This window comes from Agelaius tricolor, unplaced genomic scaffold (genome assembly GCF_023055355.1).
Source record: "Agelaius tricolor isolate 1412-34295 unplaced genomic scaffold, bAgeTri1.0.p SCAF_27, whole genome shotgun sequence".
Lineage (NCBI taxonomy): Eukaryota > Metazoa > Chordata > Aves > Passeriformes > Icteridae > Agelaius > Agelaius tricolor.
This window is the reverse complement of record NW_027269287.1, coordinates 3,298,924-3,443,102: the sequence shown is the minus strand read 5'-3', so window position 1 is coordinate 3,443,102 and position 144,179 is coordinate 3,298,924. Positions and strand designations below refer to the sequence as shown.

The 144,179-nt window shown below is 38.5% G+C and overlaps 2 long non-coding RNA genes and 1 pseudogene across 5 annotated transcripts; 1 reads left to right on the top strand and 2 right to left on the bottom strand.

The window, feature by feature from the left end:
• Positions 1 to 40,599: 40,599 nt before the first annotated feature.
• Positions 40,600 to 70,231, bottom strand: LOC139600447 (uncharacterized). Of its 2 annotated transcripts, XR_011682549.1 has the most exons (4): positions 70,117 to 70,231; positions 43,651 to 44,180; positions 41,963 to 42,034; positions 40,600 to 41,607 (listed from the first exon to the last, which is right to left on the bottom strand). It is a non-coding gene; the product is annotated as an uncharacterized lncRNA (long non-coding RNA). The 2 variants fall into 2 exon arrangements; XR_011682548.1 differs by lacking the exon at positions 70,117 to 70,231 and having other exon boundaries at positions 43,651 to 44,575.
• A 130-nt stretch (positions 70,232 to 70,361) lies between these two features.
• On the top strand, positions 70,362 to 136,302 carry LOC139600446 (uncharacterized). 3 transcript variants are annotated; one of them, XR_011682546.1, is made up of 4 exons: positions 70,362 to 70,491; positions 70,751 to 70,806; positions 128,593 to 128,714; positions 135,851 to 136,302. It is a non-coding gene; the product is annotated as an uncharacterized lncRNA (long non-coding RNA). The 3 variants fall into 3 exon arrangements; XR_011682547.1 differs by lacking the exon at positions 70,751 to 70,806 and having other exon boundaries at positions 70,389 to 70,491; XR_011682545.1 differs by lacking the exons at positions 70,362 to 70,491; positions 70,751 to 70,806 and adding an exon at positions 126,847 to 127,440.
• LOC139600450 (cyclin-A1 pseudogene) lies at positions 131,646 to 132,834 on the bottom strand (annotated as a pseudogene).
• Positions 136,303 to 144,179: the final 7,877 nt, after the last annotated feature.

Here is a 144,179-nt window from a genome sequence, read left to right as displayed (position 1 = left end):
AAACAATTGCTTAACTAAACTATATTTTAATTATACTATACTATATTAGAGAGATACTATAGAATATAGAATACTACACTAATAGATATAGAATACTAAACTACATATTAAAGAATAGTAAAAGATATTAAAGAAAAACCCACGGCTGTCCAAGACAGCCAGGACACAGCTTTGACCCAATAGGCCAATAAATATAAACAACCATCACCAGAATCCAATTAAGAACTCCCTTCAGGTAAACAATCTTCCTAACACATTCCACATGTGCAAAACAACAGGCGAAGCAAGTAGCGATAAGAATTGTTTTCTCTTTCTTCTCTCTGTGCTCCTCCAGGAAAAAAACCCTTAGACAGAGAATTATGTCTCTCTCTGTTCAGAGAATGTGAATGCCACAATTCACAGACTGTTGTGCAAAAATTTGTACATGCTTATTCTAATAGGAGATATGAAATATTAAAGCTTGGAAGCACCTTTGTAAAGGACAGATACATTACAAGACGCCATTTTATTCACACAAAATAATAATTTGGAATTCAAGCATAACACATACTAAATCTTATTTATTTAATTTAAGCACAGATTTCCAGAGTCAGATGCTTAGGATCATACATTCAAAATAATAATGCAATTTTCAGAAGTCAGAAAGAGACAGAGATATTTAAAGTCTCCTAAAATCATGCTCTTTTGCAACCACATCCAGTTTTATAAATTTACATTTAGAGAAAAAGGAACTAAATGAATAAAGGATATTTGCTTATTTAAAAAAAAAAAGGGCACAATATATAATTTTATCAGTGCTTTGCACTACTTGAAAGCTGTGAATTTTTTACCAGCTGCACCAAGATTATTACCATCCTGTGAATGATGAAAAACATCTAATGGGAGAAAAAGAAGATTCCTTTTAGTGACATAAAACATATAATCTCTGGCATGTGTTTGCAGATATGTAATTCAGTACAATATTTTCTTGCAACCTATACTATCATGCATAAAATTACTGTCTTTCCCAATGATGGGCTATTGTTTGCTCTGTTCTGGTTATGTAAATGATGTCACCATTTTCAACAGTATTGAGCAAGGAGATCACATTATTTATCTTGGATGTATATGTCCACTAAACATGAATTTTCTTTTCTGAAAGCATTTATAATATATAACTTCTGTAATTATGTGTATATATTTGGTTTGATTATGTGTACTTTTTTTCATATTCTATGTCCACATAATGGAAACCAATAGGTTGAAATGATTTCTAGAAGGCCTTTTAGACATACATGGGTCTGATTAGTAGGTGGAAATATTAACAAAGAGACACAATATATCAATTTTAAAAAACCCAAAAAGCAAAAAAACCCCTCCACATGTTTTTGTATCTTCCTCAGGTTTTGATATTTTTTCTTTTTTTTTTCTGATGTCTTGTATCTTGTACTACCTTTTGCTCACTATTTTTCTGTGCATTCACTTCTACACTCTAAACCAGCCACGTTTTGCTTTCTCCACTAAAGACTGTGATAAATGCATCGTTGTTTTTATGTTGCCTTTTCTCTGTAAAATTACACTATGTCAGCACCTCATGTTTGACAAAGGGTAATTAGTATTAATAATCCCTTAGAAGCCTTCAATAACTCAGTATTTGGTAATATTCTTAATATAATGAGACATCACTTTAATTGCTTAAAATTATTTAAACAGTTTTGAACCAAACTTTGCCAAGACATTAATATCATATAAAATTCATCAAAAACCTCATATAGACATCAACAGAACAAAGCTAATCTCATCTCAGAATTTTATAGCAAAGATTTCTGCATATGTATTATTTATTTAATCATAAATTCACAAGATAATAATAGATAACTGAAACCTAGATGCAGGTGCTATTCTACATTGGGACCTCAAGGAGAATGTTTCCTTAAACTTCCTAGTTCCATACTTTGTTTGGTATTTATATCTTCATGCCATCACATAATGTTGACTATCATGTTGAAAATATCACAAAAGAAAATTTGCATTAAAATTTTGGTTTGGTTTTTTTAAATTAAATAATTTAAAATAAAATACATAAAATATACCCAGCAGCATTTAATTTACATTTTTATTAACATTTTCAGATTTTTACTTAACTTCTACTCAGGGTTAAATTTGACTTTCCAGGGTTAAATTTGATCTTTCCATCATAATCTGTAGAGTAATTTTCTTTAGAGCTTTTACCCGTTAGTCTCAGCAGCAGTGCTCAGATGTTGCCTATCTTGGTTGACTTCAGCTCCAAAACTTTATTAACTTTATTTCACTAAAAGAATCAGAATAAGAAAACTATTTCTTAGTTGCTAAAATCTTGTTTCAGTGCAGCACTTAGCTTTACAGTGCTATTTTAACACATATATTTGACTTTTTGTTAAAAAAAAAAAAGTATGATCAATTTCAAGAGGAAAAAAAATGAAGAAAAAGGATACCTCACCAATCATTCAATTTTTTTAACTTAGTGGTAATTAATCAACAAAGTACATAATCTAAATTACTTTGAGCTTCTTAGCTACTGATAAATAGTTTTATCTCTTTAGTCTTTGCAAGCATTTTTCTTTATGTCACTGGTAGCCAGGAAAATACAAAAAATAATACTTTCCAAATTTATCAGTCCAATATCATCAAATAATACTGAGCTTAAAATTGTGAATTTTTATTCTCTGCACCAAACTTTTATCAAAAAACCTATCCCAAAAACCAGTTATTTCTGTTGATGTTTGCTGGTCAGTTACAGTGGTCATGAGTCAGCATATTATTTTAATTAATCACTATTATAATTATCATTGTTATTATCATTATTTTTTTGAAGGCAAAGTAATTCAGTTTGTTGTGTAAATTTTGTTCAGGGTGATTAATTTCTGAAAGTATTTTCCCTAAAAATATCAAAACTATCCATTTAAAATTCAAACCTAAGCAAAATAGTAGTCTGTATTTCATAAGGGAGAAAAGACACTTAATGATATTTGTGCAATATGAATAACTATCTTCTTCCCTTTTTATTTTTATAGTGCTTATATTATTTTACATCAAAATTGATCAGATTCAAATAATATAATAAATAAATAAAGTTCAGTTCAGCTGAACTTTATAAGGATTAAAAAGAAAATCCTGGCAATATCTCATTGTTTTGAGCACAGAAAAAAATCCATATGATAGTGAAGTTGGCAAGTCTGGAACAGTTGTTAGAGGACTTATTTTTCTACATTCTGAAGTTTTCCCAACAACAGTAGGAGGAACAGTGCAGCCACATTAATTACTGTATTCTATTTTCTGCAGCAATTTGGCTTCCATTTCATGTCTATGCCATTCATATGAGTCTCTGACACTAACTTGCAACAATCACAATTAATGAATTATTTCTTTTTATTACAAATTTAATTACCTCAACTTTAAAAAAAAAAAAAAAGTATTTATACCACTTATGTGGAGATTAAAAATTGCATAATAAAGTTTAATTGTTCCTTCAGAGTGTAAGAGTAATACATATATCTGAAGTAGCAGAGAGTTCACTGAGCTCATAGAATAGAAGAGAAAAAAAATCCTCTATTTCTCAATAGATGAGAGAAAAAAATCTCAAGTAGTTCTACTACCACAGTGAATTGAGGCTGTGACATTTTCCTACTCTTAATGATTCAGGATCAATTACCATACCATACCACACTCAGTATCACGCATATTGCACCTTTTCAAGAAGCTTTTCATTTCTCCTTGACTTCCCTAATATTCTGTCCATAAATTGGTAATGAAATTGACCCTTTGATCTGGCAACATATTTCATCTTGTGCACAGTTTTAAGCACCTGAATAATTCTATTGATTGCTGGATCCAGGCCATTATGACTCACCAGACGACTTAATAATGATTAAGACACTGAATAAAGACCAGATGATAGGATCATAGCACCCATTTGACATATTTCTCCTACATATTTTTTGAGAATTACTTAAACTATGCCTTAAATTTGTCCTCAAAACATTAAAACACTTGTCAAATAAATAGTGTGAGAATACGGTCTTTCAAGTTTGTGAGGCAGTGAAATACTAATTTAATAGAGTCCACAGAGAAACTCAAACATGAAAACTTTATTCAGGATTAACTGAAACAGATTTACATTGCAAAGAATGGATTTTCAAAACCTGTAGAACTCCTAAAAGTAATGATTTAGGTTAGCCTCATCTTCAGTGAAAAGGGTTTTATGCTTAAAAATTATCAAGAGAACTAAATGTTCCTCCTTAGACCTGTCCTAAGGTGTGAAAGGCTTTTGGAATGTGAGCCATGATTAAGTCCAACACCACAGCAGCAACCAACTGAAATAAAATCTTTCCATTTGCATGGCAGTAGTGTCACTAAGACACCACTAAAGCACTGAAACTACTGGAATGTAGTGGCAAAGAATTAAAAACTTTTAAAAAATTAGTCACTGTTCTCTTTCTTGATACATAAACCTATGCAAGTATAAAGCTACCTACACACAAAAACATGTGGATACATGTCTGCTTGTATATTAAGGTGTAAAACAAATACATACACACATCAGTTTCTTTTTCAAAAGTCAGAATTATAAAAGAAAATTTTATGGTTTTAATTATTCCACGTTCTTAAATGTTGCTAATTATGGAATCATTATTGAATTTTGATGTTCTATGGAAAATGTGTATGGCATATTGTCACAAAGAAGAAAAACAGAAAGAGTCTGCTGAGCACTTATGGATGAGTAATTAAAATCTTTCCATCCAAATATATCACACAAGCCCTTTGTAAGAATGCATTTTGTCTGATACAGATAAAGTGGGACAGAACCAGTTTTCTGTATCCACTTTTCATCAGGAAACAACATCACAGTACATAATGGAAAATTTAATCTCACCTGAGAGATTGAGGATATTAGGACGAAGACTAAAGTCCTGAATTTGAAAGCACTGTCATAACATTTACTTTTTTTACTTAACTTGGTTTTCTTTCCACATGTTCATGCTTATGACTTGTTAGTTTGAGGTTTTCAGAAAGTCAGCTCACTACAAGAATGTATGGCTTTACTCTTAAGTAATTCTATAAAATAAATATTTGTCTTACTTTTGAAATTGTGGGTGCCAAAGCTTTTGAAAATCACCAGTGCTAATGAAAAATACAATTTGAATCACTAGTATTAACAATTTTTATGTTTTTTTTATTGCTCAGTTTTACTTTTGTGTAAAAAGTTCTAAAATATAACAGCTTAGCTTTGCTGTAAAGATTCATTAAAGTTTTGGTCCCTGACTCCGTGAAATTTTAACCTCTTCTTGGCTTGAACACTGTTGCTTGGCCCACTTACCTACCACCTCATAGATCAAGATCAGAGAGTTTTCCCCTGTTAAAGCAACTCTTGCTCTTTGAGTGCTGGAGGAGCATTGATGTGTGGTGGAGCAGGGACTGGTGGAGCACAGAGTTGCATCTCAGGGTGCAAACAAAAATTCTTGAGAAGGGCTGGAGGTGAACTGACAAGACTTGCAGACCCACCACCTCACATATCAAGCTGTGCCTGCAATTTTGACATCACAGGTGAGAAGGAAGGTGCTGTCTGCCTGCCATCAGTTTTGAAGGTTTGAAGACTAATTCATCAACATTTTTTTTCAATTTGGAGTGCATGAGGAGCTGTCACAGTAATCCTGTCTTCATTACACAGCACAAAGTTTGGACACAAACCCACTTGCTGCTCCAGGGATGGGATAGGAGTGGGAAAGACTGAAAACGGGATGCATGGCTCAGACTTACAGACATCTCCCAGTGAGATTTCAGTATTGTCAGTAAGTGTAAAATGTAAAAGGAAGGAAGAGTTGTATCTATTTTTTTTTTCCCCTCAAATGATGTCAGGCTTTCAATTTCTACTGCACCCATTAAGCTGTCATGTGTAATGTGGACTGGACTATATTTTCTGCCAATTCATTAACTGACGGAAGAATAAATTTTCTTTTCAGAGAAATGATGGCTATCCGAGTAAGGAAGTTTTTGATAAGAAGTGTGAAAGAAAGTCCTAAATAACTATTTGCAAGTATTATTATTCAAAAAAGTGACTGTTTTTTTGCAACAACTCCAAAATTCTCCAAAAATCCACAAACTGCAAATTGCAAATATAACAGTGAGTTTTATTCACTGAGAAAGTTCAAATAAAATGAGAGTTTCTAAGTTGCTTTCATGCTGGATTTACATGCCATTTCTTAACAGAAACAGTGTAAATCAATACCCTAGAAATGTCTTTAATTTTCTTCTTTGAGCTTTAAGAAATTTCTCATTATGATATAAATGGGATTTACATGAGTGATTACATGAGTCAACAATGTGTCCTTGCACTAAACAAGGCTAATTGTGTCTTGGGCTGCAAAAGGAGTTGTCTTGCCAGCAGGGTGAGGGAGGTGGTCCATCCTGTACTCATCGCTGGTGAGGCTGCATCTAGAGTACTGTGCCCAGTGCTGGGTTCCCCATGCATACTGGACATACTGGAGGGAGGCAAATGAAAGGATACAAACATAATTAAGGGACTGGAGCATTTCTCTGAAGAGGAAAGGCTGAGAATTAGGACTGTTCAGCTCAGAGAAGGGGGTGCTCAGGAGGAACTTTAGGGAAAAGGGGGGAGCCAGGCTTTTTTCAGTGGTCCCCAGTGACAGGACCAGAGGGGATGGACGCTCACTGAAACACAGGGATGTCCCTCTGAACTGGTAACATTTTCACTGTGAGGGCAAGTGCAGCACTGGCACAGATTGCCCAGATGGTGGAATCTCCGTCCTTGAAGATACTAAAAAGTTCTCTGTGGTATTGGAACATGTCTTTGGGTGGTGCTGCTTGGGTAGAAGGCTTGAACCAGAGTTTCTTCAGAGGTCACTTCCAGATTCAATTATTTGATGATCGCATCCTAAATAACCAAACATATTGGTGGCATATAATTTTAAAATATAGCCTAACATTGGAACATAACTGTTTAAGATTTTTTTCCTGAATAACAAAGTCACCTAAAAGTTGAAGCCTACTTATGGAAAGCACACAAAGAAAATAAAAGCAAAATTCATTTCTTGTATTTCTTGCTTTAAGCAGTGTAGCTCTCTGCATGTTTGGCAGAAGTACAGAGCAAGACCAAAGATCTTCCCACAAATTATGGAAGGCTATCAAATCTCTAAGGACTACAGATGAGGGCACTGCACTGCTTGTAGAATCAGTTTGAAATCAGTGTAAGTGATTGTGAAAATGACCCAAAATCCTTCAGTCAAGTATATTGTCAGTAATTATGTGTCTCAAATAAGCAGCAAAGTATATATCTGAATGTAAAACTTACCTACAATATACTCTCCAGAACTGTGCATATTTGGCTGAGCTAGCCATGATTTGCAATGTCCTTTAGGAAACAAACATTGTAGAAAGAATGGGTTTCTAAATATATTAGTACCCAGTTTTTACTCATTTTATGCTGTGTATACAAATTCCACAAATTTAAATGGGGTTTCCTGCATGTTCTTTCCTAGAACAGTTAAAATACTCAAATGAAAACACTACTTCTTGAAAGGCAAAAGTAACAAAATACTGCTGGGTGACACAGTTTGGTGTTCAAATTTCCTACAAGAAAAAAAAATTGTTTCAGTAAATCAAAACTTGAAGATATTTAAAGTAATATTTTAAATGAACGTGTCTTTATGCTGGCAGTAACACTAAATATTAGATTTTGAAAAAAGATACTAGAAAAATAGGTCTGCACTTTTTGGCAGGGTAGCTCTATGTTGCCTTTATCTCTTCAGTAAACTGATGCCCTTGCAGAGCAGAGAAAAAATCCAAATATAAATACGTGCCCTTTCAGGCATACCATTTTAATAGAGCTTTCCTTTAATCATTATAAATGGTCCAAAAGGAGAACTTGATCAATCAAATAGTCAGCAGCAAGTTACGGGTCTGTCAATATTTCAACCAATAGCAAAACAACTCATAATTCAAAGCTGCAGCACCTGCAATGCTCACAAGCAACAAAAGTAATAGTAGTCCTGATACTCTCATTCTGAAATCTTACAAGTTTTGTATCTGTGCCATCTATCTGAAAGAATTTGTCTCCCAGTTACATTATAAAATTTGGAGAATCTGATCTAAGTTGAATTTTGCATCAGTGATACAGAAATAACAAAATTATCTTTTAACAATAAATACTGGCTGACAGAAAAGCAGGAAAAGCAGGTTTCTGTTCTCTGGTTCATACCAATAACGTGCTACTTGTTATAATTTTGCCAAAATATAAATAGACCATCCAATCAACAAAAAATGTCCCTTGTATATTTCCTTTGTTTCAGCGTCTTTACTGGTCACAGAAGATAAAACCATGACTCAAAAAGCACTGATCACTGGTGACAGTTTAGATCAACTTGTTCAGAAACTGGCTATACCAAACCATACAAATAAAAATCTGGATCAGTGAAGCAATAAGGTTTTACTTGTAACTTCATTTATTTTATTACAGTGCTGAATAAAAAATAGCTCTCTCCAGAGTGTGAAAAGCTAGCACTGTTTCCAGAGCAGACTAAAAAAGTTATCTTGAATCTAATTAACTTCACTCTTTAAAGAAAGATTTTTCATTATGAACCAAATACAAGGGAGGAAAAAAAAAAGTATCTCTTGATGTAAGTTCCTACATAGCCTTCAGATAATCCTGAGTGACACTTAGTTTACTATATTTATAGGTCAATCTTATATCACTACCTGGTTAGAGTATGGGCTTGTTTTCGGAGGGGAAAAAATTGCTTGACAGAAGATGGAGGCCTGTGATGGTGTTTGCAGGGGTCTTAGGTGAGGGAAGAGACGAGAATGTTGACTCCATGTTTCAGAAGGCTTGATTTATTACTTTATGATATATATTATATTAAAACTATACTAAAAGAATAGAATAAAGGATTTCATTAGAAGACTACCTAAGAATAGAAAAAAATGAATAACAAAGGCTTGTGACTGACCGAGACAGTCTGGACAGCTGAACTGTGATTGGCCATTAATGAGAAACAATCACAGATCTACCTGTTGCATTCCACAGCAGCAGATAATCAATGTTTACTTTTTTTTCCTGAGGCCTCTCAGCTTCTCAGGAGAAAAAATCCTAAGGAAAGGATTTTTCATAAAACATGTCTGTGACAGAGGTCAAAGGAATTTTATACTTCTTACTGCCAGTAGTGGTTTGAGAGGATGTGAGTTTTTTGGGATGTTGTGGTCACACCAATGGGTACTCAGATTTGAATATTGGCACCTGGTGTGGCCGCTGGGGACATGGATACGCCTCTGAGAGCACAGGGGTTAAAACCAGAGCATTCCCAGGAAACCTTCTCTTGGGTGCCGGTGGGGAAAGAGTTTGGATCCCTCCCCTGGCCCAGCTGCTGGCTGCGCAGGGGAGGGGAAGCCATGCGGCCAGGTGAGGTAGGCCGGCGCCCCCCCCCTCCCCTCCCCTCTCCCCCCCCCCACCATCCCCCCCCCGCGAGAGAGAGAATACAGCCTGTGCCTGTGACTGTGATAATTTGAAACTTGATAACACATGCCAGCAGCACAGCCGAGAAGGAGAAGAAGGAGGGGGTAGCGAGAAGGTGTCTGGCCGCTGTGGGAGTTCCTGAGCAGGCAGAGCCTGCGTTTTTAACCCTTTTTTGGACAATGAAAACTTAACAGAACATTAACCTTTCCTAGAAGAGAGATAGAGATGAAATGGAAGAAGGAAATGTGCAAGTGTGAAGGTCTGGGCAAGTGAAAGATGTCAGGAGAGTAGAGAAGAATCTTAGGTGGGAAGAAATGATGGAGTGGCTTTAGCTGGACTTTTCTTGTTATAGCCATGGACAGAACCATGTTCCTTGTGACACAGAGACTGCATCCAGGCAGAGGCAATGGCTCAGAGCCAAGAGAGTTCAGTGTTGGTACCCCTCGGCCCCAGGGGGTGAAATTTGGGGGGGGACAGGTGTCTCAGAGGTGAGACTGTGCTCTTTTTGGAACGTCCTTAAAAGGACGACCCTAGAAGCAGCTCTGGTCCACGTGCATTGGTGAGAGCACTGGATATGGAAGGAAGAGGTCACAATGGCAAATGATCTCCGGGCGGCGCCACGAATGACATGGAAACACGCGAGGTTTCAATGGTGTTTCCTGGGGAAGCCTGTGGCACAAGAAGGACTCCTCTCCTGTTGATGAACTGAGAATTGATTAGATAATCAAGGGTGGTGATGGACTGAGAGTTGGTGATTTGGGGGATGGATATATTGGAAATCTTGTGGGGAGAGGAGGCAATGTTTTTCGAAGGTTTTCATTTTCCCTGTGTGTCTCTTTTTATATATAGTTGTAGTTTAGCTAATGAAGTTTTCTTTATTTCACAGTGGAGGCCTGCTTTGCTTATTCCTGGTCACATCTCACAACAGACACCAGGGAGAATGTATTGTCATGGGGGCACTGGCATTGCACCTGTGTCAAACCGTGACACTGCCACTCTTAGGGTATGGATATTCTTCACAATGAAGAAGGAACAATCTTTCTCAATTCAGCCCCTGGTTTAAATGTCTAGTGGTCCTAATTTTTTGTTCTTGGAATTAATAAGAATTCATCACATCTGCACAAGAATTTCTAATGTAAAACTGACCTGGTTTCAGAAGCTAAAAACATCCAAACAAGCTGCACAGGTGATGTGGTAGTTCCTGAAATCAAATTTGGCTGCAGTAAAAATCTCTGCAGAACTTTTAGAGCTGGGTAATATTTCTGAGGTTACCAAACTTGTGGTTTGCACAATTGTAGGGCAGAATTGTAGAGGCAGAGGTAAAGCAAAAATCATTTTTAGTATGCCTAGGTCTTCAGTGATCCCTGACAGTCAAATCTTGTGGTCATCTCCAAGAATTCTCCCATTGCCATTGGTGGGCACTTGTTTTTCAAATATAAATATAAAAATAATTTATTATTACAAAATGGGAAAAGCATATGAGAAATACTCCTTCACAATTATCTTTTTATTCTGTGGAAAATAACTTTCAATGTACATTGTAGAGTAGCGTTTTGTCCTCCAAAGAAACTAAAAATAACGCTGTAAGAGATGGTCATGGCAGACAATAGTTGGCAACAGTTGCAGAAAGAGTAATAGCATCCATGTGTAAACACACACCAATACAATATTTAATTTCATAATTACATACCATTTTTCCTTGTCTCATTCAGTGTTCAGTGTTCACTTAATGAACCTCTATTGCAATGATTTGTTTAATCATATCAATTCAATATTGCCCGGGGCAGATTTCCTGCACTACTGTGTTATACATTGAATTTTTGATTTCTTAACATGTTTTTCCTTCAAATTAATTGCTAAAGTATGCGAATGCAGATATTATAAACTAGAAAAAATAAAATTAGTAATATTAATTAATTTATTTTCACAACTCTGGGCACCATTCCTCTTTTACATGCAGACTGTGTTTACATTATTTAGTCTAGAAGCAATCATAGGCTCATATATGACATTGCTACACTGCTTAGTTTAGGAAGCCTGCAGGTGGGATATATACATATCCTATAGTGCTTTGCCTTGTTATGTCTTTCTGAAAAAGCCTGCATTGATTTACCTGTTTTCCATTAAATACTGCTACAAGACATCTACATGTATATCTGGAATATACAGGACCAACTTTCATGGTGATTCAACATACCTATGATTATTGTGATAAATTTACACAGCTGCTGGTGGCATAATTAGATCTAGCATAACTGATAACCTTTGGACACTTCATATTATCTTCATAGTATTTTATATTGTCAGAGCATTGTACTACTGGCAGCAGCTCCTGCAATGGCTCAGACTCTGAGGCAAATTGCAGAACCTGAGATTAAATGAGGACCCTGCAAAATGAAAGACATACAAGTTGTGGCCACCTGTGAAAAAGGTGAACTTAAATGAAATGTCAGTTATCACAAAGAAAACTTCAGACTAAAGGAAAAAGAAACCACAACAATTTTAATGTCTAAGTGTAGTCTTTGTGTTTTCTATATTGAATGCATCAAATTTTGGCAAGTGGGTGGATTAAAATGTTTTAAGGTAAAGCCAGGTTTTTTTTTTTTGGAAGATAGTTTACTGGTCGAAAATATCTTCTCAAAAACACTTTATTAAGCAGCCAACATATCAGCCTAAATTAGAGGGTCTTAGATAAGTAACTTCTATTGTTTACTTAACATATCTAAGTCATGGCTGAATGTGCACTGTAGCAGTGAATGAAACTGTACATAATGTTTCATAGCACCTTTATAAACTCAGAAAACTGCAGAAACAATGCAGAGAATAGTGTAAGATATTTTAGGAATGAAAATGGAATTCTTTGCCATGTAAAACCAAGATATTTTTACTATTGACTATGTGGGTGAAAGAGAAAAAGAGCAAAAGAGAGATCATACCAGGGGGCCAATCTACCCCAATGTAATGAACTTGGAAAACATATTTTTTATTTCTCACACTTCTCATTTAACATGTCTGCACATGCTTGTTTTGTAGAGTTGTTTTCATCTGCTATTTTAAATTTTTTTTTTGGCCAAGTGGAAATACTTGCACTTGCAGTAAGTAGTACAAGTGAAGTGAGCTTGGGAAGCTGAGGATCTATTGGCAGGACTTATATATTTGATATATATCTGATAAAGAGATATTCTCTATCAAAAATTCCTCAGGCTCCAAGTTTCTTGGAAGTGCTACCATAGACCTACACAGACCTTACAGAGTTATTTCTGACATGCAGAAATATCAATTATCACATTCCAAGTTGAAAAATTCTGTTGCACATGTGTGAACCACCTTTGGAGCGCATGGACAACAGATGTGACGTGTCTCTTAAGACAATGGGTCTGGTAGCCACACTGTCATTATGAAAGACTTTGTTTTTAGAGTATGCAATCTCCTATCTCCTCCCTCTAGGCGTAATACTTCTGATAATGAATTACTTAAGTTGTGGCGTTTTTTACTATGTTAATAACGCTAAGCTGATAGATAATTGTTTTCTATTACAATAGAAATACACTCTCAAGAATTCAGCTACTAGGGCTGAAATTTTTCTGAACATATGACATCGCTCCAAAATGCAAAACTTTTGGCATAAATTTTGTTCTTATTCTAATGCCTTATTTTGTTTATGATTAGTGTCATTTGAACACCTCATATAAGCTTACATAATTGAAATCCTTTCTTTTCTGATGTATTTTCCTTTCATTTCTACTATCCCCATGCATGGCATTATAAAGACCTTATAATTTTAAATAATAAATAGCAACTTTGTTTTTTGCCATCCTTTTTGATCTTCAACATTTTCTTCTGCCGAGGGACACTGGATAAATCCACATTCCACAAAGATCAAAGAGAATGCTTGTTTGCACAGGTTTTGCTTGGAAACAGCAGAGGGCATCACAGTGCCTTTGTGAACTGTTCAGAAGACAGAAACTGCTCCACTGGGATATGGATTTTATTTGAGTGAAAAGCAGAGTCTGTTGCCCTGTTCTTCCAAGTTCTTCTAAGCCTTCTGATGTTTACATTTTTGTGACAGAGTTCTCACTCACTTTTCATGTAAACAATGTTTGTTTTGCATTCCTTTCTGGAGGAGGAGAAAGAGAAATTGGATGGCCTGTTGGTTTGACCAGTGTCATTGGAGAGGTGGCAATTTCATTCTCCAATCCAGGGTCACTTTTGGATTAGGTCGAGAAATAAATGTCCTTCTTTTTACCTTGAAGGTTACAGCGAGCGTGTCATCTTGTCCTGTTGCGACACCTGGTGGCCGCCTTGTGTAGGAGAGCCGTGGGTGAGGTCTTATAGTTTCACCACCCCCCCCCCCCCCGCGGCGTGGTGATTCCGAGCCATTTGATATTTTGCCTGCAGCTCTTGTGATAATGGCAACCCTTGTGGTTTCTATGGAGGACTCCCTGATTTTGGATCTCTGGAAGGATCTTATGGAGAGGAAACAGGCTTCTGTTTCCTGGACTGGTTTTGAAAGGTTATTCCTGTGGGCCAGAGAGCAGGGTTTTTTTCCAGACCCTGTGGAGGCGTTCTCCAGAGAGGTGTGGTCTCTCGTGAGAAACCACCTCATGGAAGCTGTCCCGGCTCAGGGTAGTGTAGACATGGCACGGTTGCTGAAGCAATGGAAGAGGTCTGACGAGGCTTGGCAGGGGATTTTGTAGCTCTCAGAGTTCCCAGGGAGACCCTTCCGTCTTGGACACAGACGAGACGGACTTCGAGTTTCTGCGCGAGGCAGAGCCCTCCCCTCGCCCCCAGGATGGTGAGCTGGGAGATGGTTCCATCACGGATGGCGACGTTTGTTCCCCCGGGGTGGACTGAGTTCCCAGCCAACCGGTTCCATGTGGCCAGCAAGTGGGCAGAGCATCGTGAGCTTCCGGGGGTCCTATGGAGCCATGATGGCCCTGCCCCTCTCCGTGCCGTGGAAGCGATGGGGTGGAGGGAACCGCCCTCCGTTTGTGCCTTCCCGGTGCTTGGGGGCTGTGGGGAGCCCCTGGCTCAGCCTCCACATCTGCTTTAGTCTGATTCGGTGACAACACTCTGTCTGAATTGCGGTGTTTCCACAACATACTCCCTGGGCGCGGCGCGACGCGAATCTTCCGCTTCGCCACCGGTCTCGACCCCGGGGTGGGGGGGGGTGGGGCGCGGTATTGACCGACTCTAAGTCTGCGCAGCCTGCCAGGCACACGCAGGTGGTGGAAGCTGCTGGAGGCGGGGCGTTGATCGGTATTATGTCGGGCCCCGCCACGGTGGGCGGGCAGCCTGCCTCGCTCTGCTCGCGGGGGGGGGGGGGTGGTGCTTGCTGTGAGGTTCCGCGTCATGGGCGGGACCCTCTTAGGGGCGGTCCCGGATGCCCCTGTGCCGCCCCGCGCGGCCAGGGCGCGGGGTGGTGACGCGGCTCTGCCAGCCGTGTTTCTCTCTGTGCCTCGTTCCCCCTCAGCGCCAGGGGAGGGGCTCCAGGGGTTCCCGCGCAGGTCTCGCTCTGATCTGCACTGGGTTTGCAAGCCCTGCCGGGACCTGCGTCCACCGCGGGGTCGTCTGCCCGTGCTGGAGTAGGCACAGGCACAGGCTCTACTGGGGCTGGAGTGGCCCCAGCAGCAGCTGGTCCGGCTCCGCCGCCCCTGCCCCCGCGGATACTAGGGCTGCGGCACACGAGGACGCTGCGGTGTTCACTTTTAGCGCAAATGGTGATGTGGCCGGCAGGAGAGTGGTGGTCCCCCGGGCCGTGGACCTTCCTCGACTGCCTTATGGACACTCCTCCCGTGTCGGGTGACTGTATGTCCGAGGGAACACAGGTGGTTCTCGCAAGAAGTCAAAGCTAAGGTCGAGGAAGTGGTTGATTGTGCCTTTGCGCAATCCTCTCCTGGATTGCAGAGGTGGCTTCTCTGGCCGTGCTGATGCTGCAGGGGACATGGTGTCAGGTGATGCTGAGCTGACTCCCAGTCAGGCATCTGCCTCTGTTCCTGTGGGGTTCACGGGATGGGACTTAGCAGGTTCTGCCATCTTACCAGGGGGTTGCCAGGCTTTCTCTGTGCTTAGGGGTGTTACTCATAACACTTATCAGCCCTTTTTGTGGAAAGCTATGATGGAACTCCATGATAAGGTCGGACAGTATGGTCTGGGGTCTGTGGAAGTCATGCAGCTGCTTTGAGTGTTTGCTGCTGATTTGCTGACACCTTATGACATCCAAAGTTTGGCTTGTGTTCTTTTTCAACCTGTAGAATATGACATTTTTGAGTCTAAATGGACTCAGTTGGCAGTCAGGGCAGTGGAGCGGAATGCTGTGCTGGGTCTACAGGTTCCCAGGCGTCTGATTGGCACTGATGTGCTGTGGGGCACAGGCAATTATGCTGGTCCTAATCAGCAGGTTGGTTCCGATCCCCTTGTGCTTGATCAGTACCAGACAACAGGTGTGGCAGCATTGGTTCAAACCATAGAACTGGCTGCTTCAAAGGAGTGATTTGTGACTCTTGTCCAGGGGCTGATGAGTCTTTCCTATGATTTGCAGGGAGGCTGACCACCTTTGTGGAGAAGCAGGTGGCAGATTCTAAGGCAAGGAGGCTTGTGCTTACACACTTTGTGAGATGTAACTGCAATGCCGATTCTAGAAGAATCATAAAGGCTTTTTCTGGTGATCCGTCTATCTCCCAGATGGCGGAGGCCTGTGCAAAGATAGGAACCTCAGGTCCTAAAATGACTGCCTTGGTCTACTGCTGTGCAGCCAGTCTGGGCAGTGCCGCAGGGCAGGCAGTAACAGCAAGGGAATGCTCAGGCCAGCAAGAAACACAGAAAGGTCAAGAAAGAAAGCACAGAAGGTCATAACTCCCTTGTTTGTGTGTGGTTGGTGTGGAAGGCCAAACCATACCCCAAATGTCTGTAAGGCAACTGTTCATGCTAATGGCCAGGCTTTGCTGAGCTCAGGAAACGGAGAGCGGAGCGTGAAGGGGAGACATGCCCAGACACAAGCTTCTCTCCAAGCCCCAGAGCTACCCCCAGATGGAGGTCTGCTTAGCTGGCTTGCAGCCAGAACCCATGGCTCAGCAGGTGTTGATGTCTGCACAGCAGCAACAGTTGTCTTAGATTCTTGCAAAATACACAAGGTTCCCCTGGAACCTTGGTCCCTTGGCTGAGGGCATGAGTGCTCTCCTTATGGGGAGATATAGTGCCACCCTTCAGGGCATTATTGTGCACTTGGGACTTAGTGATGTAGATTTCACAGGACAGATTTGTGCCATGGTCTTCACACTCACCCCCCGCCCCATCACAATCCTGGAAGGGATACAGATTGCTTAACTTGTACCCTTTAAGTCTTCTGTTTGCAGGACAGTTGATGGGTCAAAAGGAGATGGCGGTTTTGGATCCACTGGGCCGCCTCAAGTTCGCTGGACCGCTGTCCTGACCAAAGAACATCCTGAGATGCTGTGTACCCTGTCGATCCCTGGTGTTACACTGCTGGAGATCTGCCATCACAGGCCTCTTGACAGCGGCGCAGATGTCACAGTTCTCTCCCTTGCCGCCTGGCCCCCGGAGTGGCCCTTGGATCTGGTGGAGAGGCCTGTCGTGGGATTGGGAGGGATGGTGCAATGCTATGTGAGCCAGCAGCCTGTGCTGGTCGTGAACCCAGAGGGACAGATGGCCTTGATTTGGCCTCATGTTACTTCAATTCCTGCTAACCTCTGGGGAAGGGATGTCCTGTCTGCATGGCAGGTGCGCATTGGGACAGACTTTAGATGGGGGCCACTGTGGTGAAGGGCGCAGAGTGTCCTATTGCCTCCTTTACGGTGGCTGGTGGACAAACCCATCTGGGACAACCAGTGGCCCCTCCCTCAAGACAAATTAGTTGCCCTTCAAATCCTGGTACAGGAGCAGTTGGACCAGGGTCATCTGGAGATTTCTACCAGTCCCTGGAATACTTCTGTCTTCTGCATCAAGAAAAAATCTAGGAAATGGATGTTGTTACAACACCTCCGAAAGGTCAATGCCATGATGGAAACATTGCAGGCGGGCGTGCTGTCGTCTACCATGCTTCCCGCAGACTGGCTGGTCCTCATAGTAGATTTGAAGGATTGTTTTTTTTACAATTCCTTTGCATCCCAATCACAGAACCGAAGTTTGCCTTTTCAGTGCCAGCAATTAACAATGCTGCACAGCGATATCAGTGGAAGACTTTGCCCCAAGGGATGCGAAATTCTCCAGCCATATGCCAATGGTATGTGGCCCATGCCTTGTCTGGAGTTTGCAAGCAGTTTCCTGATGCCCATCTTTACCACTATATGGATGACATTTTGATGGCTGCATCCACCCAGGATGAGCTGCTGAGGATACAGCCTCAGTTGCTCGATGCTTTGCATTTTCATGGGCTGCAGGTGGCTCCAGAAAAGGTTCAACAACAACCTCCTTGGAAGTATTTGGGGGTCAAAATTCTGGAATGGACAATCCAACATCTGGAGGTGCAACTTGTGCATCCGGTGAAGACACTGAATGATGCCCAGAAATTGGTAGGTGTCATCACTTGGTTACGTCCATACTTGGGACTGACCAATGCACAACTGTCTCCACTCCATGATTTGTTGAAAGGAAACTCTGATCTAAGAGTCTCTCTGATCTAAGAGTCTCATGCACATTGACCCCAGAGGCACGTCAGGTGCTGGAGGTGGTTCAGCGAGCTGTTTCTGCTTGCCAAGTTTATCATATTAATTCCTCTGTTGATGTCACTGTGTTCATTATCACTCCAGATTTGCATCCCACAGGCACCATTGGCCAATGGAGTGACAAATAGTCTGATTCTTTGCACATCTTGGAATGGGTTTTCCTGCCCCATCAGCTGCAGAAGACGGCAGCTGCATTGTTTGAACTAATCACTCTCTTGATAATCAAATGCCAGCAGCAGTGTTTGCAATTGATGGGTGCAGATCCTGCAAAGATCATACTCCCAGTACAGTGGGAGGATTTTGACTGGATCTTTGCAAACAGTTTGTCTCTGCAAAGTGCTCTTGAAAACTTTTCAGGGCAGATCACTTATCTGCCCAGCCACAAGCTACTGCAGGTGGCGAAATTCACACAAATCTCTTTGCAGCCCAAAAAGTCAGAAACCAGTGCACTGACTTCACCGTCTTCACTGACAGTTTGGGGAAAACAGAGAAGGCCATTGTTACTTGGAGGGCTGGATCTGAGTGGCAGGTCCTGGAAGGTCATGAGGATGGGTCAGCCCAATTGGTTGAATAGAGGGCTGCTGTCATGGCATTTGAGAAATTTTCCCAGGAACCTTTCAGTTTGGTCACAGATTCTGCCTATGTGGCCGACATCGCACAGCAGTTGGGTCATTCGGTTTTGAAGGAGGTCAGTAATCCTGCCTTGTTTCATTTACTGAAGACCTTGTGGTGTGCCATTCAGACCCAAGTTCATCCGTACTATGTTCTGCATGTAAGGAGTCACACCAGTTTGCCAGGGTTTGTAGTGGAAGGTAATGCAAGGGCTGACAAGTTGGCTAACCCAGCATGGGTAGCGCCTCAGCCTGACACACTTGCGCAGGCCAAGGCATCACATGGGTTTTTCCATCAGAATGTACATTCCTTGCAGAAGCAGTTTCAGCTGATGCCAGCTGAGGCTTGTGACATTTTAAAGTTGTGTGACAACTGTTGCATGCTTGCTGCACCTTTGCTGGTAGGGGTAAGCCCCAGAGGCATTAGTGCCTTGGAGCTTTAGCAGAATGATGTCACCTAGATTGCTGAGTTTGGCTGGCTCAAGTATGTGCATGTCACTGTGGATACGTTCTCCTCTGAGATGTGGGCTTCTGCTCACACTGGAGAAAAGGCCCACGATGTCCTTGCCCACTGGAGGCAAGGCTTTGCCGTTCTGGGCGTACCTTCTGCTGTGAAAACCGACAATGGTCCTGCTTACACATTGCAGAAGATGCAGCAGTTCCTGCAGTTGTGGGGTGTGTCACACAGGTTTGGTATCCCTCATTCTCCGACTGGTCAAGCTATTGTAGAATGCGCTCATGGGACTCTGAAGTGGGTTCTTCAAAAACAAAAACAGGGAATGCAGGTTGAAACACTGCACAGTCGGTTGGCAAAAGCTTTGTGTATTCCATCAATCATCTTACTGTGCCACAGAATTCAAATAATCCTGTCATTTTCAATCATCACCTTTCGTTGCAGGCTTTGGATGAGACACATCAACCTTGAGCAAAGGTTCGGGTGTAGAATTTAGTCACCAAACAGTGGGAAGGTCCCTATGACCTTATTGTGTCGAGGCATGGGTATGTGTGTGTATCCACAGATCCTGGGGTACGTTGGGTACCTTCGAAGTGTGTTCATCCTGACCTACAACCACAGGGACAGAATCCGGCCGATGGGCAAAATGGAAACTCTGACCAAACTGAAAGTCATCAAGTGGATGAATCGAGTGATCACTCAGATGCAGATGATGTGAGTGATTACTCCGATGGTTCCTCCATGAGTGAACACTGAACATTGTTATTGTTAATTTTTCCTTTTAACATTGATCATTTTTTCTTTTTTTTATAAAACGGAAAAAGGGTGAGATGTCACCTTGTTCTTCCAAGTTCTTCTAAGCCTTCTGGTGTTTACATTTTTGTGACGGAGTTGTTTTGCATTCCTTTCTGGAGGAGGAGAAATTGGATGGCCTGTTGGTTTGACCAGTGTTGGTGGAGAGGTGGCAATTTCATCCTCCAATCCAGGGTCACTTTTGGAATTCAAGATATATTGAGGTAGAGAAATAAACTTCCTTCTTTTTACCTTGAAGGTTTCAGAGTGTGTGTCATTCATCTTGTGTCCTGTTGCAACAAGAGTCCTAATATACTTATGTTATATATGCTTAAGACTCCTGGGCTTGCTATTGCCCCACTGAGTGTGCTGCATTTTAGACTACTTTACATGGACTTAAGATCTTACAACTTTTCTTCTGTTTTCTATAGAATGTTCTCCTCGATTTATTGAAAGTGTCTCAAATCCAGCATCTGGCGAAAATCAAAGGAAGGGATAAGCAGTATAACTACATCCTGAAAGCTTGTATACATTTCTTTTATCCTGTTAATATAATCAAATCTCTTACCTTCAAACTTTCATCATAGATTTATTCCTGGTGAGAAAAACAAAAGGTGATAAATTCTGAAAAAAACATAGGTCATAAACTGAGCTTTTCTGCAAAGCTGCCTACAAATAGGAAGTCAGACTATTCCAAATTAAATTAAATTTCACATTTTCTATTATGTGATGTATTGGCTATTACTTTAAAGTGAAAGTAATTACAGGAAAGTAGAAATTTTCTCATATTATTATTGCCGTTATTTTCTATGAGTGAAAAAAATCACAAATAACTAAAATGCAGCCTGTGAAGTTTGAATTTCAAAATAATGGTTTAAGTCTGTTTTGTCTGGGAAAAAACAAAGATAGGATTCAATGTAGTTTTTTATTCTTCATTCTAACGTATCTTTTTGGATTCGCAATTTTTTTCTTTTCTTTTTAAAGATAAACTCACAAATAAGTTTTTTTATTAAGCATTTCATTACCATGACCTTTTTACTACAAACATTTGGGCAGTGATCTCCAGCAAATGGGTTAGAGAAAATAAATAACTCTCCTCGTCATTTCCCATGGTCTGCCAGCATGGTAAACCAGCTTCTGCAGATGCCCTCCTTGACATCAAAACACAGGGGCCTGTAGGAAATAAAAAAATGCCAGATATCTCCTGATACCCAGGAAGGTTCTGTGTGCGGTAGTAGAATTCTGTGTGCTTTGATAAGTGCCACTGTGCTAAATCAGAGCAGTGTGCAGGTTAACTTTGTGACCTTCCTGAAGTTGATTTGTTCCCCCATAGACTGTCTTTGACACAGCCTATAACACAGACTGTCAAAACTACTAAAGTAAAAGACAGCAATATTTATTTTGCTTTTAAGTCATCCTTCCTCTGTGCTTGTCCTGGTTTAGGGCAAATTTGGAGGAGAATTTCCAAATTAGGGCCTCTCCAGTAAGCAAACCCCCACGCCCCCCCCCTCCCCCCCCCAACTGGTTCGGGAAGGATTCCTCAGAGAGAAGTGGAAAGAACCTGTTTATTTAATAGGCACAGCACCCCCCAGCACACAAAATGAACAATACCGGATGGCAACACTCTGAAAAGAGATGACAAATTCAGAAAGTCTCTCGTGGGGGGTGGTCACTCTGTTCTCAGTCCCTCCGGCACTGGGGCAGCTGCTGCAGGCCACAAGGGGCAGACTCTTGGTGTTTCCCAGGTCCCAGTCCGGAGCAGGTTCGAAATGGTCAGAAAAAGGAAAGGAGAAACAGTCCAGGAAGAAATTTGGACAGTTTAGCTAAACTAGCTAATGAGCAAAAGCAAGCAGAAGCCAAGCAAGCAAGAGCAAGAGAGAGCAAAGCAAAAAGCAAAAGCAGAAAAAGCAAAAGCTGCAGTCTCTGTGTCCCGCCAGGCTGATAAGAAAACCAAAACAAAACTTTCCCTCTTCAGAGCCAATCTTAAAGATACAGAACATAATATCCAACATTAACAGAACACATGAATGGGGATACAAGCATCATAACGTCACCCTAGGACAGTGCTGCTCTCAGGTACCTTGGCAATCTCCTGTACAATTTCACATGCTTTATTTTTTCCATCAGCTGTGTGCAGGGTGTTTTTGTGTGAGGGAGTGCATTCTTTGCAGAGCCCCATTCTGTCACCCTGACATTTCACATGTGCTTTGAGTGCCTGGGCCTGGTTTCTAGAAACAATTCAGAACAGTTTTGTAGTCTCCTGCAGTTTGAATATCACTACTGTTATATATAACATATTTGGAGACACAGCAGACTTTGTTTAAGGGAATTGTTTTCAAAGCAGTATTATTCATATTAAAAACTAAAAGGAAATGCAATCTACCTGCATTTGAGGGAGAAAAAAACCCCAATCAAACCTAAGCCTATCACACCACCACCACAAAAACAAACAAACAACAAACCTAAACCAAACCAACAAACTAAAACAAGTCAGCCTTCTCTTACTACTGCAGATGCAAATTCTAATGACAACTTTTACAGGGCTTTAAAATCTTGTTTGTAGTTTTCTAAGCTTGAAAGCTGTCTCAGACAGGGTAGCCAGAAACAAAGCCTTACCTAAGGATGAAGGCAACAATCTGTAGGACAACAGCATGATGGTTTTTTGAGACAAAAGGGTTCCCAGAAGGCTGTGGTTAATTGTCTTTTTCATTCCTTCCATCTCAGTCCCTAATTCATTCTCAATCCTTTCCCACTAGCAATAGCAGATGGGGTATTTGTGGTAAACTTTTTTACATTAACTATTGTTCCTTGTTTCCATGGGCATTGGCACAAAAGGCCTTTTGCTGCTCTGAGCAACCTTGTGACTCAAGTAGATGCCCACTTCTTAGTGCCTAAGGCCAGCCCTAAGACATCCTGTTTCCCTCAGTCACACACTCTTTGTAGAGTCAATAATGATAAATCAAACAGTGCACTGAGATCATCTGAACTGAGAGGATACCAAAACAATAAAAATATCTTGAGGCAGTATGTTCTGATCACTGTCATCACTGAAGCAGTGGATGATCAGATCGAAAGTACGAGATGTGGCTTTAAAAGGGAACATACTTTTATAGTTTTGTTATCTCAATGTCTAATACATAAAATCCTTTTCAAGAAAAATTGAAACATGTTTAAATTTAGATAACCACCTCTTCATATATTGATTTCCTTGCCCCATATCAAAGAACACAGAATTCAATTTTTTTAAAGGTTATAAAGGTTATAAAATATACCTGGTTAAATAACTACGGTAGAGACTATCCTGTGTTCAGCATCTTCAGGCATCAGACCTACAAGGATTGTTTAGGTTTTCCACAGAGTATTGTTCAGGATCTCTGTGTTTACATTGATTTAACACCCCAAAATGTCTTTTGTACTAATTGCAAGTGCATAACCTCATAATCTGTAAGTCAGGGTAAAATCAATGAGTGCCTTTGCTTTAACTTTTGGTATTCCCATGTCTTTTTCCTCCCAGAATACAGTCACTTATTACACCTTAAACTGATTAAACACTTAATAGACTCCAGATATATTTTTGTCTTGGTAATATTCATCTACTAGGCATTATATAATGATTTTTGATTTCCCAGCACAAGGCTGAAGGGAGCTAATGTATAAATTTTTCAATCCTTTTAAAAATTTTTTTAAAAACACCAAAATGGTAACTAACATCAGCTGAAAATATCAGAAGACAGGCTAAAAAACACACAAGTAGTTTGTTGTATAATGATAGCCAAAGTGTTATCATCCCAATGCTGTGAAGACTGTGTGCCAGGAAAAGGGCTTTTGAAATCCAGAATCTCACCAACATTCAGAACTATAAAATCCATCTGCAAGCTAGATATTGTCTTTTTAACCCGCAATACAATCTAGTTTGATCCCACTGAAGGAAATAACAGACATGGATTCTCTGTCATGATTCAAGATCATTCTAATTTGAAGTAGAGTAGTATGTCAAATGTAGGACTAGTGGCCCAGTGGCTTTATTTGTGCCTGTCTGTGCACTAGAATGTACATAGGGTATAAAGAAGTTAGTATTTGTACAGTAGTCTGATAAATAACAACATTTTAATCTCTCATCAACTATGACCAAAGGCCAAACACTTCTGTTATTGCTTTTGTGTCCTCAGAAGTTACATACTTATGTCTGTGCATAGGAATTACTGTATGTGCACCCAACAGATACTCACCACAATGCTCCCATTGTGAAGAGAGTTAAAAATCCTATGACACCAAAAACATGTTAATAAATCCTACCTGTAGCTGTATCTGTGTGATAGCTTTTGGTGGGTCCATTTTACAGGTGAAAAGACCCAGAACAGAAAGCAGAGTGGCTTCACATGCTGCACTGACCGTCCAATAGTGGAGGAATTCTAGTAACTGTCCTTTAGTGCTTGTTACTGCACACCCCACAGCAGGGCAGCACTGCAGCCTCCACTACAGAGTGTTAGCTATGGCATTCTCCACTTTGCTTGGCTCACTGCAGAGTAAGAAAGGTACTTTATTAAGTAAAGAGTAACTTCAGCAAACTATGTGAAAATTTTCACAAAGAATAGAAGTCTGATTCATATTCATACAACAAATCCTGGGATAGCAGAATTACATTTAACTGTAAAGAAACTAAATCCTTTACAATGGAAAACACAAAGGAAACCAAATAGTTTTGATTCTCATTCTACTTCTCAAAGAAAATTAATCTTTGAAAATCAGAGGGCTTGGAATTATAGAATTATTAATATGATACTCATAATCAGAAGCCATTTAGTGTTTTCTATCCAGTATATTATGGCAGGAAGATCTACTGAGGGGAGGATATGAAGCATATTAACGTGTGGAAGGTTGCACAGATAGGCTCAGGCACAATGCAAATAGGGGAGCAAAGGGAAAAAATGGGGAAGAAACCAGAGCATTCTGTCATTTACTGTCTCACCTAGCTTAGAGTGGGCAACATACTGTGCTTTTGTCTAGCAATGAAGGATTCTGGTCAAGTTTCAGACGTCTTTGTTCTCACCTTTTGTATGGGTATACAGAGTAAATACAGAAAAATACATGTATGTGTGAAGTGGAACAACTTTGAATATCAAAATTATGAGATATCTTCAGTAGGTTTTTTTGTTTTACAGTTTTGTGACCTTTATGGAGGGGCTTGACAGCTGAGTTAATAGAAGAAATAACAATTGATGATTTTCGAGTGTATCCATAGCAAGGAAGAAGACAAGGCTGTCAGCATGGAAACAGATTAGAAAAGATACATGAACATTTTTGTAAGCTAGACTACGTGCATAAGTAGATGTGTATACCTACCTTATTAAATTTCTGTAAAACTATTGCCAATTGTATTGACAATTAATTGCTTTGCACCAATGAATATAATAAATTATTGTGAAGTAGTTAATGACTTAAGGTTATGCTTTATTAAGAGTATATAAGCTGGAGAACATGCAGAATAAAAAACTTTTTTCTTCTTAGAGCCTGATCACGTGTGTATGTCATGTCCAGCCTAACGGTGACATTTGGTGCTACCTGATGTGATGGAACTGCCAGGTGAGAGGCAGTGAGGTCAGAGCCCATTGAAGCTGAGAGCAGCGGGGTGCAGCTGCCAGTCTGGATCTGATTTTGACACCTGGAAAAAAGGTGAGCTGCTGGGAACAAAGGGAAATAATTTAACAAGCAAAAACCAGATTGTTTTATCTACATGGAAAACTTTCTTAAAAAGAAAAGGAGTTAAAACAACGGACTATTCTCCGCGTAATATTTTAATATGGGCAAAATCTCAAAATTTTAAGACTGATGTAACTACTGCTTTTAGTGCTAGAACTTAGAAAGAAGTTGGAGAAACACTCTGGGAAGTAATTCAGACTGAGGATAAAGCAGCTGCAGATCTATCTCCTACTTGGAGGTGGCTTTATAACACCTTAAAAGAGTGGAAAGCAGAGCAGGATGAAAAAGACTTAGAGGAAGTAAAAAGGGAATCGGAAGAGGAACTCAAAGTTGCTGGGGAGCAGCAGAGGGGAGAAGCTCAGCCTGCTGGAATTTTTTCTGCAGAGATTTTTGCTGGGTCTGTTGCTACGGGAAATGGGCAACATGTTGATAATGCTTCTTCATATTTGTCTGCAAAAGGCTTTAAATCCACATACCCCTCCCCCGTAGAGCAACTAGCTGAACTTAATGTTAAATCTAACTCTGAGTCCTCGGCATGGCAGCTGGCTAAGATAACCTTAAAAAAGAAACATATTGAGCCATCCACTCCTTTGCTTGCTTCTGATTCTGAACTGCACAAACACATGGAAGTATTAACTCTTTCTCCTCCTTTGTCTTCTGATTCTGATAGTGACAATGAGGAAATTACAGAGATTAAAAAGTCTGAATTAGTGCATACTTACTGTTTGTAAAACTAGTAATAGAGATAAGTTTAGTGTTTCAAAACTCTGCCTTCTGATAATGTTATTATAACTGTTCATCAGTCTTTTCAGTGTTGGCAATGTGTTAAAAGGAAAGCAGTTGAGACAGGAGAATGGGATTTAGTGGAAAAAATAGGCCCACCAAAGGACTCAGATGTTATTGATATGGATGTTGCTAATAGTAAAATGGCTTTTCCTGTGTTTAAAGCAGTTCCTAATTCAAGACAAAATGATAGTCATAAAGTTTTTGCATGGAAAATTGTGTAATATCTTCAGTCTAAAGTAGATAATTTGATATTAATTCTGCTGAAGTAATGCAATTAATTCATATTATTAATACAGATGTGCTGTCTCCTAATGATATTGTGCATTTGGCTACAGTTTTGTTTCAACTAGTACAATGTGGAGTATTTCAAAACAATTGGAAGCAATTAGCTGAGTGAACAGCTTTAAATAATATGCAAGTACCTCAGCAACACCCTCGTCATGCTGTAAGAGTTGATGTTTTGCTTGGTCAAAGACCTTTTTCTAATCCAAATTTACAGGCACAGTAGGATCCCCTAGTTTTAACTAAAACAATAGAAATAGCAGCTCCAAAACCAACATATGTCACTATAAAACAAAATCTTAAAGAGCCTTTTCTCCAATTTGTAGAAAAAATTGCTGCAACAATTGAAAAACAGGTAGAAGATAAAAATTTAAGAGAAATTCTACGTAAACAATTAGCCAGAGAAAACACAAAGATTTTCAAAATATTACTGAAGCACTGCCATGAGATCCCTCTGTCCCTGAGATGATCTCATCATGTTCAAAAGTTGGCACAGTTTAACATAAAATAACTGCATTAGCAGCAGCTCTAAAATCTCCACCAAAATGTTTTTTCTGCAGGGAACAAAGTCATTTACGATCACAGTATCCTAAAAATGTTGAACAGAAAGTGAAGTCTAAAATGAATCTTACTTGTAATAGATGTAGTAAAAATAGCACTTTGCCAAATAACGTAAATCAAAATATCATGCAAATGGACAATTATTACAGGGAAACGAGAAAAAGAACGTGAAAAGGCGTGTGTGAACACAGATACCTCAGCAATCACAAGCCCTTCGATCACTGCAAAGTTATCCATTTGTGAACAATACTCAGGGGCAACAATTAGCTCAACACAGATTGATATACCCGCTGCAGACAGAGTAACTATTAATACTCATGATGCTGTTAAAGTACCTTTACAAGCATAAGGACCTATTGATAAAAGTCTCAGTGCTCTTTTAATTAGAAGATCTAGTGCTACTTTAATGACTTAATATATATATTAAGGCAATTAATGCTAATTACACAGAATAAATTTGTGCTATGATTTCAACTAATTATCCACCAGTTACTATACCTAGAGACTCATCTTGCTCAAATTGTTCCTTTTTTGAGTTGTGTTCCCAAAACAGAAAATCGACTATGTTCCACTGAAAACTTCAGATCTACTGAGATGCCTCAAGTTTACTAGACAAAACGAGTGACAGCTCAGTGACCTACACTGACGTGCACCTTGACTTCTGAGAATGCAAAACCTCGACAAATAAAATTGAATGATCTGCCAGACACAAGAGCTGATATTACAATTGACTCTTTATACTCATGGCCACCACAGTGGCCAGTGCAAACAAGTGACACTGGAGTGGTTTAGCTAGGAGACACCACAGTAGATAGAATTTCACTTAACAATATTTTGATCACAAATCCTGAAGGATAGACAGCAACTATAAGGCCATATATTACCTCTGCTCCTTTGAATCTATGGGGTTGAGTTTACCTTAGTCAATGGGTAAAAAAATTACCACAGATTTTTAATAGGGTTCACTGTGTTACAAAGTATTCAGCAACCCACTCTTGCTTTAACCTGGTTGCCCACCAAACCTATGTGAGTCAATCAATAGCCTCTGACTGATGAAAAATTAATTGCCCTACAAACGTTAGTTCAAAAACAATTAGTTGCAGGTCATATAAAACTTTCATGCAGTCCATAGAACACTCCTGTGTTTGTTATAAAAAGAAATCTGGTAAGTAGAAACTTATACATGATTTAAGACAAATTAATGCTGTAATGGCTACCATGGGAGCTTTACAGCCTGGTTTACCATCCCCTACTATGATTCCCATGGACTGGAAAATTACTGTAATGGCTTAAAAAAATGGTTTTTTTACAATTCCCTTAGCTGAACATGACAAAGAAGAATTTGCATTTACAGTGCCCACAATTAACCATTGCAAACCAACACAAAAATATCAATAGAAATTTCTACCCCAAAGAATCAAAAATTCTCCTAATATTTGTCAGTGGTTTGTAACCCAAGCATTGTTTCTGGTAAGAGAAAAATTTCCTGATTACTATTGTTATCATTACATGGATGATATTTTGTTAGCAGCCAAAAAACAAGAGCAGTTGACTAAGTTGCAATCTTTTGCTATAACTTCTTTAAAAAGTTATAGCCTGTGTGTAACTCCAGAAAAAATTCAAACTGTTGAACCTTGGAAATGTTTAAGTCTCATTGTGTCTCAAAAACAAGTGAGACCTCAAAAAATTCAATTACAAAACAAGGTTGAAAATTTAACTAATGTACAAAAATTAATGAGATCAAGTAATTGGATAAGACCTTATTTGAAACTTACTAATTCACAATTAGAACCTTTTAGAAATATTGAAGGGGTCAGACAATCCTACTAATGTCCATGTGCTGACCCCAAAAACTCTTTCTGTTCTTGAAAAGGTTGAAAAAGTTCTCTGTGAAAAATTTATTTCTTGCATTGATCTGACACAAATAGTGCAAGTGTTCGTTCTGATTGACAAAATGATTCCTTTTGGAATTCTTATGCAATGAAATGATCAGGAAAAAAAAATCCTTTACATATTCTAGAATGATTATTTTTACCTTTCAAACTTGTGAAAACTGCTCACAGTCTTTTTGAATTGATTACTGAAATTATTATTAAGGCTCGAAAATGATATAGTAAATTATTAAGCCAAGATCCTAAAAAAATTGTTTTACCTGTCCAAAATTAGTACTTTGAGTAGTATCTTGCCAACAATTATCAGTTGCAAATGACTATGACTACTTTCATAAGTGTCTTATCATTCACCAAGTCACCCCTTCTTAAAATTTTTTCAAGAAATACCTGTTAGTCAGAAACAATTGAACATGGAAAGTCCTGTTGATGGACCAACTGTTTTTACAGATAGTTCTGAAAAAACAGAAAAAGCTGCAGTTACTTAGAAAGTCAATAGTGATTGACGACATGTGATCAAATTTCAAACAAGATCACCTCAAATTGTTGAATTGTGAGCCATGACAACAGCATTTCAGTTGTTCCCTCAAGCTGTGAACATTGTTACAAATTCTACTTATGTATCAAATTTGACCAAAAAGTTATATAAAGTTGTTTTATCTGAAATCCATCATTGTCCTTTATTTGAGGTATTGTTGAAATTGTAAAATAGAATCCAGCAACGCACCGAACCAGATTTTGTACTGCACATTCGCAGTCACACTTCTTTACCAGGATTTTTCACTGAAGGGAACACTGTAGCTGATGCTCTTGTTGCCAATGCTGCTTTAATAATTCCTAATCATAGACAACAAGCAATTTTGTCTCATCAATTTTATCATCAAGGAGCTCAAACTCTGCAGTTGCAATTTAGCCTTAATAACATTGATGCTCATTCAATTGTCGCTGCATACCCTAATTGTCAAAATTTACATATTCCTGCATATTATGGAATAAATCCCAGAAAGTTGCAAGCTTTACAACTCTGGCAGATAGATATTACTATTTAAAAAAACTGAAACATATACATATGTCAATTGATACCTTTTCTCATACTATTGTAACAACTGCACATGCAAGTGAAAAAACTGAAAATGTTATTCATCGCTTTCAAAAGACTTTCTCTGTTTTAAGAATGCCTCAACAAATTAAGACTGACAATAGTTCTGGTTATGTTTCTCAGAAAACAAAGCATCTTTTCACTGCTTGAAGTGTTGTACATAGTACAAGTATTCCTCATTCTTCCACTGAAAAAGCTATCGTTAAATGTGCTCATAGCACATTGAAACATCAACTTCCAAAACAAAAAAAGAGAATGCAAGGAGAACCCCCCCAGGGACAACTGGACAAAGCAGTTTATGTGCTGAATTTTTTACCCTATAGAAAGACAACTTCTTTACCTCCTTTTTTTTCTCATTTTTCCTCCTTAATTTCAAAAAATTTGAGTTGCAGAAGCCTGTTCAGGTGCAAGTGAAAGATCTAATTAGTGGTCAGTGGAGTGGTCCTGTAGATTTAATAACCAGGGGGAAGGGATATGCTTGTGTCTTTACAGAAAATGGACCACATTAGATACCTGCTCGTTGTGTTAAGCCTTAATGTGGAGCGCACTGGAAGGAACAGAAGATTTCACTGCAACCAAAGAAGAACATGTGGGTGACACTAGCTGAGGCTACACATCAGGACATGCTGTGCCTGTCACGTTCCTCCTAAGAATCCATTCTCTAGGTGTCTTGTCTACCTCTTGATAACTAGCCTTGTCCTTCACAAGCTTTTAATTGTAAACCACTGAATCCTGTACACAATGTAGATTTCTGGGATAGTATCTATGTACACTTACCTCAGTTTTCCGTTGAGCCACAGAAGCTAGAATTGCTGAGATCATTGCAAATAGATGCTTGTGTAATATTTAGATACAAAAGGAAAGACAACAAGGAGGGAGTCTCAAGATGTAAATGCAATGCTAGACATTTACAAAAATGCAAGCTTGTCGTGTAACTACACCTCACGTTATGTGTCAAGTGCATTTAATGTGTCTTTGCAGCTACTGAGAGGCGTGTTTTTAATCTATGGTGATTGTGCTTGAGTTGGTATTAAAAAAAAAAATAAGAGGGAGGTCCCTGCCGTTTGGGGTGGTTGACTCTAATGACACCCAACATAACAACAATGCATCAAAAAACAAGAAACAAGCAATCACTTCAACATAAATTTGCTTCTCAATGCTGGGATGAGGTAGCTTTTTGGGGACCTAGTTCTATTGCTTCTGCATCAATTTCTACACCTAGAGTAGCTTCAGCTCGTACTCTATCTTCCTTAAATAAGCTTAGTTGTTAGCTTGTTAAGCAAAACAATGACACATCTGTGACTTTAAGTAAGTTACTGCTAGATGTAAACAGCATTAGGCATGCAACACTGCAAAACAGAGCAGCTATAGATTTCTTATTGTTATCTCATAGTCATGGATACCAGGAATTTGAAAGTATGTGTTGCATGAATTTATCAGATCACAGTGAATCAATCTACAAAAGCATTGCAAACTCAAAAGAAAGAATCAATCACTTACAAGTAGATGACAAATAGAGATAGCTGAATAGTTTTTTCAAAAGCAGGAGCATCACTGGGTAGCTTAAGACCTTGTTGAAGACTAGATTGTTAATTTTGTTAGTGATTGTAAATATTGCTCTGTGTCTCCCTCATCTGCTTGGATTTTTGCACCAAGCCCTGTAAAAATCCTTGTCAGCTGTGTTTGTTGCTCAAATACAAAAAGGGCGAAGTATGGAGGGGCTTGACAGCTGGCTTGCAAGCAAAGCTGAGTTAATAGAAGAAATAACAATTGATGATTTTTGAGTGTATCCATAGCAAGGAAGAAAACAAGGCCGTCAGCATGGAAACAGATTAGAAAAGATACATGAAAATTTTTGTAAGCCAGACTACGTGCGTAAGTAGATGTGTATACCTGCCTTACTAAATTTCTGTAAAACTTTTGCCAATTATATTGCCAATTGTATTGACAATTAATTGCTTTGCACCAATGAATATAGTAAGTTATTGTGAAGTAGTTAATGACTTAAAGTCACGCTTTATTAAGAGTATATAAACTGGAGAACATGCAGAATAAAAAACTTTTTTCTTCTTAGAGCCTGATCACATGCGTTTGTCACATCTGGCCTAATGGTGACAGACCTTTGTATCTTTCTACTTTTTCTTCATCTTATAGAGTTTCTTGTAATAAGGGATGTTATGCATCTACTGCAGTATGTGGGCTAACAGCTTGATTTGACTGCATTTGACTGCATAAATTCTACAGCTTAGTGTTGAGTGCTGTGAGAGATGAACACTGAAAACTTTTTTGAAACCCTGAATACCAAAAATGAGTGTTTTACCACATGAGTGGCACACTATACCTTCAGGAACAAAATACTTCTTAAAACTTTTCTAAAAGTACTTCTAAAAGTGTGTTGTAGAGCTACAGTAGGTTGGTGTGACAAAGATGGGATGCAGGATATCTCATGTGAGAATATCTTTTTTACTACCATAGCTTCCTTAGTCTAACGCCATTGCAGTCTTTTGTTACAAGCAACAAATATTTTTATTCTTTGTGGGAAAGCAGAGTAGTTTGTTTTTTTTTTTTTTTTTGCTCATGTCTGTAAATATACAGCTAATGTTTGAAAAAACAGAACAGATGCATCCCTTGATGGAGAAAATAACCAAAGTATTTCACTATACACACTTTGCTCTTTCATTTAAGCTCTAATAGTTGTAAAACCCAAAATTATTAAGGGCATAATAACTGGATGAATTTTGCTTTCACACATGAAGCTGACAATAGCATGTAATATGTAATTGCATACAATAACCTCATAGATAAAAAAAAAAAAATCTTTACAGATGGGAAAATTTCCTTCTTCTGGGTCAGTGATAGCCATAGTGAATGGTCTGTCTGATAGACCCAGTAATTTGGTAACTGCCTTTTTAGAGAAGAGAAATTAAGAAAATCCCTTTCTTTCAGCATTTTTTTTTCTAAATGTCCATTCTATGATCATTACATCATGGTATCATTGAATGATTGCTCAGTAAATTTTAGTTGCTGTTGTTGCTACCTGTAGCTTCACTATTTGCACACAATACATTATTGATGAAGTAAATGGTCTGAAAATCAAGCACTAGCCGCACTATCCGCTCTATCTTTTCTCAGCATCACATACAGAGACTTAGTGATTTGGGTGTTCTCTACACATGCCCCTATGTAGTGCATCTCAAGATTTTTCAGATAAAGCCAGTTACAGAAGAAAAATACATTTGCTTTTAGAAGACACTTGGTGAAATCTTGTTTCCTCCTACATAGATCCATTCCAGGAATTTGATCAGAATTTCATGGATTCATAACCTTTCACCTAGGTGGGAATACATATTTGTGATTTGATACAGTAGATGGGATATGGAGTCAAGAAGACACAATAAAAAAGGACACTCAAGCAACAACTATTTACTTGTTCAGACATTGGTTTAGGAAAGCAGGCAAAGGGCCTTGTAGGTATCACGCTTGAGAATGCAAGTGATTCAGAACATATTAGATCAACTGTATTGTGCAAAAGTGTTGTAGAATACAATACGTCTAAGTACAGAAACCTTGTGGCTTTTAAAGTGTGGTGCGACAGTAAATCTGCATTCTATTATTTCCACATTGCACCCTCTAGGCCTTAATAATGATTACAGAAACTAATTCCAGATGATTAAAAGTTTGTGAAAATGCACGTATGTGGCTGCTGCTGGCAGCAACCTGTCCAGCTGAGCTACAGTGCCACATACCAAGTACTTCAACATGATATTAAATTGCTTAGGTCTCTAAAAAATGTCAAAAAATGAAAACTATCAGGTGAAACAACCACCTTTGTTGTTGTAAAGATCTGATATGACAAACATCCCCAAGATCCTATTAAGCTCCCCTACTGAATAAAGAGTTGCACTTAATCTTGTCCACTGACACAGCAGACAAATGCGGCTCTTGAAGTGCACAGTGTGCTGCTGCTGCCCTCTTAGGTCAAGTAAACATAAATAATTGCATATATGCTGTAGTTTCTCTACATTTTCTCAAAGAGTTTTCTATACAAGCTATTAAAAACTGATTATAATAAGAGGCTTGCCTATTGTAAGCTGATGCAACAAGAAATCCAGTCTATTACATGACCTATGAAAAGGTAAGGCTTAGTTTAAGGATATGAGACAATAAGAAAAACAGAATTTTTTCAGTAATTTTATTGGAACTTGTTAGACAGCAAGGCATAAAGTGTGAGAACAAAAATACAGTTAATACCTGTAAAACCTGAAGAAATATTATCAGGGAGAAAAAAGGTTCAGTCCCCCACTATGCACTTCAGGATGAGATACAACTCAGTAACCTTGGTTGGCCGTGAGGTGATTGCATGAAAACTACAGCAAGGATAAGTTATCACCACTTTCCATTCCTTCAACCTTTGTTAAGAGACCTGATTAATCTTTGGTCATTTGCTCCTTTCTTTAAATTTTGTCAAAGACTCAGATATTAGAATTTTAATGGCTGCTGATAGATGTCCTTTGAAACTGCATTGCATAGAGTTTTATTTTGACCTAGACAAATGCTCTCCATTTTCACTTGGCTGTTCACCTCTGCATCTTTGAATTGAGTTCAGCCAGACACAACAGGGAAAGCAGAACAGTTAAGTCACTAAATATAAAAGGATGAGGTCTTGTCCTCTTGCTCACTATTCAAGAACTTAATATCACAAGGCCACAGAGGCACTGTGGGGTCTAAATCACTGTAATTACTGAACATACAAAAGCTGTAAGGCTTGTTGCTTTCGATGGTTTCTGATGACTTCTAAATTGTAGAACAAAAACACAGAATGATATAATCATTTACTTTGCAAAAGACTTCTAAAATAATCAAGTACACCCATTTACCCAGCATTGCCAAATCCACCACTAACCATGTCCCTGAGTGATGCATTTACATATCCTTTAAATACCTCCAGTGCATGGCAAATTGATAAAGGAATCCAGCAAATTCATCTACAGTGGGTGTTTGAAGGTTTTCCAGGTGTAAGTCCTTACTGCATCACCCTTAACTGTGTATGCAGGTGTCATGCTAGGAAGGACATTCTATCCCTGATCATGAAAGCATTGAAGGACAAACGCACATTTTAAGCAGCGGACAAGATAATGTGAGATTATATGGTTTCATAGTAGAAAGAAAGACAAAGTGTGGTATAGCTCCAGTATCCTCACATGGAAAGATTCTGCTTAGGGAGAAGTAGCCCTGGCAATTATATCTATTTATTCTTGGCAGTTACATATCACATACACTTTAAATTCAGACTGCAAAGGAAAAGCTGATTGACCTGCGGCAACTTATTAAAATTATTGAAGTCCTGTGTTTCTTTCACTACTCTGTGCCAGAAATACAAGACTTCTGGAGAGTCTTTCCTTAAAATTAAAAAGTCATAAAAGATCTGACTAAACATTTCCCAACTTGTTCAAAGACTTAAAGTACCTGAAATCTACTGTTTGTTTATTGAACATAAACAAATGAAGGAAAATATCTCTGAAGAATAGCTAAGATTCAAAAGAAATAACACTTTCAGAATGGCACCCATGTTTTCTGGAAAAATAACTGGAGTAATGACCTGAAAGCTTACCTGTGTCTCTCTATATAACTTGGCTATTTAATAAAATATATAGAGAGTCCTTCTATTCTATCCTTATGCAACAATCTTTAGATTATCACCAAAACAGTACTATTGCTAATATTATTTAAAACTGCAAATTAAAGAGCAAATACAAATCTACATGTACTGTTTGTTTATTGAGTTTAAAAAATATCTGTTCACTTAATACTCCTTCTCTCAAAACTCTGTATTTGTTAAAGGCACAACTCCACAACTCCAAATTCAACTCCTGTGGTCAGAGTGGAATTTTTCAAGCGCTGAAGTCTTTTAAATGTTTTTGTTTGAGCAAAATCATAGAACATAGCTCTTGAGGACCCCAAGGAGGTAACAACACAACAAACTAGAAATTTTGTTACAAGCATTTGGCATTGGGGGTTTGAAGATATTTGGTCTCCCCCTGCCTGTAGCAAAGGGGGTTTGAAGAATATGTTTAGTCTCTGTCTAAAGTTGTTTACCCCCTGTCTCGCCATAGCAGTTATGATAATTCCAAATTTTTCCCTGTCCACCCTCAAAGATTCTGTCCTGTAGATTGTCTGTCATAATTTGTTACACCCCTTTGTCCAGAAAATTCGCTGTCAGTTATGATTTTTCCCTTCTGCCATTGGTCTGTGACTTTCCTGCTCCAGGTTATGTTTACATTTGTCACCCGAGACCCCTCCTATCCAGCCACCGATTCATTAGATGGTCACCTTCCGGGATTTTACCCTCTCTCCATAAAAGCTGCTGTTTTTCTCTGTTTCCCGCTCTTTTGCCACTGCCACCTCTTTGAGCTGTCGACACCCGCACTCCGCTGACATCCACCCAGCGCAGCGCTGTGGTTTGCAGCTTCGGCAATACCTGCGTGCCGCGGCCCCGCTCCTGCCCCGCTGCCGCAGCCCTTTGCCGCTACCCATGCGGTTCTGTCCACGCAGCGCTGTCTGCACGGCACTGCTCCCGCCGCGGGAAAGAATAACTCCTGTGTCGTGCTGCTGATTCCACGTGGCGCCGCCCCGGCACCGCTTCTGCGTGGGAAAGAAATAAAGCTCGAAGAAGCAAGCAGAGTCCTTCCTTTTTCCTTTGCTCCGAATCCCTCGACGTTGGGTCCACATTTATCAGCCGCTCCTAGTGGTCCAGGATCCCACCCAGTGGCTGAACCGTGATCCTGCCCTGCCGGCGGCTGAGTCGGGACGCGGTCCCTCCTAGCACATGTGCCAAAAGCGAAAGGGGACCGGTGCCACGCTCCTTCTGCGATCGGGGTGCAATGTTACAAGAATGTGCAAGATCTTGAGTCATTATTTGGGAAACTATTAAAAATTTTCAATGACACTCTCTAGAATTTTATAATACAGCTGTGAATAGAACAAAAGTAGAGGAAAGGGAAAAATGAATGGACAATTTGCCCAGGAATATTTATGAATTTCCAATTTTTCTGGGTGATATAGAAGAAAACACCAGAGGTCAATCTCAGAGGCCAATCACGCTGAGTGCTTGTCACTAAGGAGAACTCAGAATGGCTGCTGCACTGTCAAAGAAAAGAGCAGTCTTTTCCACAATAGCATGTTTCAAGTCAAACAAAACAATGCAATATGTCTAGTGTTATTTTTGTCAGAAAGCATGCACATTTCTGAAAAAGAAGCAAAACCACATTTTGAATATTATTTACAATATTTTTCTCTGGCTTTTCTAAACATGCTTTTCATCTCTCTTTCATTGTTAGTATTCATTTGGTTTTGATATTTATTTCTGCTTGTCCAGTTAAGGTATCTGGGCAACATTTTATACTTTTTTATGTATTTATAAAATCCTATACGTTCTGAGAAGATTTATTTATCATAGTGTAGAATTCAACTGCTTTTGGGGTTACATTTTGGGCAGATCAGATTTTCAATGCTTTCTTTGGTACTCTATAGCCCTGTGTTTGACAGCTTCAGTTACATCACTTTCTAAATTATCACCTGTAATTTTTATTGTGCTGGAAATACAGAAAACTCTGATATGAAACTTCTTTTAGAGCTACACAAATCTTTCATATTCTGCTATTTAAATTTTAGAGTTCACATTACATTCTTCTGTTGAAATTTCAACCTTTCAACTATTACAAGCATCTTCTGATTTTACATAATTTAACAAAGCATTGATTTTATCATTATGCATTTGTTCTGCAATATCTTATGTATATGAGGGCTTAAAACCACTGGTTCAATATTGACCATAAAGAAAAAGCTCTATTGTATCAGAATCTTACTCAGAATATGAATCAGATTTCCACAACTCTGTAACATAAATAACTGCTTTCAATACATCCAACTGGCACATCTTTGTGGCATGTATACATTACCAGTCTCTGGTCAAATTATAGGACAAAGTATTTTTATTACATCATTGGGATTCTGATCTACCTCCCTTTATTGCAAATAAATTGAACTTTATCAAATAATTGTAGCATAAATCTGAATCATGTTTTATGAATCAGAATCAGGCTTACTTCTACAACAGGATGATACCGTCCTTTGCAGATTGTTTCATATTATTTGCTTCAAAGGCTTCAGCTAGTCATTACTCATGTGCTCCACAGTCCTGCACTTCAGTGTTATCTTCCTTTTTCACTTAACCTGTCCTATTAGATATTTTTTTCTATTTATCTGTACAATAGAAAATCAGCTAGACTATATGCTGTAAGTATTTCTTAATAGGGAAATATAAATCAGTGCCTTCCTGGCTTTTGTACTCACGCAACTGGAGAAGTCCAACTTACTGAACTTAAAATGTCACACGAAGTCATTTCCTGACTTATTGGAACGCATATGGTCTATTACTAGTATCAGCCAAAAGCAGGTTGATAGAAGGCTTTCCTTCTAGTGTTTCATTATGTGTCTATGTTTTAATTTTTTGGGTGTGTTTAAATTTTATATTAATCTTCATTGTGCATACAGAAGTACAGAAGTACTCAGCTGTCAGATGAAATCAAATTTTGTGACCTCTTTGAAGGTTTGTATGCATCACAGACTTTCATGTAGCCCAAAAATTGCCGTGCTTGATATTGACTTTGATATAAAATTTGTGGAGTGTGTTTTAGTCTAGCCACTTCAAGATCTCTCATTTACTGATGCGAATAGTTCTAGGCCAAATTTAGATAATTTGACATAGAAGTATCCCATTAATTTAGAAAAACATCTATTTTGATGTCAAGCAACTGCATACATCAGTTATTTAGGCTTGTATGTTTAAATTTATAAGAAAAAGGTAATTTGAATAATTCTGTCACCATTATCTCTAGGCTAATTTTGCATTTGCTTCTGATCCATCTTTTGTTGTCTTGCTTCATTTGCAACTATTTGTTCTTGCAAAATCTTCAACATCCCTTTGTTAGGTGGGCTACCATTACATATCAGTGCTATTTCCCAGGTGGTTTTTAAAATCACTGGGGGTGCTTTGGAATTTCTGGTGTCAGATATGCTGAAGCCTGACTATTAACACACAGCTTAAATGTGTTCTAATGTTCTAGTGACAAAAATAGAATTGGAGAAATAGAGAGGGAGGAGGGGCGGGAAGTACCCTCAGTGTTTTCTTGATTAGTAAGAGAAAAATATTTATAGAGCAGGTGTACATACTTCTGCTTTAACAGTGTATACACTAAATACTGTGAATATTTCTTAACAAGGAAAAATAAATCGTTGTCTTCCTGGCTTAGATGACACCTATGCGATACATTAGGTAGAGATGGCTGACAAATGAATTAAACCCATTAGTATCTGTTCATTCATACTGTTTTTCTATTAGTCTATTTCTTGGCACAGTTTTGGTCCATACCAGCTAATATGTTTGAAAGACATGTGACACAAAACAGGGAGGAGTGGTTGGTAGACAAGTTGTTAATGCTGTAATTCAAAGGGACTAGGAAAGGCTGGAGAAAGGAGCTAACAGAAAGCTCATACAATTCAACAAAGGGAAATGAAAAGCCTTGCACCTGGGGAGGAACAACCTCAGGCAACAGAAAACACTGCGGTCTGACCTGTTCTTTGCAGGGCTGCTAAGAAAGCACTAGCAGGCTGTCTTGGCAGACAAGAAGTAGACCATGAGCCAGCAAAATATTGTAATGGTGAAACTGGCCAGCAGTGTGCTGTCAGAGCATCACCAGCAGTGTGAGGGAGATCATCTCTCTTCTACTCAGCAGAGGAGGGCTATGAAGCTGATTAAATAACAGGAGTATGTCTCATGAGGAAAGCCTGAGGGACAGGGGACCTTTTGGATAAAAGAAGGCTTGGCAGGAGATCTTATTACTACCCAACGAGAAGGTATAAAGAAGACGGCGTAAGGCTTTTCTCACTGACAAGAGACAATAAGCAAAATGACATAATGAAATTCCATTGGAAGACAAGAAATCTGCTGTTGTTTTTGTTGCAAGCATCATTAAATTCTGACACAAGTTCCCCAGAGAGGTTTTAGAATCTCAGTTCTTGGAGCTATTCAAAACATGACTAGACAGAGCCCTGACAAACTTTCTCTTGCTGACCTTGCATGAGCAGGGTGTTTGGACTAGATAACATCTCATGAGGTCTACTTTCAACAATGTGATTCTGTGAAGTACAGTTTAGGGAAGTATCAACGATGAAGAGAGATGGGGAGACTCTGAGATGATTGAATAAATCCAAATATATTGTGGAGTAAAAATGCTTATATCCTATTTTAGGAAGACCAGTGATGTTTTACTACAATGATTGGGTTAATCATCACATAAACAAACTTATACATTTTACATCTCTCAAACTTATACATTTTACATCTCTTGCTTGCAGAGTTTGCTGTAATTTTCCTTTTCTGGTAAGTCAGTCTGATTTAATCTTCTTGCAATCTTGATTTAATCCTCAAAGTTCTGTTTGCTCTTGCCAAAGCATCCTGTTATCAAATCTCTTATGCTAGCCAGGTCCAAAGTCCATCATTTGTCTTGTGTGTCCCAATAGGGAAGTATAACAGATCCTCCTAATGGGCTGTATGTATGAAACAGCACTACATTAGGCTCTTTCACCTCTCTGTAGTCCTTTACTAGTATGCATTTGCTATATCCAGTACATCCCTATGTATGGGAATGGAACATCCCAGGTCAGGAAATTAATGCAATAAAATTATCAACCTGGAGGGCAGTAGTGCAGTAAAAAGCACTTATCACTAATGAACGTCTCAGCCTCTCTCCAGAATCCCTGGAAAACTGCTTGGCAGAAAAGAATCTGGAGGTGCTGGTTGACAGCTGCCTGGACATGAACTAGCAGTATGTCCAGTGCAGAAATACTGTGTCCAGCAGTATTTCTTTCCAGCAGGAAAATTATATTAAAAAAAAAAAAAAATCTGTCCAGCAGGACCAGGGTGATGATAATCCCTTGTATTCAGCACTGGTGAAGCCATACCTCGAATTCTGTGTTCAGTTTTGGGCCTCTCATGACACAAAGCACACTGAGGTGTTGGAAAGAGTCCAGGGAATGGCAATGGAGCTGGTGAAGAGAACACAAGTCTGATAGGAGCAGCTGAAGGACCTGAGGGTGTTTAGCCTGGAACAAAGGAGATTCATGTGGGGACCTTGTCACACTCCACAACTGTCTGAGAGGAGGTTGTAGCCAGATGGGAGTCAATCTCTTCTCCAAGGTAACAGGCTATGGAACAATAGGAAATGGTTTCAGATTTTGTTCTTCTTGGAAAGGGTTGTCAAGCACGAACAGGCTGTCATATGGTTGGCTCACCATTACCAGGGGTATTTCAAGGACAAACAGATGTGGCTCCGAGGAACATGATTTAGTGGCAGACTGGACAACATTGGGTCAGATTCAGTCTTAAAGCTCTTTTAAAACCTAAACAATTCTATGATTCAATATTGGGGCTTTTTGTTGTTTGATTTTGTTGGGTTTTTTTTCCAACCTGCTTTTGCTTGTTATAATTTACAATATATAATGACATTACTGCTGCAGTTGGGTAACAAAGAAACTTTCAGAGTGCAAAAATCTTCCTTACTTTGGCTGTTGTTGCCAAGCCACTTTCCATAGTATTTGAAAAGTCTTGGCAGTCAGGTGAAGTCCCGGGTAACTGGAAAAGAGAAACATTTGTACCCATTATTAAAAAGTGTAGAAAAGAGGATCCTGGGAACTCTGATCTGTCTGTCTCTGTGCCTGGGAAGATCATAATCAGAACCTCCTAGAAACTCTGCTAAGGCACCCAGAGGACAAGAAGGTGATTCCAGACAGCCAGTATGGCTTCACTGAGAGCAAGTCCTGCCTAAGCAATCTTGTTGACTTCTATAAGAGGGTCACTCTATCAGTGGACAAGGGAAATGCTACAGATGTCATTTATCTGGACTTCTGTAAGGTCTTTGATATAGCTCCCCACAACACCCTTCTTTGTAATTGGAGAGATATGGATTTGAAGAGTGGATTGTTGGATGGATAAGAAAGGGGTTGGATGATCTCATCTATGGCTCAGAATCCTGAGGTACACCACCTGGCAAGTGGTGTCCCTCAGGAGTCACTGTTATTTAATATCTTCATCAATGACACAGATTAAGAGATTGAGTGCACCCTCAGCATGTTTACAGATGACACCAAGCTGAGTGGTGCAGTTGAGATTCCTGAGGGATGAGATGTCATCCAGAGGGCCTGGACAAGCTTGAGCAGTGGCCCATGGGAATCCCATGAGGTTTAACAAAGCCAAGCTCAGGTGCTGCACCTGGGTCAGGGCAATCCCTGGTGCCAGCCCAGGCTGGGCATGAACAGATCGAGAGCAGCCCTGCCCAGAAGGACTTGGGGGTGCTGTGGCTGAGAGCTGGACATGAGCCAGCCATGGGCACTCCCAGCCCAGAGAGCCAAGTGTGTCCTGGGCTGCACCCAGAGCCCCTGGGCAGCAGGGCAGGGAGGGGATTCTGCCCCTCTGCCCCGCTCTGCTGAGACCCCACCTGCAGAGCTGCCTCCAGCCCTGGGGTCCCAGCACAGGAAGGACATGGAGCTGCTGGAGTCCAGAGGAGGCACCAAGGTGATCAGAGGGATGGAGCACCTCTGCTATGGGGAAAGGCTGAGAGAATTGGGATTGTTCAGCCTAAAGAAGAGAAGGATTAGGTGTCATGACCTGTAGAAGAATTATAAAAGAAAGGCCTCAAAAAATCAGGCCTGCTCTGTTAAATCAGTGGCTGGCCAGTCATTTCTTCTAACTGCAGCTAGTACTTTGCAAGTTTCCATCCGAAAATAATCCTGGTATGAAAGATTTTTTTACACAACAATCTATTCCTGGGTGGAAAACAACTAGCACCTGCATAAATATTAAATCTATCCCATGAGAATTAGTGAAGAAATATGTAAACAATTTAAGAATAGAGAGATTTGATGGACAAGTAAAAAACCTTTTGCTAACCAATAGAGTAATGGGCAAGAAAGCTATTAACCAATTAAAGTTGAACATGAAGTCTGTAAAAACTGTATAAAATGAGTTGTGTGAATAAAGAATAGGCTTTTCCTGCATGAAGAAAATGGAGTCTTGCATGTTTTATTCTGAAAATTAGGGGCAACCTAATTGTGAGCTTCTAGTACCTGAAGGAGCTCACATTAAACATGAGAGGGACTATTTGCAAGGGCATGGAGTGACATGACAGGGATGAATGGCTTCAAACTGAAATGGGGTAGGTTTAGATTAGATATTAGGAAGAAATTCCTTACCATGAGTGTGGTGAGACATTGGAATAGATTGTACAGAGAAGTTGTGGAAATCCCATCTCTGGAAGTTTTCAAAGTTTGGATGGAACCCTGAGCATCCTGATCTAGTGGAAGATGTCCCTGCCCATGGCAATGGGGTTGGAACTAGATGATCTTTAAGGACCCTTGCAATCCAAATCATTCTATGATTCTAATTGGATAAAATCAGAAAAGGATAATTTGGCTATTCTCTAGCATTACGGATTTTTTTCTAAATCCAGCAAAAGTAGGAAACTAATCTTTATATGTTTTTTCTAAGAATTATAAACTTTAATTCCATATTATAATTTTTAATCCCAATGGCAAGTAATACACAAACCACTTCCTGTGTACAGCAGCTATATGGTGCAATATCACTGAAACCCTCTTGAACTGTTTGGGGATAAATGCTGATGCACACCACTATTCACAAGTTTGGGACAGAGTCTCTTGTTTTGTTTCCTTTGTTGTAGTCAGGGCATGCAGATAATGTTCTGGATTGTGTTCATCTTAACCTGTGGGAAAAAAAATTAGAATCCATTCAGAAAGCAGTAAAAGGATTCTGTTTTCATTTTAGATTTTTTTTTTTCATTGTCAGTAATAGGAATGAAAGCTGATTGCATGATAAGTAAGTAACTTAGATTTGGAGCATTTTTTGCCAGGAGTACAAACCTCAATTAACTAGAAAACAAAGCAATACAATAAATCTAAAAATTCTACTTATACTGTACTTGAAAATCTCTAGAGAATAAACACCTCCTCAGTCTTGACTGAATGAATTTTTAGCTCATCTAGCATGTTCACTCCTGAAATAAATATATATATGCATTTTATTATGTTTTTCTGCAGCATATGAAGCAATACAAAATATGGTCACTAGAGGCTAGGCTAGGTAATATTTACTACAATTTTTTATTTAACTACTAACTAACAATTTATTAGTTGTTGTTATTATAACTAACTTTTTACTTTTGGAATACAGAGGTAATCAAAGAAAACCAGAAACTAGTTTCTAGAAACTAGAAATCAAAGAAAACTAGACCAGGTTTTCAGATTATTTCCTTGATATGAGTATTTGTTCTGTGTTATTCTGGTTTGCTTAAATGACATTAATTTTTCTCTGTTGTTATGTTTTGGGTGTTTTTTTTTTTTATTTTATAAGTGTTCAAGCAGCTAAATTTGAAAGAATTTAATTATATTCCATTTCTTGGTTTAGATTTATTCAGATATTCAATTATGTGGTGTTATTCTTTCCTACATTTCTTATCTGAATGCTGCAGCCTTTTTTTTTTGTCCCTCTCATTCCTCCATATTTTTTAATTCATCTTATTCTTTAACTAAGAAACATGCAAGATGAAAAACAATTTGCAGTAATACACAGTAAAAACATGACTTTGTTTTTCAGCACCTTCCTGCTTTATTATATTAATAAATTCTCAATTTTTAACCCACGCTCTGATTTTTAAACTTAATCATAAGACACCACACAGGTACTTAGCATATTTACTTGAAATAGCAAGTTATATGTGATTATATCAGTGTCAGTCCTCAATAGCATTAATTTACTACTGTGACACTAAGAATCTCTGGAGCTTCACATCCTAAGAATTTCCCCTTTTCTCTGATAGTTAACACATTCCATAAGGAACTGCGCTTAAAATTTATGAAATCAAGCTGGTATCAACAAATAAATCTTTCTGAATTTTTCATTTTACAGGAATTAAAGAGATATCTTTTATGCTGTCTCCAATAGTAACTAGGATTTCTTTGGTCTTAAGGCAGATATTTTTAGCCAAATGACTTCAGTAGTGATAAAGAGTTACCTGCCTTTCTCATACAACCAATGGAAATTTTCTTTATACTGGACTAGGAGAAGTCCATTCTCTTTAAGGGCTTATGGTGTGACGCAGGAAAAACATACAAAGAGAGCAAAATACTTGTGATTTTTTTTTTCTTTAGCGAACCTCAAATATGTTAAGCATTTTTCTAGTACTGAAGCAAACACAAAGTGCAGTATAGAATATTAATCCCAATGTTTCCAGGTATGTCGTGCCTGGCTTCATCTAGCCCTGGCTGCTGGACCAAAGGCGGCAGCTGTGGCGTTTTACCCCAGAGATACCTTTGGCTGGCTGGGTGCTGCAGCTGGGCACTCGGAACAAATCCAGGCAAAGTAGGAACTCAGTTTACCTTTGGTGGAAAAGGTTCAGGCGAAGAGAAAGGAGCGGGTTCTATTGTAGAGTCTTAATCCAGAGTTTTATTTCAGCATGGTAGACCTCTGAATGTGGTAACAACTCACAGTAGAACTCCCGGCCCCATGGTCTCATCTCCTTTTAAGCCCCGGGCACAGGGGGAGGGGAAGGGACAGGTGAGGGCCAACCAGGTGTGAGGAGGGGAAGGCTCAAGGGATAAAGATGCTTGGACAGGCCAATGAACCCGGACCTGAAGGGCATCTTTTGAACTTCTGCCAGTCACACAATGCCCTGCTGGAATTAAGATTGATGGACAGCTCTTCGCAGGAGGGCAAAGGGGGAGGGGAAAGGTTGGCACACCTGAGGGGGTTGGGATAGGTGAAACAGGAAATCACACTGCAACAGTCCAGCAAATTTTCTGAAGGAGAATTGCTTTTAAACACTGAAAAAACTATACTCTAAAATATCTACAGATGTTGCAGCACTGTGAGATATGTTATCTTAATACAACAGAATAGCTATATTGTATAGATTATCTTAATATAATAGAATTGGTATTGTCTGAGCACCGGTCCATCCTTCAGTGCCTTTTTAGAAAGGGACTGCATGAATCAGGCAATAAAACAGGAATACAATGAATAATGACACACTACAGAACAGACAATATTTAGAGAGTAATCACTAATTTTTTTTCCCCTAATTTTTCTATTCCTCCTGAAGTCCTCAATGTATTCTCCATTACTGTTTACCTTACAAGGCTTGTTGATTTGTTATTAATTTATTAATGGATGCTAATTGATATTGATCTCAATGCCTTGTTTATTATCAACTCCTGAGGAACATATTATTATAAGCTGATATAACTGAAGTGAATTGTGGTCCCAAAGGCAGAATTCATATAAAAAGCAAAGTCTGAAGAAACACTTCTGCTTTGAAGTACATTGAAGTTAAGAAAGATTTGTTTAGAAGGCACAGATAAAGAAGAGGAATGGGACACCTACAAAGAGATGGTCAGAATAGGAGCTATGACAGATAAATAAATAACAAGAGGAGACATCACAGGCAGATTTAATTGGAAATCAGCTCCTATCCTTCCCTGTCTACAGTGCTGGATCTGTCTAGGATCAAAGAGTCATATAGAGGGAAGATGAGATACTTCCTTGCTCTTTTTGTAGCTTTGCAATTTCTTAGCAAAACCAACAGAGTTAGACATAAAACCTGCAAAGCTGCACTTTACATTGAAGTAGAAAGCCCCCTCTTATATATGTCCTGGTTTCAGCTGTGATGGAGTGTCGCAGACAACTTTTATAAAAAATCCTCTCCTTAGGATTTTTCCTCCTGAGAAGCTGAGCAGCCTCAGGAACAAAATGTAAACAATGATTATGTGCTGCTGTGGAATGCAACAGGTGGATCTTTGATTGGCCCATGTTGGATGTTTGTAATTAATGGCCAATCACAGTCAGCTGGCTTGGACAGAGAGCCAAGCCACAAACCTTTGTTATCATTCTTTTCTTTTCTATTCTTAGCTAGCCTTCTGATGAAATCCTTTCTTCTAATCTTTTAGTATAGTTTTAATGTAATAAATATCATAAATAATAAATCAAGCCTTCTGGAACATGGAGTCAGATCCTCATCTCTTCTCTCATCCAAGAACCCCTGTGAACACTGTCTCAATGGAATTTATTCTTTTCCCAGTAGCTTGTCCAGTGCTGTGCTGTGTACTCAGCGTAGAAACATGTTGAGAACACACTGATGTTTTGGCTTTTCCTAAGCAGTGTTTTCTCTGAGTCAGGGACTTGTCAGTATCTCATGCTCTGCTGGCAAGGGCCTGCACAAGAACCTGGGAGGAATCACAGCTGGGATAGGTGACCTGAGTGAGCCAAAGGGATATTTCAACACCATAAAATGTCATGACCAGCATATAGACTGGTTTATATGGTAAACCATGGCAGCTAGTAGGAAGAGGATGAGTCCTGCTCGGACACTTGCTGGGCAATGGTCCAATGGTGGTGAGTAACTACATTGTGCATTTCTCTGGGTTTTATTCATCTGTCTTTCTCCTTTTCATTACAGTTGCTATTTTTATTATTATTTTGCTATGACTATTATCAAAATTTTCTTTTATTTATTGTGCCTAGTTTCAATTATCAAACTATTCTTATCTCAACCCATGAGTTTTATTTATGCTTCTCAATCTCCTTCCCACCTCACCAAGGGAACCCTTGAAGGGGAGTCACTGAGTAACTGCCTGGTACTTAAGTTGCTGGCTGGGACTAAAGCATGACAATATGAAAAAGTGTGTAAAGATTATTTATTAAATGATATCCAGTAGAAATGCATGAGCTCCTCTGTCATTCTGATTTGCTGCATCATTGTTGGTATCTGTCTCCTGCAGGTCCTTGTAATTGCAAGTTCCATTCCTCTGCATTGTCTGTCCTCCTTTCCATGTATGTTCTATTCCTCCCCCTCTCTCTGTGCTATTGAAGGACTCTTGCTGTTTTGTGCAGACTGGGTTCCCTACAGACTGCACTTGAAACCATAAACTCTAACTCCTTCTCAGCTATGCAGTTTATATTATAAGGAAAATCTTTGAAAACTGAATACTGAATAAATTGTCTGGAGGCTTTGTTGTCTAGTCACAACTGAGAAGAGACTACAGTCAGACAACATGGCATATTCATTTGTACTATGTAAATTAGGGTCATTTTACAATTATAGCAACTTGATTAATATCATACTAGAAATACAGTTATATATCTGTGCTACTTTGACCATATTGAGAAGTTCTAGGACTGAATGGTGAAAACAATTCTGGTCCTGTGCCAGAGAAGACCAGGGTAATAAAAGAAAGTCCTTCTTTGGAGATTTGTAACTAAAATGGAAAAGAAAATAATATATTTACTGAGCAGTAATGGAATGCTTTCTAATAACACTCAGATTGAAATATTGCAAAGTCTTAAGGAGTAAGGGAAATGATACATCTGTATGAATAGGAAAATATTTTCTCCAGCAATAAAAGGAATGATAGAATGGTTTTTTGCTATTGCCAGAAAATTTATACTGACAAGTATACCCACATAACTCATTGCATGACAAAGACCATTGCATTGTCTTGTCAAAGAAAATAATCATTTTAATTTAGGATGAATTGTACTTTAGTAGCTGGTACAGGCTTCACAGATCACAGATCTGAGTAATGAAACTGATTTTAAAAAAACAGCTGAGATGTTACTTTAACAATTACCTGATTAGAACAACTTAGCCCTTTATCAGGGTTGCTGGCATCTTGAGGAAGTCATTCTTCATGAACTGACTAATTTTACGAAAATAACATACCTGCCATAATAACAAGATTTAAAGTTTAAATATACTTCAAGGTATCCACATTGTTTCAACATACTAAGGGGAAAAAATTAATTCTGTCATCCTGTGCTCTCATAGAATTATTCTAGAAAGATATGGTCCTTCTGGAGATATTTTAATCTCTCATTTTATTTGAATCATACAAAGCATGTCATTATTAAAAAAAAATCCTCAAGGAGTCTTACTTTATTAAATAGAAAAGGGCTGAGCCCTAACATGTTATGACATGATATGTAAAATAGGAACTTTCTTAATCTTTTTCACCTAGGTGAAAGTGTGGTGTGAAATTTTTTCCACAGTTACTAAGAAGATTTTTCAAATACATTAATGTCAAAAGGCAGTGTAGGAATAACATAGATGTGTTACATGATGAGGGTCGTCACCTCCCAAAAATGGGACATGGACAAGGCAGAGATATTTAAGTATTTTTGGACCAAGGGGGTCTTAGTGCCCTGAACTGGAGGACCATTACTGTGAGAATGATCAGCTCCCAGTGGATCTTGAACTGTGCAGGATCTGCTGTTGCAGCCTGATCGCTACAGATCCATGGGGTCTGATGGGATTCATCCAAACATCCTCAACTAGCTGGCTGTTGTTATTACATGTCTTGATAATTTTTGAGCAGAATCTGGAGAGGTCCCAGGTAGCTGGAACCTGGTGAGCATTATCCTGGTTTTCAAGAAGGGCAAGAAGGAGGGCCCTGAAAACTACAGACCTATTAGTCTGTTACTGTTTAGGAATGGTACTCCCCAATTCAGTGGCCCCATTGAGACTCCTTAACCACACATTGCTCTCCCACTCCCACTTCTCCTTCCCATTGCCCTTCCCCTTCTTCTTCCTGCTCTGGCAGGATAGAGTTGAGAACCTGCAGCACAAAAGGTGAAGATTATGGGTTAAGATAATAACAGATTACTAGAAAGAGCAATGAGATAAGAAAACAAACAGTAACAGCAACCATACCAAAAGTATACAAAGGGGAGAGTGATTCACATGCATAAATGCTCACTGCAGGCTGTGACACAATGAACAATGACAGATAGCTTTCTCTCTCCACTACATTTTGGTTTTTTAACAACTGGAAGTCACACCCTTCTTCTCCAAAGCCAAAAAGTTCCTCCACTTCAACCTCCCCACAATGACATTATGTGGTATAGAATAACATACCGTCCTGGTCACAGTCTCAGACCCCCTCACAGCTACTGCAAGAAATTAACTGTGTCCTGGCCAAAACCAGGACACAATCTCACTTCTGTTCCCAGTAAAATAATGGAAAAGATTATTCTGGGATGTATTGAAAAACACTTGGAGGACAACATAGTCATCAGTCACAGCCAGCACAGCTTAATGAGGGGAAAAGTCCTGCTTATCAAATCTGATTTCCTCCTACAGCAGGGTAAAAGTTGATCAAGGGAAGCCAGCTGATATAATCTTTCTGGATCTTGCCAAAGCCTTCTAGACTGTCTCTCCCAGGGTCCTTCTGGACAAAATGTCCAGCTGTCTAACAATCTTACATGATGGCTGAGCAACTGACTCAAGGGTTGACTCACAGATTGGGCACAAAGGGTTACAGTGAATGGGGTGACATCTGACTGGTGACCTGTCACTAGTGGGGTTCCACAGGGCTTCATCCTCAGACCTGTGCTCTTCAGCATCCTTGTTAATGACTTGGAGAGAGGACTTGAAGGAACACTAAATGTGACAAGAAGATTAAATTGGAAGGAGCTCTCAACTTGCTGGAGGACAGGGAGGCCCCTGCAGGGAGACCTTGGCAAATTAGAGAGATGGGCAATCAGCAACTGTATGGATATTAAAATGGGCAAGTGACAGTTTCTGTGCCTTGGATGGGGCAACCCTCAATGTACAAGCTGAGGAATGAGATACTGGAGAGCAGCACCACAGAAAGCGACCAGGGAGTCCTGGTCCCTGGCAAGTTGAACTTGAGTCAGCAGTGCCCTGGCAGCCAGGAGGGTCAGCCTGTCCTGGGGGCATCAGGCACAGCATTGGCAGCCAGGCAAGGGAGGGGATTGAGCCAGAGCCAGGCAAGGGATTCTGTTCTGCACTGGGGCGTCCTCACCTTGAGTGCTGGGGGCAGTTTTGGGCACCAAACATAAAAGAGATCTAAAGCTTTTAGAGATCATCCAAAGGATGGCCATGAGGATGGTGAAGGTTCTAGAGGGGAAGCCAAAGAAGGAAAGGCTGAGGTCACATACTCTGTTCTGCCTGAAGAAGAGGAGACAGAGGACAGACCTCATTGGACTGTACAGCTTTCTCATGATTGAAAGAGGATGAGCAGGAACTGATTTCTTCTCTGTGGTGGCTACTGACAGGATCTGAGAGAATGGCCTGAAGTAGTGTGAGGAGAGATTGAGGCTGAATATCAGGGAAAGTTTCTTCACCCAGTGGGTGTTTGGGCACTGGAACAGGCTCCTCAGGGCAGTGGTCACAGCACAAAGTCAGTCTGAGTTCAAGAAGTGTTTGGACAATGCTCTCTGGCATATAGTGTGATTCTTGGGGCTGCACTGTTCCAGGCCAGAAGATGACTCATTGATCTGACAGATCCTTTCCAAATCAATATATTCTATGATTTTATGATTCTATGATTCTGTTATCTAGTCCAACCTTTCTTCACAAAAGAAGAAAACAACTAAATATATTTCTAGTGTAATAGCAGTCTTTTTCTTTTGCTTATGTTGATTGTTAAAAACTAATGAGAAACCAAGTATAACCATAATTCATAATTCTGAATTGCATAAAGCTGGATGCAAGATAGATTAGTATAGAATTGGATATTCAATTGTATCCATTATAATAATGAGAAAAGACATGAAACAAGGTGAAATCAAGCAGTTACTCTGTGACATTTAACAAGTAGGACATACAAAATACTAAATTAATGCAAGCTCACTTAAGTTGTTGAGTAAAGGGACTAATTATTAAAACCATTTTAGGCTTATTTTAAATATAACTTAGGGTTTTTTTTTTTGTTTATGTTGTTTTGTTTATTTCTCTTTTATTCCTGAAAAAGATCCATAATTTTTCCAATTTAAAACATTAAAACCAAAGAATAGCCTCATTTTAACTTTTTTTTTACAGGAGTGTTTCCTCTAAGGAAAGACAGGCTGCTCAGTTTAGCTGATCTCTTATCAGAATATATCCCTGGATTAAGATAGAAGAAACTTGTTGATTCTAATACTCTCATCCATTGATATCCTTTTATGGAGCAGTCTGGAGTCATTACTGACACAACAGTGTATTCTATATCATAGGAAGGGACTGCAGAACCCAAAGTATGGTTCCATTATTTCAAGACCAATAAAAATAAAAGTAGAGGATGGGAATAAAATATAAAGTTTCTCCTAAAATTTTTAGTGATGATTAAATTCTCTAGTGCACTGTGTGTGTATCATTTAAAGCCAGAGTTTATTTTAGTTTTACTATATTTCTTCACTCCTCTAGCAGGCTGTTTCCTTTTGTCTGGAAAAAGGCCAAGATGGAATTTCTGTGGGAGGCTGAAGAGCTGTAACTTAGTTTCATGACAGGGGAAAGACAATATCGGAGTTGCAAAATCACAGTGGCATAGATCATATTATCTGTTGCCTGATTAAAGACTACTGAACATATATTAGATTTTATGACTAGATTATAGCTCTTGAGAAGAAAATAAAGAATCAAAGAACAACAGAAAGCTGATGCAGTGTTCTGCCACTTAAAGTCCACTGTTGCTTTCAGGCATTTTTAATCTGTCTAGGCCAAGTTACACTTAATTTTCTTGAACAGTCACATCAATTAATTCTAAATTCAGAATAAAGTTTTGGGTAGTTAGAGATTTTCTTCTTCACATGAGAATGAAAATTGAAATGAACTAGTGAGTTACACAAAAAACCCGCCCTGTTGTGACAAAATGAATTCAAAGAGACAGTACTTTGGTTTTGAGCTCTGCCCAGCAGTGAAGGAGAGTGTAAGAGGCCAAGTATTAAAAGCTGTATTTCTGCTAGCTATAGGTTTTTAGGGAGAGCAGTTTCAGGCCAAAAATAGAGTTATGTTTATGCAAACAGATGAGCTTCTCAGATGTATAAACAGAATAACAGCAAAAGCATTAACATTAGAACTTTTATTGTCACTGTATCCAGACAAGGTTATCCTTAGAGTTATCCTAAGGCAATCTTCCATAAAAAAACAGAACAGAAAAAGAAAACGAAAGAACTGGCCATTATGAAAACTGTTCCTACTTGGAAGAGCCTACAATACAAGCACAAAGAAGCAATAGATGAAGACAATGCATGGAGGAATCTGAGGAAACAATTAGCCTGTACTGATCATTGTGATAAGCAACAGAGACAACATATGCCTGCTTTAGCCATGCCATGTTGTTGTAGGCACAAAATCTGTTGCAAAAAAAGATTTTAAGGAAGGGTTTTAAAGCAAGTAACACAGACATTACAAAGATATCCAGTCTCCTGCTGTTCTTGGGACTGCTGGAGTGGAGCCTTACAGATGTATTAATTTGAATATCCTGATATTTATTCATATCAGTGCAGTCTCAGACTTTAAAGTCTGAATGAAGACAAAACTGCTTACAAAATCAGTATGTACCTCAAAAATCCAGAAAATTCTCTCCTACCATAGAACTGTGAGTTACCAATAGACACATACATAAAAAAAAAAACAAACTGGTATTTACATGGCTATGTCAGAAAATCTGAAATGCTGTAATAATGTACATTATAGGTAAACAGATTTCTGAAGAGTTCAAAGTCTGCTCTCCTTAAATCCAGTGCTGTGGTCCTGCTTTTTGCCCTTCACTCTTTTTGTAGGATCATGAACCCACAACTTTATGGTCACTGTGGCCAAGGCTGCCCCTGACTTTCACATCTATGACCAGTTCTTCCTTGCTCATAAGTAGCAGGACTAGAAGAGCATCCTGCCTTCTTGGCTCCACAGTCACCCATCATCCAAACGCTCTAGAAGATCTCCAAGACTCCTTGAACCCTTTTGTTTTGTCCTTCCAAAAGATATCAGGGCAGGTGGAGTATTCCATAATGACCAGGGCCTGCTTCTTCCAGTCATCTGAAAGCCTCAGCTACTACTTCCTGCTCAGGCAATCTGTAGCAGACACCCACAGCAACAACAACCAGGCTGGTTCACTTGCTGACCTTCATCCACAAGCTCCCATCTGGCTCCTTATCTATTCTGGGGCAGAGCTCTGTTCCTGCTGCTCCCTCACATAAAGGGAAGACCACTCTTTTCACCTTCCCATTCTGTTCCTTCTAAGAGCCTGTAACCACCATTACAGCACTCCTTTCTTGGGAGCTCTCCTACCACACTTCCCTGATCCACTGATGAAGCATTATGACAGCACAGAGACTTCTAACTCTTTCTGGTTTGTTTGTTTGGTTGGTTGGTTTTCTTTTATTTTTTATACAGCATGCACTAAAGGCAGTTTACAGATTGCATTAGGGGCGTGTGGCAAGGTTTTTGTAGCAGGGCGGTTACAGGGGTGACTTCTATGAGAAGGTGCTAAAAACTTATGTCCAAAAAAACTGGCTCTGAGATAGATTCACTGTTGTTGGCCAAGGCTGAACCTCCTAGCAATGATGGTAGTGGTCTGGGATAACAGCACTAAGCAGGGGAAAAATTACTGCTCAACAGCAGCTGGGAGAGAACAGTGAAAATGTGAGAGAGGAACAATTCTGCAGACAACCAGGTCAGTGCAAAAGGAGGGCAGGAGGTGCTCCAGGCACTGGAGATTAGATTCTCCTTCAGCCTGTGGTGCACCCAATGGTGAGGCAGCTGTGCTCCTGCAGCCCATGGGGTCCACAGGGATGCAGAGATCCGTGTGCCAGCTGCAGAGAACCCCGTGACAGAGCAGGTGAATACTCAAAAGATTCTGAGACCTTGTGGAAAGCCCATGTTGGAGCAGGCTTCTGTCAGGACCTCTGACTCTGTGGAGAGAGGAGCCCTCATTAGAGTAGGTTTGCTGTCAGGACTTGTGATCCATAGCATGCAGTCTCATGTTGGAGTAGTCTGTTCATAAAGGGTAGCATTTTGTGGAATGGACCCATGCTGGAGCAGTTAATGAAGAACTGCAGCCCACAGGAAGGATTAATTCTGTGAAAGGTTGTAGAAGACTGTTTCCTGTGGCCCATGGGAAGGATTAACATTGGAGCAGTTGCAAAAGACTGTCTTCTGTACAAAGAACTCCAGGCTGAAGCAGAAGATTGCAAGGTTCTTTCTTTATAGCTGTCAGAGACAACATGTGCTAAACTGGTCATCCATTCATGTTCTCCTGCACTGCTTAGGGGAAGGAGGTAGACAATTTGGAAATAACATCTAGGAAGAAGGGAGGGATGAGGAGAAGGTGTTTTAAGATTTTTTGTGCTGCTTTAGTGGCCACTTGACATCTAACCAGGGTCAAACCACCACGGAGAGGCACTCAATTGTGCTGACTACTGAATACAGGCTTGAGAGCTCTCCCAACAAGGCTATTTTTCAGACACCTCCTTCTTTTCATGTCTGTTCTCAAACAGATTGCTTTTCACTCCTGTTTTGTTAATTGCTATGTCCAGTTCTACTCCGTCACCCCAGGCCTTTGGCTTGCCTACTCCACACACACAGCTTCTTTACTTACTGAGAAATCTCTCCCTCGCCAGTTATTCCTAATCTAAATCTCTCCCTACCAGGTGTCTTACAAAGCATATCAGGCTGTTGACAAAGATAGATTTGTCCTACATAATCAGGTGGATCTCTTGTCTTCCAAGCTATTGACCCCTGAAGAGGGTTCAAAAAATGCTATCGTTCTCTTTATTTTCAGCTTGGACTACTATACTCAGCTTCACTTGGTCAAAGACTCTTTTAAATTCTTCATGTCATTTTCAGACAATACAATACAAGGTGTTTTGTTTGATTCATTAAATTTACAAGAGGTATGTCCTTGTCAGGCTTCTTATGCAGCATAACTATTTCTCTTTTTAAATATTAAGCAACAGAACTGTTAGTTTTAAAGGATATATTGATTCTACAATTACTTCTATTCTTCCAGTAAACATTCTGGAGATCTCAAGTATTCATTCTCAAACACACTGTTTCTACTGTGAAATGATGGTGTTCAATTACCACATGCAAAGACCCTCTGGGCAGCTCATTACAAGTGCAAACTGGATGAGACATATCTCATCCTTGGTATGATGTGATCAAGATTACAGAATTTCTATAGCCAAACTTAAATAAGACTTAAAACTCCACATGCAGTTTTATTCACACATCCAGATTATTCCAGCAGACCTAGATGCAAATAAAACTAAGCTTATATTTTTGGTCAGTGTAGCACCCATGCTTTTCCCATTTGAAATAATTCTATATAAGATGGTGAAAGGAGTAGGTTCCCTAACGTGCCACTTTTTCTCTCATCTATTTTTATTACAACTGTTACTGTACTTCCAATAAAATTAGTTGGATTTTCACTGGTATTGTAACAAGCTTCTGTAAGAAGCAGAATTAGATCAATTATTTCAGCAGCCCTCCTAATATTTGTCAACTGTAGCTAAGCATACAGTGGGGAGGGGAGGTGTGGGGAACTGTGCCTTTACAAAGCTCTGAGGTGACTTGGAGCAGAGTGATGCTGTTGAGAGCACACAGCATAAGTGCAGTGAGAGCCCTGAGGGAGCTTTACCTCTCCTACATCTCTGAGCCTGCCAAGCCTGCAGTCAAAGAAAACTTTAGATAGCTTTTATAAATATGGGAGACCCAACGGCAAAATAGTTAGCTCAAGGGGCAGTGTTGCTCTAGCAAAAAGCCCTGTGCCTCATCTACCATTACCACTTGCAGCTGGAGAGCTTCTGTTTAACCCTCACACTGAGGTTTACCACTGTCTTTGAAAAGGGTGTCAGAATGCAAGCACTGCATAATGGAAAGAGGAAAGGTTCCATCCAACTGACATGTGGCATGAAGTAGACATTTTTGAAATTTATGCTACTTCTGCTAAGACTACAGCAGGTTTCAAGTCTCTCAATACTTTGAGGAAAATAAACTGTATTTTCTTCAAAACCAAAGGGATTATGAGTGCTTTAATAAAATATTAATTTATAGTTTCTGTTCAATTTGAACCAGATGCCTTTCATCAGAGGGCTGGTTTCCGGACTGAATTTAAATTGCTTTTAAAGAGGTTGATGCTTAAATGCACTATAGGTTTTGCTGCAGGTGTTTGTTTTCCTTTTTTTTTTTTTTTCCCTCCTGGTTCCTTTATCATTCCTTTCTATCAGTGGCTGGTCACTCCAAATTTAGCTACCAGCAGTCAAAGGCAGTGGTCGAAAACTGGTTCACACCTGCAAATCAGGTAGTCATCCTTCCTTTCATGGATTATTTTCCTCTTCACCTCCACCTTCTTTTTAGCCATACTAAGCATGCCTGTTTAAAAAAGAGTATTGAGTATTGAATTTCAAGGTAAGCTCTTTACAGAGTGAAAAAAAAGATTAAATCAAAAGTGTAATTTTTTTTAACATGTCTTTTTAACATGTCTTTTTTAATGTGCTAATGGCATCTGAGTAGAAGTCATGTCCATGTAAGCATTTAGATTTGCTGAAATTTTTATGACATTTGCTATCAGATGCAAGAGCTAGCTGAACTTTGAATAGAAGAAACATTCTACTTTTAAGCAAACCAGCTTATTTAAAGGTAAAGAGGTCAGCCTACCAAGAGATGCCTAGAAGCTAAACACAGCTAAGGGCTGCTTAGTGTGCTTAAGAAAATTAAGGTAGAGTGACTGTACATATAATACTGCAGAAGTTTCTATTGCTGTGACCATTTCCCATTCTAGCTAGACATCATTGATATGCTAAATTGGCAGGAAATTGCATAGCAACCATGACATGTAAACCATTACATGGTGTAAGCTGCTCTCTTGTGTATGATCTCAGTTTCAATCTGCATGAGTTGTTATGGAAGGATTTGTCCAACAGTTGGAAGTTTGAAACAACCAAAGGTTTAGATTATGTATGGCACAACTGTATTCCCAGTGGCTTGCAAAGTTATTTCATCTGACCTCCAGAAAAGTGCCTCTAGCACTTGTCAGATAGTCAGATTTGGTTTTTCTTACACTCATTGGGGATTAGACTTCTATTCAAGTTCTCTGTCAAGAAGAGCTTTTTGCTATCTTTCAGATCAGCTTAAATACTAATTATTTCCCTTTACTAATTTTAATATAATTTTCTTTGTATGGATGCACTGTATGCAAACTTACTCAACTGCTAAGTTTCAATCTTCAACAAAGACTTAAAAGGCCCACTTTCTTAGTAACTCAAGTTTCTTATTTTTAGTCTGAGAACTTTGTTTACAAACTTTGCTCCTGCATTTTAGGAACTTTAAATTCTGATATCTGCTTGCAGATCTGTGACTTTGCATAAGCCAGGGTTTTTTCCCCTCCTGTTCCTAGGCAATTGCTGTAGCTGTCAGCACATTCTTGGGTACCTAAGGCAGTAGCTAGCATCTCAGACAGCTTCTTAATGAAAGACCCATGCTGATCCTTCCATTTATGCATTAGGTCATTGACTGATCTAGCACCTACCCTAATCCTGCAAGGTACACCAATCTTGTTTTAATCAGCTGGAATTTGCAGAAATGAGCATTTATAGTGCAAGAGCTCTCTAACATGGTACATGCTGCACCACTTTCTCCAAACATACAGCATCGTGTCCTAAATTATTAAATTTATAAATGTACATTTGTGAGGAAAGGTATTACAATAAATATAACTGTTGTATTGGACTACATAGTTTATTTAGTTGTTTTTTGCACTGGGTGTTGGGTACATGGTCTGCCCCATTTCCCCTTTCCCCCCAAAAGCCCTGGTGGTAATGGTTTGTCCCAGGTTTACTCCTCCCCTTGCCCCTTCCTCAGTTGTATCCCATTGATTGTGGCTTCCTTCCTCTGCCCCCCTTCCCCGCAGCTTAAAACACCCCCAAGAGGAGATCCCCACTCTCTTCATCTGGGAAGTCACTGGGACGACCTGGTGTCTCCTATCTAGGAAATAAAATAGGATTTTGTTGCCAAGAGGAAAAGAGTGCCTCTGTCTTTTGCCTTTGTCCTATGTAAGATTGTTAGGGCTAAGGTCCATAGCTAGCCAGATTGGACCCGAACATCCCTGCAGGCACGATTTTACCTATAACCTTTTAGCAGAACCATGCTATCCACTTACAATCAATCAGGGAGCATACAGGAAGATGTGCATGTGAAAGATAATTTCAGTTTTTCACTGAACAGTGGATACAGCCCAGAACTGTCTCCTAAGACATGGTAAAATTCAGCTTTAAAGGCATAACCTTACCCCAGCATCACCCTATCAGAAAAACCACTTATATTTTCACGATAAAGTTAAAAGTTATTTGATTGATGCATAATTACAATGTCTGTGGTATAAGAAAGGACACTGCTACTGTGCATTTATTTTCATCTGGATGAGCACCAGGGGAGGACTGTTCCAGAGTGCTGAATGTGTGTCAGAGACAGGATAAGTTTGGTGTCTCAAGCCAATGCCTGTGTGTGTGGCTGGGGGCTGGTCAGACCTTGCTTCTGGTGAGACAGAGCCCTGCCCCCAGACTCGTAGACCTATCAATCAATCAATCAGTCAGTCAATCAATCAATCAATCAATTAACCAACCACACAGCAGGGGCAGTGCTGACCCAGCTCCTGACTGACTGAGTGACCAGAAGTCCCACCTGAGAGAAAGGCCCACGAAAGATCAAGGGTTTAAAAAAGGGATTGACTATGAAGTGGCCATTCATCTAGACCCTGGCTTCTCCTGGAGTTTCTAACTCATGCTGTAACTCTAGGAGCTGGTAGCTGTATGTATGTTTTTCTCTACCCTTTCTGTCTTTTTCTGTACCTTTTCTGTCTTTCTCTCTCTTCTGCTAATTCTCTTTTTCATAAACATTTTTTGGTAACTAAGTATCTTACAGGTTTAAGAATTTCTAGGTTGAATGGGCTGAGTGCTAAATGCTAAATAAATGCTAAGTAGTATTATAATAAGTGTTTTATATTGCATTTGGTATTGTATTTACTCCTTTGCCAAAAATTCCTTAATTCTCTGTATTTTTGCCAGCAAACCTTTGTGTGATGTTTATTTCTTGAGAAAATCTGGTCAGTTTCTCCTTTGTGTCTACCCAATGAAAAAGAACTTTGGTTTAACCCATACATTAAGTGTCCCAGGTGCAACAATGCACAATATATTTACAGGGCTTTTTTCAAATCAAAAATGTCTCTCTTTTTAATTTGTTTTGTTGTTGTTTTCTTTTTAATTTGTTTTGTTGTTGTTTGTTTGTTTGTGCTTTTTGTTTTGTTGTTTTGTTTTGTTTGGTTGGGGTTTTTTACTACTAATATGAAAGAGAAAGATTTCTCTAAAACATAAGCCAATAACTAGGCCTTCCAAGAAATTTTTATTAGGTATTTACTACATTTTTATGTTTCACTTGTGTGCATGTATATGTGCATAAAATTCACCTGTGTATTTTTGTCCCTTCATTTCTTTATATATGATTTTGAAGAAACATTTTTTTACTTATTTCTTTGGAACTATGTTTATCTTCCATCTTAACAACTGATTGTCCCAAGCCATGTGATAGTTTCTGTGTATGTTTCCTATGCATCAATTATGTAAGGAGATGCTCTAGTTTGTTTAATGTTTTTGTGCATTTCTCAGTGCTTTCACTTGTATATGGTGAAAGCTTTTCCCCACTGGTATTAGCAGTATTAGCACAGGTTCTTAAATTAACCTGTAACTGAACTGAACCTGTGACTTATCTTCTTTGGACACTTTGCAATGTTTTTGTCATTCTTTTATATTAAGTAGATAGCAAATCTCTGTAAATGTTCAGAAATGAAAAATCTGCTTTTGTGGAGGCAGCTGATCACTGATTTCTGTTACCTCAAGATTTCACACAGTATTTTTAATGCTAGGGCTTGAAATCACACCTCAGTTGTAAACATTCATATTTCCTCAATGAGTTGAAAATGAAGGGCTCATATAACAACATTTTATAGCTTCAGAAATGCTCTCAGTGGATCTCACAATTTGCCATTTGGCTGGGGAAATATAAAAACTACATCAAATTCAAAAGAGGAGCCTAAACTTCTTTGGACCAGAACTTTCCTTTGACAAAAATAACATGCACACCAGGACTCATAACAGACATTAAGAGTGAGGTTTAAACTGCTTGCTAAGATTTTACAGAAATATTCAGATTTTTAGGTATACATGTGTATTTTTTCTAGTCAAGCAAAACCTGTATACCTATCTGACTGTAGGCATGGTGGTCTGACCTCAGCTGGTGGCCAAGCACCCAAACAACTCCTTCTTACAGCTGCTTTGCAAGACAGGGATGGGGAGAGAGTATACAGAGAATAAGACAGACAAGACAAACAGGTCAAAATAAAATATGACATATTAAAAAAAACAAATAAACTCCTCCTAGACAGGAACACACCCCCCCCCTAAAAAAAAAAAAAAAAACAAACCCAAAAACCCTAAACAAAAACCCTAAACAAAAACAAGAGAATAAAACTAACCCAGAAAAAAAACCCAACACCTCCATAGAAACAGAGGGCAACCTGCCAGCAATGGCATTGTCAGGGCTAAAATTCACTTGCCAGCTCTTCTCAAAGCACAGCTCTGATTAACACGATTCCCAAGGAAGTAAATTTAGAAACATGTATGTGAAAATGTATAAGACGTGGTACATAATAAATGAAGTTACATTATCTAATAGGTATTGAGATTCAAGCAGTTTTGCAGAAAAATGTCCCCAATATCTGTTCTCCTTTAATTGGTATCCCCTACCCAGAAATCATGGGCTAACCACCTGCGCAGACATATTCTGTAGGAGTATTGTTGGAGTCACTATCAAATTGTTCCAAACTTTTGCACTGATTTATTTTCTTTCCCTTTTGGAACACAAAAGAAATGACCAATTAATTTTCTATTCCAGAGGAAAAAAATAAAACCTGAGAACCTCCGTGCCACCTGCCTGAAGCAAATTTTCATTGTTGAGTTATATCAGAGGATTTTAAACTTGAAGTAATGGCATATCCTTGGCCCCAGCAGCATGCCCAGCTCAGCTAGAATTGCAAATGATTTTATGTATGTTGCCAGTAAGACCATTTATATCACACTGTAAAAAATGAACATGAAGTAGTGACAAACTTGCTGCTGCTGTCAATCAAGGATGGTTTTGTTTTTCAATGAGGGCACAATTTGGATGTTTAATACTGCTCTGAAAATGCAAGGTGGATTATAAAATACTAGACAGAAATGGAATACGGTTGATTAAAAACTTGCTTGAAACCCTTACATAGACATCAGCAAATTGAGGAAATATGTAAGGATGTTTTCATCAGAGTTTATAGTTAGCATTTATGAATTCAGATACAATGATAGTTAATGTATTAGGTTTATTTAATACCATTTATTGAGGTCCTCATTTTCATTTTTCCTGAAGAACATTACTGCACCGTAAGTCTCTATAGTTATTTTTACACTCCCAGATTTTTATTTAAAACAAAAATGCAAGTTTTAATTATCCATCCATGCATCAAGGCATGCATCACTTCTGAAGGATTCCTTTAATACACAAGGACCACTACAGAATCTACAGATCATCTGTAGACAGTTTGTAGACTGTCACTGCTGTGATATTAAAGGGAACAGGTCATGCCTGAACTACTGTTGATACAGACATAGACTAGCAAAAAAATCTTTTAGTATCTCATAACATTCCATCATTCAAGAATAGCTGAGGACAGATGTTTTCCATCCAACTGCAGTATTTTCACACTGCTTTCATTAAGCTGTCATTTTAAAAATTGCTTCAATTTGAGTTCCTTTTCTGCTTTGTTAGTTTTAATGTATTCCACTGCACCTGGTGTGACAGGAAAAGTTGCCTTTGTTCTTATGTATAAATTTACTAGAAATTAGAGCAGACTCACACACACAATTGCCTACAAGTCTGAATGTAATCATGCAGTACCAACAGATTTGAACAGTTTTACATCTATTTATGGTCTAATTTTAAAAGCTTTATAATGTATTAAGGAATTGTGAATTCAGACATGTATGCAACTTTGATTTGAAGGAGTTGGTAACTTGGATTTACTAATGCTGTAAAACATGTTGTTCGCTGTGCACAGAAAAGGAATGCTTCAGCTTATCGTGAACAGACCTAAAATAAAATTCAAAAGCAGCAGTGATTCGGAAAGTACAGCAAATAAATGTGTATAACTGAACCAAATAACCTTCAGAAAGTTTAGAAAGGTGCAGACACTTGGGTCTCAAAGTTTGCAAAAGCTGTGGATATATTTTTTCTTTCAGAAATTCCATTTTTGTTTTTCTTGGTCTCAGACATTTTCTGTTCTTGTAAAATGTTGCACTGAGGAGCTATAAACTTAGAAGGGCAATAAAATATGTGTTCCATAGGAAAAAAATGTTTTCAGAACTTGTGCTGCAAAACACGAAATGGGAAATTGCATCATATACATTCAGAACAACAACAACAAAAGGAATATCTTGCTTCTTTTCCATGAAAATGTAGAATAACTTGAGGTAAATCCTGGTGTTTCAAAAGGTTTAGAAGTGACACTTACTTCCCTGAGATCAGGAGAAGATAGCTTAAAGTTTAATTCCTTGTTGGAAACCAGAGAGCTGCCCATTCATGCATATGTACATGTGAACAAGGATGAGAATTGGATGGCATTACTCTCCTTCTTACAGTCACACTGAAGCAGGGCTGATGAAGAAACTGGGCATCTAGCCTCTCTCCAGATATGCTTCCAGCAGAAAGCCACATGCTGTACTGTGGTCCTGACACCACCAGGTCACACCCTGCAGCATGATCTGATCTGCTGAAACACAGGAACCCTTGGTCCAGCAGCAGAAAAATGCCAAGGACTGCGCAGTTCCTTATTATACATCAATATATTTATATGCATACAGCTGTTTTTAAAGCTATCTATGGAAAACTGTCGAGGGACTGGATGGTGTGAGATGGGGGTAGGGGAGAAAGGAGGGAGGGGGGGAAAAAGCAAAAAAAGGAAAGAAAAAGCTTTAAGAGGAAATATTTCCTTTTATACCTGACTTCTATTGTTATAAAAAAGATGAATCAACATCAAGAATCCAAACCTAGTCCCAACTGACTTGATAAGTGATGGCAACAGAATCCTGTCTTATATGAGTATTCTGAAGAGGTATGGATTTTAATAAGTGCCCAGACGCTTGGATAATGAGGAATCAAAATTAAGAAAATATAATGAGATTCAGGCTTCTGATGAGAAAAGGACTTACTGAAAATGAATCTCATCGTTTTCATGGGTATAAGAAATGTACATATTTGTACATTTGCTTATTTGTTTGAAGAAACTGTAAGCCTATCATATAGCAGAAACACAAACTGAGGGTTTTGATTTGTTGGATGCCAGGGTTCTTTTTGTTAATATTTTTGTCTAAAGCACTTGATACTTTACACAATTTAACTGTAATAGGCCTTAATGTAACTATTGTTACATGTAAGAGAGCTTATTAAAAGATGATAGCTCACTTTTTCTGCCAGTTGTACACTGTTCCACTAAGTCATTTTCCCACCCTGTTTGCCACAGGTTGAAAAAAAAGACTTGAGAACAGGCTTATGAGATGAAAATCAAATCTGAATGTTTCATCTATTACATTAATTTGCTTAAGGCCAGCATCTGCTTCACTCTTGAGAAGTATGATTTGCTGGAACCCTTCCCCCATGTGTAGCCTGAACAAATTAATGTTCTTGGGTTCAAAAATTTGGACAGTCTTGCAAAGATTTCATAAATACTTTCCATGTCTATGCATTCATAGTAACTGTAATATCACACTGCACATTATTCCAGCAAAAACTTAGTCATAGATTAAAAAAATGTTTCTGCAGTATCTTAGCAATGAGTAAAATATTCTAATATCCATGCAGAGAGTATTTATCAAATTTTCTCCTGTAGAATTACATGAAAACTCTTTAATACAAAAGGAAATAAAACCTGGCTTTAAAACTTCTTAATAAGACTAAATGTTAATTGAATTTCTCCAATTGTTGAGAGAATAAAATGTGTAATTATTGATTGTCATGTATTCAGGAGTGCTTTAGTTTAATTTTTAATCTATTTTGCAATTCATTTTTTCTCATTTTTCTTCTATTTTAAATTTAAAATTCTTTCATACAAATCAATTTTACATCAAATTTTTACATTCTATCTTTATTCCCACTGCAGTCTTTTTATCAATATTTTTACCTTTCCTTTGAACACATTCAATTACACTGTATGGAGCTTGCTTAATATCATATATTTTATGTTGCAGCAGAGAGACTTTAATATATGAGTTTCTAAATCTTAATAATTTCCTTCTTAGAGCATTTCTTTCATTCCATGTAACATAAATTTCACTGATGGCCATAATTTGAAAACCAAGTTATTGTCTTTGTTCTTCACATCCACAATTATTTCAGAGTTCTACAGTCTAATATTTCATTATTTGGATTAAATGAATTTACCTTAATTTCTCTCCTCACAGTTCATCTACATATGATGATGCACACTAATAGTTATAGTAGGCACAAGCATCTGAAATAATAAAAAACTGCTTTTCAATTTATAATTTTTGCTTTTCTCTAGAAGTTTAAAAACTTTCAACCAGATTAATTTATTCTATGTGTGCTATGTTTATGTCCCTTAGCCTGTCACTGGCACACAGCTGACTTGCAGCTTCCATGTTGCAGAACATATTGGTCAAGTAATTTTTACAAATGTGTTCAATTGTGAGTGTTTACCCTCATATTTGACATGTGATGATTGAAAAACACTTTACTGTCCTTTATGTAGATGTGCAAATAAAAACAGCTTGAATGATCCAGTTTCCAGTAGAAGTAAAACAAAGGTCTAAATATTATGAGATGGGTTTTAAAGAAGGAGTGGCTGAAAAAAATAGTAATTTTCTGAGTATGAGAATGGCTGAGATGTATATTCTTTTCACTGCATTAGTTGTTGTGAATCTGCTTTGCTGAGAGTAAAGCTCTGTGTAGGCCTCTGTCAGCATTTTAGGACACCGCACTTTTTAGTGACCTGCCGGTGCCTCATCATAATGTCATACTGCTACTGTCATTCAAGACTTGAATGTCATGTTGACACCTCAGCTACACCTTTTAAACTATTTCAGAAGGAAATGGGCCTTCATATACCTTTGAGATGCTTATGTCCCCCACTCAGTGTGCTACAGAAAAGTCAGCCTAAGTGGGAAGTCAAAAAGCAAAGTGCAGCTGACTGAAGAGTTGTGGCACTGGGAGAGGATCCTTACAAAAGTATAGAGTTTGGACCTTATATTCTGTGAAAAGTATATAGAGATATAAGTTCCATTTGAAACACTGAAACAGCTTCTTTCAGTCTTGTCCATTTATTACTTGAAAGAAAACCACATAACATACTTTGAATTAAAGTAGAAATGGTTTTAATACAATAAAATATGCAACTCTAGGAACTGCAAGCACTTTGGTGTTTTACAGCAAAATTTAAGGTGGGACAAACTTAGACCTGTTTTTCAGGATCTGGCTAAGGCTAAAATGATTAATGAGTTCCAGTATTTTGTATAGTTATTCACTTTAGTTTCTAGCAGACTTAACTTTGAATAACTGGCAAACTTCACTTCTTATTTATATGCCTCTCCTAATAGGATTCAGCAATCAATCAATCAGGATAACAAAATCAAAGCTGATTCAAGGCAGGTACAAATTCCCATTTAATGTTTACTTAACCATAGTTGATTTTGTATTGTTTACATATTAATTGCTGCATCAGTCATCCCTGTGAGGCCCAAATAACTTGCCAGGTGGCCTATGTCGAACTGGGTGATTCTTTTTTAGAGCTTTAAATTATTTGAAGGAAATGGGGTTTTTTGTACATTAGACAGAAAAATAATTTCCTTATTCACCAGATCCTGGTAGCTGAAATGGATTTAAGTGTCCCTTCTATATATTTGAGAATATAATAATTCATTCAGGGAAAGGCTGATAGGTGCTTCTTGAGCTAATATCTGCATAAACATTTATCTTCACTTAAGTGTACCCTATCAGTTTTCTCTTTACATCATGATTGTGCTGGCTTCTCTGCAACAGCCTGCTGTGGTTTAGGAATTGTATTCCCCAATTTATTGTTTCCACCAAAACCCTCCAAACCAAGCACCACTCACTCATGCACTCACTCATTCTTCCTTTCTTGACATGATGCAAAGGGAAGGGAGAGGAGAACTGGATGCCCAAAAAGTGAAGATCATGGGTAGACATAAGAACAATTTACTGGAAACAGCAATGAGGTAAGAAAATTAACAGTAAGAGCAGCAATATTAATTACAAAAGTGTACTAGAGAGAGGAAATCATTCCCATGAAAACACCCATCACAGAACACAACCTGACCACCACGACCCTGCCTGACCCCTAAGAGAGCCCATACTGCAGTGGCTCTAAGTTTTGGAGTAGTGTTGTCTGCTGTTGTAACAGAGACAAAAAAAAAAAAATATCTTCAGTCTTGCCATCCAGAAAACAGGCCTACTATGACCTTCAGATTAATAATCCTTATGGCAGTGCTATTTTTATCTTAATTTGTAAGTGTTTTGCAGAGAATATAATTAAATGCGTAGCCATTAAAAATCAAATCTAACAGCAGTTACCTCAGACTGTCACATGAAATGCAGGAATCTTAGCTGAAGGTTACCTATAGGAGCCAGATGATTTCTGGATAGGTGGACACTTCAGATAGCATTTTGTTAAAAGCTGGTACTAAAGGTTGAGTCCAACCACTAATCCCAGTGCCAATACTGTAACTGGTTGGCAGAATTTAGTGATAGAAGGCTGATTTCCTTAATTTAATCTAACCAAAACTAGAGACTATGTCATCAATTACTTAAGACTAAGTCTGAGACTCCAGGAAATCCTTAACTATTTACTGATTTTCAGTTTACTGACAATTTATTTCCTCTTTGTCCAGCTAAAAATGCTTAAGTAAAACAGAATGTAAATGCTTCAGATCAGGGTAAAGATACTAATAAAAAATATTTAATGAAACTTTACTATAATCTGCAAATACATTTACAAAGATCTGAGGATTCAATTTTTACTTAGTTTGCTCTCAGATAAACTGAGCCAAAGGCAAAACATTCCTAAGTGTCCAATTTGCATCCAGAACAAGACGAATTGACAGACAGATGCTCAGACATGCTTGAACTACATCCAAATTAAACTCATCAGATCAAAGGAAGAGAAAGTGTCATAAATGTTTCCTAAAAAAATGCATCTTTAGAAAGGAGATGCATTACCTTTTCAAATGATTCTTCAACTTCCTAAATACTCTGGGAAAAGAGAAGAAATGTACCTACAAGGTTAAAGAATTTTAACCTTTTAACAGTGTTTTAAAATCCTTTGAAAAGAGGAAAAATACAGTTCTCCAGCTTTTCATAAAGAGGATACAACAATGTTTTGGTGCTTATGGGTGTGTGTTTCCCTCCCATTCTAAACAGTCAGTTAGAAACTTGTGTCAGTCAGTTTGCATACCTTTTGAGAGATAACTCTGCCTTGCCTTTTCCATAAGAGTAACCCTGTTAAGTGGCTGATTTTACACTCCTGAAACCACCAGAAAACAGTAGCCTACAAGAAAACACTGCCTGAAACCATCCAACAGCTTGTCTCAGAAGCTAGCAGCACATGATTAATGGGACACCTTTCCACCAATGGTATAAACCCTATAGCCAGGAGAAATAATGTGAAAGAAAGATTACCATTTTCTTCCTTTCTGTTTGAGGTAACTCTTAACCCTGTTTAAATAATTGGAAACTGGGAGATTTACAGGGAGCTGAGAATCTGGTGGTCAAAGTCACTGTCAGATATCTTGCTATCAGGATGACAGTGTTAAACCGCACTAAGAATAAATGGGTATTCCTGTTAGCTTTTAATTTAAATGGTGTATTCAGTTTCATTAAAAAATAAATAAAAGTGGGAAGAAGAAACAGTTTTGACGCACAACATCTGGGATTTGTAGTAGTCTAAGTTATACAAGAAATGGATTAAAGGTTGCCCTGGTTTCAACTGGGATAATTTCTTCTCAGTACCTGCTCCAATGCTGGTTTTTCATGCAGTATGAGTATAGAGTTGGTAACACACTGATGTTTCAGTTGTTCCTATGTGGTGTTTATTCTAAGCCAAGGACTTTTTCAGTCTCTCCTGCTTTGCCAGTGAAAAGGTACACAAAAAAATGCTGAAAAGGGGCAAGGCTGGGAAATGTGACCTGATATTCCATACTAGAGAATTTCATGCCTAGACTTGTTAACCAGATTATTATTTATTTATTAAATAATGCTTATAATAATACTTACTTGTGGCAGTGGGGGTTTGGAGATATTTGGTCTCTCCCTGCCTATAGCAGTGGGGGTTTGAAGAATATGTTTAGTCTCTGTCAAAAGTTGTTTGCCCCCTGTCTCACCGTGGCAGTTATGATAATTCCAGATTTTTCCCTATCCTCAGAAATAATCCTGCCCCGGTAGATTGTCTGTCATGGGTTGTCACACCCCTTTGTCCAGAGGGCTCACTGTCAGTTATGATTTTTCCCTTCTGCCATTGGTCTGTGACTTTCTGCTCCACGTTATGTTTACATTTGTAACTCCAGACCCCTCCCAGCTAGCCAGATGGTCTCCTTATGGCATTCTGCCCCCTGCCCCCCTCCACCCCCCCCCCCCCCCCCCCCGCATCCCCCCCAAATAAAAGCTGCTGTTTTTCTCTGTTTGGTGCTCTTTTGCCGCGATACCCCTTTGAGCTGTGCCACTCCCGCATCTCGCCCACTCCTGCAAGGCGCTTCATCACCTGCACCGCTCCTGCGCAGCACGGTAGCCCCGGCTCTGCTCCTGTCATGGGAAAGAACAAAGGCAGCGCAGAGAAACAAGCAAAGAGCCTTTCCTTCTTCCTTGGATTTGATCCTTAGATAGGGGTCCACATTTATCAGTGGCTCCTGGCGATCCAGATCCCAGCCAGTGGCTGAACCGCGATGCTGCCTGCTGGCTAAGTCGGGACGCGGTCCCTCCTGGCGTGCTTGCCAAAAGCGAAAGGGGATTGGAGAGCGCAGGCGACCGGCACCACCGCTCCTTCCGCAACCAGGATGCAGCCTCACTTACTTATACACGGAATGGGGAGGGCGTTGATCAGGGTTCAAAGATGGGAATTGGCCTTGGTCAGCAGATGGTGAGCAATTGTATATATATATATTATATATATATACAATATATATTGTATTATATATACAATATATATAATACAATATATATACACAATATATATTGTATTATATATATATATTGTATATATAATACAATATATATACACAATATATATTGTATTATATGTGTTTTGTCTTTGCCTTATATAAACGACAATAATTTCACTTCATGTCAATTTTAATTTACAAACTTCTTTTATTCTCCTCACCATTTCCTTGGGAAAGGAGAAGGGAAATGAGCTAGTGATTTAGTTGCCAGCTGGCCTTCAATCACAACAAAGGTAAAATACATACTTTTCTGATACAACTGCATTTAAAAATTTTATCAATTTTTGTTATTTTATATTAACATGTAATAGCTGTAGAACTTGAGAAACTCTAATTTATATGGGGGGGGGGGTTGTCTCTCGTTTACTGCCTTTTTTCCTTTATTTTACAGGGTTTTATTTAACAACTTTGAATAGATTTTATATTTTCTATATTAAAAAATTCCTTTCACAACATCTCTTTTACCACAAAGATTGATATGAAATCACTGAATAAAGATATAGTTGGGGATGTAATTTTTTATTGTCTTTTAGTTTAATAAAAAGAAGAGTGACATGTAAATAGAACAGTCTTCTGACACTATTATGTTGGAGAAAAATGAAAAATTACTTCTGAAATATTCTGTTAGGCTTGAATAGTGTAGCGTAATGATAACCACTAAGCACATATCTTTAAAAGATTAGTTAGAGACTGTGGTTCAGAGTAATGTAAATTTTGATCTGAGACCGAAACATTAGATTTTTGTTTGACATGCAGTATGTACATTATTTCATAATAGAAATATTTTTCCCCCAGGATTGGTATAATACACTGCTATTTAGAATAAATAAAAGTCACTGGACAGAAGCATGTGTTTATGAATATGTTTAATGATTTTTTTTCTATGGAAGGAGAAAAGAGACCTACACTTTCTCTTTCAAAATACCTATAAAAGTAAAAGAAGAAAAAGATGTTGTATGTTTCTTATTTGATTTATGATTAACTGAGTTTTACAAGAGAAGAATTTGTAATTCCACATATGAAGGCATTGTGTAAAAGGGGTTCTTAAAGAAACAAATCCAAAGAATAAATTGTACGTTGCAGACAGCTCATTCAGGTAGCATTTGCATAATTGGGTTTTACACACTTGAGATAGCGCTAACTGAATTCAGTGAACACGGACTCCCAGCAACTGTGATATAAGTCCAAAGTGTTGCAGATTTTCAGTTTGTGTGACTATAGTTCCATTGTTTTCAATTGGAGGTTTATTGGAATAAGAACTAGAGAAGTAATTTAGGAATTTATGTTTTAGACAGAACATTAAACTGAGATGTGTTAAATACTGTAGTTGCATAAATGTTTAAAATATTATGCTTGTAATAAATCAAGTTTTAAGATTAAATCAATATTTAGTCATTTTATTAGAGCAAATGATGCCAGTATCTTTTTCTGCAGGTTTTGCTGGTTAACTGAGAGTTCAATAAATTAGCCTTTCATTTTTTTTATATTTCTCTTTTCTCTATACATTTGTAGTTATGTAGACAATGCTGTTTGAAATGCATGGTGAGGTACCCCAGTTGCTCTATTTTCATATATCCCCTACTCTTCAGAACCATTTCTCAAATAGGGATATATACAGGAAAAAGCAACAATGAGCCAGATCAAGATCAAATCCACTTAAGGCAATATTTTGGGTTGTGTATGATGTAACCAAAAGTGTGTTTTCTATCACCATCTCCATAAGGTGTTAAAACCAGGTGAGGCAATGTTCTTTATCTTGTCCACGACACATCCCTGATAACTCCCTCCCTCTGAGGGAGTATCTTCTGTTAATGGTCCATCATGCCTCACTGCATGACTCATAAAATTTCATCATCCTATTGTGAACTGCTCCACCCAGAGGGAGCAACCAGTCATTCCTACCTGGATATAATCTGAGGATTGGAACACCATGAGCAGCCTCACCTACTGGATTCCCAGAAGACAAGAGCTACATAACCCCCATGGGACCTTTAGGGAAAGACCAGACCCTTCTACATGATCACCACATTGACAGAACCACATCTATCACTCCAGTAGGACTGCAGCCACCATCTAATACCACCCTGACCAACAGGGTGTCAACATGTATCCTGACTCTGTCAGGTTAATATAGGAAAGACATTCTGTGCTGTTCTTGTGAGCCAGCAAAGGCCTCCTGAAGATAAAGGAAAGCCCCATATCTCTCCTGAGGAAGACACCAAGGTTGTCACTGACACTGGCAGTTTATATACAGACACAAACAGGACAGGGCCACTGGGATCAGCTTCGTGAGCTATTTATTTTCAGCATCAGTCTCATTACATGATTATGACAATGGAGAGGAGAGATGCTAACAGCTCGCTGGTCTGGCAGGAAGCCAAAGAAACTTAATGTTACAACATACCATAAATGCATCTCAGCCAATTACATAGAGCAAAAGCATACTGACAGTAGTTCTATCCAATCACCTTAAGCACACGTAGCTTTGGTTTAAAACAATAGTGGCCTATTCTCAAGCAAAATGGCACATTTATAAGAGACAACAAATAAAGCTCTATTCATAAGCATAACCTTCTAGATATATACTAAATAAACTTTTTGCAACTTAGAAAGCCAAACTACACAGCTCTATTGTTCTATTTCTCACGTCTTCTCTACCACTTAATTATCTTTTTCTGCTGTGTTAGCACTTACAATTCCTTCTGCATCTGAGGCCTGTCTTTTTTACCACCGTCCCAAAACTCTCTGATTTTTATGGATTCCCACAGTCACCATGGAGACGTGATGAAGGAGAGAAAGTTAAGAGATAGAGACTCTAGCTGGCTCACAGTATGACATGGCTCCCTGGTCACCCACTGAGAACTTTGTTTCTTTCCTATAACCTATGGGCAGTGAATGTGTATGTTGAGTGAATGTAAATATCTTGAAAAAGTATAAAAGCAACATGTTGCTATAATAACTCTCTCTCTCTTGCACCCTTCTGATGGAGTCGTGGTACTTTGTGCTGTGTCGTGCTCTATAACGACAGGTTAAGCCAGTGGTTTTTGCATTTATTTCAATTTTCCTATTAAATTGTAGTTCTGACATGGAGTCTCTCACTAGCTTGCTTTCAAACTAGTACAGGCAAGAATAAACCTGTTATAGAAATGTCAAGATTAAGGACAATAAAAATACATTATTTTCTTTACTCATTGCCCTTTCATTTGAGCTACTAGTACATCAAAAATAATTTAGGCTACAACAGAAGTGAAAGTATGAGACAAACAACACTAATGCTCAAGATTCAGCCCAGACTTAATAGTATTTAGTGTATTGAAAATTATTCTATGCATTTTCTAAAAATGAATACAGGAAAATGTAGAGTTTTTTATGAAGTCAGCTCCATAGAACTGAGCTGAAGATGAATTACAGGTTAGTAACTATATTCTGGTTTCAGAATATTGCACTATTTGAGGCTTTTTTTATTTAAGACCTGTGAAAAGGCTTACTTGAATTACCAAACAAATGCATGTGAGAGAGAAAAAGTTTATAAGTTACAATAAATATAGTAAAATCATCTCTACAAGCAACAGTAGGACTTATCTGGTTGGTTACCAGATGCTTGAACTGCAGTAAACTTTATTTCCATGAAAACTTATGATTTACTCCAGACCTTGAAGTATTGTAATCCCTAAAAGTGGGATTCATCATCTGATGTGGAGACAATCAGTCTTACACATAGAACTGAGGGGGGTTTTTATTTCATATTGGTACAAAGATGGGTTTTATATGGTAAATCTACAAAGCTAGTGCACTGATTCTTAAAACTTTACACTATTTCTCATTTTAGCAAACAAAAGAAACATGGTTATTGGCTGCATGTTACCACTCTCTGAACATTGTTAACAGTCCTTGCTGATATATAAGTATGAACAATAGAGTGTAGCTGCTTTTGAAAGTGATAATAGTTTTTCCCCTTGCTGAAGCCAATCTGTACCTGCAGATTGGGTGCACAAAAAGCCCTGCTTTGTAAAACTGCTGGAAAAAAGGAAAGTATCATTCACATGTTGAGGGAAGCAGAAATGGGAGATCAATGGATAAGAGGACTGATAGGAATAATTAAAGTGATGTCTTAAAATGGTCCTGAGAATGAGAATTTATTGTCTATGTTTACTTCCACATACATCAATTTTATTTGGAAAATGTAAATATGGGAGCAGACTTTTTAAAACCTGTGCTGTGCTTTCAGTCTAATCCACTCCATCTTCCCCCACATAATTTTTTTTTGGTAATCTCTATCAATGTCCTCCCCTTACAAATATGAATTTACTGGGGAGATAGCAAGGTCTGTGTACAAGTTTTCCTCTGCTAATCCAGACACCAGTGAGGCTCTCTGCTGGATGCCAAGGCTGGGAAACATATTTCACCATATATAACCCTATTTGCTCATAAGGTCTTTGATCATTTTGTTTGAAGTTGCGGTCTTCCTTTCAGGACTTTCATTACACTTCACCTCCCATATAAAGACCTATTTTAAATATTAGATGTCTGAAATCCTTGGCTAAGATTTCCTGGAAACTATTCTAATTAATTCAGGGAACTAGAATGTCACAAGTAGTCCTAGGTGTTAGGATTGTTAATTTACTAACAATCATCACCTTGTAAGCTCAGTTTCAGCTTTTTACTTTCAGTTATAATAAACAGACATTGCATTCTGATTTGTGGATTGTGTCTTGAGCAACAGAAAAAAATATGGTTTGTGCTTAGAATGAATCTTTCCCTAGATTTTTACAAAAAGTAAAATTTATTCTTTCAGTTTTTCTTCAGAGAGGTTCTGTGCTTCTGGTCTGAAGCCATCCTAGTGACCAGAAGCAAGTAGTTCATGTTTTGTGATTCATAATATGCAATGCTTACTTCAACTCTGCAGGGCTTTCTGCCTTAAGTCAGGTCATATAAAGAGGAAGGACCTTTACTGCACAGAGCCAAAAATTGTTCAGAGCAGTGCTGAACAGTTTCCCATATAAGAGCTGTAATAGAAAAATTGTCAGGTTTGGTTTTGCTACATAGCATTCTGATAAAGGGTGTGGAATGAGAAAGAGAGAGAGAGAGGCAGCAGAGGGGGAGGGGAGAGGGGAGAGTCAGTTGTGGTTTGATTTGGTTTCTTTTGTCCTAGGGATTGAACACTAAATTGCTGGACTAAGAGCTGGAAGACAGGAACGGTTAATGCTTTAGTCCTGAGTCCAAGACAGGTCATTTAATGCAAGGTGAAAGCATGTCACCAAACTTGGGAATGTTGTGTTTTGACATTAGATGGTGTGTGAAGATTCAGTTAAGGGTGATATACACAGAAGACCTTAATGAAATCTGGGGTGAGGTCTGAGGATTCCTTCTTTATGAATGGGGGTGACTATTCAGATAAGTGTTCTCATTGAGAGTTATGAGATTTCTTATTCATATGTGAAGGATCAATCTCTTGACTTTTGAGGTTTATAACTGTTATTGCTTCTTTATGAATTGGGAAAATATTTGGCACAGCTGATTTGTAATTTATTGGTGTATTTTAAGAATACAATCAAAACTCATTTTGATTTCGATCGCAGAATTAAATTTTTATTAAATTATATGTTTAATTCAGAAATAAATCAGCAGACAAGTTTGAAATGTTAGAAAAAAAAATGAACACTCTAGTCAATTTTTTGCCTTTGATGTGGAATACAAAGAGGTGATCTAATAATTTTTCTGAAATGTCCTTCATTCAGTCATTCCTCTGAAAGCCACATAAAGCTGGTAGCTAATGTAAAATAAATGGCCTGAAATTTTAATGCATACAGGAATTGACATCACCAATATTTTGTGTTATATCTGTATGTTAGTATCATAAATATTTAACAACCTCTTCTCTTAAAAGGTTTGTGCAAACTTCATTTCATGCTTACTTGTAGACCTGTGGTTCATAGCCATTATCTGCTCTTTGGGAAAAAAAAAGAAACAGTCAAATAAATTTCTATCATCATCATCATTGTAACACAGCTTTGTATGGATTTTTCATCTCTCTGTACATCTGGCTTTGTAAGAAATTTAGAATAGAATAGACTGTTTCAAGGGGAAGGCACTTTAGCTGGATGCTGTGCCTGGAGCGGGCATAAAACAACATGAACAATGACCTATTTGCAAAGCTACCAGTGGGGAATGGAGGTGGTGTTGAATAATGTTGAAACCAGCCAGACTCTATTATCTCAGAGTTAAACATGCTTATAGCGAGGTGAAGATGTGCCAGACCTAGTAAAGTTCCTGAAAAATGAACCAACAAGTGATGGTGCTGATAACTTATCTAAAGCTGTTGAACTGACACAGCTGGCCTGGGGACATATGACTGACAGTCAGTTATAGTATCCAATTAAAGCTCAGTCCCTCTTCTTAACTATAAGGAATTCTAACACATCCTTTCTTGGACTGTGCACAGAGATTCCTCCTTTAAATGGGGTTACTCAAGGATGAGTGAATGAGACTTGCCCATTGTTACTGGTATGACTGAGTAACATCAATCTCTACTTAAAACACCACATGAGTTCTTCTAAGAATAAAAAAGATTCATAGTTGGGGAGAGGGATTTTGGTTACAAATTTTATTGGACATTGATGGATCTAGGTTTTTTAAATAAAAAAATACCTTTATTTATACTTCAAGACAGCTTTAAGTTACTGCCTATAACCCCCTAAACAAATAATATTATAGCCATTCATTACTTCTGTTATTAATTTTTGGAGTAAAATGCCTTGTTAAAGCTGAGGACTGTTGTGAGTTTCTATTTGTCTCAGTAGAAAATGTGAGATTTGGATACAGTAGCTGATAAAAATTTCCTTCATGTTGATTTTTAAGTAAAGTGGTAGGAGGCATGTCATGGAGCAGGAAGATGACATCTTGCAAAGGCTTACTTTTACACTGAAGAATTAATAGTAACTGTCCTGTATTCTAGGACAATGGGCTATGGACATTTCATTCATGCCTTCTATGTAAATGGACTATGTCCTGTCAATATCTAGCTTCCCTACACAGCTCAGATATTTGAACCAGGACCAGGAAAGAGCAACACAAAACCCCCTAGTAGCCTTCCCCACCCAATCTTTGCATTTTCCCTTTCAATTACCTCTCCAACCCCACAAAAAAAACCCCAAACCCTATAGCTGTCTATCACTAAGAGATGATTCACTACCTAACTGTTCTCAGACAGACATGATCATGATAATGTTAACATGTTTTGGATAGTTTAAGGCTGTAAATGGCTACAAGATGGAAAAGCAGTGATCTCTTGGTCAGTGTTCAAACCTTGCTTCTTTCGCTGTATTTACAATAAATGTGGATGGCATTACATGTGGGACAATGCTGACCATTTCAAAGGTTTAGCAGACTTGTTTCTGTATTTTCATGCAACTGTAAAGAATAGTGATTGAGAGTACTGTCATTGATCAGTCAAAGTCAGTGATCAACTTTCCCTTAGATTCAGTATTGGGTAAACATGTCCGAACCAACCCCTACAGTGACTGAACAATAACCTAAATAAGTCCATGCACCTTTTCCATTCAAACAATTCTATATAGTGTGTCTAATGATATTTTCAAAGTGGAGCTAACAATTCCTATTAATCACTGGAAGTGATACTTTAAAAAGAATGCATTGTGTTCTTAATGGAATATATATATGTTTATATTTCAAGGCTAATGTATCAGAAAAAACAAAAGTCATCCCAATGCCCTTTGTGTTATTAATTTACTGGTCATTGCCATGGGAAGAGAGTTAGGAATTTTTAAAATGACACTTAAAACCTAATGGAGTAAATAAAGAACATTCGTAATTGTATGTAGCTGCCAATCTTTGAGTGCTCTGTTTGAACAGATCTTTTCTAACATTAAAAACTTTTCTAGGTTGCTCATCTAAACCACTTGTAACCTGTCCTTCCATGAATGATTGTTACAGAGTAGATGCAGCCAGAAGGGAAAGCTAACTGAGCTCTTCCATACAGATGTGAGGGAAAACCCTAGATGTATCTTCCATCAGCCTCATGAGGTATAATGCCTGAACTGCAGCTTTGAAACAAAACAGTTTGGAATGCAATTCACTGGACCTATCTAGCAGCTTGGAAAGGTATTATTAGGTTGGAGGCATAGTTTTTAGAAGTTGAAAGTGTAGGAGCCCTTTGAATGGTTAGCTCAAGATAATATTTGTGATCAAACTAAGCTCAAATTTTTGGCATGGTATTTCTCAGAAACTTTGGATATTAGGGGGCTAGGCGTTTTCTGATGGATTCTTTATACATTCTAAATGTATAAAGTATCACATTAAATATCAAATTTATTAGACCTTCTACCTTAAAATCCAAATTAAAACTTAACATAATGGCACCTTCTGTGTGGTCTGAAGGGAGAAAGACCAGAAATGACAATGCAGTTTTTATGTGAATTACTAACTATATTCTAAATACAGATGGGAGATAAATGTTAACTGGAAAGGGATCTGTCAGCCTACAGTGGTGGCTTTCACAATTAAACATACACACACTCTTGTATATGTGATATATATATATCATACATACAAGAGTGTGTGTATGTTTAATTGTGAAGAAGAAACCATATATACAAGAGTGTGTTAAAATCTTAGGGATTTTTTTCCTCCAGTTTAACTGAATAATCTATTTTACAAATCAAAGCTGAAACCTAGCTTAACTGTACAGATGCAAATTCAGAAATGCAGACAACTAACTGAGTTATTTGCTTTTTAAAACTCAGTTATACTACTTGATTCCTTAAAGTTCCACTTGATACATATTAACCAATATATATATATTTAAACTACCTCAAAATGTTTTATACCGCTCATTTCTTTTTAAGGTGGAAAAGTTCTTTTAAATATTTTATTTGGTATCGTATTTTCCCCCTGCAATTGTGCCTTTTGCTCTTTTTTGGGAAGGGACATGATTTTGTGGGGTGTTGATTTTGCTTGTTTGTTTTTGTTTTGGGAGGATTGTTTGTTTGCTTTTTGCTTTTGGTTTGGTGGATTCTGGGATTTTTGTTTGTTCCTTTCCTGAAGTTTGGCTGGTTTTTGTTTTCATTTTTTGGGGGTTTTAAAATATTTTTTATTTCCCCAAGTGTTAAGTCATGCTTAGCTATTGTTTGTAGGGTGATCCTGACTGTCATATGTGAACTATGTCTTTCTGTATGATCATTGAGTATACCACACCAGTTAATTCAGTAATTTGGTATACTCTTACATAATTGTTATTTCAAGTCCCTGCAGACTGACTGTCTTCAAGGCAGAAAAAAGTAATGTTTTAAGTTGATCATTAAAAGAAGTATTTAAACCATTGGCACTTGTGCTTCATTACAAGGGAACATGGATGAACACTGTTTAAAATGCTTCTCAGCTCTGTTTGTAGGTGACTTTGCTATCTTCATTCATTGTGCTTCATTAGTACACTAATTAAACTACTAGTACATACAAGATAATCCTGGGGAATCAAGAATGTTCAAAGCTAAACCTCACTGTTCATGGTTGCCAAAGTCTAGAGAAAGATATTGGTGGAAGAAAATCCTTAATTGTGTCAATTCTGAATCTAAAGACTCAGTCTATTTTCATCAGCCAAAGCAACCTTAACAGAGTACTGCTACTTGGCTTGTTCTCTTGAAATGCAGTCACGTGCCTCTGCTGCTTCTGTGCTGGCTCTGGATTTTTTGGTGTACCTACTCAAACCTACTCAAATCAAATAACTTTTCAATAAATTATTGATTAATTAAAAAAAAAAAAAAAAAAAGCATCTTTCAGCCAGATCAGCAAGGTATATTAAACAAAAAGGGAAAATAACAAGTCCTCATTTTAACAATAGCAAGATCAGTAGGCTTGACTGCAGAACCACATCATCATTGTATAAATAGCCAGAATAACCAATTTTTCTGTGTCTTTTTCCAGAATAGTAATTGGTAACTGTGTCCAAACCCCACAGCCTAGTTATTTTTCTTTCTATTGAGATTTGAAATGGAGAATGTAATGTCTCTGCTAAACGGCTTAGTGAAATCAAACCCTTTGTTTTTATTTCATTTTTCTATTGCTGCTGTAGTTCTATATCAGTTTATTATATGAAGGTCTTTTGCTACTATAAAATATCAGCAAGTGTGGATTATCTTCATTCTTCATGAGCCCTATAATCTTTGCCTGAGTTCTTTTAACAGGTAATGCAGTAATTTTATAAGAATTACATATTGTTATTGTCCTTAGATAAACTTCTTCAAAAAAATTGCATGCTAGATGCATGTGGAAAACTGCCTAAATGTGAACATAATTTGAAGATTCCTCTCACTGTAAATATATGGATTGGCTTACAAGATTTCTTCTACTTCAAATATTTTCCTGACTAATCAGTAAATGGTGGTAACACATCAAAACATTCTGTAGCTTCAGATGCAAAGTCACAAATTTCCTGCAGGTAAGATCCTCAGTTGATATGAATGGGTAAAGATCTGTGGGCTGCAATTCACAGAAGCAGGCCCTAACGAAAGTTTTTTGTGGTCTTAATTGAACACAAGTTCAGATTAAACTTGAAACATATGCTTTAATAAAAGATATTTCTGAACATATAGTACTGTTGTTACATCAAGTCCTAGATTTTACTTAGAAGAATAGTCTTATTTCAATAGAATTACTAATGTAAGACAAGGAATAAAAGACTCTTTATGGGCATGACCTGAAAAGTAAAACTTTAAGGTTTATACAGTTAATTTTGAATCCTAAAGTTTGACAATGTGACTAACAGATTTAATTTTCTCCCTAGTCTGTTACACAGCCAAAGGGGCAAATAGTTTTGCTCAAGTTTAAGCAAACCCTCTTCATTTTAACTGCTCAGAAATAGAAGAGGAGAAACACACCACCTTGCTCTACAGTGTTGTCACTGAACGTATACAACATTCTCAGCAATCTTACTAACAAGAAGCAGACTATGTTTTTACCTACATTCTTTGAAATACCAGTATTTCCTTAAAAAAAACAGACAAGCTCAAATACTGGCCATGAAGAAAGATGAAAACATTTAGCATTATTTAGCATTAATTTGCTGATCTCAAGCAAGATGGGAAAAAATTAGTATGGAGAAAGAATTGTATCTTACCCTGCTAGAGGGAGTAACAATGAAATTAACCCTGAGAACTGTTTCAAGAGTATTCTAATGAAAACAGTACAGTATAATGGCAAAGTTTTGTATTTGATGATATCAACAGTCCTTACTGATTATGGACATTTACATTTAATTTACTGTGTTTTTAAAGTAAAATACTACAGACCTATCTGTGCTAAAATTTCTTAGTGCAGTTGCCATTTACTTTTATTTTCTGTACTCTAATTGAAGGACTTGTTCAATTATTATATTGCTCACATCTGTTCTTATAGGCAAAGTTAATTCTGTTTGAACATGTCAAAAATACACCACCCAAATTTTAAAACTCTTGCTTCATGCTCAATTTTGATACTCATCAACATTAAATAATTAAGTGCAGGAAAAATAAAATTGAGGTTTGTTTCATAAATTTGAGGATTAATATACAATCATAAATTGTAACAATTTACTGGGAAACTACCAACCGCTCTTTCCATATGTGATGATTAGGATTTGCATTTCAGGACATGAGATTTGTTAATATAATTTTATGTTGGTAGGGCATACTAATGGAAACATATTTGCTGTACACTGCTTGCTAATATTTTGTGGTTGTGATAAACAGCCTAAATTTGAGATATACAGATTTGATAGAGTAGACTGTTAGACAGATAAGAAAGGGGCTGGATGGTCACATCCAGAGGGTAGTCAAAGGCTCAGAGTCCTGATGAATGTCAGTGATGAGTGGTGGCCCTCAGGGGTCTGTACTGGGCCCAGTGTTATTTATTATTTTCATCAACAACACAGATGAAGTTGAAGGAGTTGACACTCCTGAGGGACGCGATGCCATCCAGATGAACCTGGACAAGCTCAAGAAGTTGCCCATGGAAATCTCATGAGATTGAACAAGGCCAAGTGCTGGTGCTGCACCCGAGTTGGGGCCACATCCAGTGTAAACCCATGCTAGGAAAGACCAGATTAAGCAGCAGCCCTGTCCAGAATGACTGGTGGTGGTGGGTGAGAGGCTGAACTTCATTAGATTTCTCTCTATGCAGTTCTCCAGCTGGTCAAGGTCCCTCTTAATGGCAGCACAACATCTGGGTTTATCAGCCAGTCCACTCAGTTTTGTATCATCATAAATCTTGCCAAGGGAACATTTATATCCCTTTGTACAGGTCATTGATATACATGTTGAATAAGACTGTACCATGACTGGTTTCTTGCCACGGATGACATGGAGAAAACTAACTTGCACTGGACAGTGAAATACTGCAAGGTGGTCCTTGTAAAACAAAGAAGTTTGGAAGCCTATTTCTTGTTTTATTCCCCCTCACAGACCAGATGTTAACAGGTCAAGATGTTACTCATTCCACAGTCCAGGAAGCTTTTTAGTAAGACAACACAACTTATATCTTCAAAGGAGGACTTCTGTACTTCCCTCATGCCTAGCATGACTTCATACTATTGCAAAGCTGGACAAAAATCCTGTATCATCAGTCCATTTAAATAGATATATAGAACTGGACAAAAATTTTCATATCCTTGAAAAGATTTACAAACACCCAAATCAGAAGCGCATGTAACAGTGTATGAAAACAGCCAAACTGAACTATCCTCTGAATCTTTTCACAATTTGTGCTGTCCCCTGCCTTTTTTTATAATGCAGATATAGCTTTGACTGAAAACTATCACTTTTAAGGGACTTAGTAATTCGCAGTAATGTTTCTTAGATTTCAAGCCATTTTTAAGCAGGTCAGTTGAAGTGTTCAGTGATCACTGACTTTCTAGACATTGTCCTGACATTCTAGACATTCTTCATGAAGACAGGCTGAGAAAGTGCTGATTTTCTCAGATGACAGGAAAGGCTCATGGGCATCTTCCTGGCACATGTAAATGGCTAACAAGAAGGAAGGAGATGAAGCCAGAACACTTTCAGTGCACCAAGTGTCAGTACAAGAGGCAGGGGATACACAGTTCCCTCTGAACATCAGGAATTGTTTTTTTCACTATGAAATTGGTCAAACACAGGCCTGGATTGCTCAGAGATGCTGTGGACCTTCTACAGAGAAATGCAAAATGCAACTGAACCTGGGCAACCTGGTCTTGCTGACTGTTCTTGAGTAAGACAGTGGGGCCCACTGACTGTAAAAATCTCAGCCAATATCAAAAATTCTGGGGACATACCAACTTCAAGGCTGAGAGTCAGTGCAGCACAAATCCAGAAAAAATACTGGACTTCTGTGTAAGTATCTGTGTGTGTAAATTCTGCCTACCACAAATTTACTCCATGTCCATATATTGATATGCATTTTGAATAAGCTGCATTATGTGCATATGTTCTTGGATAATACAGAACTGCAATATAAATCTAGGGCACTCAGAGTTGATCTGAACTCCTAGGACTTCATTTTCTTTGCTAGCTGGCTGGTGCTAAAACACTGAGTTTCTCTTCTTTAGGAAAAAAATTGCGTATTTTTTGAAAACTTTGAAAGAAATTGAGTCAATGCTATTTTACTGACAGAAAGTTCTACAGTTTTTCAAAATTCAAAAATGGCATTTTCCTTGCTTGTAAGAATACATTTAAGCCAACTGTTTATAAAGAAATTATTGTAAAACATGAGAATAAATCCAGGAGTGGTACTTTGAATTATCAGTTCCTGTGCTAAGTTTTGTAAGCATGTAAAGCAAAATTACAAACTACATACCAAAATATTGTTTAAGAAATACATATTTACATATAACATATCAATGTACTTTGGTTAGCAACAGAACACCGAATTCATAACTAGATGAAACATCTAATTCCATATGCATAATTATTTTGATGCTGTATTTATAAGCAAGGGAAAGGAAGGAATTGCTAAGATCCATGTCAGATTTAGGCCATTACACCTTGTTAATTAATTATTTGTGAATAAAATATTTAACAGTTGTCATCAGATGATTTAGAGGATTTTTTTCAGCATAAAAACACACACAGCAGAAATTTGCTTTGACAGTGGAGAACACTAACTGAATCTGAGATATAATAACCCTGGTCACTTTTAGATAACAACATTTTTTACTCTTACACCAACATATTTCTGAGCTGAATTTCAGCCATTTTATTTTTGTTCACCTTCTTGATCAGAAGTTAGGAATGCAGCATCATTGCAGAATGATGGTCCATCAGAAAATGGAAGTTTTGAGGGACTTACATGTCTTAGAACTCGTAGGTGAGAGAGTGGCTAACAAATATTACTGTTTGAGACTGGCTAAAAATCAAGAGCTTCTGAAAAAATAAACCCATGGCTTTACACATATAACTGGTATTTAAGAAAGAGACAAAGCAAGCAGCGTCCAACTCTCTAAGCTTACAGTTAAGATAAGGAAAGGCCAGACAAATGAAGGATTTTCACTGGTGTTGTTGGACAATGGCTTTTAACCTAAGTGGACAAGAAAGAGTAGGAAAGGCAGTCATTCATTGAGATAATTCAATAAAACTACCAAACAACTTAGAAAAGTGATACTGTCTAAACTCTACCCATTTGTCCAGGTTTTGGCAAGGAATGGCTGAGATGTTTGTGGGTCAGAAATTTTGACTGACAAGATTAATATGAGGATGTTGTGCTGTGTTATTATGCTCCCCCGGTTTAAGCTGGAATGTTCTGTTACCCCCTTTTTCTGTATAATGGTTCTGTCTGGAATTCCTCCTCTTTCCCAGTTATCTGTCCATCACCAGTTACCCTCGAAACTCACGCCCTTTCTGTCACCCCCAAATACCCCCCTTTTATCCAGAAACTTCGGTGCTATACATGAGATTGTTGGGCCAGGGACCGGGGTCCCACCTTTGAGCTCTCTCGGTTGGCTACCCGTCCTGTCACTCTGATAAAGCCCGCCCTCGCCGTGGGCCCCCATTCGCTGCCTGTCTGAGCTCTCCCCCTCCCGTTTCTCATATATAACACGTGTATTCCCTCCTCACGCTGCCCTTCGGGCCGGCGGCTTCCCCTGGGTGTTACTCCACGTTCTGGAATAAAACCTGGACTTGCCCCGGTCGGGGGACGCTCTCCCATCCCTGTCTGTGGTCCCGTGCCTTTCTGTCCGCCTCTGGCAGAGCTGAACGCCGATCCGGCGCGCCACTGTCGAAGGAGCGGCTCCCGCGCGCCGAACCGAGAAACCGCGCACTCCTCCCGCTCCTTCTGCTGGCAGGCGGGGACGGCGGCGCAGGCGGGACTTTGAACGTCACGGCTACCACATGAGGGTTAAGGAAGAGTTTACTACCTGAAACCTTTAGGGAATGAAGTCCAGGACAAGTGAGGAATGAGACGTGTTAAGGTTTTTACATTATCTGAAGGAAAAGTCACAAAGCCAAAAGTTCTTTCTTAAATATTTGATTAAATTTGCACAATACAAATAGTAAGTTTTCTGTTAGGCACTCAGAATTAAATACTAGTTGTGGGATTTTGTGATTTGTTTCCAACCGTGAGGTGAAGTTTTGACTTTGAGTTCTGAATGTCACGATCTGTATGTACTTGTTCAGTTCTCTGGTGACATAGATGTAAAACGCAAGGTATTTTGGGGAGCCTTAAAATGATAGGTGATTTACATATGGTATCTACACACAAACATAGGATCACGCTTTAGGGTGATTTATTAATAGCAACAGTAGTTTACTTTGGTAAGCTACAGTTCAGTTCTAGTTAGAGCCTTTGTCTTCAGGGCCTGTTAATCTTGTATGCTTTTCTGCCCTGGTACAAGTTTAAGATTGTCACAAGGAGACTAAATTTTATGTCATTTCTGTTCTTATTATAGTCTTCACATTGTAATGAGAATGGAATCATTTTGTTCAATTTTCTGTCCTCGTTACAGTTATGAGAATGGATTAATTTTATGACATTTTCTTCTCTCATTATAATCTTTGTTATGGGAATGAGAATATGTAATGAGAATGAGAACACTTCAAGCATTAAAGGTCTGTGAGAACTCCTGACTAAGACTGTAACAAGAAGAGAAAGTGACACCCGATCAATTCTTGTGACAATCTTAAAGAGAAACTCTAGGTAAAATTGTATTCATCCATTCATAAGACAAAGATGGTTGAGAAAGTGAAAGATGGAAAAAAAATTAATCAATTTTTGTCACAATTTGGACATGAAATCAAACTTCATTATGTGCTTTTAGAAAGTATAGTAAGTTAATAGAAAAAGTCACAGTAGGGCCTACACAGAACATACAGCTTTCAAGTATACAGTCTTGCTGGGGTAAATATAGTCAGTGCACTCTGAGTGAGATTTGCACAATACATGATCCAGGTATCATAAATGGAAAACGGGATCCACAGAGAGCTTCAGTGGAAGTCTTCCCAAAGACTTCAATGCAACTAGGAATTAATCCCAAATCCCTTTTTTCATAACAATCCAGAAAATAAGATACTTTCTTGTATGAGCATTGCAGCATTTTTTACCCAGGATCTAAAATATTAAATTAAATATTTCAAAAATCCATGTTTAAAAAAAACAAAACATTCCAAGATCCAAAACTAGGCCTGTTTACATCTAAATACTTATTTATATGTAAGTATTTAAGTACTTACCCAGAAATGAAAACAGAATTTTATATCAAGATTTGGATGGGGCTTTTTATCCTGATAATTGAAACTATATAATACCATCACCTTCTCTATTTTGGAATAGACATACTAGCACAGCTGAAAGAGATGAGCTGCATAAATCAAGGTGAAAATTTGAAATCACTAGAGATTTTCAAATTGAAAAACTAAATTTTATTGTAATGGCAGTTTACATAGCTTGTAACAAATGGAAAGAAAGAAATGGATATGAAATTTCGCAGTTTTCTAAAAGTTGCTAAAAGCCTGCTCTAGTAACATGTCTGATGTCAGACTCAGAATAGGTAGAGGGTTTTGAAGTCAGATAGAAGAGAAAGAGCAACAAAAATAACGAGGAAAAGAGCAAAAAGTTTGCTCTATTTTAGTTAAAAATGTTGGTACTACACCCAAACACAGACATGACTACAAAAGAAGGGTTAATTGGAAAATGCATGTAGTATACCTATAGTAGCACTGCAATATCACTGTCAGCTTGGATTTTTCTTGGATCTGTAAGAACAATCAGTGATGTTATATCTAATTCAACATGTTTATCTATATCTCAGATCTGGTAACAGCTTCTCTCCTGGAATGTCCTGTGGAAATTTCATTCCTGCATCCCCCACATCTTCTGTTAAAGATTAGCCACCTTGTGCAAAAGAAAACCTACTGGAACAGTTGTCAGCCAGGCTGTGTAAATTTTAAGACCAACACACTAGACAGTGGCCTCAAATAAAGCTAGCATCAACAGAAAAAGAAGAAAATCAGCTTACAATAAAAATGATTTTGAGTACACCAGCAGACAAACAGGAAAAAATCAATAGGAGGAAGAAATTATGTAAGGAAGAATAATTATCTTACTAAAAAACAGATACTGCAAGTGCAAAACCCACGCAGATAAAACCACCATTCCCTCAGCTAAATAGCAATGAAGGGTCACGTGGTTGTGGCAAACTTGTAAAAGTTTAAACTACTTCAATTTTTACAATTTAAAAATATTTAATTATTTTTACACAATTTTTGGAAAGCTGTTCACCTCCATCTTACAGGATTTGTTACAAACTCACCACAGCATTTAGGGATCAGCTTGAACCTTTCAGTATCTTTGCTATGCCTCATTTAAAGTCTGAATTCTACTTCTTCAGTATTAAAAGAACTGTAGTACCCACTTACAGATATTCTTGTAGTCTTAGTTTTCTGCCTCAAAGGAAATAATAGTAATTTCTAACTAAAGGTACCCAAGTACAGAATTCTAAAAGATTTCCAGAAGTTAAACTCTGTACCTTGCAATTTTCATAGCATATGATCATCACTTTGAGAGACAGGTGCCATCTCAGTCGTCTTGGTGAGACATCTTTGGGCACACAGTGTTCTCCTGTCCTTCTTTTTCTTTATGTAAATCCTTGCCATGAACTGTGCTGTCATCAGTGAGGTTACTTGAGAGAAGTGAGAGCCTTACTTACATAGCTTACATAGTAGTCATTTTTTTCCAAAAAACTTTGAAGAGACCTTGTACCTTGGTATCAAAGATCACTAACCCTTAGTATGTAATGTGCATGTATGTCATAGTCGCATATTATGATAGATTACCATAATTTTTTAAACTTTTATCCTGACAAGGACCCTTCATGTCTGCATTTTTTCAATGAGGCAAACTTGATGAGATCAGCTGTATTTAATCCTAAAGGATAAATTATCTTATTAATATTAGAGATACATATTCTCTTTATTATGTAGAATACATAATAAAATCGCTTGTGTAGCTTTAGTGCAGGAGTGGTATCTCCAAGCTTCTCTGAATTTCACCTGAATTCATATTACACACAAAATCCTTCATTTTGTAGACAATTAAAAATACGTTCTTGTTTTCTTCTGATGAAACAACTAAATAGCTTAGAACAAAAGACACATAAATTAAACCTGTCAATGAGATAAGGAACCTATACACTGTTTTGTAATGACACTATCCAGGACCCTAGTAATAGACAATGGAGCAAAGAGAAATAGCTGACAACTGCCTTTGCACCAATAATTTCTCTGCTACAGTTAGTAGTCAATGTTTCAACTTTATACATTTATGTAGATACATGATGTTTACAGTTAAATAATTTTTTCATACATTTTCTTCAACAACAAAACATCCTGTCTTCTCTTGATACCTACAAGTTTTTAGCTTTTTATCTATTTTTCATATGTTTGCGATTTTTAATATATAGTTGTATAGCTTCTAGTACTTTTCCTGCCCTCCCTCAAAGTTTAGCTAAACCTTATTAACATATTCTTGAAATTCTGTTTAGTCTTATTTTTTAGAAGAGAACATCTGGTAAGGGCCTTTTGTTTTCCACTGGAAGTTAAGAAACATAACAACAAAATAGGGCAAAGAAACCCCTGCACCAACTCCAAGGGGCTGACCTTAGGGTGGATTACTGGCTCAACTGATCTCCTATTGGATGTGCCTGCTAGATATAATGATTAATTATATAAATAATAATTATTCTAAATATACATATGCATGTACAAATCTTATATATATACATATATATATATATATACACACACACATACAAAAAATTGCAGAAATTCTTTATCAGGTGTGCAGTTAGCCATATTTGTGCACCTAAAAGCTTTCATTAAAGATCTGCTTTTTTTTCTTACCATTTTCACACTTGCAAGTTTTGTCTTTTGAATCCAGGCAACATGTTTATTAACTAACTTCTGGAAGGACTTGGAATTCTAGACGAATGCTCAAAAAACGTATGTGCAAATATATTTCTATTCAACTTAAAGCTTCCTCAATTTTCTCAGGCTTTTCTCTATCTTTTCAATGAGTATATCAAATCAAAGTTTTGATGCATTCAACACAGTATTTTTTTCTCTATAAGACCATAAAAATATAATTTGAGTATGTAGTTTTCCACTTTTGGTATTCATGGTGCTTTACATGCTATGAGTTCAACACTGTCAGACTAAATACTGCTTAGTTTTCATTCTACTTCATTTGAGTAGAGGGGAGATCATCTATTTGCAACATTAGTTATTCTAACATAACATTCTTTCATGCACAAGTATTAGATTTAGTTTTTAAAAATTCTCCATCTTTCTTGCGATTTCTGAGATGGATTCATCTTCTGACTGTATCAGCCTGAATTGCTGCAAGTAAAGTCCAAGGTAAAGAAGCAAAAAGGGCCTTTGCATAATACCCACAGGTGTTTAATTCATCTGGGCAGTGAGATGTTCAGGCTCCAACATGGACAGGGCAGCTTTTCCTCCGCAGGAGCCCCAGGGCTGACCTTGGTCCTGGGGCAGTAGAAAGATAAAAACCAATCAAGGAATAGGTGTAGGAGACAGTATTGGGAGAGTCAGGGCTGGGATGCCTTGAGAGAACTCCCCAATTTAGGTTAGAGTGAGAAGTTGAAGCATTCTCCCAGCATTCCCTGCTCCTCAATGTAAATGAAGGTCTGTCTGTCATTTAAAGTTCACTCCCCTATTCCAGAATGTTCTGTACTCCCGGATTTCCCATTGGCCTTCCCCAGAACACTACACCCTCCCTGCTCTCTCATTGGCAAAAGCTGTATCGCCCCACTTTGACTCGGTCCATCCCTATCCCCGTTGCTGTATTTGTATCCTGACCACTCCTACCCTCCCCCAGTTATATACCCTAGACCCTCCCTTGTTCTTGGCTCATTGTTCCTGGATCCCTTCAACTCTGTCTTCTTGCCTTACCCTGCACACCTGGACTTTCCCTGGAACCTCATTTCTTTCCTAAATAAACCCTGTTGGAGTCTCCATATGAAGAGTCCTCTTGGTTCACTGGTGAGGCATTGAATATGGCATCCAGGCTCGGGTGTCGGTGGGTTGAGGGAACTGTTTGTCTGGACCGTACTGGAGATGCTCTCGGGAAGGTGGGCACACCAACAGCACCTGCCCAGAGAGACCGCCCACAAATAGGGAAGGAGTGGCTCAGGAACATAGGAACATACATAGGAATCGGGGAAGGAGCCAGTGGGGTGTAACTTAGGGTATGCCCCCCAGGGCCTCCACAACATCTGACCCCTGTGGAAAGTCAGTTTAATGTGACATGGAAGCTCATGAAAAGTGATACCAACTGCTGATACTTCCACCCACCCTTCAAGAAAAAAAAAATCAAATGTTGTAACGTTCACAAGGGCATCAGCATTTTGATGCACTGTTTTTCATTGACGCTGGTTTTGATTTGCCAATCTTTCTGTCCCAAATCTCTTTTCCACTGTTTTTATCCTCTCTCTAATGTCAGGTGCTTATTGATATCCAATAAGCTTCCACTAGGGGTATGAATCTCTTTGCTTGGCAAATTGCTATTATGTTGGTAAGGCTTTTTTTTTTTTTCTACATCTCCTTTACTCTAAATCTTTTGCTCTAGATTTCTTACCAAGGATTGAAAACTTTAATTTTTTTTTGGGGGGGGCTCAGATAATTAAAAACACTTGTACTTTCCCTCTCTTTCTCCTCCTCATAAATATATTTTTGTCATATTGTTTCTTCTTTGATGTAAAATAGTATTGTTCACAGAAATGTTACATGAATTCAGTTATCTTCCTCTGCACAAATTTACTTTAAATTATTAAAAACGTTGGTGGGTTTGGCACAAGTAGTGTAATGCATGTCTACTGATACGATTTTTTTATTCCTGTCATTCTTTTCAGAAGCAGAATAAAGTATAATTTTCACGATTATTATTTGTCTACCACATTTTTAGGGCTATTCAGTTTTGGAGGGCTTTAATTAATCTATTCTTTCATCCAAGGTATTCTCTGAACAGTGCTCCCAGAGCTTACAGTTCAGAAGGTGCTCAAAGCAGAAAAGATAGTACAGTAAGTTCCTGCTGATTGGAATTTTATAAACTCTCTCTAATGTCACAGCCTGTTTCAGGTAGTTCCTGCTATTTTAGGGTTAATAATACAGGGCCCCTTTTATTATTGAGATTACTGGCTTTTGTTCCTACAGAACCAATAACCCTCCCTGCTGCTGGATCCTTTCCCTCTAGTCAGGCAGCCAGCAGTCATTCTTCTGTCCCAACCAGTGGTGTGGCTGTCCCTTCCTTTCAGTACGAGGGCCCATGTGTTTTCTGCATGTGTGCTTTACAAGCCAAACTAGCACTCTTTATATTTGCAGCCACATGTGCCACATGTATGATTTTAAGAATTGTGCTGGCATTGCTTCTGCATGTTTTCTAGATCTTGTTAGATGGCCTGTGTGAGGCGGTTCACCACTTTAAATGAAACAAACCTTTTCTCTCCCAAACTTTTTTTCTGTAGAGCAGACAAAAGTAGAAACTAATTTCACAGGACTTGTAGCCATAGACATACACATGTTATTTGTGATCTTTAAAGTTTATAAGTCATGGATACATATATATCTGTGCAATATTGGGAAAACGTCACTATTAATAGTGCACACACTTAATGAGGAATACATGGGTTATTTTCAGAGCATCAAATACCTTTTGCTCCGGTTGGTACTCCAGAGAAGTCTGATCAGTCCTATCCCACACTCAACTCAGACACATAAGAGTTTTCTTAATCTCTAAATTACACAATCCCATATACAAATATCAAAAATACAGTATTCCTGCTATTTTTATATGCCCTTTTACTATAGGAAAATCTAATTAATAAAACTAGTTGAGCTTACATTTTTATTATTGATACTTGTACTATGAACAGAAGAATAAATATTGAGTTAGTCTTATGTTGTCCTTTAGGGTGAATGTATGTGGGGGTTTTGGAAGGTTGTTATAAACACTTCATCCTGGTAACACAACTTTGGCTGAAATTTTATTTTCAGTATGAAAAAAATAAAGGGAACTTTTAAAATAAGAATTCCATTAAAATACCACCGACAATAAATTTCATTTAAATATGTGCATTTTTGAAATTTGTAATTTTCTGCTGTGCCTTATTTATCCATAGTCTACCTATCAATTTTCTTTCAAACCAAGCTGAAAAGCAAATTGTCATTTCAAATTTATTTTACAGTCAGTTTCTGGTTTCTCACTTGTGTTTGACAGAAGTTCCTCTAAATATTTGTAAAAATGCTACATCTTTTTTTGTTATCTCTTTTAAGCAAAACTAGTTAACCTGAAACTTATAATTAACCAAGTAGTGGCATTTTTTAAATTAATTGCCTAGGAAAAATGTAAGTCTGAATGTTGACCCAGGCACCCAAAGAATATGAAAAACTGTTTTGTGTCAGTGTTGCTACACTACGTTTAGAACATGATCCTCCTTACTGCTTGTATGAGCTAAGATGTTCAGTTATCTGTTTCTGAGTCTACAATGTCTCAGCCAGTGTAGTCACTCTTCCCAGTACTCTGGGAGCAGTTTTGTCTGAAACCTTTCTTTCAGTGAAATATTTTTATTCTTAGCACCCTGGAAGAATTGCAGATCAACTTCCTTTAGAGCCTCCCTATGCTTTAACTGCTTACAAACATGCTTCTGACTTCTGTTGATCCTTAGCACCTTGTTATATGTCTCAAATATGATTTGTCTCCCTAAATGGCTTGAAGTCCTCTTGCAATTTCATGCTGACAGATTTCTTCTTAGACAACATGTTTCTGTTTAATGCTTGACAGCATGAATCCAGCTGATTTGGTAAAATAGATGGCTACCTATTTGAGGAGAGTGCATGTGTATGTTTCTTCCCCTGCCAAGACATACCTGTAAATTTTGCTGTGTTTATGTTGTCATATTAATTGCCCACCTTATTTATAAGGCCTCCTAAAAGGCCTTTCACTAATCATCATGTGAGAATATGAAAGCTTTCACTTCCTCTGTCTCCATTCCAGTTTCCTTGCATGTGAGAGAGCTGGTTGTCAGAGGAGAAAACAAACCTTCCTAAAACAAGCATGTATCACTTTCCCTATGTCCCTCATTGTATACACAGAGATAAGCTCTTCCTCTAGGAAGAGATTACTGATCTGTGAAAACAAGCTAGCTGCTGAGATACAATCTCACAATTTTCCTGCTGGCTTGTCCAAGCTTATACATCAAATACTTCTACAAGCAGGATTTCCCAGCCCAGAGCTGACCAGGGAAATAGGAGGAAGGCTGTCTTCCTTGAGCCCTACTGAGCACAAGTATTATCTGGCCAGGCCAGCAGTAAGCAATTGACCTTGTTTTAAGGAATAGTACAAGAATAACCTGATTAAGTAGCTGGAATCTACAACGCCAAGCTGAACTTGTGATATGGAATCACTAATATGTTTTACTCCAGCAAGGTTTCCTATATGATCCAGGGCACACAGCAAAAAATTGAACTTCTAACTCATGATGGAAGTGACAGTACAAAGTCAAAGTTACAGTGAGATACTTGGGTTTTCCAGTATGTGAAAAAATCAGAACACTATGTGTCTACTTTTCTCCATGTCAAAAAATGTCCCACATTTTATGAAGTACTACAGAAAAAGCAAAGACAAAGAGAAAAAAAAATTAGAAAACAAACAAAAAGCCCCCCATATTTATACAGCCTTTATTACATTTTCAAAATACTACTTTAGTTTTCTTACTGGTGTGCTCAGTTTTCAGCTTCACACTTAGTAATACATGATGCAACCTAAAATATATGTCACAAAAGTAATGATGTAATTTGTGTTAAGGAGGCAGACTTTCCATAAATCCTATCTTAATTCCCTCATTATTTTTTGATGTGTTTATTCAAAGGTCTACAGCAATTTAAAGTGCTGCTTTTCTAAAAGGGTTTATCTAAACAAGGGAAAACATTCCTTTAAAATGCTAAAAACATAAATATATGGATTTACTTGTAATTAAGTTACAATAATTTTTAATAAAATTTTATTCCAACTTTTTCTTCAGTTAAAAAGACAAAGTCAAAAAACTGAGAACATTAAATCACATACAGCAGATTTAAAGGTGAAAATTCCATTTCAGAAAGGAATGATTTGAGACTACAAAACTCAGTTGTGTAAAGGTTTAACATAGGTGAGAAGCCAAGAGCAATATCTATCAATTTATCTGGCTCTTTACAATCTGTGACACTGTTGGATCACTGGAAAGCCACAGAAATTAGTGTTCATCCTTTACAGAGCAGAATTCCTAAGATCACATTTACTATAGGAATTGATGTTGGTTTGTGGGGTTTTTTGATGCTTGGGGTTTTTTGGTTTTTTTTGCTTGTTTGTTTTGATTTGGTTTGGTTTGACTTTTTTATTTTTGTTGCTTTGGTTTTGGTGGGGGGGGTAAGGCTTATTTGTCGTGTGTTTGTTGGAGGAACAAAACACACACATTCTGGCTTGAATGGGTAGGAAGTGATGAGAAAAAGTATCACTCTCCAATTGTATTCCCCACAGACAATGACAAAAAAAAACCCAACCAAGACAAACCAAAACAAAAAAAAAAACCCAAACAACAAAAAAATCCCAACAAAACAAACAAAAAACTCCCCACCAAACCACAAACATACCCAACCCCCCCCCAAACAAACAAAACCCCCATAAAATCTAAATTTTCCCACCAAGTCTTGTCATTAGTACATAGAAGAATTTTTCTCAATGCTGAGCAGAAGTCCTTTGTTTCAAAATCAGCATTCTTAGAACTACACGTGTCTCAGTAAATTCCTTAATTTAAATAGTTTATTATCTTGCTTACAGAAGACATAATCAAATGCATATATTTCCACTACTTTCTTTTAAAGGAGATTAAGAAAACTTCCATATGATATTCTTACTGCCTATAGCATTTTAAAAGATTTAGCATGAGGTTTGGGTTTTTTCTTGGATTTTTATTTGCTTGTTTTTATTTTCCCTGTCTTTCTGAAGGGGATAGCAATCATTTTTATCAGCGAGACATTTTTCTTGAAGAACAGTAAGCAGACAGAGATGATGCCAGTGGTCATTTAAACTAATCCAACCTATTTGTCAATAGTTAGACAGGGTAGGCGGTGATCCACAATCCACTTAATTTTACTACAACCCAACCCAGGAATTTTTACCCTCTTAATATATCAGTGGTAATTTTCAAATATCAAAAAATACCTTGCCAATTGACTTTGCCTGGGACAGATCATACTGTTTTTTCTACAACCAAAGATAGGGACAAATCAGTGTAGAGGTGTAGGTGACAAGCAAGGGAAGTCTGAACTATTATTTACACACCACTTCACAAAGACAGAAACTGGAACATACTTTAACTTTTCTTCTAATCACACATGTTCAATCACATTAAGCAGACTTACTTATAGAAAAGCTCTTTAGATCTCAGAGCTCAACTCAAAGAGATTCTTCAGGATCTCCAAAGCACAGATATCTATTATTTCTATGTGAGAAATGAGCTTTATTAAAACTTTAACAAATAAAACAAATTACAGTACTGGGAATTTGTGGCCATCAGCCATGTACTAATTTACAAAATGGCTGCTCTGCCTTTTATATCCTGGGGGGGGGGGGGGGGGGGGGGGGGGCTTGTGTTAGGCAACCCTGGCACCTCCCTAAGTCTATCAGTCAACTCTTCTTCACTGCCTATTGGTGGAGACTGCTTTCCTGCAACTTGAGTGGTGTCAGATGTTATCATGCCGTGCCTCTGTAGTGACAATATTAATTTTCCATTCCCAGCTGTCCTGTGCAAGGGAAACAGGTACATGCCAGCCTCCCCACATGTCCCAGGCAACCCAGGCTGTTTGGTGGCAACAATACAGGGTGGACGGGGGGAGGGAAGAAGGGGAATATATGGAAAGCAGAGGACATCTAAACAACAAATCACAATAACATAACTATACATCAATACAGCTTGTCTTAACATGCACAGAATATTCATCCCTTAACTGTGAGAGCCAATCATCCCATTACCCATCTGTAACATCTATTACATCAAACTTCTCTCTGTTAGAAAGCAATGTGCTCACTTCTTTCCAATCTATATTAACATTCTTAGTGGTAGTACTACCTCGGTGATAGATAATAATTTTGCATCTTTGTTATCCTATTGTGGCAAGATTTTCGGTGGATCGTGGGTCTTCAAAGAGACAGGAGTAGTTGTTGGTGTTTAAAAAGTTGTTTATTGCAGGAATACATCAATCTTGAAGGCAGAGAGTTCAAAGTATTAAAGTCCATGCTAAAAGCTTTCTGGCAAAGAGTTCTGATATTACGAACAGAAGCAGAAACAGCAGAAGCAGCAGCCACTATCCCTTTTGTTTCTTCTTCTTCTTCTTCTTCTTCTTCTTCTTCTTCTTCTTCTCCTCCTTCTCCTTCTTCTCCTTCTCCTTCTCCTTCTCCTTCTCCTTCTCATCCACACTCCATTACAGAGCATTTTATTCATAAATCATCCAATCAGCTAGAAACACAATTCTAAAACATTCTTTCTACACCAATGTAAGCTTAATTTCTAATGTACAAAAGTCTGTCAGTTCTTACACAAAACCTACACACATAATGTTACCTATTTTCAAGAATAGTTCTATCTATTCTATCTAGGAACATAAGCAATAGCTAATAACTTGTAATTCAGTTAACTCAACTTAAAACTAGGCTTTAGGGCCTCTTACTAGCTATGCAGTTTCTTAAGGCACTTAACTGAACTTAGACTTCTATTTCATGTCTGTGTGGCTTAATATATTTCAGCTTCTCTCGAGGTTCTAATTAAAACTCTGCATTTCTTTCTCTCTCTCTGAAGGACTCAGAGAGGCTTCTGTTCCATGCATCCCAACACTATGGTGCCTGGATCTGTATCAGGCAAGGGGTTTTCTGTCAGCTGCAGCTGAAATTGGTGTTCAGTGCAGGTACTCTGTGCTGTTCTCTTAGAATACAAAGGCAGTTCCAAAGGTTAGCAGACAGTAGAGTTGAAATAAAGCCTCTGCCCTTGTCTGAAACGACATTTGTTGGTGAAAGTAATTGCAACACCTGTTGAAGACACAGATATCCAGGTACCTCAAGGAGAAAACTATCACATGAATACATGGTCTATGACTATTGAAATACTGTCAAAAGAGGAAAGAAATAAAGTTTCCAAAGAGACCTAGTAAAGAAATGTGACCTGTACACAAGTCATAAAAGCAGACCACTTCACAAAAGTAGACCCCATACCACTTTAATTTTACTCAAGTGTAAAGGAGTAAAAGCTGTTATGAATTTGATGTGTGTTCTTATAGACCTTTACAAATTGAGACTAACTCATGTTCGCTGCCTTTTAGCTCTTTTAATCCAAATATCCTCTGCTACACCATACTTGTACCCTTCCAATGAAAGCTTCTGGCAGAAGCTCTGGCACTGATGTAATGAAATCCTCCTCTTTTGTTGATCACAGAGAAGACACAGTAGTAGCTTCAGAACACACTTGCACCCCACTCATCGTGGAAGTGTCCTCAAGGCTAAGTGACATCCAGCTGCCCTAAAAAAGTCATACTGGCTTTGAACACACTGTTTGTCTTTTGTCTTGCTCTGAATCACAATTTCTCCAGGAATTACTAGTGAAATCTGATTTTCAGCTGGTTGGAGTTTCCAGCTCATCCCAAGCAGAACATCTTATCTCATTCCCTAAGAAGACACATCAGTGCTCTCTCTTTAGGCCAGCATCTGCAAATCAGTGGTGAGAGTCCTGTGTCTTGCACCATGACTGAAATAGAAACCCATTACTCTACATAACTGTATTTAGTTGTAATACAATGCACTGGATTTGGCTTTCGAGGGAAGGGAAGCATTAACTAAGTAGCAAAGTACCGATTAACCATCTTTCCCCATATGAACATTCTTCCCCTCATATTTATGCCTTCCATATAATTATTTTTACTCTGAACAAAAAAAAAAAGCTTTTTAATTGAAAACAAATTACATTATATGATGTAAATGCTATCTCTGTAGACATAGCATTTGCATCATATAATGAAAAAAATGGGGCAACAATTACTTCGCCTTACTGAATAGGTATGTAAATTGAGCTTGAAAATCCCAATAAATAGTAACCGTGAATGTTAGGCTTTCCCATGGGAGGCTTAATCAAAATATTGGTTCTTTGAAAAAAACCCTTTTTTTTTCAGTAATTATGGATTGTGCATTTTAGATAGAACTAAGATACTTTCTCCCTGTAGAATACCAGCTTTCTTTGAGTTACTGGCCTCAGAAATACATTTTGAAATTAAGAAGCCTCCACTTATGTGGATGATCAATGAAAGCTGAAGAGTAAAGGCAAGAGTTTAAAATATTTTCTCTAGTTTTGACCTATTCTGGAAAGCAAAATCAGTACAAATTGGACAAAAATAGTGACTAAATTCAAATACTCCATTTCTTCGAAAAATCCAATGGAAAACATTTTTAAGATACTGATATGAACTAATGTTCTAACTGATTTCCAAGGTATTAAGAACTACAATGAATAATCTCTTTTTGAAGAGAATTTACAGAGTTAGATTATATATTACAATAAGTTTACAAATTTTAGTAGTTGTCATACCTTAAAAATAGAGAAAATATTTTTTGGCTCTCTTTTCACACAACTTAGCCAAATTGCTCTTCCCTTTTTAAAGTTTTCTGCTTCTGATTAAAATAAAGGTGTCAGTCAAAATACACTTTAAAAACACATCCTCAATCTCAAAATTATTTGAAAACCCATTTCATAGATATTCCAGTTCTTGAACAATGTATCTCATTTATCTAAGTCACGTTAATTTAGTTTTGGTCTACTTTTCTGAAGTGGTCTGCTAAAATTCCCAGAAAGTGAGTTTTTGCCTAAGATACCAGGCTCAGGAGCATCTATTGTTTTACTCTGTTTTAGACTGAAGGTAAAAGGTGGATGAGGTTTAAGACATGCTATATTGATTCACAGAGAAACTAATGGGATTGGAAGGCAAAGTTACGAGAAAGTTCTGTGTCAGATGCACAGAAGGGGAACTAAAGGAAACCAGTCACTAATACTTGTTAATTCTGCATTTCATGTTTTAATAATATTTATAGTTATAGTTTCTGGTTTTCTGTATTTTATAGGCATGTTTGCACTATGTGCAATTCTGGGGAAGTTACTGGTGCTATAAATGTGCCTGGGATGAGTAAATTTCCAATGTGACCACTTAAAGATGTAGCATGGAAAAGTTTCCACATAACAGAAGATGCGTCTACAAGCTGCGGCATTCTTTCTGAAGAGTAAAAGCTCTTGACAAAGACCAAGCCCAGTAGAAAAAAAGAGTTGATACAGGAAATTAGTAATATGTGAAGCCTTGCTGGGTAGACAACACACTTACAGGGTTTTACCATAAAGGAAAATCTACAAGTGGTACAAGGCAGATGTGTCAGTTGTCTCTCAAAGATGAAAACTGAGTACTTGAAAACATCATTGTTTTTCTTTAGGACAAGGGTTGTTACTTGTCTCCTACTTTGCTTTCTTGCCCTCATTTTCATTGCTCTCTCTCTTAACACATTGGTATGTTACGGAGGTTTCATTCATCACCTGTCAGCAGAGATGAAGAGCTCATTGAACACTCATGCTCACACATAATTCCTTCAATTCTCCCAGTGACTTTTTAATTTATTTAGTATATTTACTAAATTATTTCATATATTTGTGGTATTCACATGCCCTCTGAACAGAGAGAAGCTGGGAGAGAAGTAGAGAAAAGAATGATCAAAACAATTATTATCTCATTTGCTGCTCCTGTGTTTGTGAACATATAGAATGTGTTGGAAGATTATTTACCTGAAGGGATTGCTTGATTGGATTCTGGCGATGGTGTTTTGATTCATTGACCAACTGGGTCCACATATGTGTGTTGAGACTGTCGGCAGACAGTCATGAGTTTTCAGTAGTAAGTTAGAAGTAAGTATGATGTAGGATAGGTGTAGTATAATATAGTATGTATCACTTTAATATAGTATAGTATGCTGTAATATAATATAGTTTTAATAAAGTGAGCATTCAGCATTTCAAAGCCTTGGAGTCAGATGTCGATAATTTCTTGCCTCAGGGGTCACCTGATTTTACAATATGTATTTACTAATTTAATTTATTTAGTATATTTATCTAGTATATATATTACAGTATTTAATAATGACAAGTAAAAATCCAGTGCAGTTCTTGTTGTTGCCAATTCAAAGTTACTAACTTTTCTAACAGCATAGTGCAGAATTAGACAAATAATTCTTTTGGATGCATATAGCTGGCATTTGTCAAGAAAAGACCTAGCAGGACATCCAAGGAGCTAGTTACAGTAGTCTGAATGCATAATACAAAGTAAATTGCAATGAAGTTTCCAGTATGTTTTCCTTCCTTTTTCTGGGTTCCCTAATGGAAGGAATGTGATAAATGAGCTTCTTTATTCAGTTTTCACAGGCCTGGGACAAAAATATATTTGTCAGTTGGAGAAAATGTAAGCTTAAGTTAAAATGATATGGAAGGAAAAACACAAAGATAAATGTTTCATCTGCCTTTTTACATTGTTTCTTATATTTGTATATTACTCACTGAAGTACACTAGATGATGGTAATAAAAGCGAATTTACAGAAGTCAACATTCCATTGAAGTGGAAATAATAATAAAAAGCACTGTAGAACAGTGTGGTCATATGCAAAATCACTTCCTCGTAAGCATTTCTCCAAGGAAAATAGTTTGCCAATTAGGTTGTAAAATAAAGCCTACGGTGACAGAAGGATGTTGTTTATCACAGAGTCACCTGTAAATGAAAATCTGAGGAACGAAAATAGTAATTGTAAAACTTGATTGAAACTGATTGGTTTGGAAAGCTTAAACTTAAAGATACCAACCTTTTAACTAAATACACTTGTAAAAGAATTTCCAAGCTTTTAATTCCACAACACACAGGAGATGTCTTGTTATTTCCCTGAGTAGAGGAATTTAGACCCTGTCAGCCTTATTAAGAAATCACAATATGTGAGACTGCTATTGGATAAACTATCATATTGTTACATTAAATTCTGCATTCAGTCTTGTACTCTTCATATCAGAAAGGGCAGGCGTTATGTAGATGTGGTTCATGGTTCTATTTTATAGCACATAGCATTTTTATCATTTTTATCTGACAACTTTTTTTTTAAAGATATGGCTTCAAAATAATAACAGGATTGAAATTTTCACTTCCTAGCCTGTTTGTGCTTTGCTTCCATTTGTTGATTAGGAGGTCATCTTTACATGATCATATAGTGTTTTTTGATGCACTTTAAAGAAGAAAAAGAAACAGGATATTCAATTCACAGAAACAAAAAAAATAAATTAGGAAGCAAGACAATTAATTAAGAGTAGTGAAAATAAGGGTAATGATATGAATTTATTTACTGAGAAATGAATAAACAAAGTAAACCCAAAATAGGACTGTGTATAATTATGTGTGACTACAAAAGCAAAAAGAAATTTATTTCAATGTGGAGTAAAAAGTGGTTTGCCCACAAAATTGGCATTGAAGAAGAAAAACAGAATAAGTAGGACTACATATGTCTTAAGTCTTGAGAAGTATACACACTTTTACTTTCCTGATTCAATATTGATGAAAATGTCAGAGGGAGTAAAACAAAATCAGGGATCCAGATGAAATTCTGGATCAAAGAACATGATTCATACAAATCTGAGATGCAAAGAAAGCAAAGTATCTGTGTCTCAATTATATATCCTCTACTAATAAACTTACTGCAGGCAAAAGGATTATTCATCTGGGCAAGAACTCAAGAAAGTACTTATATATGCTTACACATAGTTGGCCTATTACAACAGTCCAAGAACATGGCACATAATCGACATTATTTAAACTATTTAAAGCATCTTTAATGCATTTTTTTCCATCTTTGGATGCTCTTTGGCCTGGTTTTATAAGTGAAGAGCTAGGTTGAAATCACAGAACAGAGTGTTAGAGGACACCTTCTGAAAGCAGCCCTACATTTTACAGTTATGCAAAGCAAAATCAGATCTCATTATGAACACCTCACTTCCACAGCTGCATGTTTTCAGTGTGCCATAAAAACTATCTTCCTGAGCACAAGTGAAAAAATTAGTAGAAATCACATTCATTTGCCACAAAATTTTGACTACAACCTCCAGTAGTCACATCTCCACAGATAATTTTGAGACTGTGCCAACAGCTGAACTGCCACACAAAACAGAATATTGGTGTTTATTTAGGATATTTAGATTACCAGGAGATAGTTTCAGGTTGGTTCATGTGATTGGTATGGGTTTTTTTCACATTAGTCCATATGGAATTGCATCCAGCTGGGACTTTCGCCTCAGTAGCATTTACAGAAGGCATCAACCTTAGGCCATGGGATACAGGATACTGAGGGGGAAGCACCTAGCCAGGTCACGGTGGGAAGAATGGGGTCATGGGAGTCAGTAGGCTAATAGAACCATCCTATATTTGGTCAAGTTTCTGGTTCTTGTTCTCATTTGGTTCAGCACCTTGGTACATATAAGGTCATGTTCCAAGTTCACATTCATGATTGGACCTTGCCCTAAAAGACCCCTACACCTGTCTGCATTTGCCACACCCCCAGGCGTTTTGATCTTGCCCACCATACTCTGTGGTTTCCACGTTTATTATTTTGTTATTAAAGTTTTTATTTTTGGGGCAAAACCATTGTTCCCGTCCTTTATTTTGCCAGCATCCACTGGCTAAGCCGAAAAAAGGGGTCACAGAGAGCTCCAGACTGTGATAAGTCTGGGTGGGGATATACCTCTGATCCTCAAGGAAAATACCTGATGAATATGCCCAACCTTCAACAGTGCATTTTTAAAAATCAAGCTTGTTAAAGAATAACAATATGTAGAAGGGAAAAAAATATGTGAAAAAGTTTGTTTACAACCCTAGATGAGATTTTCCTAGGTAGAATTAGTCTGAATATTTTCAGATTAGATTACAAAGATGGAATGAAGCTTCTGTATCCCCATCTCTCTGTCTCTCTCTCCCTACCCCCTGCACAGATCTTCTACATCACGGGAAAGGAAGAAAACTTGAATACAAATATTCATGTATATATAGGGGATTTTTATATTGATTTTTTTGTACATATATGGCAGAAAGTTTCAGTCATATCTCTTGTTTTCTCTCAGCTCTGAGATATATTTCAAGTATTTTCATTTTGTGATGTTTTATTTAGATAACCCTGTTTTCCAAAGACAGGCTTTCTAGATACCTTCACCCATAGTGTGAATTTGATGTCTGTATTTTTGGAAACTTGATTTACTGATTTACATTCTTTGGAAGGTACAAAGATTTAATAACTATAATAGGAGTTCTATTCTAAAGAACCTTCTAATCAATTATATAATTCATTATAAGCCCTATGTTGTTTACTGAGGAAACTATTGTTGGAAGCATGAAGCAGTGAATAAAATGCCAAGTCATGATGCAGACATGGAAACGGGGTGGAGTTCTTGTGGCTCGTGTTACCATGGCAATGGAGAGGCACATGGAGCAAAGTGGAAGATACACAGTCTTATTAGCTCATTTAAAAATATATAGTACCTGTATTTTCTAGCTGTTGCTAGGTCAGCAAATTTTATGATGGAATTTCTGAAAAAATTTCTTTGCTATTCCATTAGCCTTTTAAGGGTGGTGCTTTCTCAATTCTAATCTAAATTTAGACCTGTAACCATTTTAACACAGGGTTTTAAAAACGGAAAGCATTAGGGTTTAACATGTTATACACAAGAAGCATTTTCAAAGTCTCCATTCATGGATGAGATTCAAAATTTTCATGCATCTCCATCACTGGCTGTAAAATGGACCTCTTTTACACCACTCTGTATTGATATTATCAAGTCCTAGATAGAGACGAAGAAGATTCCACAGGGCCAAGAGTGGATTTTTCAGAGAAAAAGGCAGTTGCTACTATAACAAGAAATATATGCTTTTATTAATATTTTTTAAAGTTGATATAAAATGGATTTCTTTTTCCAGATTTCATACACCCAATTAAATTCTAATTTCAGATATCTTAAAGTTTTGGGGGGTTTTGCATTGGTTGGTTGCTTTGCTTAATTTGTTTGTTGGGGAATGGGTGGGGGAGGGAATTGGTGTTTTCTTCCCACTCTACTTCTCTTTAAGTTCCACAGCACATTGTCATTGGCTACGTGGTAAACCCTGGAAAAGTTTTCTATAAAATTTGTGACACATTGAGTGTTTCATTATGACCTCTCTTAATTATGATTTAAATTGTGTTGTCTTAGAAATTCGCATCTTATAGTCTGGTTTCTGTCACACACTGCCAGGCTCTTCTTGTATGATGCCAAATAAATTTTTAATTTCTATCATCATAGGTTTAATTTTCGTTGAATGAGACACCTCCCAGGCCCATTCAGCCAGATGTGGATGAAAAGGAGTAACATTTTACCTTAGGAATTTAGGTGTTTCTCAGAGACTTGGAAAGTATTCTCTTTCTTATAAAAGAAATGTTGTGATATATACTGTTAATCTCTGCTGTGTGAAAGAAAAGGGATTAATTAAATTTGTTTTAGAGCAGATGTGGAGAAGGGCCACTAGAATTTTTGAGAGAGAAAAATCCCTTTTATAAGAAGTAACAAGAAAAAATTGATTTTTGCAGTCTAACCATATAAAGGCATTATCTGGGTTCTGCCTAAAAATGAATCTCAATTGTATAAATATTCTGAAAAATAAATGTGTGAGCTAGTGTAAGAATGGATGCATGGAATGAGTATTAAGAAAAAAATCTTACTACCAGAGGATTTAAATTTCAAAAAAACGTGCCTCCATAAGTAATTGAGGTAGTATCTAACAGAAATCCAGCTAATCTTAAGATGGAGCTTAAGAAGACTGTAAAAGGTATTTCTATTTCCTTGATTAATGGCAAGGAATTGAACATTCTGAACATTAAGGTCTCATCTCCTTGTGACATTTACCTCTCTTGCTCTCCTAAACCAGGAATTTTGCTTTGTTGATCATGCTTTTCAGGACATTTTAAAGGCATCTTCAAGTCCTAATTTGGAAAAGACCAGTATAGTGTTAACATATCACAATTCTGTTTGTATATATATTAAGGGGAAGTTTTTAAAACTCACTTTTTAGCCGCAATTATTCCTTGAATTTTTTCAAGGAATTTTTTCAAGGGTGATCAGTTAATAGTTTTGTTTCTTTTTTCTTTTAAAACCAAAGTATAGAATATGTAGAAAATGCAAGGAAAAGCAAAATCTGATTATATGTGACCATAGCAACAGCATAAAACAGCTAATATAATCAGCACCCAAGATCGACAATGGACTGGTCACCGTAGAGAGACACAATGAAAATTGGAGCTTAAATTCAAGATGGAGACTATAAACATAGACTAAATAATTTAAAGGAAATTTAAAAGATATGGAAATTGTAAGGAGGAGTAAAATTAAATGCAGCCCTGGATTTCACAAAGTGTTGAGTGTTGTCACTATGAGGTCAGTGGAAACTATGAATTTGAAATATACATAAAACAGCTTTTACTTTACTTGCAATTATTTGCAAGGCTCTGTGCATCATATTACTATGCTGTTAAATAGCAGAATTACAACAGGATCACTGTGAGAATGTGTTGTCTTCAAGTGTGCGTGTGTATATGGATGGAGGAGGGAGGAATCAAATATTTCACTGTCTGTGGCCATGTAACTTCACTTTTCTATGTAGCTGTATTCATTTCAGTGCTTCATTATGACATATAAATCAACATTACAAGCTGGCAAGCAGAGATAAATAGTTGCAAAGCTCTTTTTATGCTATTTTGTGCTGATGAATACTTTGGAATCTCATTTTTGACAGCTTAAGGCTGAAGTGCCATATATTCCCAACAACTTTTTTTAAATACACAGATGAATGGTACACAGCACACTGTTAAAAATTAAAGTGCCTCATCATCAACAGCCACACATATCCACAGCCACAAACTCATACAGTGTGTATCAAAATGAATTAAACTTGCCAGCACTCCCTTCAGTTCTGTCTCTGTTGAAAAGGATAATGGCTGTTTCTCTTCACATTAAACAGGAGCAGGAATAAGCTAGAGCAAAAACCAAAGCTATGGCCTAATTTAATGGCTAATATTGTCTGGAAAATATTTGTTTCTGAGGGATTTGTTCACTTTGCATGTTTCTAAGCTTCAACATATTTTTATCTTTTTTTCTTTTTGTATTTAAATACAACAAACCAAACAAGTAGAGTTATTACATTTCTTTTGCTTGGAGACTATAATATTCTAATAGTGGAAACAGTAATAATAATAGAAATAATGATGATAATAATTGCAGTGCAGGCAGCCTGTGTCAACCTCAGGCTAGTTGTAAATGCCTTGAAGTTTAGGAAAAATAGATGCAGCAATTTAGAATAGAGCAAGAGAGAAAAATACAGAATACAGCCTGAATGCCTGGATTTACCTCAGAAGGGTGTCCTGGTTTGAGAGGAAGTGAATTTTTTGGGATGCTGTGGTCAAACGAATAGGTGCTCAGATTTGAATATTGGCACCTGATGTGGCCACTGAGGACATGGATACGCCTCTGAGAACACAGGGGGTTAAAAGCAGAGAACTCCCAGAAGCTCTCTTGGTTCTGGTCAGTGAAAGGTTCAGACCTCCCCTGCCTGGCTGCGGGCTGGGCAGGGGAGGGGAAGCCATGCAGCCGGGTGAGGTAGGCCGGGGCCTTGGACAGAGAGGGGAGGTGAAGGCCCCTGCAGGACGGAAGGGTGGAGGAACATTGGAGAGTCATCGGGCAGGCCCCCCCCCCCCCCCCCCAACCCAGAGAGAGAGAGAGAGAGAGAGAGAGAGAGAGCGCCTGTGCCGGTGCTTGGCCACCTTGAAATTCCATATTGTGTGCGGGCAGCACGGCTGGCTGGGAAGGAGAAGGGGGGCGGGGGTGGTGAGAAGATGCCCGGCAGAGCAGCGTGGGAGTTCTGGACAGGCAGAACCTGATATTTTAACCCTTTTCTTGGATGATGGAGACCTTACAAATGCTGATCCTCCTGGAGCTGAATGAGAAGAGAGATAGGGATGAATAGCAGGAAATGGGCAAGTGTGATGCAAGTTTGTGCAAGTGAAAGATGTCCGAGAGAAGTTGAGAAGAATTCTAGGTGGCAGGAGATGATGGAGTGGCCTTTGCCTGGACTTTTCTTGTGTAGCTGTGGACAGAACCATTTTTCCTGTGGCACAGAAACTGCACTAGGGGGAGGCAATAGCTTGGAGGCAAAAGAGTTCAGTGTTGTTATGTGAAGGAGTGAACAGACACAACAGGTGAGGAGGGTGGTGGTGGTGCCCTTGATCTTCAGGGAAGGAGATCTCTGTTCTTGAGACCCCTCGGCCCCAGGGGGTGAAATCTGGGGGGGACTGGTATCCTGAAAGTGAGAGACTGTGCTCTTTTTTGAACTGGGCAAAGCACCCTTAAAAGGAAAACCCTAGAAGCAGCTCTGGTCCATGTGCAGGGGTGAGAGCACTGGATATGGAAGGAAGATGTCAGGATGGCAGATGATCTCCGGGCGGTGCCACGTGTGACATGGAAACACAAGAGGTTTCAACTGTGTTTCCAGGAAAAGCCTATGGCACAAGAGGGACTCCTTTCTTCTTGATGAACTGAGAATTGATTATCTAAAGGGTGGTGATGGACTGAGAGTTGGTGATCTGAGGGATGATAACTGGATTGAGAATCCAAGGTTTTGTCTTACTGTGATGTATTGGGTATTTGGTGGGGGGAGGAGGAGGAATGTTTGGAAGGTTTTCATCCCGAGTTCTGTGTGTTTCTTTTATATATTTTAAGTTAATGAAGTTTGTTTTTTTCCCTTTTTTCCGAAGCTGGAGTCTGCTTTGCTCTATTCCTGGTCACATCTCACAGCAGACACCAGTGAGAATGTATTTTCGTGGGGGCACTGGCATTGCGCCAGTGTCAAACCATGACAAGGGATGTAAAAGTGAATTCTGTATACAAAGACTGAATTCAGAGCATACAATTATTTACCCTTGAGAAAAGGGAGCTTTTATGCCCCCCTACAGTCTCCTGCCTTTGGCACTACAAAACACAGTTTACAATCTGATAAAATCAGCACATGTGTGATGTTTTCTCAGCCTAGACAGAGAAAAACTGCTCCAGTAAAGGAAAGACTCTATCATAAGTCCATGTTCCTATAAAATTGGTGGTCTAATCTCCCATTAAGAATCACAGTTTTTTAAAGTAGAGAATGTGACATTTTCTGTGTAATTAAGTCTTTCTCTAGGAGATATAAGTCCCTGCCTGTGTGTGCTCCTACATGAATGCCATCTGCTAATCACAACTGTGACAGCAATACTTCTCTCTTACCAGAAGTGAGCCTCTAAAACCAGAAAAATTGAGAGTCTGCAAAATGAGTTTAGGACTGCAGACATTTCCCACAAAACCACTGACTAGTGTGGTTATACATGTCATACTGAAGATTTGTCACATACACCCCCAGTCTATGACATCCCTCAGAAGGTCTAATGACATTCAGTAACGTTTAGGGAGGCCTTGGGGTAGGAGGATGCTCTGCCCTGGTATGCAGTGAAGCAACTCAGACAATGCCGTTTGCAAGTCTCTTCATAATGGACGACTGAGAGGGATGTCACGTTGGTTTTGGTGTTAAACTATGTTAAAACCAGTATGCTTACCAACCTCAAATTAACGTCCTAATAGTGAGGCAACCAGAGACCAGAGACAATGACTGGCAGTCAATCACTTTACACTACAAAAGCCCAGTCCAGTCTCATACAGTTAGGTTGTTCTACCATTCTAACAATTCCTCCTTGGCATGTGTAGAGATTCCTCCTTTGGATTTGAGGATGCCCCCTGAGGCAAGGCTCAGTGAAAAGACTTGCCCATATTTGCATGGATGTTTGCATGGTGAGTTATATCAATCTCTACTTAATAATTGTTTCTTTTAGCTAGCTTTAATGCAATGGTTTTAACAGAATTGCTTTAATATAGTGCACTATATTATACTATATTAGTAATTTTGGCTTTTATACTATGTAGTAAATAATTCTGATTAAGATCTTTTATCTAATCATTTGTCAATAGCTCATTTTATAGAAATAGATCAGATTTGCAATCTTTAATCTTGAGGGATTCCTTTAACAAAGCCTGGGGCTAAGACTGGATCTAACCATGCCTCAATTCCTCTCTAAGGAGTTTAGAACACAAGGGAGTCTTTTCTGCACCTCACAATTGCAGGGCTTCTCTGATAATCTTTATTGAAAGCTCCAACTCCATCTCCAACTCTTGGTTAACTTTCCAGAAAATACACATAAAGTCAAATTATGGAGAATTCAGTTGGTTTTGTGTAAAGGTTAAATCTTAATAATTTATTTAAAAGGAAAAAATTGCAAATAAATATTTACATTGAAAATTGATTGCCTTGATTATACCAAAATTTTCCAAGTTTTCAATTAATTCCAATTAAATTGTAAAATCTAAACAAATTTTACAAATAAAGAAAATATAGATTTAAATGCATATGTGCAAATTTTACATAGCAGACTCTATACATTGAGAGGGAATGTTGTCATAGTCCTTTGACTAACAAGACAAAGGACTCCCTTCTTTCCCATTAAAACTATTACTGGACATAAAAAATTATGGTTAAATGCATAATGGTTAAATGCATAGGTTAAATGCACTAATGGAACAAAGAAGTTGATTTCTGCCCTCCCTCCCCCAGTTCTCTTTCCTAGATGTCTGAGGCTGTAGCCAGGAGAGGTCAATCAGAAAAACAAAATGTCTGTAGCACCTTTCAAGACTCTGGATGTCACTTTTGCAGCTTCTTCATTGAACTCATCATGGTAGGAAGTTTCTCCCAAAATATTAATTTCCAAATACATAAGGCTGGTTGAAACCTGTCCAACTAATAACATTTCATTTGAACAACAATGGGAAGGAACATAAAAAGATGACTGATGGTTGAATAATTTTAAAGTAACTTTACTTTACATGTTAACATGTGTACAACATGTTAGAAAATTATTTCTTTGAAGAAATTACATTAAGAATAACAAAGAATCAGATTCTTGCTAAGAGTTGATAATCAAGAAGTCCTTGCTTAATAATCAAGGGCAATGGAATCACTTTTATTTCTACTGACTTGTTATCCACTTCTATTTTCAGTCTTCGGGATTACTTTGTGATTGCCCCTGTGCTAAATTATTTGCATAAAATCTGATAATAATGGCAGGGAGATTATATGAAAGAGTCTTATAGTTCCATGCTAATGAATAACTGTTTCATGGAGGAAAGTCTGTGAGATTTCACACCACTGATTCTCTCTAAATATAAAATAACTTAGTACAAAGATACTGCATATAAAAGAGTCAATTAGTTTTATGCTAATGAATAACTATGTTTCACTGAGGAAAACCTGTAAGATTTCAAAATCATTCATTCTCTTAAATGCAAAATAACTTAGTACAAGATACTGCCATGTTTTACAGGATTTGTATCTATGTGGCATTCTGAAATAAAGTGCTTAATAACTAGACTCATTAATACTAATGGTAAATCAGTGAGATTAAATATTTCTATAAATCATTTTATGAATAAAACAGAGGACTCATTAAAGAACTATTGAACTGTTAAGCCTCAATACTTCAGTATCAGCATTTTATAAACATTTCAATTAGCACAGGTTGACAACATAGAAGGGGAGGCATAAAATAGTTTAGCTACATTATAGGAAAAAGACTGTCAAACTGTTGAGAAATAAGAAGTAATGTTTCAGTGGGATTGTAACTGCATGGCAAATCAAACATTTAAAAAGATAAATATATAAAGCATCTCTAATCTGAGCCTTTCAAGGACTTTCTGAAGTACTGTCTGCTGCTATTGTTCACTATATCATTTTACTATTATCCTCCAAAAGAAAACTGCCAACCTAAAAGGAATTTGAACTGAGGACAAAGAAATGTGTACTTAAACACCATAAGAATAACGATAGCTTAAGAGAACAAAGTGAAGAACAAAGTGCCTTCAATAAGAATGTTTAACATATGTAAGTGGTGAAAAATGATAGCTAGAAGTCTGCATTTGAAATGTGCTACAATAGATCTGGAAGCACAGAATGACCACAAAGCACGTGTTAGGATAATGTCAAAAATTATAATGTCCTGATTCTTTCAAGTTCTTAATGTCCAACGTTTACTTAGCACTTATCCTGATAATTATCACGTATATGCTGTGGGGGAAAAAAGCCTGCATGAAGTACTAAATCAAGGGGGAGAATCAGTTTGGTAATTCAATTTTGCCCTCAAGCTGTTCTCTATTTTCCACTTCTGAATTATACTAATGTGAAAAAGACCTGTTGTTGGCTTAAGTAGGGAGAGAGAGAATCTAATGGTAGAAGGGATAAGATAAAGAGTACTTTCAGAGTCTGGGATTTCTTCATCAGAGGAAGAAGATTATTCAGTTCTAGTCTTCACTTTCTTGAATTACAATTGCTGAAGGGAAAACCAGCTTTTTGTTTTGAGCTTAGTAAAACAAGAAAATGATGCAAGATATTGTCTTACTCTCTTCAGTGTGTAAATATACAGTAAATGTATATTATGTAGTAAGGGCAGGATCTTATTTTTCATCCCATTTTGATGATGTTGACTTTGCTGACTGTAAAGTTTCAGCCCATGATACCAAATTCATCTTTCATGCAAGTGGTGAAATTCTCTGAAGTTAAATGGACAGAAGAAAGTTACTCAAAATAAAAATAAATCTGGTATAAATGTGTCATCAGCATAACTATTTTTCCAAACCTTTTTTTCCATCAGCTGAGGTACTCAATAGAAGGGCAAGTTGTTCCCTGGTATGTAAATCTGTCACTGTCAGCTCTCATTCTGTCAGCATGGATGGAACATGATCTCTCTTTTAACAAGAAAGATATTATTAATACTTGAGTAGCACAAGGGTTACTTGATTATTTCTTCTATTTTTATTTTTTGTTTTATTTGGGGTTTTGGAGGTGTGGTTTTTTGCTTTTTATTCAGCTCAAAAAAAAATTTTATTTACATAAAAAAAGCCTTAAATTCTGTTAACTGTAAAATCTCATATACTTGTATGAGTAGAAAATGTTATGCCCACCTTCAGAATAAAACAGTCAGGAAGAATATTTTATTTGGAAACTTTATATACAGATTTAAAAAGAATCTTTGAAAACCTTAAGCATAATGTGAATAAACAATCTTTGATACCTTGATGTATACTTTTGGTTTCTATGTGACTTCATGTAAAAGACAAAATAAGGTTTAGGCATGCATCCTATGACAAGATGTCAGTACCATAAAAAATTTTGGCTTATTTTACATCAAAACCAGGAACAAGTAATTTTCCACTTAAACATCTACCTGCAAAAATAATCCAAAATATTTGGCTGATCTGTTGGAAACTCTCCCAGTCATTTTAAAACTGGTTTAAGTTTGCTGTGATATATCTTCTTTACCTGGATTTAGAAGCCTAGAAGAGTATCTGGTATGTCTAAATTATTTTCATTTACATGTACATATGATATACACAAGGAAATTTTGAATAATGTTTACATTATGTATCTTAAAGAGTACTTAAATCTAATGAACACTTACTCTAATGATTTCTGCATCAGGTATAAGGGAATAATTTAAAAAGACTGCATAACAACAAGACAAGGATAAAGAAGTTAATAAGGTCAAAAAATATTCACTAAAAAGTAGAATAGGTCCCTAGTGATACAGATAGAGATGAGTGGAAAATCTGGGTTAACAAAAGTAGTGTTTAATAGCTAAACTACTCCATGCTTATCAGAAAATCAGAGAACTAAGGAATTAGAGAATGTTTACATTTTGGTTTGTGAGGGACATTCAAAGATCATCTGGTCCAAGTCTCCTGTCTTGGGCAAGGACATATTTCACTGGATCAGGTCACTCAAAGTCCTGTCTAATTTGACTTTGACCACTGCTAGCAATTGGACAACTATTTTGGGCAATCTCTTTGAGTGTTTTGCCATCTTTAATGTAAAAAAAATTTCTTCATGACATACAGTACAAACTGATATGGGTTTAGCTTAAAATCAATAATCCTTGTCCTTTTACTATAGGCTTTGGTAGAAAGCCTTGTCCACCTTTCTTATAAACCTGTTTTACATATATTGTCTCTAAAAAGTTGTCCTCAGAGCCTTCTCCTCTCCTGGCTGAGCAACCCCAAGTCTCTCAGCCTGTCTTCATAGGAGAGGTAATCATTTTTGTGGCCTTCTCTGGATTGCTCGAACAGATCCAAATCTTTGTGCTGGGATCACAGAGCTAGACTTAGTACTTCAGGTGAGGTCCTACGAGAGTGGAGTAGAGGGGGACAGTCACCTCCATGAACACGGCATTGGAGGCACCATTATGTGATTGACTTTCTGGCCTGCAAGTACACTTTGCCAGATAGAGTGCAATTTTACATCCATTATTATAGCATTTTTCCCAATTTCTTCTCTTCAAAGCTACTCTCAATCAAGTAATCATCCAGTCTGCATGGATACTGGGAATCCAGTAATTCAGATGCAGTACCTTTGTCCTAGGACTTGGTTTTGTTAAAGTTAATGAAGTTTTTGTAGGCCACTCCTTAAGCCTGCCAAGGACCCTCTGGATGGCATCTCTTCGTTCTACAGATAAACCATACTGGTCAGCTTGGCATCATCTGAAAAATGCTGAGGGTAAATTAACTGTCACTATGTCATTAAGGAAGATAGTAAATAGTATTGGTGCATTAAAGGACATGATTAGATACAAGTTTCCACTAGGTCATTAAGCCATTGACATAACTGAATGCAGCCATCCAGACAATTCTTTCTCTGTTTAACAGTGCCTGAGAAATGGATTGAGATAAATACAGTTCAATAAATAAAGCAAATAAACACAGTTCAATAAATAAAGCAAAAGCCACACAGGCAAGCAAACCAAACCAAAGAATTCATTGATTGCTAGCTATGGACAGAGAGGTGTTCCAGGAGAGCAGAGCTCCATCATGTGTAACTGTGACCTGAGAATATAAACATCACTTCAAATGTCACTCCCCTTCCTCCTTCCTGCCACAATATGGATATGCTGATATGATTCCCCTACTCCCCAGACCATCCCTATAAAATGCCCACAATTGTCCACTGTGTTAATTCAGTCCATGACTTCAGGCTCCACCTGTCTTACTAGCCACTCAGGACAAGAAAGGTGTGTGTTTTGTGGAGTTACTAGGCACCAAAGCCAGCTCAGATCGGGTTGTAGCTGCACTTGCACTACCACGAGTGAGGCTCATTCACCACTGGTCTAGGTAGTTCTTCTTGCAGGAATTCCTATAATGTAGAACCCAAATCATGGGTTACAATAAATGAAAGGTGTTTTCATTAACAGTCTCCAACCCTTGTGCCTTTGGGCCAGGCCAGGGGCTTAACATTGCAAATGAACTCCTTCCTGAGCTTGACTAGCAACAAGAAAAAAAAGAAACACAAAACCAACAAACAAAACAACAAACATTACATAGCCAAAATAAAAAAATCACTATGTCTTCAAAAAGGCACTCTTCTAAATATTCCAGGAAGAATGCTTATATATAGCATAATGTAACTATTATGAATGACCTGATCTTTAAAGATGAATGAATGCTGGTGCTGCAATCACTCAGTTCAAAATTATGCTTCTGCCCTTTGGATGGAGAAGATAGAGCACTGGGAAGATTTGAACTCAGCATGTTGAAGGGAACAAGCAAAAATAATGTCTGGCCTATAGCACCCAATGTCAACCCATAGGGGCTACTTCCTTATCCCAGAAACCTTCAGAAAGGTCTGAGACCACAGCAGTGAAGCCATAAATTAATTTCCACAGTGAATAAAGAACCTTAAGATTGCAGTATTATAAACTCAGGGGTTTAGATATTTCTGAGCGGAGTTAGTGGGAAGTTCTCCAGACCTTATTCATAATATACTATGAAAATGCTATCCATTTCTTAAAATGAGAGGAGGAGACACATACCAGTGCCTAAAGGAAAAGCAAAACATGTAAAACTATTAGGTAGATAATTTCAATCCTACAATTTTTTTTAACCTCTTTAGAATATAAAACCAATCTGAGTTACTGTGACTGTTATCAGAAAAGTTATTGTGAGAAACAAACGAGAAAAAAAAAAAGGTAACTTGTGGTCATTTTCATGTCAACTGTGTAGCAATAAGAAACAGACTATTATTAGCCACAAGACCTCTCATGAAGGGCACTACTATGAACAGCTCAATCAATTTCTTATGCATCTGAATGTCTTTTTCACTAGTCAGCAGGTGGCTACAGGATCTGCCAATACAGCAGACAGAAACAAACCCTCAAACATCACAATAAAAGTTTTTTGCTATCTATATAGCATACATGCATCTTGTGAAAAGTTGTTTTAACTTGCTTCTCATGGAAATAAATTATTCAAAATAATAATAATAAATTATTCAAGATAAAGATCTATAAATGTTGAATTATGTTTATATCTAAACAAAATACTGCTAGTATATCTGAGGAACACAAGTGTTCATCTGAATTGAGAGATCAGTTTTTGGTGTGACCTACGAGCACTGTTTACTAAACAAGGATTTCAGTGACTGGTATTCAAAGGCCACATATTTTTTTTCCTACTTTGTTGTTACGATTTTTCTCCTCACAGCTATACTTTTAAAAGGCTAGAAACTGTTGTAAAATAGTTGATAGGTCATTAAGCATGTACTGTTAGTTTGGTTATTATATTGTAAAAGGGGTTAAAAGGGTAGTTATAAGAAATACGGTACTCAACATACCATATTACTCCTAAGTAAAGTGCATCACCCGCAGGCAAAACGAGCCAGCTGGGACAGACCTGTAATGGGCCAATCAAGTGCCTTAAACCTTCATGCAAATGAAGGATCCAAAAAGAAACCAATCCAAAGGGACAAAAAAACAGGATAAAAAGGGGCTTCTGACCCACTGAATCTGTGCTGCTCCACCTGGAACACTGGGGAGATCTCTGCCCAAGAAGACCCAGCACCAGCGCTGCAGCATCCTCAGTTGGAATGCTCCTGCTTGGCCCATGGACCCCCATGCCTTAGGCCTTTCTTTTTATTATACTAAAGGCTGAAATCACTTTAGTATTTTTAATATATACAATCACTGTATTTTCTCACAGTAATCTTAATGCAGAGAAAATCATGTATAGCAGTGTCTTCTGCATCCTTGACTTTTTGTGCTAAGAGCAGATCAATGCAAAAATACAGAGGCTGGTTTGTGGAAGAGAGTGAAAACAAAATGTTTTGTAAAAATACATTAAATAATTCTGTGTTTTGAACATCTCTACTTCAAGTCACATAGACACATGACACATGATAAAAGTAAAATCCCTAATTTTGCAAAGATGGTCTCAACAGACTTGGTATGGAAGTGTGCCATCTACTAATCTGGGAAATTATCCAAGAGGAAGCGAGCAAATCTGTTAAGTATCTGTGTGGATAGCTGGCATACAGGACCACTCATCAGACAGAAATCTCATTCACAACCAGGAAACTACTTTGAAAATGTTTTAAAGATCAGTGTTAAAATATTCTGAATCAAAATCCTTAACAGCAATTAAAAATTAACAAGAAAGAAATCTTCATTAACTTCTAATTGACAAATTTAAACTTACATGTAAAATAAAGAGTGAGAATTTCATTCCATGCTTTTTAACTCTACATGGGCTAAATTCAGTCCTTGGTAAAAACAGGATGACAATAATGGGATTGCAAGACATAACTCAGGCTAGATTTTTGTTAAAATATTGTTCCCTTTCCCAAAAATGTCAATACAGATTGTATATACTGCATTGTTGGTAAGGTTGAAAAATTATAAAAGAAAGGCCTCATAAAATCAGGCCTGCTCTGTTATGTCAGTGGCTAGTCTTGTCAGGCCAGCACTTTGCAAATTCCCACATGAAAGCAATCCTGCTGTGAATAGTTTGTTAACATAACAATCTATTCCTGGTCAAAAGGAACTAGCACCTGCATAAACATTAAATCTATCCCATAAGAGCCAGTGAAGAAAATGTGTAAACAATTTAAGAGTAGAGAGATTTGATGGACAAGTAAAATACCTTTTACTAATCAATAAAGTAATTGACAAGAAAGCTACTAACCAATTGGAGTCACACACGAGGTCTGTAAAACTATAAAACAAGTTATGTGAATAAAGAAGGAGCTTTTTCCACCATGAAGAAAATGGAGTCTTGTGTGATTTATTCCAATACTCCAAATCTCTTTGAGCTAAGATATATATAATAGATGTGATTTGTAGTCATCAGTCTCCTGCTTCTGGAAGCCATCAGTACTTGATATGCAGAAAAAGGCTAAAGGCTTTAACAATTCACCTGAACATTGGAGGAATGCAGGAGGCATTAATGAAGAGAAGTCCCCACTTTGTTTTTCTGAAGATCTTAAGTATAAAAACCAGAAAATCCATACTAAATCAATTTCATTATTTCATTGTGTTATCATAATGTAGGCCTATGCCATTTATTTCAGTATATTGTTGCTTATTAATATTTTACCTGATATTATCATTCTTACATTTTACTTATTATCAAACCATATACTCAGCATTAAAAAAAGAGGAGGGCCCCAGAAGGATAAATAGCATGTATAGATGTACCCATGCTTACAGAGAGATGTAAGGGTAAGCAAAGATGTGGCTGAGCTAATAATGGACCATTATTAATGGACCATGCACCGTTTGGTATGTGCAATGAGCAGATATTTCCAGCAGGTTGAATAGGTTATGCTGAGCAGCTGCCTGATTGAATGTATTTAAAAACATTGAGGACATGGAGCTAAAACTTATCCTGTTAATAGATATACTTCTCCTTTTCATCCAGCAGTTTATCTCCTGAGTGACTAAAGGGACCTCAGGCCAGGTTACCAAGGAGTCTAATGGCCTTGCAGACAAAGTAAATGCTGAGATCTTCTTATCCACAAGAATTCAGTAACTTCTAGAATGTTTGAATACTACTCCTCAGATATAAAAGCCATGCATGACAGATACTCAAAAGACTACTAGAGCTCAAAAGCCATGAGATAGCTCAAAGAAACCTTGCTTTACATTTAATAGATTTCTAAAGATTTGTGGAATCAACATTGGGAATTTGTGCAATCAAATTTGTGAATCAACAGTGAACTTTTTTTTTTTTTTTTAACAACACCCAGTACCTTCATTTATTGTTACTTTGTATAATTGCAAAATGAAGATTTTTCTAATGCTTGCCACCAGCAATCAGATTTCTAAAGAAACTCAGAAAATCACACTGACCTAGAACCAGATTGATTTATGCAAGTATTATTTCGGCTAAAAATACTCTGTATTGCTTTGACAAAGTGGGATTAATGCAATTTGCAGAATTAAAATCCTCAAAATAAATAGTTACTTAAAATGTGAGTAGGGAAGAGGACCAAAATCACTGCAATAAATTTTTAATCCCTTTTTCATACCAAGAACAAATGACCCTTGTACTAAAAATGAAGTGATGGAAGCTGTGAGAAACAACTGCTCAGTTTGGAAATTTAAAAAGGTTTATTAAACTTTGACAAAAATACAACAAAAGGACTACATAAGGAAAAAGTTGCAGCGTTGAGAAGGGCCTGCGTGCATACCATGTGACTGGTTCATCTTCAAGATGGATGTTCTGTCTTTTATACCCCTGGGGGTTGCATCAGCCAGTCCTGACTCCTCCCAGAGTCTGTCAGTCAGCTCTTTGCCTTTTATCACTAGAGACTGCTTTCTTGTAACTGGAGTGGAGATTAGGTTGCCATACTGCACCCCCTAAGCAACCCCCTGAGCTTTTCCATTCCCAACTTCCCCGGGTAAGGGACACATGTGCACGCCTTCTTTTTTACCTGTCCTAGACCACCCTGGCTGTCTGATGGCAACAATACAGAGGGGTAAAAGGGAACTATGGGGAGAACAGAGGACATCTAAATGATAATAACACAACTATACATCACTAAAACTTTTCTTAATATTCACACAATAGTCATCCCTTAATTGCGAGAGCCAATCATCTCATTATCCATCTATAACAGAAGCTACGTCCAGATCCAGTTTCCGGCTGGACTCACTTTGATATCACCATTTACATCTGAACTAACACTGGGAATCACAAGTGGATTAAATAGTGCTAACTAGTACGATAAAATTTCTTACATGTATTTTACTAAAAATAATGAAAAGTGACATCATTCTAACAGTTGCAGTTTTATATTAAGCTAATGAATGTAATCGCATTTCATACTGCAGAGTTTCCTTTAATAATCTGTAGGGATCAGGAAAGAATTGTCTTTGATGGACAGTTTGATCTCTGCAAGTGAATTTTTTTCCTTGTTTTCCTCTGAGTCACATATCAGCCCTGACCATGTCTGTGCTCTGAGATGACAGATAGACTCTACCAACTACAGGTACATGCCAAACATACCTTTATTCCCTGCTTGAGTAAGAAATTCCATTAATTTAGATTAGCAGGACCTTTAAAGGGCTTATACCTACTGAGGTACTAGGCCTGATAGACTTGCTGAGGTAACTATTGCTTCCTTGCCAAACACTGAATGCTGCCTTCATCTCTCTTAACTTACTTCTCCAGAAATACTTTACCTGACTAACATCTGGCTTTCTTATGATGTATATGGCTAATATCTTGAGATCATATTAACTTCCCTTCCAGAAAAAAATGTTTTAACAGGCATACAGCCCTATGGAGTCTCACTTGGAATTTAAGATACCCTATCATCAGTGAAATATAGGGTTAGAAATGACTTTGAGAGGTCATTGAGTCCTATCCATGACATAATCCCTTAATTTATTCAGTAATTGGCAATAATGTCTTGGAGTTTTAAAGTGCTAAAGATGAAAGCTTATAATGGAAGCAAATGATGGTGAGTCTTTTGTGTTTGTGATATACACTAACAATCTCCTAATTGATTTCAATAACTGCTTGACTGCAGTAAGGAGAATGTTGGAGGTTAGGGTTTTTCCTTTTCATTTCCTTAGGGAATATTCTCCCATTTTGTTGCTAAAAGATAATAATGACAGGGTACTTAAGAGAGACAAAAGAAGTTGCCCCAGGAAGGGAGCAGCTGAGGGACAGAGATACCATGAGAATTGGGGTAGCTGCTTGCTCTCTTGGCTTCAGAAGAGGACCATGGACCTACTGATTAGAGAAGGGGGAATTCGCTGCTGCTGAAGCCCAAGCCTGGCCTGGTCCTGCTTCTTCTGCTGTGGATGGGCTTTGCTCTGCTTGTGAGAGCAGCCACTGAACTGGGACCTTATTAACAGCCTACCTCACTAAATAGAGCCTTTCACCATATTCTCCAGTGCCTCAGGGGAAAAGCCTGGGAGCCCTTTTCCCCCTCACAGGGAGCCTCTCCCTGTCCTCTTCCTGTTTGGGAACAGGGCTGCTGCTGGTCCGGGATTTTTTGCTACACTGTAGCCCCTGCACACCCTGCCTGCCCAGACATCCCACGGTTCCAGCTTCCAGCGGCAGCTGAAGAGTTTCGTGTGTAGTACTTTGAGATTATGTTTGTTCCTGCTATTCCAGTTTGCTGCTTCTGAGGCTCTTGTTACAGCTCCTTTTGCTATCCAGAGGGGCACCTAGAGCAACCGGCCCAGGGGGTTTGTGAAGCAAAGCTTTTCTTCCATCCCTTCCCGTCTGGGTCAAGCCGCCATTACAGCGTGCTCCCTGGGCTCGCACCATAGTGCCCCCTGCAGCCATGAGGGAATCACCGCACCTGCGCTGCCCACCGGGAGCCACCAGCGCCCCTGCCGGCTGTGACTGGAACTGCACCAAGGGGAAAGTGCTTAAACAGCAAGAAGAGACTTTATTGGGTTTTCTGGTTTATTCTTTTGTTGTTGTTGTTGTTGCTGTAATTGCTGTTGTTTGATTGCCTTGTTATATACATACATACTAGTAAAGAATTATTCCTTTTCCCATATCTTTGCCTGACAGTCCCTGAATTTCAAAGTTATGATAATTTGGAGGAAAGGGCATCATATTCTCCATCCCAAAGGAGGTTCTCACATTCCTTGGTAGACCCCTGTCTTTCAAGCCAAGACAGAGAACTAGATTGAAGACAAGTAATTTTTTTGAATACTCTGCACAGAATACCTCTGTTAGGATCAGCCAAGGGATGATTGGTCCACAAAATTATCTTTTTGTGACTCATACATAGAGTAAAAACCACAGAATATTTCCTTATAGATAAGTGAATACATAGATCTTCTTTGTTTTCTTTAATTGTTTTTGTTTGTTTGTTTGTTTGTTTGTTTGTTTTCAGGTATTGTACCCTTGTCTATGTTAAATTTTAAACTAATAACTTGAGACCTATTTTTCATGACCAGTTTGATTTCTGAACGTATCTGCCAGGATAATATGTGGTGTTGAACTGAACTCATGAAGCCTTAATGGGTTCTTAATGTAAACAAAAGGCATTTTCTGAGAAATTATGATTTGTTAAAATACTTGGAAATTGTGGTTACCAGACAATGAATAAAACAGACCTACTTGTATCTTAAAAACCAGCAGATAGATGAAAACAGAAGAAGATAGACTGGGACAAAATTCAGAAGTACAAAGTTATATTGATTCTATTTATACGTCATCATCATCTGAGTATGGCATAGCTATCTACATAGCTCTACACCTCTTATTTCTAAAATACAGGATACAGAAACTTTAATGCCTCATTACTATGTACCTACTCCTAGATAAGAACATCCATTTTTTTGGAAGGGAGGGGCGGAGGGGGGGACATTGCTACAGTCCAAACACTTAAAAATATCCATACACTTAGCAAATTGCATCCTAGATTATTAAAACCCATAAGCCCTTTCTTCTTCAATTCCAGCTCTGCTCAACTAGGGCATTTGAATATCTCTGTTTCTCCCTACGTTTACTCATCATGAACAATGCAAAGTAACTAAAATACAGGCCGCAAAGAATATGTGAGATTTGTGGAACACAAGTGTTTAAACCCATGCAAGCTGCAGAGTAAATAAGGGCCTCTGATTTCATATACAAACACTGAAGAAAAAGGAAATCTAAACTTCCCTTCTTTTTGTGGGTATGTTTCCAAAAAAGGGTAGCCAAAAATCCATTTTGTACAGTGCTCTGTCCTTTGCACTATTTGTACAGTACTATTCCTTTCCACTAGCTTTCAGTAGATTGCTTAAGAGAATCTACCAGGGGGGATATTCAGTTTTAGGGTCCATGTCAGGCCTCGTAGGTGTCAACTTACCCTGCACTGAACTGCCCTCGTACAAGACTTAAAAACTCAAGTCTGGTTAGCTGTGACATTTAAGTACAAGTATTCTCAAGGTAAAATGACAGCTGACAGAGAGGAATCAGCACCAGAAAACCCACTTTAGATGTCTAAGTTCTCCAAAGCTTAAGTACATTTTAAACCTCCCCAACCCTATGTAATAAGATACAAGAAAATTAGGGACTTATACAGTCTGCTGCTGGTGTTATTAGCTTTGTAACTAAAGGCTATTCCCTGAATCCTGCTCCACTCAGGTACTCTACAAAGACAAAATAAACTAATATATTGGTGCTGTACTTGCAGCCCCTGCTGTATGAGGAGACCATCACTACTGTAGACATTCACCTTCCTCCACTTCTAATTTCAGTCATATTGGAAGAAACATTCTATCTCTCTCCTTCCAAATTTAGGGATATGTGTGAAAAGATTCAAAATACTCACTATCATTTTACAAATTTGCTGTAGAATAAGGCTGCTGGCTATTTTTCCAGAAACCAAAATGTGTGAAATTTCTCTTGCAATTAAATCTATTGGAAGCTTTTGTGAAAACGCTTTTCTGCCACCATTGACTGTGTTTATTTGTACTAAGATGTGTCATCACCTTCCCTTCTCCTTGCAGAGGGAAGTAGTATGAGAAAGTTGTGTGATCTACGGTGGTTTTTTTCTATTATTTGCATAAATTCTTAAAAACAATAGTATCTAGAAGCAATTCACCCAAAGATATCTTGAACCAACCTTTTACTGTTCAAATAACAGGAAGTTAGTATAAAACCTAATTAAACTATGTGGCACAACCCTAAAATTATAGGGTTTAGCCAGTGGTGAAGTAATTTATTTTCTGATAATGAATTATTTGGCACAAAGCATGCAAAAATATTTCCATTTCCAAAGCAAGCTAGGGAAAATAAGAACTCAGAACACTGAGAATATCAGTGTAACTTGGTATCTCCCATATTGAGAGCTGCTCAAAGAGTTACTGGTAACAAGTCTGTTAAATTCTGGGTTGCTTTCTCTTGTTACATCTCAAAGCTATCAGAGTGGGAAAAATAATAGCATAGAACACTTCTCATTAGCTAAATAGCAATGTCTCATATGACAGGAAAAGAAAAATTACCAGGCCATCATGCCGAGAAAGGATTTATACTTTAAAATACTGTCTTGGTTTGAAAAACAGGTGCCTGCTAGGGAAGACAGGAGCCTCCCATGGAATGGAGAATGTATACACCTTCCCTCCTAATTATTATAATTTTGAAATTAAGGGGCTCTCAGGCAGAGATATGAAGATAGGAGCAACAGTTCTTTACTAATATGTATAACTAGGCAAACAAAACAACAATAACTATGGCATTAACAACAAACAGAACCAGGGAGCCGGTAATAGCCTTCTTGGCTGCTGGCACTTTCCCCTAGCAGTCACAGCCGGCAGGAATGAGCAGAAACCCCGGGCTGGTGGAGGAGAGTTATCAGAAGTTCCGCAGCGGTAGCCAGAGCTGCGGGGCCTCCCGGCAGGGCAGGGGGTGTGGGTTACGGTGTGGGGAACCCAGAGCAGTGCTAAAGAAACAGTGGGGACGGGACAGCCACAGCCCGGCTCTGAGCAGGGCAGGGAGAGGCCAAGTTCAGGATTCCCGGGGCACCCGAGCAGATGGTGATCGGTGCCTCAGGGCTGAGCTCAGCAGTGCCGGTGAATTCTCCCCGCAGTAAGCGAGAGCCTGGCTGTCCTCCTCTGATGCCAAAGAGCGAGAGCGAGAGCTGCCCCCAGCCCGGTCTTTTATCTGTCCCCCATTCTTGCGGTATCTCCGTCCCTACAAGAGAAACTCCCCGAGACAAAAAATGTAGCCAGATGCTTCATTCCTCGCTGGACTTCAGCCACTGTGTTCTGTCATTCTTAAGTACCCATTAGTATCCCTAAGTACCCAGTAGTTAGTTTCCTAGCAACTTATGGGAAAAAAAATCTATAAAAGAAAAAAGAGAGAAGCCCAACCCCCAACAGCTACATTGTTTGAGGAGGCAAAACTGATTATATTTAATATTGTAAGTTATAGTCGTTACTTATCAGGCCGAGGCATTGACACTCCCCAGTTAATAAATTTACATAAAAGAGAAACAGGAACATCAGGATCTGAATTTTTTTTAAAGGAGGAATTCCTGTTTCTGTATTGTGTCATTCAGTAAGAGATTCATAATTCATAATTAATAAAAGATGGAGATCCTTATTATTTTCTGCTCACGAACTCTCTTTATAATCAAGTTATTACTAATATATGAAAAGACTGCACTATTGTATACATTAATTTTTCAGTCTTCCATCAGATCTTGCATCATAGCCCCCAGATGTGTTACTATAGAATCTTACAGAATGTCACATCATCAGTGTAGTATATGGTAGAGATAATTCATGCTATTAATGTATAAAATATTGTAAGATCCAAACTATGTCTTTTGACCGCCCTGGCCGGGAGCAGTGTCTTATTCATATATATCTAGTTCCTGGACTTCGGACTTGCTGAGAAGACATCGGGGGTTTTTAATGTAAGAATAGAACCTTCCAGGGTGATAATCACCGGCTTCCCCGGGTTGCTGGGACCACTCAAGAGTGATTATCACCTCATAGATTGCATCTACCACGATGATGGATGGCGCCACCCTGATGCATGTGAATGCCGACTTCCCTAAGTTCTCTGACATCATCTAGACACATGGACTGGATCTTTGTCTGCCTCTGCACATGTAAAGCCACAGTTCTGCATGAGAAGGGACACAAAGAACATTCGGTCATCTCTGCCTCGGGCAGAATAAACTGTATAAGAACTCACTGTGCGAAGCAGCATTTGTGAACAGGGGGAAACTCTGACATTTGGAGGTCAGATCTGTGTGTTCACCCAGCACCAATCCCGGGCTTGACGCTGACCCTTGGCTGTGGTGGTATTTGACGACCGAAATTCGGTCTCCCAGACAAATTAATAAATCTTTGCTAAATTTTCTTATAAGTTTGGCTCTCGATTTGATAATTTATAACAATCAGTTTGAATGTAATAATGCCATTGAAATCTGTAACTTTGAAGCTTTGAAGGTCATTTTCAAAGCTAACAGCCTAAAGTGGAGCTACAAACTGTTAATGCTGTCCAATAAGTTGTTAATTGTTCAGAAATCTAAGCATTTTAATCCCATTACCTATAAAGATGCAGCCTTCTGCCTGGGTCTGATTCATGTAATTGAAAATACTGCTAAAACAGCTGTATGTATTTTTTGGGCCTGAAGTTTTCAGCTGGTTTCGCCTAGATCATGTGCAACTCTTGTTTTAGGGTCAAGATCATCTCCTGCCATTTTCCAAAGAGAAATTGAAATGTGACTTTTTGTCATGATAAAGGGAATATTAAAGGATCTGAGCAGATGCAGGCTTAGATTCTTTTGGCGCACAAAATTATTTTAAAAAAATCTTTATGGTCAAAAATCTAAAATGTTTTAGACTATTCTCTGCCACATCTCAACTCTTTTATCTACTCTAGAGGCAATCTGACTTTTTTTAGTTTGGGTTTTGTTTTTTATATTATAATGGTGACTCTTGTGTCTGCAGATTTCTACCAGTGCAAGCAGCACTTTTGGACTAAAAAGTCATAAAAGGAGGTATATATAGGCTTCAAGAGTTACTTTCTTCTGAAAGAAAAATGTTGGTAACAGTGAAAGTTTCAGTATTCAAGAGACTCTCTTCTCTTTTCTAAATTCACACTCTCTCACCACATGAAACCCCGGACAGAGTCATCATAACTGATTACTGGTACCAAATGAGGCAAATCCTGGCAAAGCTCATATGGCTAAGGACATCATCTGGACCTCTAACAGCTGGTGAATCAAGCAACTGTGTCAGGGATAACCCACTCTGGCAAAGGCTGCTTGCATGTCGGCAAGCTGGCCTTCTGCAGCCAGGAGCTCTTGCACCAGCTCCCAAGGTCAGCAGTGAGCTTGCATGAATGAGCTTTCCCTTCCCCCCTGAATTTTATTTTGCCACTCCATCTAAATTATGTTTTCGGAGTTATTCAAGAGCACAAAGGAATCAGTTTGAAAATGGACGACAAGTACTTTATGAAAAACCAAATTCCACATGCCTTTAAAGTTCTGCAAGTACTCTTATCTCACTATTTCAAACAGTGAAAAAGCCATCCTTTTCCCCCTCTGTGTTTTGTGAATCAGACTACGTGTTCCTGGTCCTATGATTCTCTTTTAAATCGCTTCCTATTATTTTCTGCCATAATTTTTCTGGAAGGTAGAAATAGAAGACAGGGTTTTTTCAGTGCGACATAAGTAAGTTTGATGGTCATTTTGTGTCTTGAGTTAAAAAAGGATTGGTATTTGTTTTTTCCTTAACAATTTGTCAATGTCCATGAATTACAGTATGGAAAGAAAAAGGCTAAAACACTGGCTGTTTCATACATAAGAGATTTTCAAATTACTGCAGTCATTTGATTTGGGTAGAACATACAAAGTAAAGCAGCATGCTAATTCCAGTTCACCTGTAGAATATACAGTACAGATTTCTTTTTCTTAGCACCTTCTAAACAGTTAGGTCTTCTCAATAAAGGATTCAGTCTCCACTAGGCCGTGCACCATGTGTATTTTTCTGAGGAGCATAACGTATGACCCGTAAATTAGTACAATTTCATTGTACTTACATTGAGAAAGATATTTGATAAAGTGAATAAACAGCAAACTACTCCAGGCTCTTCCAAATTTTAGATGATAAATTTCACATTATCCTCAATTTCCTAATGCTATGTAACAGGTAGAGAAGTGGTTTTTGTTTTTGTACATACGACACAGGTTTGTTTTATATCCAATAAAATCTGGGAAAATGGGATTGTGAGATAAACTGTAAGAATGGTTGGAAGAAAATCACACATAGCTAATAATATTTGCTCATTTGATGTGGCAGTTTATCAAACTTCATACAATAGAATTGTTAAAACAAGTGTGGGGTGGAAAGAGCACCCGAGATTTTGCTATTTCTGTGATAGTTTGCCTTTAACATTTTTAAATAACACTGTTTGAATTTCTGATTTATAAACTCTTTTCAACAAGAAATTTTCCTCCATTTTACATTCCAGAATTCTTTCCCATTTCTCCACTTAAGAGTGACCAAAATCTATGAAGCCTTTCAGTCCCTGTGAGCTGGTGTTCAGCAGTAGCTGTGTTGATTCCCCTAGTTTCCCTCACACACTGGACAAAAGTAAGTAATATCAGCTGCAAAAAACCTAACCAAGCCAATACTGTGGTTTAAATTATAAGCACAACTCTAAAGGCAGTTTCAACTCTCTGGTCTATTTACACCAATGACACTGTTGTAATGCACTTGTTCCTTTCTAGATCTTAGAGAAACATATGAAAGATGGGAATTGTAATAGGATACAATGTAGTGACAGGATAACTTTATTTATTGTCATTTGGATCTACCTCTTGGAAAAAAAAAGGAAAGTTTTAAATAAAGGAATGTGTTTCCCCTTGTCATGGTGGAATTAATCCCAAACATCTACTGTTAAGAGATGTGTGATGTTAAGAGAGTGACCCCAGCTGGAGTACTTCAGCGTGTTTGCTGATGCTTTGATAAGACTAATATTCACTTTTTAAATATAGCTGCAGAAAAATCTTTCTCCTTACCTATTTCCTTCAGTGTTTCCATGACTGTTTTTATTTTTGTAAAGCATTTACTCAAAACATGAAGTGAAAGCAGCTGTGGTTAGTGGACAAAATAAAATCACAAATTACTTATTTGAGGCCAAACCCAAGAAACCTGGCAATCAATCCTTTTATTTACGCATCAACACCACAAATATATGCTTAGTGAAAGAACCACTGTGTTGTTTTTGTTCATTGGAAATGAAAGCTTCCACAGAATTATTGCTAATTTAATCTTTCAAAATGTAATAGGACCTGAACCTGGTTTCCTTCCCTTCTCCTTAGTGTAACTGATCTAGACATTATTTTATTAAATGTCTCAGATTAAACATTCTCTCTCAATTACAGATTACAGGAATCTGCTAAGATAATGAGTCCTACTACAATACCTGCTTTAATTGCTATATTATGAACTCCAGAACTGAAAAAATCCAGAGACTTCTAATAATAAAGTCTGTGGAATTCATTACAAGTTGTTCCCCTCTCTTGCACACTTTCTTTCCTTTCTCTTTTTAAAGAGGGAGAAGTCCTAAATGCCTTGGAAATATGCCCATGCATTGGGGTTTTGCAGTAAGCTAAATACCATTTAAAGTTTAAGTATAATGCTGCTTTGAAGGCTCTGCAGAACAGAGCAGAAAGCAGGAAAGTGTGACCAGAAGGTCTGTTCAAAGAGTAACAACAAAATGGTGACATTTCTGTAAATATGCTACTGCCATATTTTCCTTTAGGGGGAAAAAATAGAATCAGAGTGATTTTTGGCATCTCTCTGTAAGGACTACTGTCCAAAGGATGGCAGCAGTTGTGTTCTGGGGTGTTTTGTTATGGTTTGATTTGGGCTTTTTATTTTTTTTTTTTCCTTAGCAAACCAGAATCATGCTGGACCAGAAAACATTCATTTCAATACACTTTTTTTCCCTGAAAGACACTTTGTAGCAGTTTAGACATGGTGACTGAGTCAATTATTCCAGTAATTAACTCTTCTTTTCATTCCTGATTCAAAGAGTTTACTGCTATTAGATTTTCAGAGAAAACCTGAAATAATATAGAGTTATTACATGCAAAGTCTCTCTCTCTTTCTCAAAGTCTCATCTCTGCTGAGATCATGTTTATAAATTCATAGTGTCATTGTTTGGAAAAGACCTCTGAGGTCATCAAACCCAACTCTTAAGCCAGTATCACCATGTTCTCCATTAAACCATATCATCAGGTGTGAGGGTGTTCACAGGGGTTCTTGAATGAGGGAAGAGACGAAGATCTGACTCCATGTTTCAGAAGGCTTGATTTATTATTTTATGATATATTACATTAAAACTGTACTGAAAGAATATAAGAAAAGGTTTTATCAGAAGGCTAGCTAAGAATAGCATAGCAAAGAATGATAACAAAGGTTTGTGGCTCCAGCTCTGTGTCTGAGCCAGCTGACTGTGATTGGCCATTAATTACAAACATCCAACATAGACCAATCACAGATCCATCTGTTGCATTCCACAGCAGTAGATAATCAATATTTACATTTTGTTCCTGTGTTGCTGCCGCTTGGGGCATGGCGTCCCGGGTCGAGGACGGTTCAGTGGTGGCGCCTCTGCCACATGGGCCAAGCACATGCATACACCAATGTGGTGGACAGTAACTGGCCTTTATTAACGGTTAGGCAGGGTCTTTTCTAACAGGGGTAACGGTCAGTTAACGGTAAAAGGGGAGGGGTTCTGCATGACCTCGCGATATTTCCCCACATTCCCCCCCCCTTTTATGACCTGTTAAAAACATAAAGCAAAACTGACAAGTAGGAAACGTTTAACTGGCAATATGCAATTAACTTGAACACTGTAACACAACTGCAATAAACGTGTAACTGCAAATGTTTAACAAACGAAAAGCTAACTATCTCTAACTGTTTTTTTCTAAAAAAAAACAACACAAACTTGTTTAAAATGTAAGGCGATCATTCATGGGGCTGACTGAACCCTGTCTTTGAATATCTTTGTAGGACCTCCTTCCTCAGTTTTTGTTTTTTTTTTTTAGTTGACCTCCTAGGACCGAATTATTTTCCCAGAGTCTGCGACCTGTTTGATCTTAAACTAGAGAGGATTTGGAGAGTCCATGTCCAGACTTATGTTCCCTCCAAATCGCCCTTTGATCCTTTGACGCAGGGAAGAACTCTGGGTTACTTGGCATTCCATCCAAGTAGAGCCAGAACCTGGCGAGAGCTTGAACTCTACTTAATGGATATCTCTTAACATTTTTGCTGACATGTTTCCCCCACCCCCCCACCCCCCCCCCCCACCCCCCGTCCTTCTCTGTGCCAGCCGCTCCTTTAGTTTGGTCACTGAGTTCTTTCATGACCCCGGGATGGTCTGCCATCGGGCTGCTTGATGATTCATCGCAGCCTTTAGGAAGCCGGGTATACAGGCCGCGGGGGTGTCTGAGGATTCAGTCCTGCAAAACAAACTTTACAAATGTCATTAGTTTTTGCCCTGAAGGTACAGTTTTATTGACTTAAGTGGGCACCATTTGATTTTACTGTTTTTCTTGATGGCTGCGTACCCTTGCCCTGTGAGTACCAGTCTCCAACCCTGTTCCCATTCCCCTAGTTCATTTTTAATTATGACCTGTGGGCCTTCCTCAAGTGCTCGGGTGGCCCAGTGTCACGATGTTAAGGTGTTCTTCTGGCCCGAAAGATCTGTTCACTGTATAGTTTGCTAAACAGTAGGCCGCTGCAGCAGTTTGTGAAGGAAGGTACTCCAGAAGAGGATCAACTTGAAGGAGACTCAGCTCTGCAAGATACCTTGCAAAGTTCTCTGTCCTCATACAGATTCCACGTCTCTGAATATACTGAAGGAGGAACTGGTTGATGGTTGGGGCTGTTAGGTAAAAACCCAGCACTCTGAGAAGCAAGTGTTCCATTCTTAGCAGCTGCTTCTTTGTGTAGGTATCATCTGTTATATAGACAAATTCATCCACATCTGGTGGGTAGATCTCTTCATACTTTGCAGCCAGAAGAATTGCTGCTGTTGCCACAAGCTGTAACTTCCCTCTGAGAGCAAACATGCAGGAAAGAAACCTCTCCAGGAAGTTCACTGCCAAGTACAAAGTCTCTGTCTGAAGTTATACTCTTCCCCTACTTCCCCCAACCAGTCTACCAGGATAGCACGCATCCCTGTTGTGGTATCTGGCTGCTTCTTCATGTAGTAGGGCTTGGGCCTAAATCTTACTTCTGCCTCTCCGAGGTACTGATGAATGTCTTCTGCATACTCTCCAGCCAGAGTTACAACATCTTCCACTACCATAGGAGAGCCTGAACTCAGATCCAGCCACCGATGAATACTGGATGTCATTGCACTGGTATCCAGTTCACGGTGGCTTAATTCCAGCTCTTCAGACACTTGGCAGCTGTAGTTTTCTTGATCTTCTGAATCATCTATGTAGATAGCAAAACCTTGCTTTGATGCAGCACTGATGATGCAGTTGGGCACTTCATTTTTTCTACATGAAGTGATGGTGTTTTCAAAGCCAGAAAAGCTCTTGATAACAGCAGCACCCTGACCGCCGGGCCACTGCTGCTGCTGCCCGTCTTCTGTCAGCACCCCCAGCACGGCCCAGCCACTGCTGCTGCAGAGGGCGGCAGGGCAGGACTCCCGCTGCCCCGCACTGCCCTTCTCTCCGGTGCGATGCATCGCTCCGACGTCGGTACCGTGCTGCCCGGCTCCGCTCGCCACCTGCCCACGGAAGGGTCCGGCCGCCCCGTGCCACCCAGGGTGCCCGCCGGCCCTGCGTAGGCGCGGCCACTGGAGGCGGCGGCTGTTGGCCGTGGCCAGTTGGGAGCCCGGCAGCTCAACCCCCAGCGCGCCGCCTTGACAGCCCCGCCGGCCGCGGGTCGCCATGGTGACCCCCTCCCTCTGGGGCTTGTCACCCTGTGGCGCATGAGGCGAAGGCCCCGTCCAGGCTCCCTCGGAGTCCGAATCAATGGCGGCGCCCCCCGCCTCCCAGCTAATGGCGGGGCCCTGCGGCCCCGAGATAAGGGTGGGGCTCCACACCTCTGAACTAACGGCCGCGCTCTGTGCCTCCAAACTAACGGCCGCACCCCGCGCCTCTGAACCAACGGCCGCGTTCTGCGCTTCCTTTAGCAGTCCATCCCAAAATGACAGCTTTTTCCCCATAGATGGGGTGCCTGGGCTCGGGAGCTGCGAAGAGCGCTCCCACGGCTGCGAATCCCCACACTCAGCAGACCCAGGATTGTCTGCACCCTGCCGGGGTCCCTCCCACAAGCAGTCCTGGGTGGCCTTCCACTTTCCCTGCTCCCGCTGGACTGGACGAGCTTTTTTCAGTGCCCGCATGACCCTGCCCCATGATTTTAGACTCCGCCCCAAGCCTGAGGACATAGCCTTCTCCGCTAGGGCCCCAGTACAATTATCCCATACTTCCAGGTGGAAGATATCCTCCGGATGCCTGATTACCCCAGCGCACAGGAACCTCGACACTGTGAGGACAAAATCTCCTGGTTCACAATCTATGCCCCAGTCTCTGTGAATTTTAAAAATGACCTTAGCAAGGGGCTCCATCCTCTCCACCGCTAGCTATCAACGCGAGACTTCCTCTTTCACCAGGTCCTGGCACGAGACTTCCTCCTTCGCCGAATTGCGACGCGAGACCTCCTCTTCCGCCAGTGCGATGTGAGCCCTCCTCCTTCGCCAATTTTCTGGCGTGAGACTTCCTCCTTCGCCGCCCCGGCGTGAGCCTTCCTCCTTCGTCGGTCCTAGGCGCGAGCCTTCCTCCTTCACCACTCCTGGTGCGAGCCCTCCTCCTTCGCCGAATGCCAGCAGGAGACCCTTCCCTCTTGCTGGTCCTCTGGGAGTGTCCTCCCCACCGGAGACAGTCCTGCTGCTCTGGCCACCATCCACTCACCCAGGCGATTCCCGCTTCCCGGATTGTTCCTGGGTTTCGGCACCACTTGTTGCCGCCGCTTGGGGCGTGGCATCCTGGGTCGAGGACAGTTCAGTGGCGGCGCCTCTGCCACATGGGCCAAGCACATGCATACACCAATGTGGTGGACAGTAACTGGCATTTATTAATGGTTAGGCAGGGTCTTTTCTAACAGGGGGTAATGGTCAGTTAACGGTAAAAGGGGAGGGGTTCTGCATGACCTCGTGGTATCTCGAGACCTTGCGATATTTCCCCACAGTTCCTGAGGCCTCTCAGCTTCTTAGAAGGAAAAATCCTAAGAAAAGGATTTTTCATAAAAGATGTCTGCGACAATCAGGTGCTACATCCTCCAGCATTTTAGATACTTCCCAGAATGGTGATTAGTGCAGATGTGAAAGGGACCATGACAAGGAAGGGATTCAAAGTTATCTTTTTCAGTTTTAGCTGCAAAGGCAAGTGTCCTGGTTTAGAGCAAATTTGGGAGTGAATCCCCAAAGGGGCTCTGGTAGGAAAGCAGATTCAATCAGCCCCTCCCCCCAGCCGGTCTGGGAGAAAATACCTCCTTGGAGAAAAGTGGAAAAAACCTGTTTATTAAACAATAAAGCCTAAACAATATTAAACAATAAAACCCCTTGCCACTCCAAAAGAGATGACAAACTGAGAAAACCCCCTCCCCGGGTTGCAGCTCAGCTCACTCAGTCTCTGGTCAGTCCCTCCAGCACTGGAAATGTCATGGGCCAGGCCAGGCCCGGCCTGGTGGGCCACAGGTGCAGCTGCCAATGCTCCTCTGGGTGCTCAGTCCAGAGTAGGTTTCAAGAAGTCCAAAGAAAAGGGAAAAAAACACAGTCCAGGGAACTTCTTTGCCTCAGGTAGCTAAACTAACTAAAGACAAAAAAGAGCTCTGTCCCGCTGTCTGTCCATCTGCAGACAACACAGTCCAGGAGCAGGAATGTGGAGGAGTGAGAGCAGTATCTGGAAAAAAAACTGTGCACTTCTTCTCTCCCTCCTTCATTTGCTGCAACAAGTCTTAAAGGTGCAAAACTTATTATTCAGAGTAACAGAACGAGATGATTTGGGATAAAAGCATCATATAGTCAACCCAGGACATATAGCTGATCTAAATGTCACCGAGTGCAGCAATCAGATAATACATCTCAAATCTACCCTTAACTGACCCTTTCCCTGCATCCTCCCTGCTCTTTGCCACCTTGGGAAATAACTTAGAGTTGGACACTCTTCAGTCATCCTCTAGAGATAACTTTCTGCCTATTTTCTGGCTATTTATATAGGGAAACGCATAGGCCAAGAACAGAAGCTTAGGTTTTACTTAGAATCAGCATTGTAGTAGTTATTTCATGGAATTATGCTGGAGAATAAGAGGAGAATGGAAGATGTCAGCTAAAGAAGACACATTACATAACCCTGATGATGGAGGTGATCCTCTATGCAACACTTACACATGACATCAGACATAGGCCTAACTTTCATCTGCTTCTATATCCTCTACTAAAAACTAGTCCTGCATTGCAGAGAGCCACATCTGTACAATGACTGGGAACTTGGGTTATGCTACCCTTGGGAAGTAGTTGAGCTTCAGCCTTTGCTTTGTGTTTGTTGGTTGTTTTTTCAACTGGTTGTTAATTAAAAGTAATTTTTTTGAGATGTCCTGGGTTGTAAGATATGGTTTGTGGGTGTGTATTCTGTTTTTCATCTGTTAGATGTAGGGCAGTTATCTTCTGTTAATTGGGCAGTTTACTTTATCTCTTCCAGAACCAATCCTCCCTCTGAGGAGATACTTTCTGTTAATGGTCCATTGAATCTCACTGCATGACTGATAAAATCACATCATCCCCTTGGGAGATGCTCCACCCAGGAGGAGGAGCCAAGCATTCCTACCTGGATATGATCTGAGATTTGGAACAGAGAAGCAGCATTTTCCCACTGGATTCCAGAGGAAGATCAGGCCCATCTATACGACCACTGGATCTCCAGAGGAAAACTGCACCCTTCTACAGAATCACTGCTTCAACAGAACCACATCTGTCACTCCAGGAGGACTGCAGCCATCATTTAATCAGACTGCTGCCAACACCCTGACCAACAGGGTGTCAGGTTTGCATTTTGACTCTGTCAGTGTTGTTTTGTGTTACTGCATTTTCTATTTTATTTTATTTTTTTATTTTCTTCCCTAATAAAGAACTAGTATTATTCCTACTCCCGTATCTTTGCCTGAAGGCCCCTCAATTTCAAATTTATAGTAATTCATAGGGAGGGGGTTTACATTTTCCACTTTGAGGAAGGCTCCTACCTTCCCTTAGCCGACACCTGTTTTTTCAAACCAAGACAGAGAAAAATCTCTTGAGGTTGCATATAGAATTTACATGAAAACTTTGTGAAACAGTTCAGAGAATCAGGTGAAGTCATATTAAATTTTAGGTAACCCAATAACCTTTGTAATTTGGCTTAATAATGCAAACAGGAAAAATAATATCAAGTATGAAGACACTCATCACTCATGCTCTAGTGAGAGGAAACATTGCTGAACAGCCTATTAAAATCAGGTTTCTGCTTCTTTTAAGACAAGATGTTACAAGGTGGGGCTTCACTATTGAAGACTTCTCAAAGTTTCCAATATTTGGCATGTAACCAGTGCTAACTCATTAATCTCTTCCCAGGTAAAACAGTGAATGGGTATGTTCTTAGAGACTTCAGGTTTTGGCCAGACCTCAAAGCTGAATCTGACAGAATAATTCAGTCAACCTATCTGTTGAAATTGAAACAAGTTCATTTTTGAAAAGCTGGCTCTGGCACTTTGAAAACCATAAAAATTACACTTCAAATGGCCCACAATAGAAGACAAAAACCAATTTGTCTAAATTGAAAGAACTAAGTCAGTACCAATGAAAGATGTGTTGATTTTATAACTAAGAAAGTCCTCATTTATCAGATCTCGATCCAATACCTACATGTATCATTGAGTTCAAGACATGCATTTTATCCTCCAATTCTTCGATTATGCCAGATGTTACCTAACTTCTCAGCAACAAACTTTTCAATTATTTGCCAAAGATATGACAACTAGAAGTCTGTGAGAAAGAGCATTTGACAGGGTCCTTCATATAGCTATTTAAAACTTTTCTGGATTGCTAAGAACTGAGCACAGCAGTGATCCAAAGTCAGCATCTGGCTGGTAACCATAAGACAGAGCAGTGGTCGAGTTTATTACATGTTATATTCAGGTGACCTACAGATGCCAACTGACCCAAAAGAGCTAACTTTCTCAATCTTATATCCATATCTGTAAGCTGGACAACTGTAGAGTATTTGCAGATATCTGGAAATACTGAGAAGTTTAGAGGAACTGATGAAAGTTTTGTAAAGAAAAATGTAAGCAACCTAGAGATTTTAACATGACTGAGTATTGAATTTAGATTCTCAAGTGCAAATTTGGATTAAAATACTCCTGTTGACTCAGTCACAGAGCAAGGCAGCTGAACCAGGCTTTACTTCAGACATAGTTTTTGTCTGTGTTGTGATCTCTGCAATACCATTTGATAGACATTCCAAGGAGCCCATACTCAAGGCAGGAAAAGTCATTGAATACAACTGTTTAGAAACATACTGGTATGGTTCAGTTTCAAACAACTTCAGTAAAGCCTCTGTCACTTTCTCCCATAGCACTCTACTGGAAAAACTGGCAGCCCACGGTTTGGACAGGTGCTCTCTTGACTGGGTTAAAAACTCTCTGGATGGCTGGGCACAGAGAATGGTGATGAATGGTTGTAAGATTGACCTAGCAGGCTGTTTGGGTCCAATCCGGCTAGCTATGGACCTTAGCCCTTGCAATCTTACAAGGACAAAAGCAAAAGATGAAAGGCACTCTTTTCCTCTTGGGAACAAAGTCCTATTTCATTTCCAAGACAGGAGTCACCAGGTGGTCCAGGTGAAAAAGAGAGAGAGGCCTCCCTGCAGGAGAATGTTAAGCCCCGGGGGGATGGGGGCTGGGGGAAGAGGACCTCAGCCAATGGGATACATGTGAGGAAGGGGGGAGGGAGGAGTAAATCTGGGACAAACCATTACCACCAGTGCTTTTGGGGGAGGGAAAGACCATGTGATATGAGAGGGAAACCCATGAGGATACAAACATACTTATCAGTGCAATAATACTAGTGCAAAACAACTAAATAAACTATTTAGTGCAATACAACAAATGGTCCCACATTCAGCAGTCAGCTGGTCACCAGTCGGGTTCACCACAACTCAGTATGGAGGTTAGTCTTGTTTTATACCTTTTCATGTTTGGGACAAGGGGATCAAGTGGGTCTTCAGTCAGTTTGCAGATAACACTACATTGGGTGGGACTGTTGAGCTGCTGGAGGACAGGAAGGCCCTGCAGAGGAATCTGGACAGTCAGGATAAACGGCTCAAGGCCAGTGGCCTGAGGTTCAACAAGGCCAAGTGCTGGGTCCTGCCCTTGGGCCACTACAACCCTCTGCAGTCCTGCAGGCTGGGTCAGAGTGGCTTCCTGGCAGAAAAGAACCTGGGAGTGCTGACCAACAACACCAGCTGAACATGAGCCAGCTCTGCTCAAGTAGGCAAGAAGGCCAAGGGCATCCTTGCCTGTATGAGCAATAGTGTGGCCTGCAGGACCTGGACAGTTAATGCCCCTCTGTACTCAGCACTGGTGAGACCACACCTCAAATCCTGTGTCCAGTTCTGGGCCCCTCACTACAACAAAGACATTGGGATGCTGGAGCACGTCCAGAGAAGGACAACAAAGCTGGTGAAGGATCTGGAGCATAAGTCTGATGAGGAGAGGTTGAGGGAGCTGGGGTGTTTATCCTGGAGTAAAGGAGGCTCAGGGGGAACCTCATTGCTCTTTAATTTCTGAAAGTCAGTTGTAGCCAGGGGTGGGTCAGGATCTTCTTCTAGGTGATGAGTGACAGAGTGAAAAGATACAGTTTTAATCTCTGCCAGGGGAGATTCAAGTTAAACATTAGGATCAATTTCTTCACTAAAAGCGTTGCTAAGCAAGCATTGTAATGGACTGCTTATGGAGGTTGTGTAATCACCATCCACGGAGGTGTTCAAGAAACAACTGGATGTGACACTTAGTGCCATGACCTGTTGCAGCCTGAATAGCTGCTAGTAAAGTCCAAGGTAAAGAAGCAAAAAGGGCCTTTGCATAGTATCCATAGATGTTTAATTCAGCCGTGCAGTGAGATGTTCAGGTCCCAGGCACACACATGCAGGGTCCAGCTCTCTCTCTGAGGGGCCGAGGGGCTGACCCTGGTCTCAGGGCAGTACAAAGATAAGGGCCAATCGGGGAATAGGGAAGGAGTGGCTCAGGGACACAGGAACAGACATAGGAACCAGGGAAGGAGCCAATGGGGTGTAACTCAGGGGATGCCTCCCAAGGCCTCCACAATGACCTAGTTGACAAGCTGGTCATCAGTCAAAGGCTGGACTCAATGATCTTGGTGGTGTTTATCAACCTAAATGGTTCTGTGATACTGTGATTCTTATGCAGAATATTGAAGGGTGTGATTAAGGTGCCTCCATTATGGTCAAGATTTCCTGTGTCCTTCAAAAGCCAGCACTTGTTTAAAATAGGAAAAACATTAAAAAAACCCAAAACATTTTCTCTCATTTTAATTACTTGGTGAATGTATTATCAAAGTCCAAAGTCTAGGTGACTTTCTGTGTTTTGTAAGTTTTAAGTTTTCAGAGTAATATACTAGCAATTTTAGAAGACAGAGCTTATTAAAATTAAAAAGGATACATGAAAGGTGAAAAACAAGAACACTGCCAAACAAGTGGCTAATATTAATTTCATTCTCTGCCTAATGTTTGTTTCTTTTGTATTTTTAGTGTACGCCTAAAGGATGTATTTAGATGATGAGCAGGATTTGAAAGAGGGTCCTTTTTCAGACTAAGAAAGCTTCTTTTCAAGAAAACAAGCAAAGTAGGTCACTGATCTTGCATTAGCAAGTACTGATATTAATAATAAGTGGATAGGTTGAGGATATTTGCTTCATTCAAAGGACAAAGACATGTCTACTTTACAAATTTATCAGTACAGTTAGCACTGTTACAGTCTCACTGTTAGAGAAAAGGCATGTAATTAGATGAACAGGTCAACTGATCTCCTTTTTCCAGAGGGCATTTCCTCGGGGAATTGTAACGTATTTGTAAGGGAAAAAACTCCCTCTCCACCTCTATGGTTTATAGATATATAAGTGATTTTGATTTCCAAAAAAATCATCAGCCTACCAAGAGCAGTAACTACAAGCTAGAATCCAGTGCTAGAGACTTTAGGTGGTAGAGTCCATTGACAAGCTCATGCAGTTCTCAGTTTTTGAATAGAGTCTTGGCAACAGTTGTTGCAACACATTGCTTTTCCATAAAGTTGTTAAATTAACAGCCTTGAAGACTTACTCCTGTTTTCTTCAAAAACATGCACCATTCAGTTGTTTATTACCTGTAAAATTTACTTTAGTATAGTATTTGCTCACCATCACACACCATGTAGCTCAAAGTCAGGTCTCAGTGAAAAGGAAAGAAGGGAGCCTAAAAAAGTGAATTATGTGTGACTTATTATTGTTCTTCCGAGTCTTTCCAGAAAGGGGACAGGTAAATACAGGAGGAGGGGAGAAGAGGGAGAGATGGGGACTAAAGCATAGACCTATGTATAGAGACCTCAAGCAACATGGTAAAAAATGTGAGAGCTTCCCTTGATCAAAACATACAGAGCTAATTTACTTTACAGTGATTTTTAACTATCAGTTCAGAAAAACAGCTGTGGTTTCAACAGTGCTTCCTCCAAATGAGCTGAGGTACACATATATAGTACCAGCAGAAGGAAAGAAAGCCTAGGAGTCCTTTAGGCTTTCTGGACCCATTCTCATTTAGGCTTTCTGTGCCCATCCTTGCCCCTTCATCTTTTGCTTCTCATAAATTCATACAAAGTTGTGGACATGTATTATAACTAATAGTGGAAAAATATGAAGTAACTTGTGGGTTTTGAATGTCCAGACTTCAGATGCAAGCAGATGACACCATTTCCTGTTCAGTTCAAACTGTGTAGCAAGTGTGTGAGTAGAAGTGAATGAACAGAGGATCTGATTTTTGATTGTGGATGCTTGTTTGGAGAACCAGTAAATATGGTTATAACCAAGCCTACTGAGCTAAAGGAGTGACAGACATTTTCAACTCTTGCTTTTATTTATTAAGTAGCAGTAAACAAATCAATCTGTGATGCCTTGTCCTGCGAGACATCTTTCTTTCTGCAATAGCATCTTTGTCTCTGGGAATAGGACCATTAGTTAACTGAGATAATTAAACTGGCAGAAAGAGAAAGAAAATTATATGGTATGTCTTTGAACAATGTTATTCATTTCTCTTAAAGGAGGAATAGTTATAAAAGCAGATGATGCTTGTATTTAATAGTATAATTTTTAACAAAAGGCTGAAATGCACAGAATGATAACATTGTAGTGCACAGGATATGAGGCATTAAAATCTGTTAACAAACTAGAATTCTCCAGATATTTTTTTCTGTAATTTAGTGGCATAGATGATGCACATCATCCTGTCACTTGAATACAACATCCTCAGCACTGCTTAGCTGCACATTTTCTTTAAGAATATGCTGTAGACTTACTCTGGCTCCTGATATGTGCTCAGAGAATTCTTTGGAGAAAGGACTGAACCAGTCATATTTAAACACAGTACCACTTTGTATTGCCAAGCCAGTTACCTTAGCTGTGGCTGAAAGAGAACTTTACACCCTTCCACACTTCATTACTGACCTGTGCTCTGTGCATCTGTGCATCTGATTTCACAGTAAAACACTATTTTAAACAGCAAAAAAACTTTGCCCCCAACTCAATTCTTATATTATCCATTAGCATTTATGCACAATCTATTACAATTTATGCACATCACATTAACATTTATGCAAGTTCACCACCTAAGTCTACTGACTACTCAGAATTCCCAGGAAGATTTACATTTCCACTAGTTTTTAAATAGGAAGCTACATTCACATTTATCATTCCAAAACTACTGGGTGTCAAATGACCAGGCAACATTTCTAAAAATTCTGCCAAGATTGGCTGCTCAGACATTCTTTTGCCAAAGAGTAGACCTCTCCAGGCAGACAATCCATTTAGGCATGATCACCTAAGAAGCCTAAAGGAAATACAAACTACAGCAAAAAACCCAAAACAGCTGTGTGCATATTAATAGAATGCTGGTCTCAGACAAATGTGAACAACAGGCCAGGTGTTTAACTCTCCTATTGGAGGACTTCCATTTTACACAAATATTTATTGGGGCAACTAAGAGCAACTGAAAATTCCCATCTGTCAGCTGAACTCACTAATAACAAAAGTATGGATTCAATCCTTCTCCCTTCCACCAACTCTCCTTACCTTAATGGATATTTAGTTAAGCAATCAGAAACAACTATGATGGAATCAAGAAAATGGATTGCTGATGTAGGGGGGGATCAATGCGGTGTCCAATGGAATGACTCCCATGTCCTTTTCTGCCAAGCTGCTTTGCAGTTGGGTGTCTCCCAGCTGGTGCTGGTCCCTGGAGTTGTTCTTTGCCAGGTGCAGAACTTTGCACTTCCCATTGTTTCATGACATTCATCTCAGTTCATTTCTTCAGTCTCTTAAAGTCCTACTGGATGGCAGCAGTACTCTCTGGTGTATCAGCCCCTCCTCTCAATTATCTGTTATGAGAATAAGCATACACTCTGCTCCATCATCAGCCTCCTCTTTTGAAAATATAACAGAGGTTGTCAAGGCTTATTTTTTTTAATCAGGTGTCTCACTGCAGTGGAAGTCCCCTGGCCCTTCCCTGGCTAGAGTTGTTAAATATCAGATCCAAGGCTGAAACAACATGCTTTTGTCTCGCTTCTTTGCTTCCTATTGTCAAAATACATCTTCTGAGGAAATTTTACTGAACTCTAAACATTAATATTTCATCCTGGATCCATATATGGTCTCTTAGCTATGACATGTCTCCATTACTATCCAGGCAATTGAAACAACAACTACAGGGTCTGTTCCTTTTTTCCTTCTTATTTCCACTTTTTTGTTTCTCATTAAAAATTACAAGTAGTTCTTTCAAGTTAAACTGCATTGTTTGATGCTTCCTAGTTAGGTGCTATGGGTAAAAAATATTTCATAGATTCCTGGGGAACATTAGATATGTTCCCCAGGACATGGAGAAGTTTGGGACGTGGAGAAGTTTGAGTTCTAAATTTAGAGCATGCACTGGACAGAAATATACTCACAGTGATAAAGAGGCTTTTAAAAAGCATCCTTGTTCAGTAGAGTAAGACCGAGTAGAGATGAGCTGAAGGATATAATCCCTTTCAGTCTTGTTTATGATCTTGAAAACAAGCTTAAGTAGTCTGTTACAGGCTTGGGATGGGGCAAATATATGGTAGTACAGCAGAGGATGATGTAAAGAAGACCAAATACATCATCATATATCATATTGGGTTTTAACTTTATGCCTTCAAACAAAAGTCTAAACTGTCCAAATGAGTTGGAGATAAGTCTTGGTTTCTAATATGAAAAAAAGTACATTTTGGGCATATGACTACAGAAAAGGACAAGGGAACTCTTATTCTCAATTAAATGTGGGTTTAGCTAATTGTTTCATTTATAAAACTAGTCTGTTTCACACTTCATCCTCCCAAATTATACAGTTCATGCCTTGTGGCAAAAATGGTCCCAATGGGAAGCAGTTTATGTTCTGTGTTTATATGGGAATAGCAAAGGTTGAAAAAGAAGATAACTGACAAAAATAATAAAATTAAATCTGTATGTGTCTGAGTAATGTAATAAAAAGATGTATTAGGATTTTCTTCTCCTTTCTTTATTCTCTTAAAATTTGCATGTATTTTTTTGTTTTATTTTAACAGAGCTAGTGAAAGCTGTGTGTGGAATGTAGATGTATGTAGATCCAAAGAACTGACAAACTCAACATAAAATCTGAAAGTGAAATTCAAAGCTTTTGTTAGAGGAACATTTAAGATTTTGTATGTTTAATACTTTAAAATAAAATATTTACAATAATG